Below are 139,798 nucleotides of genomic sequence, written 5' to 3' on the forward strand. Positions count from 1 at the left end.
TTTCTTCAGCTTGTACAGCTACATCATCCACATAAACAAACTTATGCTAAGTAGAAGGCAGGCATATGATAATGAGCTCTCAGAAGAGGTGATCAGATCCCTGCTGATGTGCACTCTGCGTGGTAAGGCTCCTCCCGAGGCTCAGTCATCCGGGCTTCTTACCTAAAGAAAACAAACTCCTAGCTCTGGATAGCGCTGGGTGTTCATCTGAATACAGCTTCTCCTCAGCCTTGGTGTCTCCAATTAGCCAAACACACAGTCTAAGTCTGTCAAATATGCAGCTTTCCCTTCATCCTCAAAACAGGCTCTTGCAAGCTTCTGACCCCTGGTCTTAGTGCGCTCTGAATCTCACACTTTTAACACAAATCACTGCTATATTCATCACACCACCCATAGAACTTGCAGCCCACTCCCACCTTTTCCAGGTCTCCACTGCCAGCTTGGGCTGCCACCGGACATCAAACACCAGACTCTCAGCTGTTCTACCTACAGCTCAGATGGCTCCAGCAGTGACTTTTTCTTTCATAAGAGAGCTGTCAGGAGGGGAGGCAGGAGGGCTGGCATTGAAGTTTTGCTCACGTGAGGCTGAGCAACTGGTGCCAGGCAGGTCGAGGGCAGTGGGGCTGGCAGCAGCTCCCCCATGCCCTGCATCTCTTCTGCATTGAGAGAAGAGGGGAGAAGAGCCACATGCAGGCTGCTCACTGCCCACGGGTGCCCTACCTGCTTACCTCCTCCTCCTACCTGCCAACTGCTTATCTTCCTGCATATCCTGCTGCCCCTCTTCCTCCTTCCTATCCTACTCATCATCTTTTCTGCCATGCTTCTTGTGCTGCTGACAGCCCTACCTCCAGTGCCCTGAAGACCCATCCGAGGAATGACGCTTATCACGGTAGTGTCCTCCTCGCTCTGAGGAGTGGAATCCATCCTGCTGGACACTCTTCTTCTTGGGTTCCCCGACTACACGTATAACCGAAAGGAAAGCAGCTGTGCAAAGGAGATGGAGGGTGGTCAGTCACAGGGTGATGGCAGGGCTCAGCTGCTGCCCTCAGGCAGGGCAGCCCTGCCAGGGCTGCTCCACTTCCTGCCCGCACTCCCAGACGCCTCCTGCCCACTGTGCCCAGGCAGCCAAACCCTCAGCCCCCTCTGGCATCTCAGTCACACAAGTCCTCCACCCTCAACACTTGGCTGCATGCAGGCAGAGCTCTGGGACAGCCCAAAGCACAACAGGTGGTCCTGCGGCAAGCCCCCAGCTGGGTCCTATGCCTGGGCAGGGGCAGTGTTTTGGGGAGGGGGCAGCACCCTGCAGAAGCACAAAGCCCCAAACAGTGATTCAGTTGCCGGTGCCATCAGCCATCCCTGTGCCAGCCAGGGACTTACCGACAGCTATGGCGAATAATTCAACAAGTTCAAGAACAGCAACTGTGCCAAAGGAGAGAGGGAAAGCAGTTAGACACAGGGCAAGAGCAGGGTTCAGCTGCTACCCTCATTCAGGGCATCCCGTGGCCTCACCCCCCAGAAGTGAATCCCTGGTGGCACAGCCCTGAGCTCCATCCCACAAGAAGCCTGAGCCCCCTGTGCCTTCCCTCAGAAGCACCAGGAGCTTTGCCCTGTGCCCAGGACCCACGGTGCCCTGCCCTGCCCTGCTGCAGGGCCCCGACCCCATCAACTTACCCATGCTGCGCTGCAAGGCGGGCACCTGCTGGAGCAAGAGCTGTGCAGGGGCTGCTCTGAGCCTGGTCCTTCAGGGAGCAAGAACAAGAGATTCTTATGCCACGGGTGCTGTGGGCAGTGAATTCGGGCTGTGGAGATCTGCTCTCCTGCACAGGCACCAGCACCCAACCCTCTCCCCACCCCAGCAGGCCCCTGAGCCTGTGGTTCTTGCCAGCCCAGCAGGCAAGTGAGCAATCCCCTGCTTTTGTCCCCAACACCCATGCTGAGACCCCAACAAACACCCTGAGCCACCAACCTTGCTGGCTGCTGAGAAACAACAGCTCAGTGCTGCTGCAATGCTGCCGGAATGCTGCTGAAGTCCGGGGGGCGGACTCGGGGCAGGGTGTAAGGGAAGATGGTGTTAAATCAGCAGATTTCCGAGAAACTCTTTTGCTTTCACTTTCCTGACCTCTTGGCCACCTTGGCGTTGACCCTTGCTGTGCCTGCTGGTTCTGCTCACAGAAGGAAGGTGCTGGGCAGTGGGGCTGGGGCTCTTCCCACCCCTGGCGTCGGGGCTCAGGGCTCACCCAACAGGGAGTCCTCTCCCCTCTGCCCCCCTCATGGGCACAGAGGCTGTGGTGGCTTCCCCATGTGCAGTGAGAGTGACACAGAGCTCATAACAAACCCACCCCCAGCCCAGGCAGCGTCTCAGTGCTGCAGGGGCAGAGGGGGCAGGATGGGCAATGCTGACAGGCTGCGGCTGGCCCTGCAGCCCCACGAATCCTGAGGTGCTTGGCCGCTTCCTGGGCCCCAACCACACTCCCACCACAGCAGCACCAATCCTGACAACCACCACCACGAGACCACAGCCTGCAAAGCACTTTTATTGATTGTGATCCATTTTGGCCTCAAGCAGATTCAGAGCTCTTCAGAGAGCGGCCAAGTCACTGAAGGGGCTGTGGGGACTTCCCAGCTCCTGCCTCGCTGTCCGGCAGAAACCTGGGCTCAGGAATGTTCTTGCCTTCACTCAGGTTCATCATCTGGAGTCATCTGCTTCTTGAATCACTTCCTCCTTGCAAAGACAGAGGCTTGATGACCCAAGAGCATTGGTGCTGCCTGCTGAGAGACTGAGCACAGGCCAGGGACAGACAAGGACCTCTCTGGACTGTGCCAGGGAACTGGCCTGGACCCTTCTGTTGTCCCTTTCTGGCTCAGGCCAACGCTGCCACCCCATGCAGGCCTTGTTTTGAGCACAGAACCCAACATAGCCCTGCATGGTGAGCCCAGCACAGCTCAGCTCCCTGCTCTCCCCGCTCAGACTGCTTCAGCACAGCTGTGCCCTCGACCCACGGGCACCCATGGCAGCCAATGACTGCTGCTGATGGTGACTTAATCAACACTTAGGGCACCAGAGACCAACAGGACAACAAGTAGTGCCAGTCCTGCCAGCAGGACGCTATGGTGTTAGGGTCGTCTCTGTGACCCACATCTCCCCCTGCCACCAGAGCACTGGATCTGGCCTCCCAGCAGGGCCAGAGGCAGCACAGAGAACCCCGTGCTGGGGGGAAGGGCAGAGGGGTGCAGGGCTGCAGCAGGAGAGATGATGCCAGCCACAGCCCAGAGCTGCCCCCTCCCTCACAGCACCACCTGGTGGAGATGACTCCAGGTAAAAGTTTCTGGTCACAATGTTATTGGCAATAAAAGACCATAAAAAGCAAGCAAAGCAAGCAAAGAAGCGGCCGGGCTTGCGAGGGTGCCAAGTGTCACCCCACAGCACTTTCACAGCACCTTTCTTCAGCTTGTACAGCTACATCATCCACATAAACAAACTTATGCTAAGTAGAAGGCAGGCATATGATAATGAGCTCTCAGAAGAGGTGATCAGATCCCTGCTGATGTGCACTCTGCGTGGTAAGGCTCCTCCCGAGGCTCAGTCATCCGGGCTTCTTACCTAAAGAAAACAAACTCCTAGCTCTGGATAGCGCTGGGTGTTCATCTGAATACAGCTTCTCCTCAGCCTTGGTGTCTCCAATTAGCCAAACACACAGTCTAAGTCTGTCAAATATGCAGCTTTCCCTTCATCCTCAAAACAGGCTCTTGCAAGCTTCTGACCCCTGGTCTTAGTGCGCTCTGAATCTCACACTTTTAACACAAATCACTGCTATATTCATCACACCACCCATAGAACTTGCAGCCCACTCCCACCTTTTCCAGGTCTCCACTGCCAGCTTGGGCTGCCACCGGACATCAAACACCAGACTCTCAGCTGTTCTACCTACAGCTCAGATGGCTCCAGCAGTGACTTTTTCTTTCATAAGAGAGCTGTCAGGAGGGGAGGCAGGAGGGCTGGCATTGAAGTTTTGCTCAGGTGAGGCTGAGCAACTGGTGCCAGGCAGGTCGAGGGCAGTGGGGCTGGCAGCAGCTCCCCCATGCCCTGCATCTCTTCTGCATTGAGAGAAGAGGGGAGAAGAGCCACATGCAGGCTGCCCACTGCCCACGGGTGCCCTACCTGCTTACCTCCTCCTTCTACCTGCCAACTGCTTATCTTCCTGCATATCCTGCTGCCCCTCTTCCTCCTTCCTATCCTACTCATCATCTTTTCTGCCATGCTTCTTGTGCTGCTGCCTGCCCTACCTCCAGTGCCCTGAAGACCCATCCGAGGAATGACGCTTATCACGGTAGTGTCCTCCTCGCTCTGAGGAGTGGAATCCATCCTGCTGGCCATGTCTCTTCTTGGATTCCCTGCACGTACATACAACCGCAAAGAGAGCAGCTGTGCAAAGGAGATGGAGGGTGGTCAGTCACAGGGTGATGGCAGGGCTCAGCTGCTGCCCTCAGGCAGGGCAGCCCTGCCAGGGCTGCTCCACTTCCTGCCCGCACTCCCAGATGCCTCCTGCCCACTGTGCCCTGGTAGCCAAACCCTCAGCCCCCTCTGGCATCTCAGTCACACAAGTCCTCCACCCTCAACACTTGGCTATATGCAGGGAGAGCTCTGGGACAGCCCAAAGCACAAGAGGTGGTCCTGCGGCAAGCCCCCAGCTGGGTCCTGTGCTTGGGCAGGGGCAGTGTTTTGGGGAGGGGGCAGCACTCTGCAGAAGCACAAAGCCCCAAACAGTGATTCAGTTCCCGGTGCCATCAGCCATCCCTGTGCCAGCCAGGGACTTACCGACAGCTACCGTGAAAAATACAACGAGATGGGCAACAGCAACTGTGCCAAAGGAGAGAGGGAAAGCAGTTAGACACAGCGCAAGAGCAGGGCTCAGCTGCTACCCTCATTCAGGGCATCCCCTGCCCTCACCCCCACACCCCTCCTGCCCCCTCCAGCAGCCTGGGCCCCTTCCCAGTACCATCCCAGCCCCTCACAGCAGTAGCTCCGTGGCTCTCAGCTTCTCCAAGCTGCCAGGAAGTGAATCCCTGGTGGCACAGCCCTGAGCTCCATCCCACAAGAAGCCTGAGCCCCCTGTGCCTTCCCTCAAAAGCACCAGGAGCTTTGCCCTATGCCCAGGAGCCACTCTCCACTGTGCCCTGCCCTGGTGCAGGGCCCCAGACCCCATCAGCTTACCCATGCTGGGCTGCAAGGGGGGCAGCTGCTGGAGCAAGAGCTGTGCAGGGGCTGCTCTGAGCCTGGTCCTTCAGGGAGCAAGAACAAGAGATTCTTATGCCAAGGGTGCTGTGGGCAGTGAATTCGGGCTGTGGAGATCTGCTCTCCTGCACAGGCACCAGCACCCAACCCTCTCCCCACCCCAGCAGGCCCCTGAGCCTGTGGTTCTTGCCAGCCCAGCAGGCAAGTGAGCAATCCCCTGCTTTTGTCCCCAACACCCATGCTGAGACCCCAACAAACACCCTGAGCCACCAACCTTGCTGGCTGCTGAGAAACAACAGCTCAGTGCTGCTGCAATGCTGCCGGAATGCTGCTGAAGTCCGGGGGGCGGACTCGGGGCAGGGTGTGAGGGAAGATGGTGTTAAATCAGCAGATTTCCGAGAAACTCTTTTGCTTTCACTTTCCTGACCTCTTGGCCACCTTGGCGTTGACCCTTGCTGTGCCTGCTGGTTCTGCTCACAGAAGGAAGGTGCTGGGCAGTGGGGCTGGGGCTCTTCCCACCCCTGGCGTCGGGGCTCAGGGCTCACCCAACAGGGAGTCCTCTCCCCTCTGCCCCCCTCATGGGCACAGAGGCTGTGGTGGCTTCCCCATGTGCAGTGAGAGTGACACAGAGCTCATAACAAACCCACCCCCAGCCCAGGCAGCGTCTCAGTGCTGCAGGGGCAGAGGGGGCAGGATGGGCAATGCTGACAGGCTGCGGCTGGCCCTGCAGCCCCACGAATCCTGAGGTGCTTGGCCGCTTCCTGGGCCCCAACCACACTCCCACCACAGCAGCACCAATCCTGACAACCACCACCACGAGACCACAGCCTGCAAAGCACTTTTATTGATTGTGATCCATTTTGGCCTCAAGCAGATTCAGAGCTCTTCAGAGAGCGGCCAAGTCACTGAAGGGGCTGTGGGGACTTCCCAGCTCCTGCCTCGCTGTCCGGCAGAAACCTGGGCTCAGGAATGTTCTTGCCTTCACTCAGGTTCATCATCTGGAGTCATCTGCTTCTTGAATCACTTTCCCCTTGCAAAGACAGACAAAGGCTTGATGACCCAAGAGCATTGGTGCTGCCTGCTGAGAGACTGAGCACAGGGCAGGGACAGACAAGGACCTCTCTGGACTGTGCCAGGGAACTGGCCTGGACCCTTCTGTTCTTCCTGTCTGGTTCTGGCCAGCGCTGCCACCCCATGCAGGCCTTGTTTTGAGCACAGAACCCAACATAGCCCTGCATGGTGAGCCCAGCACAGCTCAGCTCCCTGCTCGCCCCACTCAGACTGCTTCAGCACAGCTGTGCCCTCGACCCACGGGCACCCATGGCAGCCAATGACTGCTGCTGACGGTGACTTAATCAACACTTAGGGCACCAGTGACCAACAGGACAACAAGTAGTGCCAGTCCTGCCAGCAGGACGCTATGGTGTTAGGGTCGTCTCTGTGACCCACATCTCCCCCTGCCACCAGAGCACTGGATCTGGCCTCCCAGCAGGGCCAGAGGCAGCACAGAGAACCCCGTGCTGGGGGGAAAGGCAGAGGGGTGCAGGGCTGCAGCAGGAGAGATGATGCCAGCCACAGCCCAGAGCTGCCCCCTCCCTCACAGCACCACCTGGTGGAGATGACTCCAGGTAAAAGTTTCTGGTCACAATGTTATTGGCAATAAAAGACCATAAAAAGCAAGCAAAGCAAGCAAAGAAGCGGCCGGGCTTGCGAGGGTGCCAAGTGTCACCCCACAGCACTTTCACAGCACCTTTCTTCAGCTTGTACAGCTACATCATCCACATAAACAAACTTATGCTAAGTAGAAGGCAGGCATATGATAATGAGCTCTCAGAAGAGGTGATCAGATCCCTGCTGATGTGCACTCTGCGTGGTAAGGCTCCTCCCGAGGCTCAGTCATCCGGGCTTCTTACCTAAAGAAAACAAACTCCTAGCTCTGGATAGCGCTGGGTGTTCATCTGAATACAGCTTCTCCTCAGCCTTGGTGTCTCCAATTAGCCAAACACACAGTCTAAGTCTGTCAAATATGCAGCTTTCCCTTCATCCTCAAAACAGGCTCTTGCAAGCTTCTGACCCCTGGTCTTAGTGCGCTCTGAATCTCACACTTTTAACACAAATCACTGCTATATTCATCACACCACCCATAGAACTTGCAGCCCACTCCCACCTTTTCCAGGTCTCCACTGCCAGCTTGGGCTGCCACCGGACATCAAACACCAGACTCTCAGCTGTTCTACCTACAGCTCAGATGGCTCCAGCAGTGACTTTTTCTTTCATAAGAGAGCTGTCAGGAGGGGAGGCAGGAGGGCTGGCATTGAAGTTTTGCTCAGGTGAGGCTGAGCAACTGGTGCCAGGCAGGTCGAGGGCAGTGGGGCTGGCAGCAGCTCCCCCAGGCCCTGCATCTCTTCTGCATTGAGAGAAGAGGGGAGAAGAGCCACATGCAGGCTGCTCACTGCCCACGGGTGCCCTACCTGCTTACCTCCTCCTCCTACCTGCCAACTGCTTATCTTCCTGCGTGTCCTGCTGCCCCTCTTCCTCCTTCCTATCCTACTCATCATCTTTTCTGCCATGCTTCTTGTGCTGCTGCCTGCCCTACCTCCAGTGCCCTGAAGACCCAGAAGAGGCATACCTCTCATCACGGTAGTGTCCTCCTTCTTCTGACTTGCCACGTCTCTTCTTTGGTTCCCTCGATATATATCCAACCACAACGACAGCAGCTGTGCAAAGGAGATGGAGGGTGGTCAGTCACAGGGTAATGGCAGGGCTCAGCTGCTGCCCTCAGGCAGGGCAGCCCTGCCAGGGCTGCTCCACCCCCTGCCCGCACTCCCAGACGCCTCCTGCCCACTGTGCCCAGGCAGCCAAACCCTCAGCCCCAGCTGGCATCTCAGTCACACAAGTCCTCCACCCTCAACACTTGGCTGCATGCAGGCAGAGCTCTGGGACAGCCCAAAGGAGAAGAGATGGTCCTGGGGCAACCCCCCCCCCCAGCTGGGTCCTGTGCTTGGGCAGGGGCAGTGTTTTGGGGAGGGGGCAGCACCCTGCAGAAGCACAAAGCCCCAAACAGTGATTCAGTTCCCGGTGCCATCAGCCATCCCTGTGCCAGCCAGGGACTTACCGGCAGCTACCGTGAAAAACACGAATGGGACAACAGGAACTGTGCCAAAGGAGAGAGGGAAAGCAGTTAGACACAGGGCAAGAGCAGGGCTCAGCTGCTACCCTCATTCAGGGCATCCCCTGCCCTCACCCCCACACCCCTCCTGCCCGCTCCAGCAGCCTGGGCCCCTTCCCAGTACCATCCCAGCACCTCACAGCAGCAGCTCCATGGCTCTCAGCTTCTCCAAGCTGCCAGGAAGTGAATCCCTGGTGGCACAGCCCTGAGCTCCATCCCACAAGAAGCCTGAGCCCCCTGTGCCTTCCCTCAAAAGCACCAGGAGCTTTGCCCTATGCCCAGGAGCCACTCTCCACTGTGCCCTGCACTGCTGCAGGGCCCCGGACCCCATCAGCTTACCCATGCTGCGCTGCAAGGGGGGCAGCGGCTGGAGCAAGAGCTGTGCAGGGGCTGCTCTGAGCCTGGTCCTTCAGGGAGCAAGAACAAGAGATTCTTATGCCAAGGGTGCTGTGGGCAGTGAGCTGGAGCCGTGCAGATGTGAGCTCCTGCACCAGCACCAGCATCCAACCCCCACCCACCCCATCCTGCCCCCCAGCACCCCCCAGCCCCACCGCAATTCAGACCACCCCTGAGCCTGTGGTTCTTGCCAGCCCAGCAGGCAAGTGAGCAATCCCCTGCTTTTGTCCCCAACACCCATGCTGAGACCCCAACAAACACCCTGAGCCACCAACCTTGCTGGCTGCTGAGAAACAACAGCTCAGTGCTGCTGCAATGCTGCCGGAATGCTGCTGAAGTCCGGGGGGCGGACTCGGGGCAGGGTGTGAGGGAAGATGGTGTTAAATCAGCAGATTTCCGAGAAACTCTTTTGCTTTCACTTTCCTGACCTCTTGGCCACCTTGGCGTTGACCCTTGCTGTGCCTGCTGGTTCTGCTCACAGAAGGAAGGTGCTGGGCAGTGGGGCTGGGGCTCTTCCCACCCCTGGCGTCGGGGCTCAGGGCTCACCCAACAGGGAGTCCTCTCCCCTCTGCCCCCCTCATGGGCACAGAGGCTGTGGTGGCTTCCCCATGTGCAGTGAGAGTGACACAGAGCTCATAACAAACCCACCCCCAGCCCAGGCAGCGTCTCAGTGCTGCAGGGGCAGAGGGGGCAGGATGGGCAATGCTGACAGGCTGCGGCTGGCCCTGCAGCCCCACGAATCCTGAGGTGCTTGGCCGCTTCCTGGGCCCCAACCACACTCCCACCACAGCAGCACCAATCCTGACAACCACCACCACGAGACCACAGCCTGCAAAGCACTTTTATTGATTGTGATCCATTTTGGCCTCAAGCAGATTCAGAGCTCTTCAGAGAGCGGCCAAGTCACTGAAGGGGCTGTGGGGACTTCCCAGCTCCTGCCTCGCTGTCCGGCAGAAACCTGGGCTCAGGAATGTTCTTGCCTTCACTCAGGTTCATCATCTGGAGTCATCTGCTTCTTGAATCACTTCCTCCTTGCAAAGACAGAGGCTTGATGACCCAAGAGCATTGGTGCTGCCTGCTGAGAGACTGAGCACAGGGCAGGGACAGACAAGGACCTCTCTGGACTGTGCCAGGGAACTGGCCTGGACCCTTCTGTTGTCCCTTTCTGGCTCAGGCCAACGCTGCCACCCCATGCAGGCCTTGTTTTGAGCACAGAACCCAACATAGCCCTGCATGGTGAGCCCAGCACAGCTCAGCTCCCTGCTCGCCCCACTCAGACTGCTTCAGCACAGCTGTGCCCTCGACCCACGGGCACCCATGGCAGCCAATGACTGCTGCTGACTGTGACTTAATCAACACTTAGGGCACCAGTGACCAACAGGACAACAAGTAGTGCCAGTCCTGCCAGCAGGACCCTATGGTGTTAGGGTCGTCTCTGTGTCCCCCATCTCCCCCTGCCACCAGAGCACTGGATCTGGCCTCCCAGCAGGGCCAGAGGCAGCACAGAGAACCCCGTGCTGGGGGGAAGGGCAGAGGGGTGCAGGGCTGCAGCAGGAGAGATGATGCCAGCCACAGCCCAGAGCTGCCCCCTCCCTCACAGCACCACCTGGTGGAGATGACTCCAGGTAAAAGTTTCTGGTCACAATGTTATTGGCAATAAAAGACCATAAAAAGCAAGCAAAGCAAGCAAAGAAGCGGCCGGGCTTGCGAGGGTGCCAAGTGTCACCCCACAGCACTTTCACAGCACCTTTCTTCAGCTTGTACAGCTACATCATCCACATAAACAAACTTATGCTAAGTAGAAGGCAGGCATATGATAATGAGCTCTCAGAAGAGGTGATCAGATCCCTGCTGATGTGCACTCTGCGTGGTAAGGCTCCTCCCGAGGCTCAGTCATCCGGGCTTCTTACCTAAAGAAAACAAACTCCTAGCTCTGGATAGCGCTGGGTGTTCATCTGAATACAGCTTCTCCTCAGCCTTGGTGTCTCCAATTAGCCAAACACACAGTCTAAGTCTGTCAAATATGCAGCTTTCCCTTCATCCTCAAAACAGGCTCTTGCAAGCTTCTGACCCCTGGTCTTAGTGCGCTCTGAATCTCACACTTTTAACACAAATCACTGCTATATTCATCACACCACCCATAGAACTTGCAGCCCACTCCCACCTTTTCCAGGTCTCCACTGCCAGCTTGGGCTGCCACCGGACATCAAACACCAGACTCTCAGCTGTTCTACCTACAGCTCAGATGGCTCCAGCAGTGACTTTTTCTTTCATAAGAGAGCTGTCAGGAGGGGAGGCAGGAGGGCTGGCATTGAAGTTTTGCTCAGGTGAGGCTGAGCAACTGGTGCCAGGCAGGTCGAGGGCAGTGGGGCTGGCAGCAGCTCCCCCAGGCCCTGCATCTCTTCTGCATTGAGAGAAGAGGGGAGAAGAGCCACATGCAGGCTGCCCACTGCCCACGGGTGCCCTACCTGCTTACCTCCTCCTCCTACCTGCCAACTGCTTATCTTCCTGCATATCCTGCTGCCCCTCTTCCTCCTTCCTATCCTACTCATCATCTTTTCTGCCATGCTTCTTGTGCTGCTGCCTGCCCTACCTCCAGTGCCCTGCAGACCCAACCGAGGAACGACGCTTATCACGGTAGTGTCCTCCTCGCTCTGAGGAGTGGAATCCGTCCTGCTGGCCATGTTTCATCATGTTTTCCTTGACTACATGTACAACCGCAACGACAGCAGCTGTGCAAAGAGATGGGGGGTGGTCAGTCACAGGGTGATGGCAGGGCTCAGCTGCTGCCCTCAGGCAGGGCAGCCCTGCCAGGGCTGCTCCACCCCCTGCCCGCACTCCCAGACGCCTCCTGCCCACTGTGCCCAGGCAGCCAAACCCTCAGCCCCAGCTGGCATCTCAGTCACACAAGTCCTCCACCCTCAATACTTGGCTGCATGCAGGCAGAGCTCTGGGACAGCCCAAAGCACAACAGGTGGTCCTGGGGCAACCCCCCCCCCAGCTGGGTCCTGTGGCTGGGCAGGGGCAGTGTTTTGGGGAGGGGGCAGCACCCTGCAGAAGCACAAAGCCCCAAACAGTGATTCAGTTCCCGGTGCCATCAGCCATCCCTGTGCCAGCCAGGGACTTACCGACAGCTACCGTGAAAACCACGAAAGGGACAACAGGAACTGTGCCAAAGGAGAGAGGGAAAGCAGTTAGACACAGGGCAAGAGCAGGGCTCAGCTGCTACCCTCATTCAGGGCATCCCCTGCCCTCACCCCCACACCCCTCCTGCCCCCTCCAGCAGCCTGGGCCCCTTCCCAGTACCATCCCAGCCCCTCACAGCAGTAGCTCCATGGCTCTCAGCTTCTCCAAGCTGCCAGGAAGTGAATCCCTGGTGGCACAGCCCTGAGCTCCATCCCACAAGAAGCCTGAGCCCCCTGTGCCTTCCCTCAAAAGCACCAGGACCTTTGCCCTGTGCCCAGGAACCACTCTCCACTGTGCCCTGCCCTGCACTGCTGCAGGACCCCAGACCCCATCAGCTTACCCATGCTGGGCTGCAAGGGGGGCAGCGGCTGGAGCAAGAGCTGTGCAGGGGCTGCTCTGAGCCTGGTCCTTCAGGGAGCAAGAACAAGAGATTCTTATGCCAAGGGTGCTGTGGGCAGTGAGCTGGAGCCGTGCAGATGTGAGCTCCTGCGCCAGCACCAGCATCCAACCCCCACCCACCCCATCCTGCCACCCAGCACCCCCCAGCCCCACCACAATTCAGACCACCCCTGAGCCTGTGGTTCTTGCCAGCCCAGCAGGCAAGTGAGCAATCCCCTGCTTTTGTCCCCAACACCCATGCTGAGACCCCAACAAACACCCTGAGCCACCAACCTTGCTGGCTGCTGAGAAACAACAGCTCAGTGCTGCTGCAATGCTGCTGGAATGCTGCTGAAGTCCGGGGGGCGGACTCGGGGCAGGGTGTGAGGGAAGATGGTGTTAAATCAGCAGATTTCCGAGAAACTCTTTGCTTTCACTTTCCTGACCTCTTGGCCACCTTGGCGTTGACCCTTGCTGTGCCTGCTGGTTCTGCTCACAGAAGGAAGGTGCTGGGCAGTGGGGCTGGGGCTCTTCCCACCCCTGGCGTCGGGGCTCAGGGCTCACCCAACAGGGAGTCCTCTCCCCTCTGCCCCCCTCATGGGCACAGAGGCTGTGGTGGCTTCCCCATGTGCAGTGAGAGTGACACAGAGCTCATAACAAACCCACCCCCAGCCCAGGCAGCGTCTCAGTGCTGCAGGGGCAGAGGGGGCAGGATGGGCAATGCTGACAGGCTGCGGCTGGCCCTGCAGCCCCACGAATCCTGAGGTGCTTGGCCGCTTCCTGGGCCCCACCACAGCAGCACCAACCAGCATGATGCCAACCCCCACAGCACCAATCCTGACACCAGTCCCCAGGTCACTGCCACCTGCAAACTCGTTTATTGCTTTGGATGCATTTATGGCTCAGGCAGATGTGCAGCTCTTCAGAGCGTGGCCAAGCCACTGAAGGGGCTGTGGAGAGTTCCCAGCTCCTGCCACACTGTCTGGCAGAAACCTGGCACTCAGGAACTTCCTTGGCTTGGCTCAGGCTCTTCCAGAGTTACCTACTTCTTGGTCAATTTCTTTGCTGCAAAGACAGATAAAAGCTGTGGTGTCCAGGAGCACCCATGCTGCCTGCTGGGGGACTGAGCAAAGGGTTGGTTAGTAGCCCTGAGCTCTGTTGCCAGCTCTGGCCCCACCCCACAAGAGCCCTGAGCCCCCTGTGCCTTCCCTCAAAAGCAGCAGGAGCTTTGTCCTGTGCCCCGGGGCTGCTCTGCCCTGTGCCCTGCCCTGCTGCAGGGCCCCGGACCCCATCAGCTTACCCATGCTGGGCTGCAAGGGGGGCAGCTGCTGGAGCAAGAGCTGTGCAGGGGCTGCTCTGAGCCTGGTCCTTCAGGGAGCAAGAACAAGAGATTCTTATGCCAAGGGTGCTGTGTGGCAGTGAGCTGGAGCCGTAGGGAGCCCTCTCACCCCATCCTGTGTCCCAACAGCCCCCAGCCACCCCACAGTAGCTGAGGCTGTGTCTCCTGCCAGCCCAGCAGTGAGCAATGCCCAGCTTTTGTCCTTCCCCTCAGAAAAGAGGTGTTGTCCCCAACACTAACGCGAGCACCCCAACTCCCTGTGCCATCATCCATTCTGCCTGCTGCCAACCAAGAGCTCAGGTCAACAGGAGAGCTGCAGTGCTGGTGGCAAGAGCCTTGGGCACCCTCAGATCCGCAGGTGCCCAGGGGACGTTTTGCTTTCACTTTCTGTGCCTTCTGACACAACCCAGTGGCGAAGCCTGGCCTGCTCGGGTCTGCTGCAGCAGGAGGGGGCTGGGCAGCGGGGCTGAGGCTCTCCGATGGGGACCGAGGCTGCGGTTTGGAGCAAGCACCAGGTCCGGAGGGGGCTCCTCACAGCCCTGCCATGGAGGCTGGGTCTGTATGGGACGTTTCCCAACCTGGCTTGGGACCAGCAAAGCTCAGCGGTGTCAGACCTGGACTTGGGCAGCACAGAGGTTTGCACCAGCTGGTGGCAGAGGCGCAGCCCCTCCGGCTGCTTCCCATCCACTGGGCAAGCTCAAAGACCCCCCGAAGGCCCACCTTGCAAGCCCCCAAAGCCCTTCCCCCTGCTCCCCACACCCACTCCTCACCCTGAGTGGCCAAGGGCAGGGCGCAGCCAGCCCACGCAGCAGCAGCTCCTCTCGGCCTGGGCAGCGAGGGTGCCGCGGGTGCCGTGGTGCATGCGCCGCTGCAGCTGGTTGAAGGGGACCAAATCCAGTTGCAAGTTGATCTGGTTCCTTTTTACCAGCCCCAGGGACGCAACATCTCTCCGAAGGGTCCTCCTAGGCCAGGGTGCTGGTGTTGGAGGGTCCTGGCATGGGGGTCCCAACCCAAAGATACATACTTCTTAACATTCCATAACGCCGGCCGACTCCATATGGGCATATGAAGAAGTATGTAGGGTTGGGAGGGAGAGGCAGGTGGCAGGGGGCTGGGCACGCCAGGCCTGAGGCTGCCCACTGCTGCCAGCAGCACCCACTAGTTCCAGCTGGTGCATACCTTGAGCTGGTGACCACAGTGAAGCTGGAAGCCAGGCAGGGGCTACAGGTATCACCTTCTGCCCACCCAGTCCCAGGTATGTCCCCAACAGGGGCACTGCCCCCTCAGCCCCCAGTGCCTGAGGTCATGCCAGAGCAAGGGGACTCCTGTGTTTGGGGAGAGGGTGGCCAGAGGCTGTGCTTGGTGGGATGCTCCAGAACGTGTCTGAGGCTCAGCAGCTGGGGGGGGCACTGTGCAGGGCTGCACCCCCAAGGTACTACGTCCTGTGAGCAAACAGGGGCCAGCATGGGTCACAGGGCTGGATGCCTGTGCTCACAGCCGCTTCTGCAGGAGGGGTCCCCTTGGATCCTGCCTCTTGGCAGGGGTCCCCACTGCTGCTGCACCAAGTCAGGATGCACCAGCTGCACTCCCACTGGCCCCCTGCACTGCCCTGGCACCCTGCAGTCCCCTGTCCCTCTCCCTGCTGCAGACCCTGTGCCACAGCAGTGGCTGCAGCTCAGTGCAGCCAGGACCAGAATAGGGCAGGGAGGGATCCACCTCATTTGGAATAGGACTCCAGGGTCCAGGTCCTCCCCTTGCCCTTCCCAAATCACAACTCTGCCCAGGGGAAGCTGGAGGTGCTTTTGCCCATGGGAAGAGGGTTCAGTTGAGATCTCAGGGACTGGAGACCCTAAGGGGGCTGTGGGGGAGCTCCCCACAGGATGGCCAGGGCGGGGTGATGGAGCAGGCAGGTGTCACCACACTCCAGTTGTGCCTCAACCCCAGTGACCTTCCTACCCCTAAACTGGTGGCCAGAGGGGTGCAATGGTGGGTGCAGGGAGCCAGCCTGAGGGGCCCAGCCATGCTCCCTCCCTGGCCAGGGGACAAGGTGGGCTCAGGATGCAGGCAGGGGGAACACAGGGCTGGCCAGGCCCGGTGTGGCTGTGACTCAGCGCTGGGAGCCATGGCCACAAGCGCTGCAGCTCCCTGCAAGGAGCCCGGGGGGGTGCCAAGTGCACGCTCACTGCGCTGGCCCCACTCGCGGCGCCCACAAGCAGCAGAGACACTGCTGTGTGGCCCCTGAAGTCACCATCCATTGATGTGGGGCACAGGGCTGTCACCAGCGTGGCCACAGACCCCTCAGGCTTATCTGCCGGCACCCCAGGACCTGCCGCAGAGCCAGAGCCCAGGGGTGTGGTGCTGGGGACTCCAGGGACGCAGTTCCCAGGACCCAGGTGCCCAGCCCTGCAGCAGAGCGTGTGGAGATGGAGCAGCACCCCTGAGCAGCACCCCTGAGCAGGCTGAGTGGGTGTCCCGAGGCTGCAGAGTTGTGCTCACTTAACCCTTTGGGCACCACCAGCCCCACAGCGCAGAGGGATTGTGCCACACAGTTCTGCCTAGGGGTGCAGGGGAGTCCAGGATGTGGCAGCGCATAGCAAGACCCTAAAGCTGGGGGCTGTGCCTATCCCCAGCCCCCAGAGCCAGGACACGGGGTCAGGGATCTCACACCCCAGCCTTGATCTGCTCCAGCCACCTCCGCTGCCCTTGGGCAGCCTCCCAGGACTGTGGTGCTAGAGGTGCCCCGGTTTGGGGGCCCACACAGCCCCATCCCACCGCACGCCCCCTGCCTCCCTTAGCTGGGCTCTCCTGGTGACCTTGGAGGTCCGCACCCAGCACTGCGGGATGCTCACTGTATCTGGGCAGCTCCACCTCCCCCAGCCCCAGCCTTGGCCACCCCTGCCCGCTCCCACCCCCCACCCACACCCTTTGTGCCCAGATGTTCCCAGTCCTCACTATGAGCTCCCCTGCAGCTTTAGGGGTGTCCCACTGCCATAGGCGGCACCAAGCCCTCCCCGGCCCCCCCGCTGCCCTTGTCAGCGGCAGAAATGTCCCCAGGCTGAAGCCCTCCAGGGAGCTCAGCCCTGGGGTAACCTCTCTGCCATAGCTCCTCCATGCCCCAGTGCTGGCCAGGAGCCCCCAGCCTAGGCAGTGCCCAGCTCCCTGCTTTGAGCAGGGCAGCTTGAGGGCACCAGGAGCAAATGGCCTTGCAGGGGGAAGGCAGAGGAGCTGCTGGGGCCAGCCATGGTAGCACCCAGGCGCTCACACGGCACCCAACAGCCCCAGCCTGGCTATAAAAGGAAGCATCTTTTTTCCCTGCTCCCCCCAGCCTGGCTGTGCTCTGCAGTTGCTGTCTCTCAGGGGCCTTTCCAAGTTTTACTGTTTATTACTAACACCCCCCCCTCCCCTCCCCCAGACAGCTCCCCCCAAGCTCATCCATCCCCAGCAAACCCACTGCAGCAGCAACTCTAGTCGCTGCGTGGCTTAAAAGAGGCCCAGTGAGAAGGAGGAAGGTGGGTGTGAGGGGAATGCTGGAGGAGAGGGGCTGGGGTGTTCCTGTGCTGCTGCCCCTGCACCTGCGGGCAGTGCCAGTTTTGGGGCTGAGGGCACACGGCCTGGGAGCCCCTAGGTGTGGTGGTCAGGTCTCCCCCCCCAGGCATATTGACACTGAGGTTCATCCATGTCCAAAACATGATGCTGAGGTGCCCAGGAGTTGGGCTTCCCTTCCCACCCCATCCCACCAGCATGGAGTGTCCCTGCTTCATGGGGCCGAGGGCACCCCAAGCTCCCTGGGGAGGGATTGACCAGCCACAGAGCCGAGCACCCACCACCCTCCTGCAGCCAGAACCTGCCAGAGCTGCCCCATTGCTTCCCCCAAAAACCCACAAAGAGTTTGCTGCTGTCCCCTCTCCTCCACCTGCGTTGGCCCAAAGCGATGGGGGGACACCCGTGACCCCCAGCCCCAGGGCTGCCCCCTCTGAGCTGCTGCCAGGAGCTGAGCACGGGGCTGCCAACAGCAGCAGCAGCCCCAGCTCGGCACCAGCCGGGCTCGCTGAAGGTTAAACGCTGCTGGTGGGGAAATCCCCGCTGCCCCCCGCAGACCCCGCACCTCCCGCCCCGCACGGCCACTTACGGTCCTGGAGGTGACACCGGCCGGGTAGAGAGCCTCGGCTGGTGGCAGCGGCGGCGGTGACACCCGGCACGGCCACGCTGCTTCCCCGCTTGCCTTGACTTTGCCACAGGACTCCTCCGGCTCGTCCGCAGGAGCTTGCAGCATCCTCCAGTTCAGCGAGAGAAGTTCCTCGCCAGGGAGGAAGGGAGGGAGGGATTTAAGGCAGACCCTGGCTGAGATGCGGATGCCTCCAGGCGCAGAGGAAGACCCTCTACTCTCTGGGCACCCCTGCAGCCCCCTCCTCGCAGGCACCATTCCGAGCTCGGTGCCCCCGGCCCATGATTCACGGTGTGCCCAGCTCCGGGGATGCTGCGTGGGTGATCTCTGCTGAGAAACCGTCTCCCTCCTGGATGAAGCAGCCATTGGCATGCAGCCAGCCAGCCACCTCTGTCCCTCACCGCCTGCCCTGTGTCCCCCGGGGTGCCCGGACAGGGTCCCAGAGCAATGCCTGGGGGATATCTGGCATGCATGGCTGGGCCCGGCAGCAGCAGGGGGCAGCTTGGAAGGTGAAGCAGAGCCCGGGGGGTACTCGAGAGGGTGAAACCTCGCACCACTGCAACCAGCACCAGTGGCACCCCGTGGGGATCCCCAGGCTACCCCAGGCCACACACTCTGGGTGTCCCCAAGAGCCACAGGGCAGCTGCTCTAGCACACAGAGCGGCAAAGCCCAGGGGGCACAGGGTCCGCTTTGCCTACTGTGCGACCGGTCCTACCTCTGCCTGCAGAAAGCTGGCAGCATGAGGGAACCCACTGCTGAGGGCTGGGATGGCAGGGGGTGGGGGGCAGGATGCCAGGAGATACCTTATTGTGGTTCCCAAAGGGAAAAGCCAGAAAAAGCAACGTGGCAGCCCCAGCAGCTCCCTGCCCGCCACACCACCCTCCCCACCCCGGGTGCACTCTGTTTGCCTGCTATTTTTGGCAGCCTCCTCGGAGCTCCTCTCGGGCTGTTAATAACAGGAGTGAGAAACTCGTTGGGCCTCTCCTATATAAGGAAAGGTAGAGGCTGAGAGGCAGCTAAATATACTGGGGCAGGCAGGAGCAAGCAGGGAGACCTTGGCACCCAGCATGGAAAAGAGATTGTGTGAACAATGGAAAGATGGACTCACGGGGAGCAGGGGCCCCGGGTGGATGGACAGACCGAAGGACGGAGGAAGGATGGAGTGAGGCATAGATGGATGAGGGCACTGCCCACGGGTGATGCTGCACCCACAACACGCCCTGATACCCCTCAGGGCCCTGCTTCAGCAGGATGAGCACTGGGAGGGCAGGAGCAGGGGGTGTCCCTGTGCACAGCCCCCATCCCAAGCCAGCTCTGCTCTCCACAGAACACCTGTGGCCAATCCGGGGGGCCCGTGGTGACCCAGAGACAAACACTGGGTCTGTGCTCGGTGAGGAGGGACATGCTGGGTGTGGGGAGCAGGGAGGGCTGTGCCAGGGCCACCAGTTCCCATTGGGAACGCAGCCAGCACAGGGTCGCTCCTCCAGCCGAGCCCCCTGCAAATCCCAGCCTCCCGTCCCAGCTCTGCCCCCCTGGCGCAGCTCCGGGGGCAGCTCCTGTGCTGAGGGGGGCATGTCGGGGTGCTGGCCAAGCCACACTGTCCCCAGTAAGCCACCAGCATCCCTGCAGTGCCCTTTGCTCGCCCACACTCATCATGCCGGGGATACTGAAGGAGCAGGTCGGTACCGTCACCGTGTCACCCCCATGGCTGCAGGGTGTGGGAGCTCCCGAGGCCGGGGAGAACCCGGCTGGGAGAAGTAAAGCAGCAGCAGCTCAGGGAATCCTGATGACAGGAAGGCGCTGGGGAGCGGAGCCAAATTCACATGGTCGGAGCAAGGACAGCGCAAGCAGAGGGGTGAGAACGTGCGGAGAGAAAAACCCCGGAGCGCTCCCGGGGCTCCCGCAGGAGCCTTCTGCTGCTTTAACTCCTCCCAGTCACGGGCGCTGCTCAGCGAGCGAGGAGCGGAGAGCTCGGGGCTGGATTTGCAGCTCCGCCGAGCTCCCTGCTCCCAGGCATCTGCAGCGTCACCGTGTCGCGTCCACGCACCCCCTTCCCCAGGGGGCTCCACACATCCCCTCCCCCAAGGGACTCCAGGAGCTCCCCGGCTGCTGAGCCGCCAAAACTCCAGGACAGCGTGAGCCGAGTCCTTGAGCTGCCGCCCTAGCCACGGTCACCTCTGCCTCAGTTTCCTGAGCTGCAACACTCCTGCAAGAAGCCCTCTATGGCTCCAAATACCCAGCAGCCTGGGGCTCCTCTGGAGGCTCTTTTGCATGACAGTGAAATTCACAGACAAGAACAGACATACTCCCTACCTGGACAGCAGCAGATCGGGGCCCTCCCGGGCTTAGGCTGAAAGCTGACTTCAAGTAGCAGAAGCAAGTGGTGGTTGTGCTAAGGCAGGGCAGATAAACCAGGGGTCAAAACAGGAGGCCACAGCATGAGGCTCAGCATCTCCCACTCCCTGCTCCCAGCACAGCTCCCAGCACGCAGAGGTTGCTGTGCCGGTCACCGAGCAAGGAGAGGACTTGGCCACCTGTCAAGCAGGCTCCTGGCAGCTCCATTCACTGCACTGGCACTGGAGCCCCACCACGAGCTCCAGGGGTTGGAGCAAAGGCAGCCCCTTCTCCAGCAGCCCCCACTTGGCACCTTGATACCAGGCACTGAGCAAGAGGAACAAGGGAGAAGTTCCAGCTCTTACACATGGAGCACAGTGGTCTCAGGAGGAACCAACCCACAGCTGCAAGTGGGAGAAAAAAGCAGCAGGCTGGGCAGCAGCAAAACATCTTCCTTCTTTATTTGCAAGAAACATTTTGTTGGAAAAGAGAACATAAATTACTTTTAGCCATGCCCCAGGTAACTCTGCAGTCCACAAACACTGCTGGACCTGAGCAGGGCAGCCTCTGCTACACAGAAGAGCAACAGGAAGAAAAAAGGTTGAAGAGAAAACTCTTTCAAAACCAGAACCCAGCAGTGGCCTCGGACACCTTAACCAGAAGAAGAAAACAAAATCAAGCAAAGCTGATGGATCATCTGACAGATGTCTCAGCTTTTAACTTCCACACATGGGTAACTCGTTGCCCATGCCTCTAATTGTGGAATCACCAAGCATAGCAATGCAGAAACCATCCCCAGCAAGGTCAGCCCTGCTCCAGGAGCTCGGGGAACAAACCAGCAGCGGTGGTAGTGATGCCACAGAGCAGGAGAGGCCGGGGAGGGCTCCAGAGTGCTCTGCCCATGCACACCTTGGGAGAGCTCTGCATTAGCAGGGTGCTAAAGCAGGCAGCCACCCCATCCTTGGGGTCGGGGGTGGGGGTCCTACACTGGGCCAATATTTCCTGCTTCAGCCTGGGAGGGTCTCAGCAGCTTCGTTTGCACTGCCCCGCAGCCGGGGTGTGGGGGCTGAGTGTCCCTGCCGCTGGCAGCCTGTTGAGGGCTCAGTGACACCGAGGGTTAACACGTGGAGCTGGGAAGAGGCTGTACAGCCAGGGAATGCTAATGGGAGCCCGGAGCCTCCCGCAGCTTGGCTGTGCTCTGTCACCAACCTGCTCTGCTGGGTGATGACAAATGGGGAGTGAGGCAGCTGCCCAGAGTGAGCGCTCGGTGCTGCCGCTGACCGCAGCGCCCCAGCCCCAGTGCTGGGTCCCCACCCAGGGGAACTTGAGGGCAAAGGAAATACCCTGGCTTTATAAAGCAAGGTGGTGCTGGCAACAGCTGCACAGGTTCCAGTTCCCTTTGCCTGAGCAGCAGCCAGGCTGGCTGGAAGCACAAGCTGCATCTCCTCTGAGGGCACTGATCTCTGCAGCAGCCATGGCTGAACCACTGCACACAGCTCTGAGCCACTGCAGCAGGGGCTTCCCTGCATGGGCAGGAGAAAGTGGCTCAAAAAGAACAAGCCCCAAAGACAAAAAAAAAAAATCAACCAAAGACCAACAGCTCCTCTGTAACAGTCCCAGCACATCTGATCCATCCCTGCAGCTTCAAAACCTCCTCTTCTCACAGTTTGTTCATCTGCCACCCACATGGAGGGAAGCACATCAGAGAGTGGTGGCACCCAAGAGTTAAGCGTCCAGCCACAGTACAGCTCACAGCCTGGTTCTGCCCCTTTGAGGCACACCACAGGGAGCATCCCAGTGTCAGCCAGCCCTGTGTGTGGTCCCAGTTGGGCTTGGAGGGAAGAAGCTGTTGGGAGAGAGGGTGCAGGAGCGGCCTGGGAAGGGGAAGCCATGCTTGGAGCACCAGCTGAGTGCCAGACAGGCTGGGGGGTGGCCTGTGGCAAGAGACAAGCCCTGTGCCTGGCCAAGTTGGGAGGGCAGGAGGCCAATGTCTGGGTCCTCAGGAGAGCAGCAGGCTGCAGAGCTGGTGCCTGAGGAGAAGAGCTGATTGTCCAGACAAATCAAGTCAGCAGCAGCCAGGACTACATTCAGCGAGGGGAGATTCCATCGCCTTCAATAGTGTTTAATCTTCATCTAGCTCAACACAGATCAGTAGTGCAGCAATATAAATACAACCAAGGAAGTTGAAGCCTTTTGGCTTTCATAGCTCCAAAAAAACCCAATCCAAACAAAAAAAACCAACCCCCCAATAAAAGCCAATTAAACAAGGTTCCAGTTTTTAAACTAAACACAAAGAAAGGCAATGAAGTGCCCAGCCACCCACCCAGAGGAGCACTGGCATCCTTCGTGCCAGCAGGAGGCTGGGTTCTGCCCCAGGACAGGGGTGCAGCTCATGAAAGCAGCACAGTGAGGGAGAGGAACAGGTGTAAGAGAGGACCAACCACTCCTGCCTCCAGGCAGCAGTCATGGCCACTTGCTGCTGGCACTCACTGTCATGCCCTCAGCTACAGAGTTCCCTTCTCCATCCACTGAAGGACACTGAGTGCACCTCACGCTGTGTTACACACAGGGCTCTGCAGCCACTCAGCTGCCAGCCAGAGGGAGCAGCCAGCTGCTGGGAACCGAAGAGACCAAGTTCTGTTTGCCTGGGTTGTGCAAATTTCCAGGAAAACAAAAACCCAAACCCACAAACCAGAACCCAACCTCCCCCTCCCCAAGACCCCAACAAACCACAGGATCTAGCGTTTGAGAACTGAGACGGGGTCAGTGTCCAGGCTCACGGACGGCTTGGTGACCAACAAAGTGCTGGGGACACTGGACAACATCTCACAGCTTTGGATTGAGCCAGACTTTAGACAAAAAAAAGGTACCAAAGGTGGGTGTCCCCTCCCAGCTCTGGTACCCAGTGGGAGAGCCTGCTGCAGGAGAGGTCTCCTAGCCCAGCCAGATCAGCTTCTCAGGTGTGAATGGGCATCGTGTCATCAACACTCCCAGTCAGAGAAGCCTGACAGTAATTCAGAAGAGCTACAAACCCCTTTCCTACCTGCAAGCTGATGGAGTGTGACCAGAGTGTTTAGATCCCCCCCTCCCCTACACTCCAAACACAGCCAAGTGCATGTGAGAGGACAAGCCTAAATTAAAATAGTGCTTAAACTATTAGGGAAGGTGGGAGGAAAAGAGGAGAAAGCTGTTGGACAGAAGAAAGCAGCCTGTGGTAGGCTACTGGAGTCTGAAGGGAGCTCAGAGCACAACTCAAAGCACAGCCTGGACCTTCCTTCTCCAAGGAGTGCCCAGGGCAACTGAGCTGGAAGTCCATTGGTGTTTCCTCCACTGCAGTCTGAGGTGGGCTAGGAGGGTCCTGGGCATTCACAGTTGCTTCAAGTGGTTCTGTCCTGCTGCTCTCCAGATGCCAGCTGTCTTCTCTATGACACCTGGCCTGGGCTTCACAGCTGCCTTCTCCTCCCTTTGATTTCCCTTGAAGGTCAAATTCAAGTACAACCAGTTTTAACTGAATGAAAAGAAACCCACAAAAAGAAAAGTTATTTTCTGTGAAACGAGTTAGCAGCGTTGTCCTCATCAAAAGGGCCACCAAAGGCCCTGGCAGGCTAGGGGCAGGAGTGGCCTTTCCCACTGAGCTCCAGCAAATGGCCACCTGAGGGGTCCTAGAGGATCTCCTCCCTCTGGTTCTTGGGTTTGAGCATCACTTGTCCGTTGCGCACGGAGCCGTTCTGGCTGCGGAGCAGCTTCCCTTTCTCACGGTCAGGCCACGTGAAGATGGCTTCATCGCTGTCCAGCTCAGACTCTGAATGCATCAGGCTAGTGTTGAGGACCTGGGATTTCTGTCTGCCCCCTTGGAAAGAGTGAGATTCCCAGGTTAGGAATACTTCTAATGATGGTCAGCAGCCTCCCCTTGTTCCATCCCCTGCCATGCTAAAGGGGCAGCCTCAGACGACTTCCTCTGTGTCCCCCTTTATCCCCTCAAATGCTGAAGCCAATGTGATGCTGTTTGAGATGCTTTGGTGTAGCAGAGGTCACACTGACACCTCAGCACAGTGCAAAGCACAACAAACAGGGAGGGGGCTGTGAGGACATGTGGGAGCTTTGTCTCCCCGACTTTGCTCGGGGCACTGCCTAGAAAGCTCTCCCAGGGCTGTAGAGAGGAGAACCTGCAGGTGTGTGAGGGAAGTTCCCTCTGTTCCTATCACCCTCCCTACTCTTTGCTTCTCCTGCCTGTGAAGGGAGAGAGAGAAATCAGCCAGGCTGAATTTAGATTAATGCACAAGGACAGGAGAGAGACATTCACTGATCCTGTCAGCAGAGGAAAGATTTAAATTTAGCTTTTCCTTATTGGAGAAATGCAACATTTCCTCTGTGAGCAGAATGCTCCCTGGACATATCTAGCAGGGGGAAAAAAAAACCCAAACAAAAAACTACTTTAGTCAGCAGCCAGCCTCAGAAGCAGCAAAATGAGCACAGTTACCAGAGAGCAAATGGCTGGGGCACATTTGCCACAGACTGCAGAACAATGAGGCCTTTACTGGGCTCCTCGGTGCAAGGTGACAGATGGTCAGATGAAAGCGGAGCTGGGTGCTGAGGGAGGAAAACACACCCAGGGTTTCCTTCAAGAGTATCTCTGTGGGTGCAGCTGGGACAGCCTGGTGCTCAGGAGAACTGCCTGAGCAGCTCTGCGGCTGCAGGGCACTGCTCACTTTGCTGGGACAGCACTGGGCTGAGCAGCTGTTTTCCACTAGCAAACAAGGATCAGGGACTATTTTCCATGTACAGTTACAATAGCCCCTCCTCTGGAACAAATCCAGGATGCATCTTCCTGTTTGGAACAGGGATTTCATCAGCTGAAGTGCTCCCAGCATACAGAGAAGGCTGAGGAGACCTCAGAGCAGCCTTCCAGTACCTGAAGGGAGCTACAGAAGAGCTCGGGAAGGACTTTTTCACAAGGGGCAATGGCTTTGAGCTGAAAGAGGAGAGATTGAGCCTGGATATTAAGAAGAAATTCTTCCCAGTGAGGGTGGTGAGACACTGCAACAGGTTGCCCAGGAAGGTTGTGGATGCCTCCTCCCTGGAGGTGTTCAAGGCCAGGTTGCTTTCAGATGTTGACACTGGCCCAGAGCGGATCAGTTCAGGGAAATAATTCAGCATTGAATTTGTGCTTTGCTGTAGAGCAAAGTCAAGGAACTGCCTATTGGCAAGACACAAACTACCAGAACCCAGCAGAAAACTTCAGAGCAAGAGAAGTTACAATCAAGCCCCAGGTTTGGGCTCCCTGAATCAAGCCACACCATAGCTTATGTGCATCCCCTGAGTACTTCAGTGATGTAGAGATGTTAGGATGAGGCCAGTTTCAGCCTCAATTTCTAAACCAAACACCCTGTACACAGATCTGTAACAAGCTCTGAGATCTTCTGAGGCTTGTCTGTCAGTGCCCAGCATCACATCTGTCTCACCCTGTGATTTTAAGTCCACTGAGGAAGTGTGATAGTTTTAGGCTGATACCTTGGAACCCACCATAGGAAGAGTCTTGTTAGTCAGCGTTCTGGAGACACTGAGCTCTTGCCTCTCATGCTTTACCTGCTTTGGGATTTGGTTTTAGCTCCAGGCTTTCTTGATCTGTTGCATCCAGAATCTTGTATTTGCTTTTCCTCTTGGATTTCCCTTTTCGTCTAAAGGGGAAGAAAAGGCATTATGAGGCAGGCCACTTGAAAAGAGCCAGAAGAAAAAAGCCAGCTGAGCTTCAAAGCCAGGGTACTTGCTTGTTTCAGTTTATGTCCCTATCACAAAGCAAACCACTCAAAACACTGCTTCAGCTGCACATTTAGAGGCTAAACCAGACCTGGCTTCTGAACTGAACCCAGAGTTGCAGGACTTCAGTGCGTCACTTGAAACACCAAGTGACACAAACGAACATCCCAGGGCTAAGCAGGTGACCTGCTGGGATGATGGGTTTCAATCTTTCACCTCCTACTGCACCTACTTGGCTCTGAAGCACTGACAGAGTGAGGGTTATAGCCTCAGTCCCACCTCTTGCAACAGCAGATCACCATCCAGGAGAAGATCCCAAGGGCAACCACGATGACGAAGGACGCAATGATCACATACAGCACACTCCACTCTGAAAGCAAAACACCCCACAGAGAATGTTGGTTTGGCACTCTTAGATGCCTGACCTTGGTAAAGAAAGGCCTGAGCCTTGCAGAGCTGGAGGCTGGCAACCACCACTGGCAGCACCACCAACCCACCTCGGGAAGCCAGAGGCTGGAGATGCAGCACGCCGGCACCTTCCAGCTGGTGCTGCTTTATGGTGTTTGCTTTCCCCTGGCAGGGAAGCCTCTGCAGGGGCACAACAGAAGAGAGGTGCCACCTGTACACTAAACCCAGAGTCAGCTCCTCAGGAGTGTTCACTGAGAGGGTCTGAAGAGGAGCCACATCCCTGTCAAATATTGCCTGCACAGGAGGCTCATGTGAGGACACCAGGGCAAGGACTATCTCCTGGTGTCAATGTCATGTTAAGAGACTCTGGGGGGGAAGCAGGTCCCTGTTCCTCTGCCCACCCTGAGTTTCTAACACTGCTTGCTGTCCACAGATGGAGAACCCCAGGCAGGATGCACGTACCACAGTTGCTCTCTCCATCCCCCATCTGCACCCTGAGGAAGTTCTCCATCCAGAAAGGGTCACAGACGCAACGCTTGGTGAAGGAGTCGCAGCGGCCGTGCTCGGAGCAGTTCAGCTGACAGGCTGGGGGACAAAACCAGCAAGGTGACCTCAGTGACTTGCATGTGAGGCAAAAAGCACAGAACTGCAGAATTATCACAGCTGGAAGAGTTCTCCAAGGTCATCCAGTCCAACTGTTAACCTAACACTGCTAAGTCCAGCACTATACGATGTCCCTCATGCCACAGCTACACCCTTCAGGAACACTTGCAGGGATGAGGACTCCACCACTGTCCTGGGCAGCCAGGGTTTAACTACCCTTTCAGAGAAGAAATTGTTCCTAATGCCTAATCTAAACCTCCTTTGGTGCACCTTGAAGCCATTTTCTCTCATCCTGGTGCTTATTACCTGGGAGAAGACATCAATCCTCACCTGGCTCCAGCCTCCTTTTGGGGAGTTGTAGAGAGCCAGAAGGATTCCCTTCAGCCTCCTTCTGTCCAGGCTGAAAAACTCCAGCTCCCTCAGCTGCTCCTCACCAGCCCTGTTCTCCAGACTCTTCATCAGCTTTTTTGCCCTGCTCTGGACTGGCTCCAGCACCTCAATGTCCTTCTTGCAGTGAGGGGCCCAAAACTGAACCCAGGATTTGAGATGTGGCCTCACCAGTGGTGAGGCACAGGGGGACAATCTCTGCCCTGGTCCTGCTGGCCAGGGCCACTTTAGTTCAACATGGCCAAGCCCTGAAAGCTCTAAACTTGAATCCAGTCACTCTGTAGCTCACCCATAGCTCAGCCATCCTCACAAGCAGTCAGGAATACAAACATTAATTTGGCAGGAGGCCCAAGTGCTTCAGTTCCACTTGACTAACGACATAACACACACACAATAGGCTAAGAAAATTTGTGCCCAATAACTGATGATTTGGATAGAATTTGTAGCTTTGTCAAGGAGATGTTTTTCAATAAAGTTTTGATTTTCAAATTCAAGCCCCAGCCTGAGAGAGAGGCAAGGAACAAAAGGCCCATTAAGGGACCAAACAGAACTGAAGAGTGGTTTTGGAAGGCCACAAAATCCTAAGATCAGGAAGCCATGAAAATAATGACATCAGTCTAAAATGTCTAACTGCAAGTGATCCTCATAGGATGGAGCTCCTGAAAGGCAACCAATGCTGCTGTGAGCTGGTAAACAAATGACAGAAGGGGAAACATTGCCTCTGCAGCACACATGTCAGGCTGAAGGAAACGAGCGTGTTCACAGCTACCAGGATCTGTGGGTTTCATGTTTGCAGTGTGACACTCATGTCGCTGGCAGCATTCCACCAACACACTGTTTCAGTTGCATAAGCATCAATCTGCTTTTGATTTGGTGAATCTTTGTCTTCCCAGCAGCATCACAAGTAAGCATTTATGGCAGGTTGAAGAGCGAGCAGAATCAGTTGGTGCAGAACTGATCTGTGGCCACTCTAACAGACTGATGTTTCTGTTTCTCATTTACTCACACATGAAAGCTCTGTGTGTGCAGGCAGCTGCTGTCAGCAGACAGGAAGGACTTTATTCTGGCAGGCACCTGCGAAAGGCTCTTGGTTTCACAGAATGGCTTAGGTTGGAAGGTACTTCAGAGGTCATCTACTGCCATGGGCAAGGAAGCCTCCCAGCTAGACTTGGTTGATCATGGCTTCATCTAGCCTAGCCTCGAACACCTCCAGGCAGGAGGCATTCACAACCTCCCTGGGCAGCCTGTTCCAGAGTCCTACTGAAGAACTTCTTCCTCAGCTCCAGTCTAACCCTGCTCTGCCTCAGCTTCAAACCACTCCCCCTTGTCCTGTCGCCAGACACCCTCATGAAAAGTCCCTCTGCAGCCATCCTGTAGGTTCCCTTCAGGTACTGGAAGGCAGCTGTGAGGTCCCCCCAGAGCCTCCTGCTCTGCAGGCTGTTTGCAGCACAGTGACCCTCACTTACTGACTGTGTTGATCTCCAGTGCCCGGAAGATGAGGAAGTCTGACTGCTGCTTCCGCAGCTCATTTTTCAGCGTCCAGGCTACCTCTCGCCCTTTGAATATCTGATGGGGAGGCTGATTCTGCACAAAAAACACCATCTTCGTGCTGCAAGGCAGACAGAAATGGTTACCTGCTGCATCTCCACACAGCAGCTACAGAGCCCTTCTCCCCAGCCTGTCATCAGAGGGATTTACTCAGAATTGCAGATTTGAGGACTGGACTTCTGGCTCCATCCGGAAAGCAGCAACGCTCAGAGAGCAGAAACCCCTTTGGGACAGCTGATCCATCCATGCTTTCAAAGCTAGGGCTGGACTGCTCTTGAGTTTGCTACTCAAGCACATCTTTGCATGTCCATGCTAAGCATGCAAATCCCCAAATTCTGTGGTCCTGCCATTTTCCCAGTCTCTTCCCTCCCTCCTTTAAGGATCCTTAGACCTTCCCACTCATGGAAGCTGGGGCCTCATCTGAGTGCTCAGCACCATCAGAGAAGGCAGTGAAGGTTTACAGCCTTCTGCCAAGCTTAGTTTGGATGCACAGTGTGTTATAGCTAGAAGAAAAAGCACAGGTGTAGAGGACACTGCACTCTGCATCTTTTACTTGCAGAGGACCTTGCTCCCCTAGGCTGCAAGCCTTGCAGAGCCCTGGGTATCCTTCAGAGTCACAGAAGGATGCACGGAGGCTCCAGATGGATGATTACCAGGGAGCCTATGAGTCAAGGGGCTATTAGTGAGGCCCTCAGTGTCTGAAAAACCCTCAGCAGCCAGGGAAAAACAAATAATCTTTTTAAAACAGACCAAGCTACTTTGATAGCTGGGGCAAAAATGGGATCTTAAAGCCACCTGCCAGAAAATACTCTCTGCTCCTTTGTGGCACTTGCCACTCTTTTGTCTGCTTAGTAAATGCAGAACCAGAGGAAGCATCCATTCCAAGAATCCCTCAGTGAAGAACAGTGGCAAGTGGCCTGGTGGTGGCAGGGATGGAGAGGTAACATCACCCCAGAAAGTGCTGGCTCCTCTCTTCTGAGCTACTCAGGCTTGCATGGACAATGAATTCTGATTTTACTGCCAGAGCAGGCAACGTGGGCACGGAGGAATCGATTCATCACCGAGCTCAGGACAGTGCAAACTCTAACTGCAGATTTATAGCTGACTTGCTGCATCCCTTAAATCTTCTCCAGTGCTTTATCCACCTTAAAACTACTCTATTTTTAGTAAAAAATAACTGCAATATTGCCTTTATTTCAACAGATGACCACTGCACCCTTCATAAGCTCATTTCCATGCCACTCAGGCAGCCTCAAACACCCACAGTAGTGATGGGATGCAGCTGGCAGTGAAGGCATCTGGGCAGCTACTGCTGTGATGAGACTGAAGGTTTCTATGGAAGAGTGAATTTCCCTCACCAGCCATTTGTGCTGAGGTGGAAAGCTGAAGTTGATCAGGTTCTTTCATGCCAAAGCAACATGGCCAGCATCCAGCTGGTCCAAACCACCCTGTGCATGACTTTGTGGTTACTGAGCAATGTTGTCCAAGCAGACAACATGACCCTGGCCCACAGCCCTGCCCCTCAGCAAACTTCCACTTGTTTAGAAGAGACCAGCTTTAGTTTACTGTAAGCTAAAGAGCATTCAAAGCCAAGTTTTCCTTCTCTCACCAAACAAGAACTGCATTGGCTTGCAACATTTTCCTTTGCATTAAACCCAAGCAGTTGTGTCTGCAGTAAAGCTCATGTAAAACTAAAGCTGGCAAGCAGGGCTGCTGCTGCTGCTGCTCAGAGGGTTGCTACACCACCTCCTCTGGTGTGGGGAATCCATGTTTCACCAAACTGCTCCTGTACCAACCCACATTATTGCTCCAGTTATAAACTGCAGCTGCAGAGCATCCTTCAGACCATAGAATTGTTTTGGCCGGAAAAGACCTTCAAAATGATTGAGTCCAACCATTCCCTAACTCTGCCAAGGTTGCCGCTATACCATGTCCCTCAGCACCACATCTTTGCCTCTCTGAAACACCTCCAGGGATGAGGATTTGACTAAAATGCCTCCAGAGATGAGGATTAAGGCCCCTCCCTGGGGAGTCTGTTCCAGAGAGTTTTCCTGATTTTCAAACCCAAGTAAGAATTAGCTCTTGTTTTACAGGTCCGGGGGGCAAAGACAGTAACAGTGGCAAACAGCTTTAGAGGACCATGCATCACCTCCAGAGGGGAAAGACACCCAAGACCTGCTTGGCAACACACCTTCTGTGAGCCAAGCAAGAATATCAAAGTTAAGCAACATCTCCACACATTACAGAATCACAGAATGGTAGGGGTTTGGAAGGGACCTCTGGAGATCAACTCCAACCCCCCTGCCAAGTGAGGTTCACCTAGAGAAGATGATTGTCCAGTCTGCTTCCCAAAGGAAAGCAGCCCTGGGTTTACTAAACCCTCAAGCAATCCCTCACCACACAGGCTCACAGACAAAGCTCACCTTTGCTCAGTGTAGGGCTGGATCTTCTGCACAGTAATGTCTGAGTCGAGGACCCCCAGCAGGACGCCGATCTGCCGGATGAACATGCCCTTCTGCCTCTCAGTCAGCTGGCTGACATTAACATCCAGAATGATCTCCACAAGGTTATTTTTCCTGGGATCTAGTCAGAATGTAGATAATACAGATGCTCAGAACTGCTACTGGGCACAAGTCAGGTTTCTGGTGTGGTTTTTGCTTTGAACACAAGATTACAGCACTGCAGGGACACGAGTCTGTGGCTTTCACAGCAAGCAGTACGAGTCAGCCTCCAAGAACTACATGAAAATAGAACCACATCCCCCCAACACTTTGGACTCTCACAGTTCTGAGCCGGATTAAACTACACATTTTCATCTCAGTACACTGTATCCAGGCACAGCACAAAAGCCAGGCTCACCAGGTTTGACTTCCACCGTGCTCCTTTCCACGTCACTCTCTCCTTTAGCATCTGTCACTCTGAGGTGAAATGTGTAGGTCCCTTCTACTAGGTTGGACAGGAGGAGGACTGGGTGATGGTCTGAATTATTTAAGACCTCCTGGAAGGCAGAGCAAAGTAAATGTCAGGAACTAAAGGATGATACTGGTGTGATGTATCCTCACACTAGTAAGGTGTAAGAGGAGCAACGATCAGCTTTACACTTCCCCAGCTAAACCTCTGATTTTGTGGTGCTGCAGACTGCTATTGAGAACAGAAACCTCACCCCAGCTGCAGGGCTGCCCTCATCCCGGGTCCACAGGTAGCTGACAATTCCCTTGTCATCAGAGGACTTGGATCCATCCAGCTCTGCTGTGTTTGTGGGCAAGGTGATGACGACGTTGCCAGCGATCTTCGCAACCGGCGGCTTGTTGATCTCTGAGGGGAGGAAAAGCAGTTGGAGAAGAGTCTGGTAGCACCCAACCAAAAACCACAGCTCCAGAGCTTCACTGTAACCCAGAAATCCCTACCTAGCCCTGGGAGAAGGGCTCTGCAGGGTTCAGCTGAAGGTGCTGCTCCTCTAGAAACAGGTAAACCCCTGAGCTAGAGAAGACCATTTCAGTGCTCTCCACACAATTTTCAGCCATTCCTCACTCTTCTTGTGCCTCTGAACACAGCTTTTGTTCAGCTGCTCAGAGACAGGCACCAGGAATGCTGCATTCAGCTCTGGAGCCCCCAACACAAAACCAACATGGACCTGTTGGAGAAGGTTCAGAGGAGGCCAGGAAGATTATGAGAGCTGGTGCACCTCTGCTGTAAGGACAGGCCAAGAGAGTTGGGGCTGTTCAGCCTGCAGGGGAAAAGGCTTCAGGGAGACCTTAGGGCAGCCTTCCAGTACCTGAAGGGGGCTTCAGAAGAGCTGGGAAGGGACTTTTGACAAGGACAAAGGAAAATGGTTTGAAACTAGAGCAGGGAGATTTAGGTTGGACATTAGGAAGAAATTCATCACAGTGAGGGTGGGGAGGCACAAGAACAGGCTGCCCAGGGAGGTTATGGAAGCCTCATCTCTGGAAGTGTTTAAGACCAGGCTGGATGAGGCTTTGAGCAACCTGGTCTAGTGGAAGCGGTCACTGTCCATGGCAGGGGGGTTAGAACTAGATGCTCTTTAAGGTCCCTTCCAACCCAAACCATTCTATGATAACCTGCCCCAGGCTCTGTGGCTGATGGCTGGCTGTACCTTCTTTGACAATGACGTTGACAGAGCTTTGGCTCTGCAAGTTCCTCTCATCTTTAACTGTCAGAGTAAACTCGTAGGTCCCAACCTGCAGGCCTGTTACAGTGGCAATGCTGCTGTTGGCATTCTCCAGCTTGACACCATCTGGGCCCCTAACCAAAGCAAGAAGAGGAGCAGTTTAAACTTTGCACAGACCATGGGAGCCAGCTTCGCACCAGACTGAAGGAAACACTTTACAGGGATGCAGAAACAGAGAGTCCAAGACAAAAAGCAACATTATTTTCTCCAGTTACAGCAAGACAGTCAAAAGAGTAAGTTTGGCATTCAGAACAAAAGAAAATATATAATTTCTGGTGCTTTAGTGTTTTGGTTATTTTTAAACCAGGGGAGCACTGATAGCAGCATTGAAGTGGGGTTTGCAAGCAGTGGTACTTTGTGAACTGTACAATAAGCCAACTTGTAAGAAGAAGTAGAGAGCAAAAATAGCTCCTTTCTAACTTTTATATAACAGAAAAACCTACTGCAAGTCACTCACAGGCTTTCTCCTGAATACCCTAAAGCACATCAGGGAATTCAGTGTCTGAAGGGAAGCATGACAATGAGAAGAGAAGAACATGCTGCAACATTCAAACACACTTGCAACAGCACCAAGTTTAAAGGCCCTGCTGTTGTTTGATCACAAGAGTCAGCCTCTTCACATGACCAAGACCACATTACAGGGCTGTGAATCAAACACAGTTGGTCTCCTTTACAAGCCACAACCATGCTGAGAATGGGAATCAGGCCTAGAGATGACAGCAAAACTATTTCTAATGTTCAAAACTCCACCTCTCTTCCAATTAAACATCAATCCTTGCCTCATTTTAGTCACTGGTAAAGCCTGTCAGGCCCAACATGACCAGGATTTAACACAAGGGAGGTAGGTGGGAGGGTGTCTTGTTCCAACTGAAGACTCAGGTACTGGCATCAGAAGAGTCTGGAGGTTGATACTCACCGTGTTTTCTCCCAGAGAAAGGAGACAATCTTCTGGTCATCTGAGCTCTTGCTGCCATCTAGAGTGGTGCTGTCCACAGGAAGAGTTAATTCTTTATCTGGACCAGCATCTGCCTTTGGGGGCTTATTGTTCTCTGGAAAAGGATGTGGTGTTTTTCATACACATGCCATAAAAGGTGGAGCTTCAAACCCCAGCATGAAGAATTTTCTCCATCATCTCTAATACATTTCTTTCCCACTAGCTCAACCTTGTGCTCAGGAAAAAAAAATGAGGTCAGGTCAATGTTACATTCACATATCTGCAGTAAAATGAGAATGAAATCTAAGAGTTCTGGGTTTTGCTCTCATTTTCTAAGTCCTACTCTTATCCCAGGACCTTGCAGTGTGGTTAGAGACAGCTGCTGGGAAATACAATCTTGTTCTGATGGGGTAATGCCAGGCACAAAGAACATTGTGCAAAACAAGAGAACAGCCTAGAGAAGCAACATTCCTAGAGACTTTCTCCTGTTTCTCAGCACTTTTCCAGCCCAGAATGGTCCTGAACTAGAGCTGCTGGAAGCCACACAAAGCTACCCTAAGATCTAGAGCAGCTGACAGATCGATGCTCACCTCTAACCCATGGGATGAAAATGGCAACCACAGCTGAAGGCAGCTTACCTGGCTGGACTATCACAGTGACCTCTGCAGTGGACTGGTGCCCAGCAGAATCAGTCACTATCAGCTGGTAAGTGTAATCCCCTTCTTGCATTGCAGAGAGCTGCAGGACTGGTGTCCTCACCCCCTTGGAGAAAACACAGGCAGGCATTAAAAGGAATCCTGCACAGATGATGGTGGATCAGAGCAGACTGCTTCTAAACCAGCTGTTATCAGCAGATTCCAGGGACTCATTACTACCTCCTGCTGTGGGGCCAGAAGTCTGTGACACACCAGCATGAAAGGTGCTTACAGCTACATTTATGCACAGCAACAAGGACACTGCTGTGGCAAGAGTAACACCATGCAGGTGTTCAGACCTTCTGGGATTCAACAGCTAACAGCTCAAGCAGAACCTCTGGGGAGCTCTGTGTGAAGCATGCACAGTGAAGGTGATTCATGGCCTTCTTATTCCATCAATTTGACAGCAGTAAATCTTCAAAGGACCAATGATGTCCTGGAAACAAGTTCCAGCTTTTACTGTTTAGGACTGAGGAGTGTCTGGACAGTATGAGCAAAGTTTAGACTTCATGGTTCAACTCCAAAGAGCCAGTCCAGTGTGTTTGTCCAGCATGACCTGGGACAAGGAGCTATCTGTGTCTAAATGTCATCCTGAGTGAGTCACCTAAAGATCACAGTCTGGCTTCCACACCTGCTGAGAGAGAGCACTTAAAACATCCCCATTTTACCATCATTGATTTAGCTATCACTAATGTTCTCAGAAGTCAGCAACTGAGCAGGGGAAGAACACATTTCCCTAACAGCCACGTAGGCTGAAGTGAGGTACAGGGGTGGGATCAAGTTGTGCTGAGATCTGTTGGATGGGACATCAGAATCCAGAGCCACCAGATCCCACCCCTCTCAGTCCTCCACTCTTCAGCAGTATTTAAAACTGCTGCTCAGGACAGGAAACAGCATGCCAGTGAAAACCTGCAGCTGGACTGGTACACCTGCTCAGCCACTAAGCTAATACCAGCTTGGTGTGGATTTAGTTTTAAGCATCTATTTAATCACCACATACTCACTCTGTAGGATTATAAGAGGTATTTGCTAACAGGCAATTAAAAATGGTTTGATTATAGACAAAATTCCAGCTAGAGAGTAATCCAGGTTGGGTAGCAGAGACCTGCACTGACCTGCATCTCCATCACCTTCCCTTTGCTGTTGGGGCTGAGCAGCCACTCGTAGCTGACAATGCTGTGGTCGTCGGTGCTCTGGTTCCCGTAGAGAGTGATGGAGTTCTGGGGCAGGGTGATCACCTGGTTTGGGCCTGCATTTGCCACTGGAGGGTAATCCACTGCTTTGTTCACTGTCAGGTTTGCAGTGGTGGAGTTGCTGGCACCATCTGAGTCCACTACTGTTAGACTGAAGAGGAGGGTGGGAAAAAAGGGGAAAATCAGTGAAGAGTTGTGGTTATCAGAGCTGAATACACCACACTGGCTTGGAGTCAACTGAAAGGCAGAAGAAGAGTTAGAAAATGAAGACATTTTTAAGGGCAGGAGAGTCTTTTTTTCCCTCAGGAGCAGCAAAACCCTATGGTTTGAAGCAGCTGTTCTTTTTCTGAACAGAAGATTCCCCCAAACACCCAAATATCTCCCTCAAAGTGACACAAGAAATGAACTCCTCAGGTCCATCTCTCAACTTGAAACCTATCAGCTAGCTCCAAGATAACACTGTGCTAGTAAAAGAGCATCAGCTTCCACACGCAGAATTGTGATGGAAAAGACCTCCCAACAGGAGACATTCATTAATGTGCTCACACAAGTTCATCATTAACCCTTGAGTGGCCTGAGAATGGCTCTTCAGGCAGGCAAGGTCCACAAAACTGAATGAATCTGGATCTAGATTTGAACAGCAACTTGATTAGTTCAGCTAGTAACTGCTCACAAGCAAAGAGTGCTCAGGTACAGGTACTCTGGATTATTTCAAATAGATCTGCTGAAGCACTGCATGGACATCACACCAAAATGCAGAGCACAGAGAAAACAGAACAAACCTGAAAGTACAACCAGCTCAGGCATGTGCATAAACCCATCAGGCCTCACTCACTTATCTGGGACAAACACATTGCATTTAAAAACTGGATCTAAAGACTGCATTTCTTCCTAAGCCCAAACAGTTTAGATCTGACATTTCAAGAGACATTTTGTAGTGCTGGCAGACTTTTCATTCCTTTCTTGCCATCCTCTTAAACCAGGGCTACAACTCAAGAATAAGAAGTAGCTTGGTAGCTTATCTCTTCTGAAGTGAAAAAGCTGTGAACGACCTTAAAGTGCAGGAGCAGGGAGAGAGTCCATCACAAATTGGAGTTCTCTCTCCTTGTGGTTTAGGGGTTTTTTTATTTACCAGACTAACACTTGAAGGATGTGGTTATGTTTTACTCTTAATGGATGAGATGTGGTCAACTCTTGCAGAGTATAACCCACCTGAATGTGTAATTGCCAGGTACCAGGTTGGTCAGTGTCAGTATGGCAGTATCGCTGGAAACCTTCTCCTCCCGCAGAGGGCCTCTCAGCTCCTCCCAGTGATAGCTGACAATTTTATCATCATCAGTGCTCTCTGTTTCAATCAGGATGAAAATACATAAATAAAGGAGTTGGGAAAATGCTGCATCACAATACCCAGATGTTTGGTCCCCTGTTTCAGCACTGAGGCATTTTTGGTCCCAGCTCAGAGGTCTCTGTTATGCCCCGACACATAAACTGAATGTTCTCCTCCACCCTGGTTTCACCCTTAATCTCAGGTTTCTCTGTGTGCTGGGGGAAGACAAAAAGCCCTAACAAAATACCAGCTGGGGGTAAGACAATATGAAGCTTGAGAAGGGAAGATGTAGACTGGAGATCAAAAAGAAATTCTTTACTGTGAGGGTGGGGAGACACTGGAAGGGGTTGCCCAGGGAAGCTGTGGATGTCCCTTCCCTGAAGGTGTTCAAGGCCAGGCTGGATGAGGCCTTGAGCAACCTGGGCTGGTGGGAGGTGTCCCTGTCCATGGCAGGGCAGTTGGAACTGGATGGGCTTTAAAGTCCCTTCCAATCCAAAGCATTCTTTGAATCTATGAATACATTTAAAGAAAGTCCTGCAAAGCTCTGGTGGGGGCCAGGGTCAGTAGCAGTGTTAGCTAATTACCACCTCTGAAGCTTAACACAAGAGGTCAGTAATTTTGACTGAGAGCAACTGGCTCTATTCTAAGCAGCAACCTCTAGAGCTTTTCCTCTTTTAGGAGACTGGCTCATGCCAGTGCCCTTCCGAAGGGGAAGGATGGAAAGGTGCTGCTGTGGGTGCATTCCCCTCTCCTGGCAAAAGAGGCCGGTTCTGCTTGCTGAAGTGTGTTTGACAGTATCACAGTCAGCTCCTCTTAAACTTCACCCAAAAGGCCAGCCCAGCCCCAAGCCCTGCGAGACTGCTGGCTTTCAAAGTGCAGGTACTCACGGCTGCCATCAATAACAGTTGAGATGGTTGGCAGTGAAATCTCCTGGAACTGTGGGGACACGATGGCAACAGGAGGCCGATTCACCCGTGGCTCTGCAACGAGAACCAAGCTGTTACAAGGCCATCTACAGGCTGATCACGACAACGAGCCCTGGCCAAGGAACTCTGCAAACCCACTCTGCCTCTGAGAGCCAGGAGCAGCAAGCAGAATACATATTGCACATCCTCTGCCTTCTCTCCTGCAGTCAGCCAATCCAGGAGAGGAGTCCAAAGTGTGGAACTGCAGCTCACAGCCAGCCACAGTTCAGACTGACTGCAGAGAACTGCACCATCAATCACAGTGGTTCCTGCTTTCAGCTGTTGCTGTGCCAGCTCAGGGAAACTGCTAACAAAAGGGGTTTTAAAGAGCAAGGAGGTGAGCTGCCATCACACCAGGACTCTGGCAACAGCTGCATCACTTCTCCCACACTGGGTCAAGCATTCAAGCACAGACCTCTCTCACAGAGCAGCACCTACAGCTTCTTGCCAAGGTTTGGCTGCTGCTCTGAAAAATGGAGGACTTTGATGCATGCTGCCAGCTGCAGATTCACTGCTTATAAGGCAATGATCAGCATCCAGAAGGCTGGCCACACACTCCTGCTAACTTAGGGATTGTAAAAGCACTTCTTTGCCCACAAAGGTTATGGAGAAAGTCTTGCTGAAGTGTGCAAATTAAAGGGATTTTTGCATAAAAGGACCTGTGGGTGCTTCTTCACACAGACCACCTAAAAAGTGAGACCTGGTGAGAGAGCACAAGCTGCTGTACCCACAGCAGCTCACCTGCAAGCCACATCTCACAGGAGGGAATAAGATTAAACTTCACCTGCCTGTGGTTGGGATGACAGGGGATGAAAGAACCTCCAAATGGAGCTTCAAAGCTCAGCCTTCCCTTCATTTTTTTTTTTGCTCCTGCTGCTATAAGCATTTAACCTGGTTACAACTAGCTGTTGTTGAAGCAGGGGCCTCCCAGGGCCAGGAATTTACTAGGCACATCTGCAGCAGTGGTTGCAGCTCTTCGACTGAGTGGTTGGACTGCGTGCAGCGGAGCAGCAATGCCGCTGTGCTTGGGCAACGGTTCCTCACCTCAGCAAATGCCTTAGCACACGTGCATGCACCCTGAGTTCACAGCACAGTGACTCTTCTCTGTGTTAAAGCAGGGTTCAGTCAACCACAAGTGCCATGGCTGGCCAGAGGAAAGGGACACATCTCCACCAACTCACTTGGATTCACCGTTACATTCACGTAGCCCTCTCCACGCGCGTTCTCCCCATCCACCACGACCTTGAACTCATACAGACCCACAGTGAGCTGGAAGCAAAGATACAAAAAAGAGTACAGAATTGTTTGGGTTGGAAAAGCCCTCTGAGATCATCGAGTCCAACCATCAACCTAACACCACTGTGGCCATTAAACCACATCCCAAAGGCCACAGGTTTCTTCAACGCCTCCAGGGATGGTGACTCCACCGCATCCCTGGGCAGCCTGTTCCACTGCCTGACCACTCCTGCAGGGAAGAAATCCTTCCTAATTTTTCCCCCATTTGCCTTCAGGATGGTGGCACCTTGTCAGGAGCAATTAGGAGGTCAAGTTACCATGCTTTGGCACAGCAAGCACATTAGCAGCACAAACCACAGGCAATTATGCTTCAACCTACGTGTACACAGCACAGGATGGTGTCCATGCCAAGGGGGTATTATGTGTCTCTTCCTTTACAAAGGCTATGCAGAAACCAAAGACTAATATTTCTTTCTGCCCCAGGATTGTCAGTCAAGCTTTATTTTCTACCAACAATAGGCAAACAGAAGAGAGATAACAGAGATTAGTTCAGGTTGTCTGCCCACAGGAATCTGTGGGCAGATTGCATTCGAGATGAGAAATGCTGCGTGCAAGAGAAGAGGAGGAAAAAAAGAAGAGATCTTTTCTGGTGTGTTTTAACAAGGGAAAGTATTTCTTCTTTTCCTCCTAGGTGACATGAGTTAGGCAGTCACCCCTCCATCATTCACTACCAAACCAAGATAAGAAGGCAAAGGGCAGCACCCATGATATTCAAAAGGCTGAAACCCCGACAGAGGCAGACACGCTCCTTTCAGAGGGCTTTCCTCTGCACAGTATTGTGACTAAAGCCTGCAGATGTTTTTCTGAGTGCAGCAGAACCCAAGATGCTGCAAAGAAGGTCTCATAAATACTGTATATTCACACAATATTTAAAGCCATTTCCTTGTTAAGATTCCCATGTGCAGAACCTGGCAACTCTTTCAGTTAGGGCTTAGTCTGAAAGCAGCAGCCAGGGATGTGCTGGGAGGTGCTCCCCAGCTCTCATTATTGGAATCAGTTGAGTCCTTTTTACAGCAGGTAGCACAAAGCTTCAGCCCTGAACAGCCCCACCACGCTGTTCCAGCAGCAGAAATATTCCCAGCCCTTTGTTCATGTTAAATGGTGCTGTTTGGGTGGCTTGACACACCACTGGTAGGCAGCTTTTAGATCCCGAAATCAATTTCTTCTTTCCCTCATGCCAGATCAATCTCCTTTTCATAAGAGATTTAGAAGAGGGCTTGCAGACAAATGTTGGCTGCCTGCCCATCATGCAATTTCCTATTCATCCTGAAATCACACACAAGTCTTCCCTGGCTGCCAGGGTCCCCATCTCCTCCACTTGGCATTTAACACAACAGGATACAAAGCAGCAAAAGCTTTACCTTAGATAACTTAAGGGTCTGGGAGTGCTTCCCTTCCATCTCTCCACTGTAGTCTTTTGGATGAGTAATCAATTCCCACTCATAGGAATAAGTGGTTCCTGCAAAACAAAATAGAGCAATAAAAAAGGTGCAGATGTTTGTTTTTAAGGCTGCCTTTCTGCCAGGCTACAGAAAAGCAAAGGTATTAAACATTTATAAGGCACATTCTGCTGCACTATGGAGGAATGAGGCAGCTTGGAATTTGGGCTGCAGCTTTTTGGGAATATACCCAGGAAAAGAGACAATCTGTGCTTCTGAAGACATTCACTCTGTCTTCAGCCAAAACCCATCCTGCAGCCTCAGAGGCATTAAAGAGCTTTGGAATGATCACCGCTCCAGGATAAGGAGAGAGAAAAGCCTTATCATGCCCTCAAACCCTGCAGGCACAAGGTAAGAGCAGTTTCTGAAGAGGAATTCATCCCTGTTGCTACACCACGTGCCTGGCTCTCCTCTGCAGCCTCCCCCTGCCACCGTGGACAGAGCTACAGGCAAGAGCTTCCCAAATACCTCTGAACAATTTGCATGATGAAACAGGGAATGTATAGAAACCAGTTCCTCAGCATGTCAACACCCCCCCAGATCAGAGCCCAATCCACCAGACGAGACACCACCAGCTCAGACAGCTTGTCACCTATCAGTAAACATCCCAAAGAGATGCTGCAGACCCCCTGCTCCCTCACAGCCCACTTGGAGAACTCACCACCTCCCAAACCTGACTCTGCAGCACCTTCAGTGGGCTTCGTCTTGCTGTTTTCTGAGAGGCAATACCTCAGGCTGAAAAAACTTCTACAGGGAAGTGTTCCCCAACAAAAGGCATTTCAAGATTGCCCTCATCTAATGCTATATACAAAAAGAGTCCATTTCCCACTTCCCCACCAGAAGCCCTCAGCAGAATTCCCAGGGAAGCCTTACGAGGTGGTGGCTCAGGAAGCACAAAAGCATTCAGCTGCACTTCATTCTTTGGCAGGGTCACTTCCACGCTGTCCCCAGCAGAAACAACCAGCTCCTTCATAACTGAGAGAGGGAGAAACACAGGATTGAAAGAGCAACAGGGGAAAAACCCCCAAAATATTAAGCATATGCACAAAACCTGCCTTGGCTGGAGAGCCTGAAGAATGAAACTGCCTAGAAATGGCTTTATTTTGTAAACACCTCCTCCTCAGCACAGCTCCCGGGTCAGGTTTCCCTCTCTTCATTAATGCAGAGGCACTAATGGGGTTTTACCATTTGAAGACAAGCCCCAAATTACTCAGTCATCTCTCTCTCTCTTTGCAGATACTGTGCAGCTTTTGCTCCTTTTCTAAAGAGCTGAAATGTGACCCTCAGGCCCTGTACAGGAGAATCCATTGAGCCAGGCCCTCAGGATGGGAAGGGTTTTTACCTGGGAGGTTTGCAGCAGAGAAGCCAGCTGCAGTCTCCTGGCACAGCAAGACAAACCCTGTCATTTCCCAAGCTGCAACTCCAGAGCTTCACAAGCAGGTGAAGAATCTGTGGTATTTCTGCTCTGAAGAATTGCTTGGGGGCTAAGGGATTTATTTTTTTCCTCTAAAGCTGCACAGCTACTGCCCCAAGAGGGGGAACTCAAAACACAAACCTCCTCTTTTTATTTGTGTTTCCTATCCAATCTCTGCTTAAGAATTTTCTTGCCATTCCAGTTCAGACAAATGGACAGGTAGCTTGTTTTTAAAGCCTAGGGTTGGAACTGGATGATCTTTAAGGTCCCTTCCAACACATTCTATGGCTACAGATTAAAGACTTGAAAACCATGGTTGGTGACATGAAGGCAAGCAGAAAGTTGACCACATTTCTTCTTGGCCTCCTCATCCCCTTCTTCCCTTCCCATCTGCTTTATCTTTGTCTTTTTATTGTTGGGTCTGGGAAATTATGCACAGAAAACAAGACTTTAAGTTGCTTTACCCTAGTTTGACCCTGTCACTGTTTCAGAGGTATGCACAAGAAATTCAAGTTAAAAGAGATGAGGAAAATGGCAATAAACCTTTCTTCCTTTCTTTCCATCTGTTCTTTCATCCTTTCTCCATCTGTTTATTAGCTACTGGAATGAAGCTGTTAACTGAAAGAAAACAAAGTCATCCCTTTTTTTTCCTTTCCCCTCTCAATTACACCAGCTCTTGAGATGATATTGCCCAGGGAGGTTGTGGATGCCCCATCTCTGGAGGGGTTCAAAGCCAGGTTGGATGAGGCTTTGAGCAAGCTGGGCTAATGGGAGGTGTCTCTGCCCACAGCAGCGGGGTTGGAACAAGATGATCTTTAAGGTCTCTTTCCATCCCAAACTGTTCTATGACTTTTAACTCTTTAGGTCTTTCATCTGCAAAAGAGTTCCAAGGTAAAAAGAAATCTGATCTCAGTAGGGAAAAAAACCCTAACACACTGAAACCCAAACAAACAAACAAAACCCCAAATCCTGCTTGGAAAAACTACCCTCCTGCTCCTCTTTCTATTACTGAGCAGAACAAGGAGACCCTGATTATGTTATTTTTCCACCACAAGCCACTGAAGACATTTCAAAGGGATTTTCCAGCCTGAGCTGGGGTAAGCCCATATTAAGAACACTGTAACTTGTGGACACAAACATCCAACGAGCTTCCTGCCAAAAGAGTCCTTGGATGCAGTGTTTCCTTTACACTTTCCATTTGTTCCCTTGTAAGGGAAAAGAACCTTAAAATCAAAAGAAATTCAGCTGGGAATACTTCAGCAAACTGGGTGAGCTCAGTCCTGAGGTATCACCCAAGCAGCACACACCAAGCACCACATGCACACATCCTGACAGGGTAAGTGGATGACTGGGTGAGTTAACAGAGCTCTCCAAAGAGCATTTTGGCTTTCACACATCCTCAACACTTTGAGAAATACCAGTGTGGCCAGAAACATCATCATGCTGCAAAGCAGAGCATGAGCTAACAGCCAAAGAGGCTGCTCTCCATGGCTCAACTCTGCACTGACACTTCAGGGACAGAAGGGAATCAGTCACACTCTGTTTTGAGCAGACATTAAGAGGTCTGCTCAGTTTGATAGATAGCAGCATGTCAAGACTACTGGAAGAATGCTTCATGGGACTGTGCCTTGCACCAGGTCTCAATTCTCACTTTGAGAGCATCACCATTATTTCAGGCTGTTCTTGGAAACAGAGTCAATGCTCACAGGCAGATTTATGATGCCAAAGTGCCACTCTCAGAGCTCAGGAGTTAATGGGGTCCAATCAGCACATGCACTGAAGCACTACCTCAAAGGTAACACTTCTGAAATCATAGAATGGCAGAAGGGACCTTAAAGATCAGCCAGTTCCAAACCCCCTGCCTCGGGCAAGGACACCTCCCACTAGATTATATTGCTCAAAGTCTCATCTAGCCTGGTCTTAAACACTTCTAGGGATGAGGTGTCCACAGCTTCTCCGGGCAACCTGTTCCAGGGTCTCACCACCCTCATAGTAAAGAGCTTCTTCCTAATCTCCACTCTAAATCTCCCCTCCTGTAGCTTCAATCCATCACCCCTCATCCTCGCACTACAGGCCCTTGACAGAAGCCCCTAATGTCCAACCTAAATCCCCCCTGCCCTAGTTTCAAACCGCCCCCCCTTGCCCTACCCTAAAATGAGCTCCTTTGTCCCAGCACGGTTTCGCACTAGCTCGTCACCCGCGGGCAGGTGGCACTCGCTGTGTGCCCTCACCTGGTGTGGCGGCAGTAGTGCTTGGTGACACGGCAGGGCTGGGCTGGGCTGTGGAAGCGCTGCCGTTGGTGGGAATCCCACTTGGCACAGAGGTCGCTGCCTGCACCTTCGCCGTGCTCCTCGCCGGCGCAGGGCTGGCCGTGGGCAGCACGCCTGAAGAGTGAGGGTGGCCCGAAGCATCAGCTGCCTGCCCAGGCTTCTCAGTCCTCCCTGTGGCTGCAGGACTGGAGAGCGTAGCCAGCACTGATGGCTCTGGTGCAGGTGTTCCTGTGTGCATCTGGAAAGGATAAAGTTGTCTTAGTTTGACTTGAACACTCAGTGGCAGTCTTGTTCTACTGCAGCTGCACTTCACCTCCTTCCTCCTCCTAGGGAGGCTGGGAAGTCCCTGGTTTGTTTTGTCCAGGACATATCTTTTACTATTTCCTTTTTTCTCTCCTGTTTCTCCATATTCTTCACAGGAGATTCATAGAATGGTTTGGGTTGGACAGGACCAGCCCCCCTGCCATGGGCAGGGACACCTCCCACTAGACCACATTGCTCAAAGCCTCATCCAGTCTGGCCTTAAACACCTCCAGGGTGTTCTTAACTGAACCCCAGTTAAGAACACAGGTTCAACTACAGCATCTGAAGTACCACCATGGCTGTTGATGTGGCAACCATAGAACTGCTGAGGTTGGAAGAGGCTTTTGAGATTGAGTCCAACCCCTCAGCTAGAGCTCACAGTCCCACCACCACTACTAAGCTACTACCACTAAACTACATCCCTCAGCACCACATTCATGCAACAGAAGATCTAGGTTCAAATCCACAGTGAGTGGAGCTCAAAGAACAGAGAGGTGAGATAAAACAGGAGCAAAAAAAACCAAACCCAGGAACCAGGAGCTGGGGTTCAAAGTTTCTTTCCTGCCAGAGTGGTCAGGCATTGGAGCAGGCTGCCCAGGGAGGTGGTGGAGTCCCCATCCCTGGAGGTGTTCAAGAAACCTGTGGGACTTTGGGCCATGGTTTAAGGGCCAGGGTGGTGCTAGGCCAATGATTGGTCTGGATGATCTCAGAGGGCTTCCAGCCAGAGCAGTTCTCTGCCTCTATGATTTGCTGTGGCCACACATTCCTCTGTGCCGCGGCGAGCACGAAGCAGGAGGATTGCGATGGCATTTTTATGTAATCACCAAATCACTGCAGCAGGAGGAAATTCATCTCAGGATCACTCTTCAAAGCAAGGTGACCTGACAAACAGCTCCCTGCGTGCATGCCACAGGAGATGCTGCTGGGGCAGGGAGCTGAGCTTGTGGGCAGAGTTTGCTCACACAGGATGAGCCACTTGATTGAAAACAATCAAAGGGGCAGGAACAATTTCCTCTCTTTCATCAGAAAATTCCTTTCACAGTACCTAGCCCCCACTCCAGCTCTTAAGCCTGCCAGGAAATACTCCTGACAGTTTACCTTCCACCATGAAGCACATGTGTGGAGCACATTGGGGTGAGCTGAGTATTCTGAGAGCATCTGCTAAATATTTCAAAGGGAGCAATTTAACATCTTCCAGTTGGGAAGTGGTGTGGAGATGAACCGCCCACCACCACTCCAGGCTAGAGGAGCTGATCTGAAGTTCATAGTGGAGGAAATATTCTCAGACTTTTACATCTTGCTGTTGGCACTCAGTTAAGAGGAACTGGAGAAATCACTCCAGACCGTGGTGGGCAGCATCCTGGTCACTAAATGGGCAGGGCTGCAGAAAATACTAACTGCCAGTTGGAAAACTAAAGCCATGCTGCACATAGTTAAGCAGCCAGCCAAACCAGGAGGGGCAGTGAAGGCACTGAATGCTTCTCTGCAAGGTCTGACTGCAGTTTTGAGCAATTCTTTTCCTCTCCCATACCTCAGGTACCTTTCTTTCAGCCACAGAACCGAGTGAGCTGGGGTTGTTCAGCATAGAAAAGACCCCAGGGGGACCTCAGAGCTGCTTTCCAATACCTGAAGGGATCCTGCAGGAAGGCTGCAGAGGGACTTTTCATGAGGGTGTCATAAGACAGGAGCAGGGAGAACGGTTTGAAGCTGAGGGAGAAGAGGGTTAGACTGGAGCTTAGGAAGAAGTTCTTCAGTACAAAGGTGGTAGGACTCTGGAACAGGTTGCCCAGGGAGATTGTGGCTGCCTTCTCCCTGGGGGTGTTCCAGGCCAGGCTGGATGAAGCCTTGAGCAGTCAAGTCTAGTTGAGAGACATTCCTGCCCATAGCAGGGAGGTTGGAATAGATGATCTCTGGGGTCCCTTCCAACCTGACCCATTCTATGATTCTGTGAACTTCAACCAGTTCAATTCATTTGTGTTTATCAACATTTTAGCTCTATGGACCAAAGACTCAATCTCTGTTACAGCCATCAGCTATTTTCCCTCCATGTGCTTACTTCCTGACAGGCTTCCTTTATCCTCACCCAAACTATGGATTCTTTGGAACAAAGGTGAGGGCAAAAACCTGTCCCACTGCTCTGTGCTGCTCTTCAGCAGCAGCCCCAGGACAGCTGGCTGTGCAAGCAGCAGCATCTTGCACCCATTCATAACAGGTCAGCTCAGGATGCTGATTCCCTTTCACCAAGTACATGAATCAAATAAGTTAGGAATGGTGGCACTAGAGGGGAACAGCCAGGAAGGGGCTTGGACACTTGAGATAGGGTCTTGAGGAAAGGCACAGGAGCAGAAATCTCCACAACTTGATACCATTAAGGGAAAATACTTTTTCCTTAGCAAGAATCAACTCAGCTGGGTCACAAGAGCCATGACACCAAACAATATGCAGGAGACCACCATCCTCCTGCTGGCCATGGCAGCCCCATCTCCACTCTGCCTGGTAACAACTTCAGCGAGCCAAACGCTTCCCTGGCTCACTTTTTAATGCCTAAAGAAAAAGCACTTTCCAGTTAAGAGAGATCCTCTTCCTCCCAGAAGTCTTCAGGATAAATTGACAGCCAAATGTCTGCAGAGAGCTTGAATTAGATAAGCTTTGCCTGGGGCAACATAACAGTCAAAAAATGCCTGTAATGCTTGCAAGCTGAGACATTTCTTATCTTTACTCCATAACCCTGAATTCTTTACAGCAAAGAACAGAAGAATTCATACTTGAGGATAAATGAGGAGGAGACCAGAAGCTTGCCAGCTGTCCTGTCTTGTTAGCTTGGAAATCAGAGAGAAGTGGCACATTGGCCTGCGTGAGCGTAGGAGTGTCAGACACCTCTGACTCCAAGCCCTAATTGCCTTTGGCCTGGGATAGGTGACCTGAGTGTTTGATGTCTTGAAGGTGGGACCAGAGCAGCTACGTGCATCAAAATCCACACTGAAACAAAGTTGTTTGAAAGAAAAACATCTGTGCTCTGCAATTCTAATTGAAATGGGTCTCACTTTGCCAAGCCTGGTCTAAGCTTACAAAATAAGCTCTTTTCAGCTTCCACTGGCCTTAGCTGTTTGTGAAGCTTGCCTGTGAAGACAAGAATGTCTTGCCTCAAGACATAAAAATATGGATAATGCCACACATCATTAGAGTTAGTGCTGGCTGTGAAGAGAGACCTTTCCTCCTTGCTCACAGGGTGAAAAGCACCCAGGACTAGCAGGGAGCAGGACAGCAAGTGCCAAGCTGGGCTTGCCAGGAACAACAGCAGCCAGAATTGTGAGGACAGGAAGGAGTGCCCTGGCTCTGTTCTAACAACTCCACTTTGAAGGCTGCAGCTTTTTCCAGCCCACCTGCAGAGCTGCTGCAGTGCTGCACTTCCCCACCTCTCCCAACTGGCTGGCAGATGCATTGCTGCATTTGGAAACTGCTGGGCAGTTCTAGAAGGCAGAGAAAAAAAAATTGGTGCCTGGAAGAAAAATGTCTCTCACCTTAATGGAAAAGTACAAATTGCTCTTCCCTAGTCCAGAGCTGAGGAGCAGGATGCCCTGTGCTTTACCCTGGGCCACTCTCCTTCACCTATCCCTGGTTCCATCACATGGGTACAGTAAAACCACAAATTAATGGAGCTGCACATTAACGAGGGACACTGCAGAGGGCTACAGAGCCACTGCAACTGAGAGGGGGAAATTAAAACCCTGAATCAATGTTTCCCTAAAAGTGTCCCCTGGCTTCTCCCCGAGTCTCCAGGAGCAAAGGAAAATATCTGCCTTCCACAGAGGCAGTGCTCATGAGCAGAAGAGGGGAATATGCACATTCATTTCTTTCTCCTCTTATAGAGGGGAGCAACTCTGACCTCAAATGTCCTTTCTCACTTCAGCTGTTTGATGCTCCCAGGTTTGAACTGCTTGCCATGCAGCAATGACCCAGTGCTATCCCCACCCTGCAGACTTTAAAGAATACAGCACTGAATTCACAGCATTCCCCTCCTGGAGCCATGGACATGAGGGACTTCTTAGGGTGGGTAGATGATTCGGAGTGGATGTTAGGAAGAACTTCTTCCCCCATGAGGGTGGTGAGACACTGGAACAGGCTGCCCTGGGAGGTGGTGGAAGCCTCATCCCTGGAGGTTTTTAAGGCCAGGCTGGATGTGGCTCTGGGCAACCTGATGTAGTGTGAGGGGTCCCTACCCATGGTAGGGGTTTGGAAGCAGATGATCCTTGAGGTCCCTTCCAACCCCAACAATTCTATGATTCTATGACAGGGCCACATCTAGGCCAAGTGAAGGTCCACTGTCACTTCACTTACTCTGGCCCATCACCAACTGAACCTGGAAGACACCCTGCTTCAGCATTTCCCTCCTGCAAAGGCTGGCCATGTCCCAAGTACACAGCCTCCAATGTTATATCCTTGGCCTAAATTAAGCTGTCTCAGATCAGGGACACAAGGACAGCTGCAGAGCTTGCCTTGGACTTTGCAGGTGAAAGTTGGATGGTTCAATAATCAAGGAATTATTAGCTCAGGGCTGGGTAGAACCAGCTTCAGATCAATCCTCCTGTTAAGGTGGATTGTTTTAATTCCTTCTCCTCCTCCAAAACTCCATCCTAAAGCTCAGAAATGTGCCTGCCAGGAATTCCAGCACAGCCAGTTTATTTTAGTGAGGTTTTTATTCTGGTGAGCCTGCATTTTGGTAAGAGACACAGATCTTCTTACCAGCAAAAAACAGTAAGGAGAGGAAAAACCTTTCCCCAGCACCTATCTAACAGCACACCTTAAGGACAACAGGAGCACTTCCTAAAGATGGGAAATTCTGGATACTCAGCAATATTCAGAAGCTGATTAATCCATGCCATTTAATATGTGTCACCAATTTACTGGGCAGGCACTGAACAGGCAATTCAGAATGCAAGACTGAAAATGGGACAAGCAGGGAGCTATAACTGTTACCCAAGAGCAACAGAAGCCTTTTAAGACTGGCAGTGAAGAAGTCTCTCTTCTGCTGCACGTGTAACAACTGAGAGAATGAGGTCACTGTGTAAACCTCAACTGTTAGGAGGAGAAAAGAACAGGCAGGGTGGAAATGCTGCAGTACTGCAGGGGAGAGGGAAAGCTGAGATCTTGAGTCAACCCTAAATGCTGTGGGGTTCTGGAAAATCAAACATTTGTAAAGCTTTAGTGCATGATTTCACACAGCAGCCAGGCTGCCCTGGAGCTCTCAGCAGTGTCCCTTGGCTGCTCTCCACATCCTGCTCTGCAGGGTGGTGGCTCAGACCAGTTCCAGCTCTACCTGGAACTAAGGTTTGAATACAAGGGAAGAGAGAAAAATTCACTCAGGTTTCCAGAGCAAGAATGTAACTACAGGAAAAAAGCATCAGGCTTTAGTGGTGCCAAGTCCTAGAAACAGGGCAAAAGGTATTTAAGGACCAGTTCCACCAGGCAGAATTCTTTCAGTTTCACCATGGGCTCTTTGGTATTCTAAGGCTCAAAATCCACACAGTTGCAGCTCTAAAAAAAAAATCCAAATATCATTTAACAATTCAGTTGTGCCAATTCCTCTTTCAACAGCCAGATTTACTAGCTTAACATGCCATGTGTTTGGAGCAGAGACTAAACTGGTTTCATTCAACCAGTGCCAATGGAAGCTTTCATGGATTTGAAAAACTGAAGCAGCCTTCAAAACCAGAACAAATAAAAAAAGGGGAAAAAAAATGGTTGGCATTAAGGTGCCAACTCAAGCAGACTGAGCTGAAAGCACACTGGAAACTCTATGCCTGAGTCTATAAATAACATTTAACTGCCTCAATTCAGCACTCAAAGGAAAAGAGCTTATTTTGGTTTGTGGCTTTAAAAAGGTACTTCTACAGGTGATGGTTTTCAGCTCCCAGGCACTTCCCACTGGCAACACATCTCACCTTTCCTTCTCATCTGGCTGTGTGATCAGACAAAGGACAAGCATTATCATGATCTCCATCTCCCCTCACCTTCCCAAAGACAATTTATCCCAGAAAGGAAGAAGAGGGAAAAAAAAACAACCAACCAACACCCCAAACCCATCTCTGTGCTCCCCCAAACCCACCTCTGTGTTCCCCCAAACAGAACAAAACCCTAACCCTTGGCTTGCCTTGTTGAGAGAAGGCTGAAAACAGGCATCCAAGAAAGGTGTCCTATTGCTTGAGCAGTTTGAAGTCAGTCTACATACAGCAAGGCTGAGGAGAGCTGGGTGACAGCCACCCAAGGGAGCCCTACCTCAGCCCAGCAGTCACTCACCTGTGGCAAGCCAGCGCCATCTGCATCACTCGACCTGTTCACATTATTGCTGTTAGGAGGGGGCAGGCTTTTGGGTTTCTGCTCTCTTGAACTCTGTCCTTCTTTCAGGAAGTCTTTCTTCTCATGTGGATGGTCACCAGGAACAGACCTGTCTGCCACCAAGTGCCTCAGCACCTGCTCCTTCAAGCTCTCTGCTTCACTTTGGCTCCTCCTGGATTTGCTGTTGGGTGCCCTGGCTGCAGGCTCAGTGCTGGGGCTCGCTGCTGTGTCCCTTTCCAGGAGTTCCAACCTGTCACCTGCCAAGCTCCATCTCTGGAACGACCTCTGCAGTCTTTTTTTCCTCTGGACAGGGCTGCCCCATTTATGAATCCAGGTCTTCACATCATCTTCAGTGTGCAACTTCAAGTGCTCTGTGCTATTAGATTTCTTCAAAAACACCAAAACAGAGTCAGAAAAGCCAGTCCTGGCCACCTGGCACATGCCAGGCACAGTGCAGTTCACCTGGATGCACATATCTTCCAAGAACCAAAAGGCATCACAGGTGGGATTCTGGCAGCAGGCAGTTTGACAGGACTGAAGAGTGTGAAATCCTTCCAGAAGCTCTAAGTGGTGATCCTCCCACACCTGCAAACGGCCAGACAGGACCCTCCCTGGCTCACATTTAGATCTATTCCAGTTTGCATCTGGGAGAGGAGAGGGAAGACAAATAAAGAGAATTTTCAGTCTTTTGAAGCACTAGACAACAGATCCTTGTCAAGGTGAATTTAGGGCACAGGAGTAAACTGGGGGCTTCTCAGAATAGATACCTGGCCTCAGTACAGACCCAAGACTTCAAGCAACAATCTGCACCTCCCACCAAAGGGACTACAACTCCTCTTGACAGTGATGGAGCTAAAGCCATCTGACAACAAAAGAAGTGAAACCAAAAATGCTCCTCATTCAGAGAGGACTCTGAGGCACAGACTCAACAGAAGAGCCAGAAACTGAATCCCAATTGCAGATTCCTACTGTGACCAGTAAGCAGCACTGCCTCTCTGCCCACAGTGTGCCTTGAAGGGGAACACTGCAAACAATGGCACTGGCTTGGTTCACAGCACAAAGGCATTTCGCTCCCCCCACCTTCCAGGCTGATTTTTTTTTAGGTCAGTTACTTATTTTGACTGAAATGGCTTCACTTGAAGTCTTTACCTCTTCTAGAGCAGAGCTCTGCAAGGCCTGTTCCCACCACCTGCTCCTCCATCATGTTTTCTGTATGTCTGTCTGTATGTCTTTTTTGTTTAAGAGTCAGATCTCAGAGCAGTGGTAAAACAGCAACAGCTTTGCATATGGATTTCTTGGGGTTCCTCCTCCCCCCCTTTTAGCATCAAAAATTAAGAGTGCTTGCAGGGATCAATGGATTAAAGGCTTCCAAAATTCAGAGCTCTGCAGATTAAGGACTCCCTAAAAATAGATTAATGACCTAGGGGACTGTTAAAGTCTGCTGTCTTCAGCATCCAAGGGATAATAGGTCACTGGAAGATTACTTTACAAACTGCCACTGGACCCTGAGTAGTGCCAGCAGAGAATATGCTCCAGATCTCCTCCCTGTCTGTCATGGAAGGAGCTCTTGAGTATAACACAAACAGGAGACCTTTTCCTCTACTAAAACAGTCTGAATTTAAATGCTAATAGTCTGGTCCCCAATTCTTGACAAACAGAGGAGGATGGGGAAAACTCTCAGTGCTCTTACAACCAAAGAAAGCAGGTGGGGAAGGTGGAGGACACACTTCTTTGCAATTCAATTATCCCAACCACCACAGTAGGTCTAACAGCTTTTAGACTCCTGCTTATTAAAGGCACCCCCATGCAATGATTTCCTCAGCCAGCATGGATTAGTCACTTGTTTGAAGTGAAGGACAAAGGTCACAGTCACACACCCTTCGTGTGGAATCTCTTGCTACACCAAGAATTTCAGCCCCAAAAGGGAACTCATATCACCAGCAGGAAAAGTCTGGTTCTGAGACATCAGAAAGCAGGAACCAGAAGTGTGATTTATAGTTTATTGTGAGGCCAGCTCAGCAAAGGCACTTTGAAAACAAGGCTCCAGAAAGCATCAACTGCAGAATGCACTCAAGATCTGTGAGCATAGCACAGGGCACCAGAGCTCCCTGTACGTTTCTGAGCCCAGAGCTGGGGGCCGGGGAGGGAAGCTCTTACTTGGAGCAATGTCCAGCTGCAACGTGTAAATGAAACTTTGCACATGTTCAACAGAGAGAGAAGTTGACATCAGCACCTTTGAAACCATCACCATCATATTGTTTTCCTCCTCTCAAGTCCAAACCTCACTGCTCCTCACAGCAACTCAGAAGCTCCTATCAGAGCAGTGCAGCTCGCAGCTCCGCTGACCAGCAGGGGAATGGAACAGACAAGAACAGCTATTAATAAACTGAGGTTCACAGGCTTGCCCAGGCAGTTAATTCCTCCTGATATCAGATTAATGATTAAGGACTTGACTCAATAGACTTTTTAAATCTGTCACATGTAACTAATTATGTCAACACAGTGCCTCTTACATAACTCTGCATGATCACACTAATTGCAGGCAGCCATAATTCCTCCTCAGTGTAACAAACTCTGCTGCCTCAGCCACACAACCAACCACCAAAAGAAAAACACCACCACAACCAAACCCTCTAACAATGGAAAAAGTGCCCACATCAGGATAAGCTTGGCTTGGATAATTCTGTTTCTTTCCAAACACGCAGTGGCCTTCATGGTTTTAACTCTCCCAAGCAGAGCAGCAACTGCCCAGAACATTCTGAAGATGCTGCAGCAGCCCAGAGAACGTAGCCACATAACCCAGAAACTAAGCAAAACAACTCCCTTTTCTCATCTTGCTCTCATTAAGGCAAAGAAACCTTTCCAGCAAAAAGAAAGCTGGAAACGTGGGTGGACAGTAAGAAGTGAGGTCACCACCTCAAGTCTAGAATTCACTACAATAAGGGGGGAAAGGCACAAACTTTCCTAGCTGGGATCTGGTGCATGGGGGAAAATACAACCTCTTGGTGAAGATGTGGCCCCAAAACACTCAACAAGTCTCTCTGGAAAGTCAGAATCTGAACTTCAACACCACCACCACCACCCCTCCAAACCCAACCAAAACAAACTAAAACCCTCACACAATCCATTACATGAGAACTTCCAGACAAGCCACTGACTTGGTTATTTACTTGAGCAGGAGGTTGGTTGCTCAAGTTTGAACAGGAAAAGAAAAAACCCAAACATAACAACTAACCATAAGCAAACACAGGCTATTGACACACTGAGTCTGGGGAGAGTCTTAAACATCTGAGGGCTTAAAAAAACCCAATCCATTCCTGCCTCCCAGCTTTGCTTTGAATATTCCTCAGGTGGAGTTGTTCTCCAGATTATCATTTGTTCCTTAAAAAACAACAACCAAAGGAGATTCTCAGCTCAGAGAAAGCTCCAAGAGACACTGGCAAGTGTGTAGTTAGGGGACAGACACTCTGCTGCTGAGCACTTTGGTCACTCCCAACAGCAGCTGATTCCCTGAGCCATGCAGGGTTGGTAAGGGACCCCCCCCCCCCATGCCCCACATCTCTCCTACCCTTTTGTCAGCTCATTGTTGTTTGTTGCTTGCCTTTTAAAGCAGCTACCATGTCATGCAGCAAATCATTTCACTTTCAGAACATTCTGAAGAAGTGGAAAGGATAAATATCACAAAATCCGCAGAGCCCTCCCCAAGAGTCAAAAAAGAATCACCTGCTGAGGAGCACAAGGCACACAGGCACAGGTAGAACAGCTGCAGGCTTCTCAGCTCCCTTGCAGGTTTTCCCAGGCAGTTTTGGGGCAGAAACTGGGCGCTATTGCTGGACTTGGCTTCCAACCTCTTCTCCATGGCCTCTGTGGGCAGCAGCAGGGTTCTAGAGACATGCGAGACACAAAAGATCCACCGGCAGTTGGTACGTTCTTGCACAGACCTGGTCAACACCACGAGGAGCATGGAGCGTTTGCTGAGGACAAGGAACATCTTATCTTATCTACAGTGACTTAGTACAGCTGCTGCTAAGTAACTATCAATGTGCAATACTAAAATGAAATCCAGAGTGGAAAAGTTTCCAGTGCCGACCTGCAGCAGGCCACCACCATGGCCCTTCCCAGCCCCCTGGTGACCTCCTCCTCCAGCCTTTCAGTGGCAAAATCTCCAACATCACAGACTCCCAGATTGCAAAGGCACATCTGGGGCAATCTCAGTTTCAGATATACCAGAAGGAAAGGACACCCTGCCACCCCAGGAGCACAAGGCAGGCAGTGATAAACCCAGCACAGCTGCCCAGCGATGTCATCGCCTGCATGCTGGTGCTGGCTGGTACCAGCCAGACACAAAGAGGAACAAGAAGATGGCAATGCTGAGAAACACGGACCTGAAGACCTGGTGTGCCTCATGTTTTGCTCCCGAGGGCAAAGATCACACAAAGCACTGACACTCCGTTTCAGATGTCCCAACGCAAAAGGCTCTTTTACAGCCTCCTATATCACAGACATCCAAATGAGCTCTGGGTGATGTGTAACTGAGTATTTCCCATTTTCAAAGAGTAATGAAGCACCACTAGGCACAAGGAGTGAAATTTGCTGTTCCCGAAGAATTAAAAGGGAATACTGCCACAGATATGACTTAATGTTGTTACCGATCCGACTTAGCCGTTCCTGGTTTGTTAAACCTCGAGGGGATTTCGCTCTTTGCAAAGCCCGGGAGCTGCAGGAGCACCAGCAGGGCCGGGCACGGAGCGAAACTCACGACGGGATCTGTAAAACCTCGGCTGTTCAGCCAACAGGTCCCTAAGGAAACTTCTCGCCCACCCTGGTCCCCACTCCGCCAGCTCCTCCCTCCCACGGGGGCTGTCGCCGCCGGACCACACGGTTCAGTCCAAGCCGCCCGCGGAGCGCCCCGCACCTGCTCGGCTGGTAGGGACAGGCTGAGGGCGGAGGCCCCGGCGCAGAGCCGCTCGCAGCCCGTCAGTGCCCCCGTACCGGGCCCGAGGAGGGTGAGCGCCGGTCCGCCAGCGGGTACGTACCAGGGGCGCATGGCGAGGAAAGCTCGGCGGCTCCTCGGCGGCCTCAGGCGGGCGGCAGGACCGGGCACCAGGCGAGGCCGGCCCTCCAGCACGGCGGGCCAGGGGGCAGCGCGGCCTCCTGCCCCGCGGCCATGGCGGCGGCGGGAGCCCGCTCACCCCTCACCCGGAAACTGAACCACCACCTCCCGGAACCGGGACCGCCTCTCTGGGTGCCGGCCGGTCAGTACCACAGCTGCGGAGCTGCCTGTCCCGGTTCACACCGGCTCGGGGCGGGGCGTGGAGGGGCGTGGGCGGGGCCGACCCCCGCAGCCAACGGGCAGAAGGCCTCTCAGCAACAGGTGATTTGCCCACAGGCCGTGTGGAGGCGGTAGCTTCAGCGACTACCCAACAAGGCGGCAGGCGGTTGGCCGGCCGCGCAGCGAGCCGTACTCGGATTGGTTGAGAGGTGTAAAGGAGCCGGGGGTAGCCTGGCCGAGAAGAGGTGAGGAAAGGAGCCGTGGGAACGCTACTGCCAAGCGACCCTTCTTGGCCATGGCCGCTGACGGCGGGGACAGAAACTCGACGCTGAAGAGGTGTCTAGATGTGCTTAGAGACGCGAGAAACGACAGCGAGCAGTTCGCGGCCCTGCTGCTGGTGAGGAACGGCTGCGGGGCGGCACCGTGGGTGCGATCACCTCGTGAGTGGGCAGGGGGCGGCGAGACCCGCGCGGGAAAGCGGAGCGGAGTCTGCCGCTGGGCCTAGGGGCTTCAGGGTGAGGCGATGCAACATCCCAGTGTTCCCCGCAGCGCTGTGGGGACAGCCTGTATCTGCACTTAGGCCCTATCGGGGGCTGAACCACGGCAGATGGTCCACCACCCTGTGAGCCATCCCCAGCAATGAAGGGGATCAGGAAAAGGAGAGGGGAGCAGAAGGGTGAAATAAAAACGTATTTGAGCGAACAGCCAAACAAATACCAATGGCAGTAGAAAGTATGTAAAGTTACAGTCAGCTCAACAACTTTATGGTAGTCACACTGAACAGGAGAGCAGTGGTCTGGAGCCAAAGGAAGATGAGCAGGCAAGGGAGGCTGAGCAGGAGCTCAAACAGGAAGCCCTTATTTTCAACAAACTTCTCTCTCCTGAGCATGACGTTCCTGGGCTGGGATACACCTGTAGCCAGCTCAGGTCAGCTGCCCTGACTGATCCCAAACTGCTGTTGGCCTGCAGCCCATGGCTACCCTGGTGTTCTGTCCCAGCAAAACCAGGACAGCCTGGCCTTGGGTGTGCTAGGGGATAGTCAGCACTACTGCATCCTGACAAAGCTCTGGATTAGCACTTGGACCAACTACCCAGCTCAGTGGTCAGGGGTTCACTTTTCCATCCTAATGAAAGCTGTTTAGGTTCCTTACTTTCTCCATTCAATCCTGTATGTTTAGCAAAGCCTCTTGCTGTGCTGCAGACTCACCTCTGCTTTGCCTTGCAGGTGACCAAAGCAGTCAGAGCTGGAGAGGTCGATGCCAGGACTCGGCGCCAGATCTTTGATGCCATTGGATTCACCTTTCCCAGCCGCCTGCTCACCTCCAGGCAGCCCCCAGCAGGCTGCCCCGAGCACACCTTCCGGGCACTGGGCCTCACTCTGCTGGCATGTTTCTGCACTGATCCAGAGCTAGCTGGGCACTCCCAGATAATCAACAAAATCCCAACCTTCAATGACATCCTGCTTTCCCCCTGCACTCCAGACAGCAGGTCTATGGTTGATGATGTGTACCAGTGCTTGAGTGCCGTCATGGCCACTGCCAGGGGCCCCAGAGAGCTGGTGACCAAAGGGACGGTGTCTGCCCTGTGCCAGGCCTATGTGAGCTGCAGTTATGGCTCTGAGCGTGCTTTGGCACTGCTCTTGGGGCTGTTGGCCATAGCAGAGGCAAAGTGCTGGCAGAGAGACACTCCACACCTCCTAGCTGTGCTGAGCAAGCTCTCCAGTGATTTTCTCAAGAGTGAAGACATGACCAAATTTGAGCTGTGTGAGGTTCTGCCTCACTTCATCCCCCTGTCACCACCCCTCACACAGGACTCACAGGGCTCTGAGTGCCTCCAGAGACTCTACAAAGGGCTGGCTGCCATCTTGGGCAGTAAGCTCAGCCAGGCGCAGCGGGACCCTGCTTTGAAGCTTGCTGCCTGCCTCGTGCAGGCCTGTGGTTCAGAGTGGATCCCAGCAGAGAGTGCTGGAAGCAAGTTCCTGGCCTTGCTGGTGAACTTGGCTTGTGTAGAGGTCCGCCTGACCCTGGAGGAGCCAGATCCCGTGGAGGTGGAGGGGAAAAAACAAGTTATAACAGCCTGCTATGTCCTGATGGAGATGGGGATCCAGGAGTGCCTGAGAGAAGAGAAACCGCTGCTGGAAGAGGTGCAGAAAATGCAGCTCATGAGGATCATGGAGGAAGCATTTGGAGCTGTAATATTCTACTTGAAACAGGTAATGCAGGGCTTTCAGGCACAGAGCATGGTTTTGTGGGCTTCTCTGGGATGCTTAGTGGATGCTCAGCAGTTTGTGGCCCTACCTGGGTGGAGCAAAATGTCCACCTTGGCCTACTGTGGTTTCATAGCTGTGGTAGCTTGATAGGGCAGCAGCTCTAACCTGTCATTTGTCATTTTCTGCCTGCTTGCCTCTTCATGCAGGTTAAACAGGAGCAGCTACAAGATCCTTTCATATTTGCTTCTGTTCGAATCCTTGGAGCCTGGATGGCAGAAGAGACATCCTCCTTCAAGCAGGAGATCTGTGAGCTGCTGCCTTTCCTTGTTCATTATGCCAAGAAGCTTTTCAAAGAGGGCAGCCCAGCTGCAAGTCTTCCTCAGCCAGATGTGGTCAGCACCGAGGGCTCTGGCTTGCCCCAGGATGCTCTCAGGTGTGTATTTTAAGCAGAGGGTTGATCCATTTTAGCACAAACCTGCTCAAACCTTTTTCCTTTTTCCCATTCTCCCTGCAGTGCCAATTCCATGGCTCTTTCCCCCCCCCACACCCAGTGTTGGATGTAAATGCAGGGTTTAGACCCATTCTACCTCACTGGCCCTTGGGAACGTGGTTTAATTGTCATGGTGGTCTTAGGTGGATGGTTGGACTTGATGATCTTAGGGGTCTTTTCCAACTGAAACAATTCTGTGGTTTCCCTGATTTCTTTTCCAGATTTCTGCTGCCTGGCTTTTGCCATTTGACAGCAGAGGACAGGCCCCGGGACGTCCTCATCCAAGAAGGGGCACCAGCGCTGCTGTGTGAGTACTTCCTGCATCAGTGGGAGGTGCTGAGCTCCCAGCCCACATCCCTGGCTCCTCTGACAAGCACTGAAATGAGTCTGCAGACTGCCTGTGGGATTTTCCTTAACCTGGTGGTGACTGCACCAGATCTCATCAGGTAACAGAGCTGCAGGAGCTTGCTTTGGGATTGTCAGGGGGACGAAGGAGGCTGTGTGATGGAATGAGCTCCCAGGGTCTTTTTCCCAGACTCTGCTGGAAAAGAAATGTCCTTTTTTTTCCTCAACACCAGGTGCATTTTGTGGCTGCTGCATTTAATCTTGACTTTTTCAGGTGCTTCTGGCTCTGCTCAGGAAGTGTGGCTCAAGGTTTGCTTTCTTTTCTAGGCGAGACAAAAGCTTTTCCTCTTTGATGGACCTGTTGCTGAAGTCTCTTCCACTGCTGCTGCCCCAAAAGGATCACTTGGTTCTAGCAGCCAACATTGCCACCCTGGGCCTGCTGATGGCCAGAGTCCTCACATCTTCAGCAGGTAAGGAGGCTTACCTTAGGCAAAGCTGCACCTTGCTGTGCAGGTGAACAGCCCAGGCTCTGGGAGGTTGGGCTGGAGAAAGCAAACACAAAGGAAATAGGTCCAGGTGGAAAAGTGACCAAACCAAGAACCTGGAGGAGCAGACACATGCAGACTGTTCAGCAGGCCAGTGAAAGGGCAGTAAGGCCAGTAAGAGGGCAGGAGGGTGATGGGTGTTCTGCATTCCCTGAAAGCCCTCCTGCAGATAGAGCCACCAAAAGGTCTCTTGTTTGGCTGAGCAAGGCCTGCCCTGAGTCATTCCTCCTTTTTCTTCCAGCTCTTCAAGGAACGCAGCCTGCCAGGGAGTTTTTCAGAGCCGCCATTCGCTTCCTCTCAGACGCCCACACCGCCCAGGCAGACCCTGGAGGTGACAGCCTGGCCATGGCTGTGTCCCCTGCCTACCTGAGTGCCTGGGATGATATCCAGGAGCTCTGGTTCCTGGGCATGCAGGCTCTGGCTGGCTGTGTGCCACTTCTTCCTTGGTTGCCACAAGCTGTCCTCCAGGCACAGTGGCTGGAAGACCTCTCGCAGCTCCTGAGCCGCGTCGCTCCTGCCTCGGTGGATTTCGAGCTCATTGCTGCTTTCCAGGGTGTGTTGGTTGAGCTGGCCAGAGCCAGCAAACCCTGTAGGGACTCGATCCTGTCACACCATGGCAGGGAGTGGGCCAACCTTTATGGCATGGCAGCTTTGGAGCAGTGTCTGTCTGAGCCATGAAGGACCGGCGGTGCCCTGGTGTGGGAACTGAAGGCAGACATCTGCACAGGATCTGTTCGGTGTTTCTCACACACACTTTGGAGCCAGCTGGGGACAAAACCCCATCAAAATCCCCAAACTTTGTCAAACTGGAGTGATGGAGCAGAGCTCAGGACTAGTTGCCTTTCCACAACCTGAGAGGCAGATTGGTGCTGCCTCAGAACATCTCACTGTTCACCTGCTTCACCTCTGTATTTCTTTCCCAAAGTTTTTTGTTATTAAAGACATTTTCTGCTGCTTTGTTTTTCACACTTTGGCAGTGTTGGGATTTATTTCTGCTCTGAGAGGTTGCCTGCTTCTCCCATTAACATGCTCTTCCAGTTTGGTCACAGTAAGCCATTCAGGATGTCACCTCTTTATGTCAGAAAGTAACTTGGCTCTACACAGAGAAAGCTGCAAAAGGGAAGAACAGGAAAAGCTTTAAGAGTTGTGACCTGTCCCCTTCTGGTGTGAATACACACAGGCTGTAGGACAACACAACTGCTACCATCACCCCAAATTCATGACTAGTTGCCCAGGGAGGTTGTAGATGCCCCTTCCCTGGATGTGTTGAAGGCCAGGTTGGATGAGGCCTTGAGCGATCTGAGCTAGTGGGAGGTGTCCATGCCCATGGTGAGGGATTGAAACTAGATGATCTTTAAGGTCACTTCCAATCCAAACCATTCTATGAATAGGAACCTCTTGCTGGTGTCCTGTAAAATGCCTGCCCAGGACTTTTCCAGGGGGGTTGTATCTGCTCAGATTCCCCCTCCCACTGCAAGAAGGGGGTGTGCAGGGAGAGTGTTCCACTTCTACACATGGAGGGGTTCAACCTGCAAAGGTCTGGGCTCTGTAGAGCCTTTGGATACAGACAGAGCTCGTAAATGAGCAAGTTACACCTTGCTGACCACACAGACCTTGTGGTTTGCCTCACAGAGGAGGAAGGCCACACACATGCTGGGAGTAAAGCTCTTGTGGCCCTGGCTGTGCAGCCCGGGCTGCAGCTCTGAGTTACCTGTGGGCCTGAGAATAACTTCCCCCAAAAGAGGGGCTGGGATCTGGGAGCTTGGCTGCCAGGGTATCTGCGGCCGAGGCAGAGCTCCCTGCTCGGGCTACAGGAGGCTTTTCCACCAGGTGTCAGTCGAGGAGCTCTTTGAGAGCAGCACCCAGCTGGCCAGCTCCGCTGCCAGATCAAAGCACTGATCCTGGCTGCCGGCAGAGCCCACCAGTCCCGGGCTATGGAATCGTCTGAGTAAGAGAAAAAAACATCAAGCAAGAAGCTGCCCCAAAAGGAGGGCTGAGCCTGGGTGTGGAAGTTCTGTGTTAAAATCACATTTTCAGCTGACCACATTTGCTTTGTGAGAGCAAATGCCCTCCCCAGTAAAGAATGGAAGCTTCAGTGGTTGCTCAGGAAAAGTTATCTTCCTGATCTTTCCAGCTCAGCCCAGAAAAGTGAACACAGGTAGGTGCTCCCCGAAGAAAGGATGCAAGCCAAAGAGGGAAATGAGCCTCCTAGCCCTGGAGAAGAGCTGGAACATAGCCTGAGAGAACCCCCCACAGCCTGCCAAGAGCTCATCTCTGCACCCCAGGAAGCAGCAGTTCCTTGGAAGATTCATAAACACACTTCACATTGCCAGAAAAAACCCACCCAAACCTTCAAATGTTTCACCTTCAATTCTTCCTAGTCCTGTGCACTCTTCTGCCGCTGGCCAAAGGGTGTGGGCTTCCATTAATGAGAGGCAATGGTTGCTGCTAATGAGAGATAGGTGCCTGCATCAGCAGGAGGGTGAGCTCCTCTCCCTCAGCGTGGCTCTGGGCTCACTGTGGTTCTCCATGCTGGCTTGGCTGCTGTTCATCCCCCTGGGCAGCGTTAGGAACTTTCACAACACCTGACCAGAGATCCAGGCTGGGCCTGCAGGACCCTGTCCAGCACCAGGGCAGCCCTAGACCTAGAGGCTTTTGGCTGCTGGTCTTTAATTCCCAGGCAGGCTACTGTCAGCAAAAAAAGGAGCCTGGGAAAGTCCTCCCATTTATCCTTCCCCACATCCTGGGGTGGTGGGGTTTGGCCACCAGCAGGTGCCTAGAGAGGAGCACCTGCCCCTCATTCTTGTGCTCTTCAATGCAAAGTCCCATCAGATGTGAGAGGGACCACCCATGCCTTGCCAGAGCTGGACCCTCCCAGAAACCCTGATGGTTCATCATATTTTGTTCCTTCACACCACTCAAAGCACCTTGGACTGCTCATGGGCTGACAGAGGACAGGATGAGACACTGGCCTTGCTCTGGGAGGTTACCAGGCTGAATGCTGGAGGACATGCATTATGTAGCTGCTGGGGCTCCTTGAGCTCTATCAGGGCTCCCTTGTCCCAGGACCCCCACTTCCCAAACTCTTTTTCAGACAGAGAACCCCTAACAGGCTGGTTCCCCATCCTGAGACCCCTGGGCTCTGATAAAGGGAGCAGAGCATGTTCAGGAGGGCAGAGAACCAGAGCTGGTGGAGGCCTCCTGCCACATGGGCATCTCCATTGGCTCTGCTTGTGCTGGTCTGCAGGCCCCAGCATGCCCAGTGTGGCTCAACCCAGCACAAGGGAGATGGTGCCCCAACAGCCTGGCCAAGCCTTCAAAGCTGCAAGGTGACTCCTTGGCCACCCAGAGCTTTACAAGCCCACTCACAGGTTCTGCCATCTGTGGGCAGCTGGCATCTTGCGGGCATCAATCCTCTAGTGGCAGAAAGGTGGATGATGGCATCACCTAATGTCCCCTGCCTGCCACAGCACTTTGAGATCCCAGCATGGAGTGGGATTGCAGCCAGCAACACCCAGAGCAAGCCATGCTCAATCTCCCAGTTTGTTTTCAACAGCAGGATGAGCTCTCCAGGAGCAAGATGATCATTCACACAGCTTGGACAAGATGGATAAGGCCCCAGAGGAGCAGATGCAACATTCTGGTTTGCTTTGACAGCTTAAATGTCATGATGCCACTGCAAAGCTGACTTGTGCCATACATTATCCCACAGTGTTTGTTCACATCACCCCAAAAGCACTGCCAATAAAATTAAATATTTCATAAGGTGGTTATTTGGCTGCTGCTGCTCTGCAGGAACCAAGTGCAGCCCCTACCCACCAACAATTTGCCCTGGGGTGTAGCAGGAGTGGTGAGGGTGGGAGGCCTGAGCAGCTGGGGGGGGGGGGGGGGGCTGCCCTGTTCCCTGCCCCCCTCAATGGGGCCCTGTCTTTCTCCCCAAAGCCCTGCCCAGATCTCCAGCCCCATAGCAAGGAGCTTCCTTCCCCACCTGGATTCCTGAGAAGACAAATGGGAGAAAGGACAGGAGCAGCCCACATTTCTCTGAGGTGTTGTGAAGAACCAGTTCATCTCTGTCTGGGGCAGAGACCTGTGCTCCATAAATACTTTCATCTCCACAGCCCTACTGCACTGCTCCAAAGGTATGTTCACTGCTGACCCCTGACAGCAGAGGTTGCTGCCTCAAGCCCCTTGTGCACTCCTGGAAGAGCTGACGTGGACATTGATCTCCCTGGAAAGGAGCACAGGAACCTTTGTTACAAAACCTGTTTTTCAGAGATTTCTGGCTTGGGTACAAATGCAACAAGTGGTCCCTGGGGTGGAGAAGTGGCCCAGACTGACAGATAATGCTCCCCATAGCTGGGGGGTGAGGGGGAAGCTCTCATGTGGAGAACCCCAACACAATCTTACCTTCCTGGAAGCAAATATGAAGGAGGTTGGGCAGAGCAAAACACAAGCACAGTGGATGAGGACCTTCAGCTGGGAGGCTGAAGAGCTGTGTTGAGCACCCTGTGTCCAAATGACCGCCAGCCATGGCCCTGGCCATGCTGAACCAGTAACAGAACCAGGGGGCTGCTGGGACAGCCTGTGTGTAGCACCCAGTGTGACAGTCTTTGGTCCTGCCTGAGCCGTTGGGAGAGCAGGTTAAAGTGAATAATCAATTTTTCATCATGACCACTGGTGGGTTAACCCCTGGGACACCCACAGGGTTAGTTTGCCCTCATCACCACCCAGATGACAAAGCTCTCAGCAAAGCTGTACCAGAGGGGCTGGGGCAGTGAGGGGCTGGGGCAGTGAGGGACTTGGGCAGGTCTCAGGTGTCTTGCAAGGACTATTCAGGTGGATACAGGGCTCCGAGTGTGCTGCTGGGCAGGACCTGAGGGCTGGGAAGTGCTGGTGGTGCTCACTGAAAAGGGTGCCAGGGTGGAGATGCTGCTGGGGGCTGTACAAAGCCCAGAGGAGAGGTACAGTCAGAGCTCACCTTTGGCCTGCGGCAGCAGTCACAGCCACTTGCTCTTGCCTGCTGTGAGGTTCCTTCTTCCCTTCCTGGCCACACCTCGTCTGGGGAGGGGGGATAATAAATACCCCATCACACCCCTCAGCCCCATCAGCCCCCCGCCCCGTCCACCACGTTGCCATCATTCCAGTTTGTCCAGCATGGTTGGTGGCAGCAGAGCAGCTTTGCCTATTGGTTTTCCTTCCCTTTGTCTGTCAGCCTTGCAGGTTTCCTCTGCCCTCATTCATTTTTGGGTGGAACGAGGCTTTACCTCCGGGCTGCCACAAGGAGCATCCTCCCGCTCACCCCACGGCTCTTCCCATCTACGTTTTACACTGTTTCACCTCTTTTAGAGGAATAAAACCCCAACATTACACGGACTAGACAAGCAGGGGACTTCAAGAATGAACTGGAACATAACTGCAAAATACAGCATGTCCAATCCAATTTTTCCCAGCAAAATGAAACGGATCTGGTGGAAAAATAAACACAGAACTTTCAGGAGCAGCGTCCTTGAGCAGCATCTGAGAGGGATGAAGAGATTAGAATAGATCAACCCTTTCCACCCCTGCACATCCCTCCTCCCTCCCTTAAATGCCGTCGTTAATAGAAATAAATTAGAATAAATGATCAGCCCCCGCCTCCTAAAGACAGGTGGCAGGGAAATATTAAAAGAAAGGAATAAAAATTCATTTAATGAGCATTGTTAATTAAACCTGGAAATCAAAGAGGTCTGAGTTGTGGGAATTCGGAGGGGGGGGGGAGGAGGAAAAAAAATGAAAATGAAGGGAGCTGTAGCTCGGGGCAGGAAGAGTGGAATTAAATTAACTGCGAGGTGGGATTGGGTTTGTTAATGTCGCTCAAATATCGCGGAGCGTTCCGGCGGGGGGAAGGCTCCTTCTCCGCTCGCACACGAGTCACACGCTGCCACCAATGGAAACCCCCGCACAGCACCGGGCAGCACGGTGAGACCACGGGGACCCAGTGGGGATTCTCCCCTCTTTCCCCCTCCCCCCCCCTCCCTCCCACCTCCCCCGCCATCCTCCCAGGAGCCCCATGGGCCGCGGAGAGGAGCGGACTAGTATGCGCGGCTGTCCGTCTGTCGCGACAGTGTGTCGGAGTGTGCGGGAGCATCACGGCACTACAGCCCCCGCTCCCGGGGTCAGTGGAGATAAATCCATGCCCAGTACCCGGTGCACGGTGCCCGATGCTGTGCCCAGAGACCTGGTGCTGCTGGCCTTCCTCGCCCTAGCCCAGAGGGAGGTCCCAAAGAGAGGGAGGGATGGAGGAGGGATGAAGAGGAGGAGGGAAGAAGGAATGGAGGAGGGATGAAGGCGGGCGAGAGGCAGTAGCGCTGCCTATCCTCGCTCCCCGTTTTTCCTGGCTGTGTCTCGCTCGGTGTCCGCCCTCCCGTCCGTCCCCTCGGGCAAGGAACCAGGCCCGGAGCACCCCCAGACATTTTTCTCTCTCTCCCCAGGCCAGGGCTGGGGAACTACTCTCCCCGTCTGGCAGGACGGAGAAACACCCTTGGGGGACCCCCGGGCTCTCCCGGCATCACCGGCCTCGGGCTCCGCTGCGGTCGCCGTCGGGCAGGGGCTGCAGCTGCCGCCAGGGCCCTCGCTGTGCTGAGGGCTGGGTCCCCTCTCCCTCCTCGGGCTAATAAAGTCAAACCGTAGATCATCGCTGTTGTCCCACACACCCGGGACCTCCCGGTCCTCGGGGCTCTGTCCTTGATCCTCGGGGCACTCCCCGAAAGAAATCTGAAGTGGCGAGGCCCGGGGCGGAGGGAATCCGGGGGTGACACCGGGTGACGGGGTTCTGCAACACGGGAGCGGCGGGAGCCGGGCCGCCCGACGGCGGGGAGAGCGGCAACGGCCGCGCTCCCGGGGGGTGGGGAGGGATGAGACCCCCTCGCCCCCCGCCCCGTCCGCCTCCCGCCGCCGTCCCACTGCGCCCACCGTCGGGAGCCGTCGGGTCCCCGCGGGAGCGGGCGGCGCGTTCCCGTCTCTGCGTTCTGACGCGCGCTCCCGTGGCGGCGGGCGCGCCCCCGCCGCTATAACTGGCGTGCATGGAGTCGGGGCCGGCGCAGAGGAGCGGGCGGGCGATGGGAGACGCCGCTCCGGCGGGATAGAGGGGCGGAGACGGGGGCACCCCCGGGGCCCGGCCCGCCCGGGGCTCGCCGCGGGCCCGCACCGATGCTAGTGCACAGCTACCCGGGCATGGTGAGTGTGGGACGGGGCGGGACGGGACAGCGTGGACCGGGACGGGCTGGGCTGGACTGGGCCGGGGGATCGGGGCCGGTGGGGTCCGCTCCCGCCTCACCGCCGTTGTCTCCGTCACCGCAGGACCGCGCCGAGGGGCTGCCCGGGGCACCGGCCGGGGCACGCCTGCCGCAGCTGCCCGCTCTCAACCAGGCTCCCTACGGCTCGGCCCCGCCGCTCTGCCACACGCCCGCCGCCGACTTCCAGCCGCCCTATTTCCCCCCGCCGTACCCGCAGCCGCCGCTGCCCTACCCGCAGGGCCAGGAGCCCGGTTACCCGCACCTGGGGGACCCGTACGCGGCGCTTAGTCCTCTTCACCAGCACCAGCAGCCCGCTTGGCCCCCGCAGCGCGGCCGGCAAGACGACGCAGGGCTGCTCTCACAAACCCACCGGGCTCTGGGGCTCGACCCCCGCCGCGAGTACCCCGCCGTGCCCCGCCTGCTCCACGGGCTGCCCGACGGCGGACACGGCCTCGCTGACGGCCCGCTGGGCCTCCACGGGCTCGGACACCACGGCATCGAGGATATCCAGGTACCGGGGAAGGGAAGGAACGTGCTCGGGGGATGCGGGTGTGGTGCTGTGGGGACCGAGCCCCCACCACCATCTGTGCACCCCGGGAGGGGCGTCCTCGTCTGGATGGGGCGAGCCCCGAGGTGTCCGTAGCCCCGGGCACAGATGTAGGGGCCCCGGGCCCCCGTTACCCAGGCTTGTCCGTGCTCGAATGATCCCTCCCGGACGCAGGGCAGCGGGGAGACGGGACCCCGGCCTCTCCGACCCCACGCGCCGAGCGGCCGGTGCCCGTCGGCACCGAGAGTTGCACTGGCTGATGGCTCTTGCTTCCGTGCTTTCAGGCCGTGGACGACGGCGGGATGAACCTGCTCGATCAGTCCGTGATCAAGAAAGGTAAGAGTGCGGCGGCCCAGCGGAGCGCGGCACCGGGCCGGGCTCCTCGCCCGGTTCCTGCCCTCGGGGCTCCCCCTCGTCGCGTTTCCCCCAGCGACAGCCTTTTCACCCGTCGGTACGGGCTCGCTGCTGTCCCCGGTGAGGCTCAAACGAAAGCGGTGGGTCCCGGCGGGACAACGCTTCTTTCCGCCCCCGGCCCGCCGGGGTCCCTCGGGCGGTACCGAGGCAGCTGCTTCTTTCCGGTACCGAGAACAGAGGGGCCCGGACAGGCGAACCCGGCTACCAGGGAGCCTCGGGGACCCACCCCACCGGCGGCCGCGGACGATTTGCGTGGGAAGCCCCTGGGGATGCCCCGGAGGATGCTCCAACGGGGCTCGGCGGAAAATCCAGGTGCTCCCGGTCCCAGTGGCAGCGGCTGCAGCCCGGGCCTCGCACCGCTCCCAATCGCCTTGGGCTCGGAAAGAACTGGGACAAGCGAGCCCGTTCGGCGGGGCTCGTACAGGGGGGAAGAACGCGTTTAACGGGGGTGAGGAGGCGACACGGCCATAGGAACCGGTGCTGTCCGTCACTGCAGTCGGGCGCATCCTGCATCCCACCTCGGCTCGGCCCCAGCCTCGACAGCAATCCAGTCCCACACGGCCCCTGCCTCTCCTGATTTACTGCCGGTTTTATTCCCACCTCGCTACTAACCATCCCCTCCGTTTCCAGACAAAGCCCCGCCGTTAAAACTGCTCGACTCAGTGAAATATTCTTGTAATAAAAACTTCACCAGGGCTTTGCCGGGACCTGGGGCACGGGGCCGTAATTTGTACCCCAAATTCAAGCGCTGCCCTCGGCTTCTCCCTGCGGTGCCGTACCAAAACCGTGTCGGTTGCGGGACGGGGTAAATCTGCTCCGGGGTTCGGTTTCTAAACGAAACCGCAGCCGCCCTTGTGGGCTCCGCGCCGGATTACCGGGGACCGGCTCGGTGCCCCCAGACCGGTGGCATAGGGGATTCCCGGGGAAAGCTCTGAGCCTCCAACAGGGCTGTCTCAGGGCGGCTCTCGGCCGGCCGAAACGCCGCTGAAACCCGGAGGGTTTAGGTTGCGGGGAGCTCCAGTCCCGTCCAGGTCCCGTCCCGCCGCGGCTCAGGGGTCGCTTCCCCTGGTCCGTCCGCAGCCGAACTCCCGGCAACTGCTGAGCTTCGACAAGTGGGGGAAAACCCCCCGATTGTTGAGGCTCTTTCCCCGCCGACACCGGCGGTGGTTACACGGAGGGGAGCGGCGTTCACGGTGCTTCACATCCCCCTTTTTTCCTATGGAAATCGGAATTCCAAGAACACGGCTTCATTACACGCGGCGTTTCAGTGGAGCATTAATGACCGTAATTATTTCAGCTTTAATTAGAACACACTAGAGGAGGCTCATTAAGGATCCTTGGTGAGAAAAGGCTGCAACAAGCTGCGGGGTGCGTTGGGCAGGAGGGTTAGTTGATGCCCGTGGGTGCCAGCCGCGCTCGGGCTTCTCTATCCAGAGCAACGGAAAAATTTGTCTGGAAGTTTGATTGAAGTTACAGTGGGTTTGGGGGGGTTGGGAGGTGTCTTTTATTTTCCCCCTTCCCTCTCCCCCAAACGCGCCAATATTCAGAAACCTTCGTTTCCCGTTGCGGGGATTTTGTTGCAGTTTAGGGCCACGTTGATGCCCATTTTTAGTTTACTTTTTTCCCCTTTTGGGATAAAAGTAAAGAAAGGAAATAACCCACGTGAAAAGCGGGGCTTGTGGTGCGAGTCTACAGTCCCTGTCCCTTCGGATTATTTCTCTCCCCACTCTGATTCTCTGATGTTTTCGCTTTTGCTCCGCTGTGTTTGGGATGAAGATATAAAGAATGTTTTGGGGAATAAGGGCAGTTTCGGGGGCGATGCACTGCGAGGGTCCCCGGCTCTGCACCGACTTTGCTGGAGCAGCCGAGCAATCGATAAATCCAAAGCGAAGTGAATTTGGTTTAGACGGAGAAGCCAAGAGGGGGATTTTCTTGTAGCGGTGACTGCACCGGGGCCCGAAGCCTGAACGGAGGCCCGGGCAGAGCTCCGGCGTGGCCCCAGTCCCGGTTCACCGGGATTTCGATTGCCGCGCTTCCCCTGCAAGATATGCCCTAAAACGGGAGAATTCGTCTCAAAAAGAAACCATAGGGAATTGTAGAAGCTGTAGCCGGGGTGGAGGATCCCAGATCCCGCCGCAGCTCGGGCAGCAGCCGGGCACCCAGGCCATCGGGACGGGTCCCGGGCGACAGCGGGCAGCGCCGGGTCAGCGGAAAACCGAAGCTTTCCTCCGCGTCGGGGCAAGAGCTGCGAGCAGGACAAACACCTCTGCCCTTCGCCCGAACTGGGCTAATTAATCACTTTGCAGTTAATTTAATTTATCTAATGTGTAAAACGGCTCCGGTTTTACCCCGCTACGGCTGCTTTGAGCTGACTCCCGGAGCTGCAACGAGGGAGAGAGCTGAGGCCGGGCTGAATTACACCCCAGGATAAAAAAGCATTACAATATCAGAGATTTTATCAGATCAGAGCAGTTTATAGGGCTGGAAGCAGGGAGGAGTGCGGTGGGCAGCGGGTTGCTGCCTGGGGGTTAGCGAGGGGAAACGGCAAAAATAGCAGTTTTGTCCCAAATTGTGCCGAGCTCGCACGTACCACAGCGGGGTTGATTAATCCTAGAATTCCTGATGCTGTGGCCCTCGGACAGAAACTTGAGTTCAGTCTATACGAGTGAAAACATAAATCTCTCCTTAATTAGTTGCTGGGATACCGTTGTCCTGCTTCGACAAAATATTAATTACCTGCCCCGAATCCCCACAGCCACCGCTTAACTCCTCTGCTCGCAGGCGATTTAATTCAAGGAGCCCCAGTTAAAACCAGCACTAACTTGGAGGCTAGGGGCTCGTCCCCATGGTGGGGAGCTGTCATTGTAGATGTTCCCCCGCCACGAACCGGCCTCCGTAGCGGGAAGGAGCTGCCCGGAGCCCGCAGCCGCAGCCGCTGCCGCAGTGCTCCTGGCTGAGTGTCCGCCTCTGACCCCTTTTCTTCCATGGAATTCAGGGGGTTAGCAGCTCCTGTCGCTGAGGGAGATTTATGGGGAAATCTGATGGGTGCAGGGTCTTGGTACACCCCGGTTGGGGTGCATTTCCCGAGCTCCGTTTGCTGGAGGTGGCCTCGGATTTAGCCAGCGGTGGAAGGACCAGAGAACGGGGGGACTGGGAGAGGAGAAGGGGAATACCGGCAGAGGAGCATGGCAATATCGGGAGAGAAAGGAACTATCAGGAGAGAAGAAGGGGGTCTGTCGCCTCAGCGAGGACTCCCCGGGGACGCCCCGGGTCTCTGTCCCGAGGCTCCGTCTCGGGGAGTCGGGGGAAGCCGCCTCCCGGCTTGGGGAACGGAACGGCGGGGCAGAGCCGGCCTGAAAACAGGCGGTAAAAAACCCCAGTTTCCACTGTAACTTTCTTGCCTGGCTCCGGTTCGTTATTCCCAAAGGCTGGAGGCGTTGGGATAAGCGGAAAGCCGGGGCCGGGGTGCGTCCAGTTCGGCTGTGAGGTGGTGGAGGGGAGAGGTGGGGTTGCACTGAAATCTGGGAACAGCACTAAAAAACAGGGGGTCAGTGGCCCGGGACCGGTGTGACAAATAGGGGCTGTGTTTGGTTTGGGAATTAAATGGATGAAATCTTGGGTAGGGCAGCAGAGCTCGGTGAATCTATTTCGTGCACACATTCGTTCCCTCTCCCTCTTTTTCAAAGGTGTTTCAGAAATGTCTGTGTCCTTTCTTTCGTTGTTTTATTAGTTTCGAGGTGGTTCTTCTAATTTGTTCGTTTTGCTTGGTTGGTTTGGTTGTTGTTTTTTGTTTTGTTTTGTTTTTAATTATTTTTATTATGATTGGTTTTTCCACCCAAACGTTTGTACAGCACCTGGAAGATCTTTCACTTGAAAAGAGCAAAATTAACTCTGAAAAAGTTTAGTCCAAGGCTCTGCTTACTTTAAGCTGCAGCAGCTACTGAAGGCTTCTGCTCTGTTCACCTGCTGCTTGGGCTTTAGGTGCTAGGGACAGTGATGTGAAGCCCCTGAGCAAGTCCCAAGCACCATGCAGGATGAGGAGAGGATGATGTCCTGTTTATGAAACCAAGCGTAGCACTCGGTAGCTAAAAATCCTGCAGCCCGGTCATAAAATAAGGAGAGGTTTTATTGCTTTGACGTCCGTTCAGGCTCAGTGGAAAGCTTCTGATGGAACCTTTTTATTGCAAAGAAAACCACAAATCTCTCTCCCTGGAGCCTGGGGACATGTTGGGTGCAGGAGCAGCCCCAGGTCCTGCTGGAGGTGGCTTGGGGTGAGCCGTGGGGGCCCTGTGAGCCGCAGAGGCCTGCGCACCCTGCTTGCGGGCAAGCGTTTTGGCTGCAGCGTTTTACAACCTGGAGTAAAGGTGGAGCAGGGTGCAGCTCATGCTGGCACCCAGGAGTACATGCCCCATGGGTGCTGTGTGGCTGGTGAGGACAAAACTTGCCTGGCCTGGTGCTGAGGCAGCAGGATTTGGCCACTGCACTCTCCCTCCTGTTTGGGACATGGTTAAAACTTTATCCAAGGGTTTTAGGCTGCTGCAGAGCGGTGGTGTGAAGGCTTCTACTCAGGAATGTGGACCTGTTTGGCTGGCTGCTGGACAGACAGACAGATGGAAAGCTGTGCCTCGGAGTGCTCTGAGCCCACAGTTAGGAATATGGCAAGAAGTAGCTGTCACTGCTAAAGAATGCAGCAGAGGAGGGAGACTGAGACCAAGATCCTCAGCTCCACCACATGCGAGCTCCAGGTTTTGAAGCAGAATCTCTCCATGGGCTCCACATGTTGGGCTGCTGGTGGCAGTGAGGTGCTGGCATGGTGGCAGTGGTGACATTTCTCCTTTGTTTCAGCACAGAGAGGAGCTGAGCTGTAAGAAATGCTGCATGAGGCCAGATGGGGCTGGAAAAAAAATTAGAAACCCTGAAAGAATGGTAGATTAGATAAACCTCATTTCCTGTGATGAGCAAGGTAATAAATGAGGTCACCCCATAAAACACCTGGGGCTGTGAAGAGACCTCTTTTATAAGAGTGTCCAGGGCCGTGGGTGGAGGAGCTTGGGCTCCAGCCAGGTGCAGGGTGCTAAGCCGGGCTGGCAGAGCCCTGCTGGCTCTCTGCGGCTTTATCTGCTGTGGTAGTTTGCCTAAGTGGGAAAAGGGGCTCACCTGGGACAAGCTGGGTCTTGACTGGAGGCTTTGCTGCCTTGGTGCTGCTCACAAAAGCTTTAAAGTTCAGACAAGCCCTCGCAGACACCAGGAGATACCAGCGCTCATCCAAGCCCCGTCCCACCTCCCGGTGCAGCCGCTGCTCCCTCGCGCACACATGCATGCGTGGCAGGAACACCTACTGATCACGCAGCAGGACTTGAAAGAAAGTTTTTACTCTGAACTGCATCCAGATCACCATTCCTCCATCAAAATTCTATTTTTTAATGTCCCATAATTGCACCAGGCTAAACCCAGGTGTGTGTTCATGCGAGATAACACATGCGGGTACCGGTGAAGGCGCTGGGCTTTGTCTCAACCTCCCCGCTGCCTCCCAGGCATGTGTTATCTCCAAGTTTCATGTACCTTGTCATGACTTACTGTTTAATTAGATGTTTTTAAATGAATTTTTCTCCCCCCTTTGTTAGAAGCAAAAAGCAGTTCTGAAAGGGTAGGTTCGGAAAAGCCAGCTTGGGTTGCTTTTATAGCACGAGGCTTCTGAGTCAAACCAGCAACTTACTCATAGAATGGTTTGGGTTGGAAGGGACCTTAAAGATCATCCAGACCCTGTCATGGGCAGGGACACCTTCCACTAGATCACATTGCTCAAGGCCTCATCCAAGCTGGCCTTCAACACCTCCATGGAGGGGACATCCACAACTTCTCTGTGCAACCTACTCCAGTGCCTCAACTGTAAAGAATTTCTTCCTACCCTCCGGTCTATATCTGCCCTCCTCAAGCATCAGTCCATTGCTTCTCGTGCCCTACCACAACAAGCCCTTGTAAAAAAAAAACCCAAAACTTCATGAAGTGAACCCCAGGTGTGGCTCCTCCATGGGCACTGTGAACATGCTGGACTGGCTCTGGAGAAACTCTCAATTTCTGGGGCTGTGAGAGATTTCTGCAGCTTGGTGCTTAGCTGCTGCAGAACCTGCTGGTGGCACAGGCAGCGTTGCAGTCACCCATGCTGTGCAGTAGAGCAGAGGCAAATGTAGACCATTCCTCCCTGTTTAGCAGTATTCCATGATAGATGATCTCAGACAAAAACATTTGCAGTCTGTCTTAATTATTTGAAGAGCCTAAACGAGGTTCTCTGAAGTTCTAGACTAGCACCTTAACCACAAAACCATCCCACCCTTTCCTGTGTGATCCTAGGGAATTACTCACTCCTCCTGTCCTTCCATTTGTTTGTTTATTTTAATTCTTCATGCAGGAACCAATTAGTAAATGTGGATATAAAGCATGGAGCTGCTGCTTGCTCAGATTTCATCTCCATGCCTGGTTCTGCCATGTTTGGGTATCACCTTTGCTTTGGAGAGAGGTTAAGTGTTGTGGCTTGGTGGAAAGGAGTAGGGAAGCACAAAGGAGTCAAGGAGGAGTTGCTAGAAAGCTGCCCACTGCAATTAAACACCCCACAGCACAGTGTGGCTGCAGCTCAGGAGCTTGGGGCTCTAGAGCAGGGCAAGGGGAGCTGTGAGCAGGTTCATCTCTGCAGCCTAAAAAGCCATGGCAGCTTCTGTGGCACATGCTTGGGATTCCAGCCAGGCTGAGTCTCCCCACCCTCTATCTCAGGCATTTATCTGGCATCAATCACCCAAGTGCTGAGGCGCCAGGGAGCAAAGGATTGGGTCAGGCCCTATTCCTTCCGGACTGGTCAAACAGGTCCCAGGGAGCAAGTGGTGTCCCCATTGAGGTGGTTGTGTGGGGGTGGCAAGTCTCCAGGTTTCCCTGGGAGCCCCAAGATGGGCCCATGCACTCGGGAAAGCAGGGCTGGCAGAGTGGGAGCAGAGGATCTGAGCAAGGGTATTCAGGGTGGCTTCAAGAACAAGATCCAAGTTAAGCAGAGATGAGGACAGTCATTGGGGAAACATCAGCAGAAGGTTTTGTACACACTGCAAGCATTATGTCATGGTCACCCCCACACTCCCATGCAGCCAGCCAGACTCTCCTCATGCTATTTCTGTGGCTGGTTGGGGTTTTACCCATAGAGATGTGGACACTGCTCCTTCCCCATGGCTCCTTCCTGGCACCACGGTGGGTCCTAGAGAGGTTTCTCAGTGTGCGTCCTGGCCGGGGCACGGTGCTGTCCGGGCTCAACATGTCTGCTTTGCTGGACATCCTGCCAATGTACAGGAAAAATCTAAGGTGTCTTCTGAGTAAGGAGAAGCAAGACCATTTTGTCTGTGATGGTGGACAAGTGGTGCCTCTCCCAAGGTGATCCCTGGTGATTCCAGCAGGCAGGTGAACTAAGACTGAGAGCACTGCCGAGTCTCCGATCGAATCCCTCCCGCACGGTCCTCAGATCAGCAGCAAGTTCTGCAGGAAGAGAAGTATTTTTCCTGTTATTATTCCTGCCTAATCTTTGCTGAAGGGTCTTTTGCCCTTCAATAACCTAAACAACATTTTAACAAATTGATAGCAACGCTGCTGTGGCTTAGGCAGGATCCGGTGCCGCTCGCACGAGACACTGCAGCTTTGTTCTCCCTTTTCAGATTATGTAGATCCAAAGCTGCACAAATTCAGGCTCTTCTATGGGGAATAGAGGGAAAAACCTCTCAAGCATGTTACTGGAAAATGGATTATACTGTTTAAACACATAAAGATCCCGTAGACTGGTTGCCAAAATGTAATGGGAGTTTGTGCTGCTAAATGAATAAACCTGTGATGGTTTCTGCTACAGGGCACTCGTGGCTGAGCTGGGATGGGGGTGACATCAGATGAGGCACTTTCCTTGTTGTCAGCATGGAGCAGAGCAGGTTTCCAGTCCCTTTGGCTTAAATTCTTGGGTTCTCCCATTTCAGTTCCTTGCCTTCACCCACACCTGGGTGCTTTGTGCCGTGGAACACAAAATTCTAACCCAAGCACATGCAGAGCTGCGAAGGTCCAGGCAGAGCAGGCAGGGACTGAACTGAGTGTTAACTAGTTGTTATTTTTCTGAGGTAGGTATGAAAGGGCTTAGCTGCAGAGCCAGAAAACATTCATTTTGAATCAGGGGGAGTTAAATAATCTGAATGACCTCATTAAACTGACCTTTCAGATGAAGTCACAGGGGTAGGAGTGAGGAGGGGCCAGGGCTGTGCCATGTCAGTGTAGCTCTTCCAGCAAGCAGCAAAACCCATGAGCAGTAAAGACCTGCAGATACACTTTGGTGTTCAAAAGCAGGATCCAAATCCTTTTTCATTCATTTCCTGTGAAGCTTTGAGCACTTGGGGTTCACTTGGTAGAGGAAATGTTGAATGTCCTTGTTAGGAAGACATTTGAATGTCTTCATCTCTGGAATCATTCAAACCCCACCTGGACGCCATCCTGTGCAACCTGCTCTGGGTGAACCTGCTTGGGCAGAGGAGGTTGGACTAGATGATCTCCACAGGTGCCTTCCATCCCCTATCATCCTGTGATTCTCTGATTTTAATCATCAATATTTGCTGCTTTCCAGTGGGGTATCACTGAGGTTGCTGCTCAGGTTGCTGCATCAGAGGCTCCCAACCCATCAAATATGAAGCACAACAGGGACACGTGTGGGAGCTCACAAGAACCCAATGTGAGCAGCTTCCAAGAACTTCACAAATATTTGAGCAAGCAGACACATTTGAGGCCAAATCAATCCTAAATAGGAAAGCATTAATTGAAATTATTAGTTGCATACCACTTACTAATCCTCTTCCCAGGTGGGAAGGAGCACAAGGTGTGCTCACAAAAGCCTGAGCAAATTTCGTTGTTACACTGATTGGCCATTCCTGCCAGGACACGATGTGCTGAGCATTTCACTGAGCATCTCCTTAACTGAGATGTTGTAACCACCAGTCTGGAGGAGGCTGAACCTTCCTGCCCCATGAAACCAACCTGAGGCTCCCCAGGAGGCACCTGCAGTGACACACGGCCAGTGCCGGGTGAAACAGAGGCACAGGGGGAGAAATGCAAGAGCTATCAGCTGGCACCTTCCCATTCAGTTCCTAACCTAATGTATTGATTTGCATGGGAAACAAAATGTTAAGCACAGGAGCTTTGCATAGGCATGGGACTGCTCCTGATTAGCTTTCTCATGGGAATGGCTTGAGGCTGCCCGAGTTGTACCCCTGCTCCCTCTTCCCTTCCAAGTGTCCGAGATGCATTTACCTATCAGGAGTCAGCAGTCTGGAAAGCACAGAGATTTACAAAAAAAAAAAAACAACAAAAAACCCCAAAACCCAAAACCAACCCAAAACAACAACCCCCCCAAGATTCTTTCCATCCTTCCATTTGAAAAAGCCTTGGAGCTGATTTCCTAGAGAGGCTTTGACATGGGGCTTCGGTTCAGGTTGTGCATTCGAGATAAAGAAAATACCTGTGTAATCCCCTCGGGGGAGAAAGGATAATTACAGACTGTGGGGTTGAAATATAGCTGATGGCACTGACCTCCTTCCCTGGACCATCAATAAATACCTCTCTGCTGAAACACCAGGAAATGGAAGCAGCTGAACTCTGCTGCACCTCCCCAGTGAAAAAAAAAAAGGGCTTTTAAAGGGACGGTCGAAGCAGTTGCCTCTGGCTCACACCCACATGCAGATCCTCCTTTATGTATCTCCATCTTGTAATTTACATCAGAGACATTCAAACCAAGGTTAGATGAGTTCACTGAAAGCTCTTCCTGAAAGAAAGCAGCAATCCCCTTGCCTTTCTGGAGCACTTTCATCAGGGGCTACTCACCAACCTCCGTCAGTCAGAGCTTCCCCACTACTGCCTAACCCTAGCCACAGGACACTCCCCAGCTACTGCAGGAACAAACCGGGAGGCTCAGGGCTGTCTCCACTCCACCTGCAATGTCCTGGAAGCCAAACCTCAGCAGCTGCAGCAAGGAGCAGCCAGAAGAGGTTTGCACAGCACAGCTGTCCCCTTGCAGGGCAGCACAACTTGTGCCTTCTGCAGACTTTTTGGGGGCTGCCCTAAACCCACCGCGACGCCCAGTGTGGCTGAGCTGGCCAGCATATGGCCCTGGAGAGGAACCAGGATCTGAGATGCTTTTGGGATGGTTGGAGACAGCACTGTGCCTGAAGATGAGCGATTCTTTGTCCCAGGTAGCCCCTAAGAGGATTAGCTGATACCCCTTTAAAATGCAATCTAAGCTGTAGCACACTCCCACTTCTGAAAGGGATGTTGCAACAAAAGCTCTGATATCCAGGGATTCCACGTTGCTGAGGAGGAGGATTTACCTGTAATGCATCTAAGGAGAGAAGAAAACAGACTTGTAAGACAGGCAGAAATTTGCATCTCCCCTCTGGACTTGTTTCCCCCCCCCTCGCAGCACCCCAAGCTCCAGCTGGAAATGGAACTGCACAAATCCCACCACAATAAACAACTCAGTGCCCAAGTACCACAAATTTCCCTGCTTGCAGATCCTTTTGCAAGCAGGCAGCACATTTCTCATATGGAAAGGAGCCACTCCTTCACCTTTTTGTAGGTAAAGTCTCTGTTGCTTTCACCCCACAAGGCACTGGGGTGCTGTCAGGCCCTGAGCATGGGCATGGTGGTCCTGCAGCTCCCAGCAGCACCCAACACACAGAGCCTGAGCTGCAGATTCACCTTTTGCACTGAATTATTTACATCTAAAAGTGGTGGTTTCCGGGAATCACAGTGGCAATTTCAGACACAAATGTTTGTGGACACAAAGGAGGAGTGTAAGAGCTCATGGATGTAGCACCATCACCCTGGACCATGCAGGAGAGGGGAGATGAGGCAGGAGAGGGAGGATGAGGCAGCAGAGCAGGTGGGTGAGGGTTGTTCTGTGCTGAAGCTTGCTGGGGAATAGCAGGAAATTCTCCAAGGCTTTCTAGCTCCCTGGCCAAAAGCTTTTGAAGAATGGGCTTCCTTTGCTCCTCCATTGTACCTGGAATTTAAAAGTCAAGAGATCAACCTCTGCAAATCAAAACAAGTGTCAGAAACTTTGTGCTTTGTCTTGGGACACATGGAAGACAAAAGGCTCCTTACTCTGTTCACCACAGTCACAGTGGTCAGTGGTCCTTCTCTCACTCTGCTCTCTGGTGTCTCCTGAGCAGCCCTCACTTCTAGAAACAAGGTTGTGGCATCCCATCACACCTCCAGCAATGCTGGATGTCAGGACCTCATGTCCATGGGGATCACCTTTCCACACCTGTCTGCCTCTCCAAGGAGCATCATCACACCCCATGCTTAGGCACTGGACCAACTCCTTCTGGCTACATTTCCCACCTGGAGAAATCTTTCATCCAGGGATCACTGGGCAAGTTTTAATTGGGCATCCCAGCATCCCTCCCAGGTAGATATTATCATCCCCACTTTATTGATGGAGACAGTCAAGCCCAAATTGGGGACATGACCTGCCTGGTGTTGTAAAACAATTCTCCAGCAAAGCAGGGAGCCAGCTGCAGCCAGCTCAGCCCACCCCACTGGCCTTCAGCTGCCCCCAGGCTGCTGGGGACACAACCACACACAGGCAGGGTGCTCTGCAGCTCAGGAGAGCCAAGGGATGAAGCCCTTGGTGTTCTGAGAACCCAGGATCTGGCGCTAAATCACTCACTATGGATCAAGGATTTTCAAGTCACAGCAAGTGGAGTCGTGTGAGTTTCATTGACAGCCACACCTGAGGGACAGTTAAAAGCCAAACTGGAGCTGACTCAGCACAGAAAAAGCATCTCAGATGGGAGAGCACAACCCTCATGGATTCAAAGGGAAGACAAAGCCACAGGTACCCTGCTGCACCAGAGCCAGTGACTCGTGCTGGAGTTGCTGTCACCAAAGCACCCCTGAAACATGTCGGATGCTGCTCCTGTACCTGCCTGGCAGCATTAAAGGAGGCAGCAAGACGTTGAGCTCTGGGGAAATGTTTCCTGTGATGTTAAGCAGCTGAAGCGAGGAGAGCTTCCCTTCCCAGGTTCAGCAAGACACCATACAGCTCATACTGAGCACTGCCACCCTCAGCAGCCAGCTCCAAGTGCAAGAGCAGCACCATGAAACAAGATGCTGCAGGGACAAACATTCCACAGCATCAAAAAAAGTCTGGAGTGATCAAAACAGAGGCCAGGCTTAGTCAGCCTTTCAGACACCAGTCAGCCTTCCAGATGTCAGACAGCCTCTCACTCCCCATATCCAGTTCTGTCTTTGCCTTGAGGCTCCTCCTCCGAAGCCATCGGAGCACCCAGCTTTCAGGAACAGCCTTTCCCCACCTCACCCTGCATTCTCTCATCCATCACACAGCCTGCAGAGCTCACAAGGGCCAATGAGGAAATAATAATAATGATAAGGGCAGATAGCAAAGCTGGACACCAGAGAAAAAGGCCTCACCCTCCCCAGTGGTTTTCTGAGCAGCTGCTGAAATCCTTCTTCCTCATCTCGATCTTTCTTTGGCTAAATCAGCCCAGAAAGAGATAGCAACCTGTGTCCTGCCCTTTATAGCTTGCTGGGAGGGGCTGCCCCAGCTGATTCTTGTCCCACTCATCAGAAATGGCTGGAGGGAGAGGGTCAAGCACCTGGGCACAGGGTGATTTGGGCACAGTGGTTTGGGCACCAACATCTAACCCTTCTCCTTGGCCCATGCACTGTGCCAGACTATCACTGTAGGAATGAGCACCTCTGGGGGTGTGGCTGCTCCCCTCTCTCCCCCACTCCCCTCCTGAGTGGGAGCTGAGCCTGCCCAAGCCCCTGGCATGGATATGAGCAGGGTGACTGCCAGCTCACTGAGAGAAAGGAAGAGCTGTGTATGAGGAAAGGCAGAGAGTTGTCTTTGTTCAGCCTTGAGAAGAGAAGGTTTAGGGAAGACCTTATCACCATGGACCAGTACATGAAGGGTGGCTACCAGGAGGATGGAGACTCTGTTTTAACAAGGAGTCCCATGGAATAGACAAGGGGTGATAGGGACAAGTTACTGCTGGGGAGATTCCCATTGGACTGCAGAACATTTTCCCCCATGAAAACAGTCAGGGATTGGAATCATCTCCCAAGGGAGGCAGTGGATTCCCCTACACTGAGCAGTTTTAAGATTCAGCTTGCCAGGGTGCTGGGCCAGCTCATTTCAACTTCTCTATCACCTAGAAAGGTTGGACCAGGTGATCCTTGGAGTCCCTTCCAGCCTGACATTCTGGGATTGTTTGATGTCCTGCCCCCACGCTAGGGACTGGTATCTCCTTGTGGCTGAAACCAGGAGCCCTCAGCAGAGGTGTCCAGGGCAATGCCATCAACGTGGTATCTCTGTTCCCAACCACAAAGCACCGTGTGGGGCTCAGATGGAGCCTTGCCTGGCTGCTCCTATGCTTGGGCACCAAGTGCCTCCCCCTCGTGCCGTGGCTGTTGGGCACCTCACCATCAAAGCCCCATCCCTGGTGGGTGTTCTGTCCCTCTGTCCGCAGCTCGGCCAAACCCTTGGCACGGGGCCGTGCGCGGCAGCAGGCGGCGATGCCCGGCGGGGCCAGGCGCCTGCATGCACCCAGCTTGGTCTGGAAGGGTCGGGGTGCCCCCGGGGTGTTGGGCTGGCACCGTGCCCACCCGCAAGGCTCTGATGCTTCCTTCTTGTCTGCAGGCTGGCTCAGGTGCTCCGATCACCTGCTGCTTGCGGGAACAGGAAAGCAGCAGCTGAAGATCGAGGGGGACTTTTGGTTTACTCAGATGACAAGAGACAATTTTGGTTCCCCCAAAGCCAAGGAAACAAAGCTGTCAGGCTTTAATGGTAGCTTGTCTCCCTCCTGCAGCATGTTTATGGGCAAACAAGCTGCAGATCAGACCAGGCAAACAGCAGCAGGTGAGGCCAAATCACAATGATTAATAATTGATGGCAAATGTGGCTGTGTTTATTGTTGTTGTGTGGAGGCAACCTTGTCTGGTGGATGAAGCACTGCTCTGGGACCCCAGGGACGGCTCAGTCCCCAGCGCTGCCGCTAACCCCTGTGTGATGCTGGGCCAGCTGCCTGCTCTGCTCTTCCCTCTGCACCCTGTGCCCTGCTGCTGAGGGTGCCAGCTCCCCATGGTACAGGTGGCCTTGTCCCACTTGCATGTGCCAAATGTGATGGGGCTCTGACCTCGGCTGAGGCTTCAAGGCAGAAGAGCAATGTCAACGTTCATGCCCACCATGGGTGCCCAGTGCCTTGTGGTTTGCTTGTGGGATGGAGCAGGGTAACCTGGCTGCTCTGGGCAGCCACCTTGGCAGTGGCAGGCTCTGGGTTACAGCTTAGAAAGGGATTTGATTCTGACAGTAGCATCATTCCTAACAATGCCAGTCTGTGTTTCAAAGGTGTTGTGGTGTCTTCATGCTGTGCATCAGCATCCATCTCAGCCTTCCCTCCACCCTGCCCGGCACCTCCCGCACGCTGCCCGTGGGGCTGCTCTCAAACACACCCCAGCTGGGTCACATCCATCTCCAGCCTAGTTTGCCACAGGCTCCACACTGGTGCCAGCTGGGTTTGCCTCCTCCCCAGTGCCATGGCCTGTGTGTGTTGAAGGACAGCTCCATGATTCCATCAGTCTCCCCTGCATGGCTGCTCGGTCCCTCGTGTGTGCACAGCTCCCCAGCCACGCATGCGGCTGGAGCAGGCTCCTGCATGACTTTAGGCATGCTCAAAATCCGTGTGAGTTATGCAGAGCTCTTCCTGGATCTGCAACTGCAAGCAACACCTGCTCTCCAGGGCTGGCCTGGTTTGGGGGTGGCCAGAACCCCCACAGCTGCCTGCCTGGCCCTGGAGTCACACACGCCCCGGCAGTGGTGCGGGGAGATTTGTAACACATGCTCTGACTTCTTGTTTTAAGGGTGTCTCCTAGAGACAAACATAACCTGTTCTGGGACTGTGGAAGAAAGCTTTGAAGTTGCTGCTTCCTGGAAATAGCTCTGGTTTCCTACACCTCGTGGTGATCTTCCCATGTCTCTTCTTCCCCGACCAACCCCTCCACCAACTGCAGTCACGGCAAATGCCAGCACCGCAGCAACTCCAGCAGGGCACCAGCTCATCCTGCCCCTCAGCCCCCTGGCTCTGCACCAGTTCCATGCTGAGAGGAAACCTCCTGTTCCTCAGCTCCTTTCCATTCACCTTTTGGTCTTGAAACATCAGCCATTTTTGTGGAGCATGCTGGGGTTTTTTTATTGCCACGCTCCCAAGTTCTTGGGCTGTTCTTACAAGATGCTGATTGTAAGCAGCCTCTAATAGGTCCAACCCGTGGGCCCTCCCCAGCTGTTGGGCTTTCAGTTTCATTTTGGGGATGTTTATTTCCTTTTACTTACTGCTTACTTGCAGGAACCCTCTGAATATTCACAGTGAGATCATTACTGTGGGACCACAAAGAATGCCAGGGCTGAATCCACCTGCAGTGGAGGCATTTTCAGCCCTCTTTGGATTCTTTCTAAGCCTGGTTGCGTGGGTTTTTTTCTCTCCCAAGTTAAATCAGTCATTACTTTCAAAACATAAAAGCCAAAGAGATTTGGCACAGGTTTCAGCCACAGTTTGAACCCCTAAACCTTTACTGTGCCTGAGAAGGTTTCTCACTGGCACGACACTGGGAAAACCTCTGCCCACTTCAACCTGCAAGTGATGCCACGGGCATGATGTGCTGCTGCAGTCCCCAGTGCCCATCCAGCCTCCTGGGTTCAGTCTGGAGAAGAGAAGGCTCCAAGGAGACCTAATTGTGGCTTTCCAGTATCTTAAGGGGGCTACAAGAAAGCTGTGGAGGGACTTTTAGGGTGTCAGGGAGTGATAGGACTGGGGGGAATGGAAATAAAAGAGAAATGGGTAGATTCAGATTGGATTCAGATTGGATGAAGTTGTTCCCCATGAAGGTGGTGAGAGCCTGGCACAGGTTGCCCAGGGAGGTGGTGGAAGCCTCATCTCTGGATGTTTTTAAAGCCAGGCTGGATGTGGCTGTGAGCAGCCTGATGTAGTGTGAGGTGTCCCTGCCCAGGGCAGGGGGGTTGGAACTGGCTGAGCCTTGAGCTCCCTTCCAACCCTAACAATTGTCTGATTCTATGACTTTTGCCCATTAAGTAAAAGGAAGCCTGTGTTTGGATTTGATCTTCTCAAGCTTCCTTTAAGACAGAGATGATGATAGGGTTAATCCCAAAGCTGAGGTCAAGAAGATTCTTCCCACTGGTTCCTGTGGGCACATAGTGGCAAATACAACTCTTGGCCACCCCAGCATCTCCTGGGTTTTACACAGGGCATGATGGTCAGGGCTCAGCCCTGCTGGTCCTGTCCCACAGGATGCAGCCATGCAGCTGGGATGAAGTTCTGATCTTGTCCTGGAGTCAGGAGAGGAACACACCCTGGGTCAGCATAACATGCCCATGCTTCACCCTGCCAGCCCACCCAGCATCCATAGAAAGCCCAGAGGAGACAGGGAGGGGAAACTGGTCCCAAATCCAGGCAGCAAATGACTGCAGACAGTCATTAGCCTTCCAGACCAGCCCAAAGCCTTCACTTCCAATCCAGCAGAGCTGGGAGGAATGGGGACACAGGTGAGAGCAGCGCCCAGACCTCTTCCATCTTTCTATAGTTTGGTTTCCTCTCCCCATTTTTCTTCTTTATTGAGCAAAACAAGGAATGAAGTGAGCCACCCCAGCACAGGTGGCAGTGAGAGGGTGCTGAGGGCTCGAAAGCTGCCAGGAGGGTCATTAAGCAGCTCCCCTGGCTCTGGAGTCTCTCAGTCATGGTCTCCTCTTCTCTCTCCCTTCTTTGTCTCCCAGTGCCCATCCCCTCGAAGGCCAATGGCACCACCATTCCCACCCTGGCAATGAACAAGGATGGCCTGATTGGAGGGGTGACGAATCCCAACGAGGTCTTCTGCTCCGTGCCTGGCCGCCTCTCCCTGCTCAGCTCCACCTCCAAGTACAAGGTGACCGTCGGGGAGGTGCAGAGGAGGCTCTCACCCCCTGAGTGTCTCAACGCTTCTCTCCTTGGCGGAGTCCTCCGCAGGTAAGCTGCTCCAGAGAGCCCTGGGACAGCCTTGGGACAGCCTTGGGACAGCCCTGGGACAAAGGGCTGCAGCCAAGCAAGCTTTGTGTCCACCCCCAGGTCCTACCTCTGAGACTGATGGAGAGGAGAAGTTCTGGTGTGCGGGGAAAGAACATTTCTGTTGATTTTTGTTCTTCCCTTTCAAACCCAAAGGCTTAAAGTGGGATTAGTCATTGTTGGTTTGACTTTTATTACATTATCTTTTTGGTTTTTTTTCCCTTTCCTTGTTTTTTTCAGAGCAAAATCCAAAAATGGAGGCCGGTGCCTAAGGGAAAGGTTAGAGAAAATTGGACTAAATCTGCCTGCGGGACGGCGCAAAGCTGCCAACGTCACCCTGCTGACCTCCCTCGTGGAAGGTAAGGCTCACTCCCCACTCCCATGGAGGATGGGAGGGTCCTGAAACTTCCATCTGCAGCTTTCCACAAAGGAGAGCACTCAAAGCACGGTGATCACCGTGGCCTCAGCCTGGGAACGTCCCCATGGCGTGCATCTCCACGCACAGCTTCTGCAACTCAGACATTTCTCTTGGACCACTCCTCGCCTGTGGGGAAAAGGCATCCACAGCCTGGTGGGGCTGTGAGCTGCCTTTGGGCTGTGTCCATGCCACTGATCATTGCCATGAACCAGTTTTGATAACACTGAGGCAGGGTCACAGGAAGCAAAGGCCAAAAGAGCCTGAATAAAGCTGCCAAGAATTTTGCAGCCCTTCTGTGGCATCCTGTGCCAGTGTAGGACAGAGACTCACAGAACCCTTAAGGCTGGAAAAGACCTTTGAGATGATTGAGTCCAACCATTAACCCAATACTAGCAAGTCATCTGCTAAACCATGTCCCTCAGAACCACATCTCCAGGGCTTTTAAACACCTCCAGGGATGGGGACTCCACCTCTGCCCTGGGCAGACTGGGCCAGGGCTTCACAAGCTTCAGGGGGAAGAAATTTTTCCTAATATCCAACCTAAACCTCCCCTGGTGCAACTTGAAGCCATTTCCTTTCACTCTATTCCTTGTTCCTTGGGAGAAGAGACCAAGCCCTACCTGGCTTCAGCCTCCTTTCAGGGAGTTGGAGAAAGACAGAAGGTCTCCCCTCAGCCTCCTTTTCTCCAGGCTGAGCACCCCCAGCTCCCTCAGCTGCTCCTCACCAGCCCTGTTCTCCAGACCCTTCCCCAGCTTTGTTGCCCTTCTCCAGACCCACTCCATCCCCTCAATGTCCTTCTTGGAGTGAGGGGCACAAAACTGAACCCAGTATTCAAGGTATAGGAGGAGAATCACCCCTCTGGTCCTGCTGTTAACAGTATTGTCATTGCCCTTCATGGCCACCTTGGCACACGTCTCAGGTGCTGCTGACCATGCTTTGTGCAGCACTGACTGTTCTCTCAGGGTTCCATCACCACATCCAGGTCAGTGTCTTGTCTCATGTAAGAAGGAGATGTTTAGAGCCTTGTTCTCAGCCAAGGGAGCCACGGAGGGGATGCCACTCAGCTCTGAGGTCTGGCAGGTGAAGGTCCGGTTTGTAGCAGCTGCCCTCGGAGCGTGGGGTTAAGAGCTGAGGCATGGAGGAGGTGCTGAGGGCAGCACAGCCTCGGCAGGCAGCACCCTGCCCCTGGTGTATTTGCTCCCCTCCCACTTTCTGCACCGTGGAAATAAGGATGTCACCACCACATCTCGGGAGAGAAAGACCTGGGACACAACATGATGACAGCCCCCGACTGCCTCGGAGCTGTGGAATCCATTGTGTCTGCACCCAGCCTGCTGGAGGCAGCTGCCTGCAGTTCCTGAATAGAAAATCATCTCCATTGTTGGCAGCAAATTAAATGAGCCGCTTCATTAGGCCGAGGTTGTCACTGAGGGCAGTTGGTTGGTGCTGAATGAAAGGCTGATTTCCATCAGGAGAAAAGAAAGAGAAGAGTGAAAGGGAGGAAGAAAGGTCCGTTTTGATTTCAGGTGCCTGCTGATGTTTTGGTTACTCCTTACCAGCTCCTAGTAAACAAAGGAGTGGTGCCATGTGTGCCTGATGGGTATCACCTCCTCCTGCACAGAGTGTTCTGGTGCTGGGAGGTGTTGCACCAGGGGAAGGTGCTATTGCCTGGTCATCACTCAGCATGCAGACACTGGCTTCTGCCCCAGGCACCTCCTTTCCCGGGCATGTGCTGTCTTGATTTCATTTATTTTCTCCCCTCTGCCTTGCCAATGCCTGCTCATTTGAAAACCCCACTGATGGGCTTTGTCTTACACTGACCCACAGCCATTCCTGCAGAACAGGGAGTGCTTAGTCTGGAGGAGGCTAAGGGGAGACCTCCTTGCTCTCTACAGCTCTCTGGAATTAGCTTGGAGCCAGGTGGGGGGCAGTCTCTTCTCCCAAGAAACAAACGATGGAACAAGAGGAGATGGTCTCAAGTTCTATCAGGAGAGGTTTAGCTTGGAGATTAGGAAAAAATTCTCTACTGCAAGAGTGGTCAGGCATTGGAACAGGCTGCCCAGGGAGGTGGTGGAGTCACCATCCCTGGAGGTGTTCAAGAAATACGTAGACATGGCACTTCAGGGCATGGTTTCGTGGCCATGGTGGTGTCAGGTTGATGGTTGGATTTGATGATCTTGGAGGTCTTTTCCAACCTTGATGATTCTCTCTTATAGAGAAGGAGAACAGGAGCCCAGGGAGCACTATGAGGGCTGTGGGTAGAAGGGCAGCTTCCCTTGGGAGCCCTTGCCATGGATACCCAGCACTTGCTCTCTCCTGGATACCTGCTCCATGGGAGTAGCTGCAGCCTGGACCCAGGGGATCAGTAGGGCTGCATTTCAACTCCAGAAACATCCTTGAGCTCTCAGAAAATTGTGTGCATCCAGACAGGCTTTTGTGGCCTTTCTCCTGCCTGGCCTCTTGCCCCACCAGCACTCTCCTCCAACCTTCTCTTCTCCCTTGGGCCCTGACTTGCTGTGGCTTCAACACCACATCCAACAGCTGGACCCTTTGTCCCCTCCTCTGAAACCTCTCTAAGCAGCATCCAAACTGCTCTCAAAGCACTCAGCTGTGAGGACACCCACACACAACTCCTGGCTGCAGGCTCAGCTCTCACCATGAGATCACACAGCTCATTTAGTGTCAGCAACTATTAATTTCTGGGTGTTCTTTGATTAGTATTTTTTTTACACACAAACAGCTGCAGTTGTGACTCTCTAGCTTTACCTTGTTTGCTCCTTCTTTGGAGGAGGAGATGAAGTGGAGATCGTTGTTGTTATATGGGAAGCACAGACACTTTCCCCCCTAAGATGGCTTCACAGACAGCTGCAGGAGCTGAGCAGCCTGTGGTGGGATCTAGGTTAATGCTATCAGGATGGATGGCCTCATACATAGGAGCAGCAGGGGGGCAGGGGGAGTCAAATTAGCTCTGCCTGCCCAGCCAGGATTTCGGGTGCTGGGCATGATCAATTGCCATCAGCTCGGATTATTTCCACAGGGACGCCTGGAGATGGATCAATTCCATCAATGGGTGGCACGGCCAGGGGGTGATGGATACGCTGCCTGCACGGCCAGCCCCAGGGCCCCTGCTCCCTGCAGGGGGATGCAGCCCCCTTCCTTCTGCCTGCTTCTCACAGCCCACTTTGTCTGGCGGTCACGGGGCTAAGGTCACTTTTTCACCCTCCAGCCCCTGTTTAAATCTCAATCTGGGGAGGCCAGGCAGGAAATTTTGGAAGAAGCAGGGAGAGAAGGATGCAGTGAATGAGAAGCATGGCTGCTGTTCTTCCTTTTGGAGGAGCAGCCCAGAGAGGAACCCTTCATCCCACTTCAGCTTCAGCACCCTCTCAATGCTGATTTATCATAGAATCATGGACTCTTAGGATCATGGAAGCACAGAATGATGGAATTATGGAGTCACAGGATCATGGAATCACAGAATCATAGAACCACAGAATAATAGAATCAGGGAATCACAGAATGCCAGGTTGGAAAGGACCTCAGTGACCATCTGGTCCAATCTTCCTAGCTAATAATGTAAGAGCTAGCAAAGGAAAGAACCAGCTTCTGTTTAGAGTGGGCAAGGGTTCATTTGGACCCATGTAGATTAATTGTCTGACTGCTGAATATAAGAAACTCAGAGTGATGTCTCTGCATCAGCCCCAGAGCAGAACTCTGGGGTGGCAGCTGAGAAAGGAAAGTGCTGCAGTCCCAGCAGAAATGGACCACCTCAGGGGGATGGCTGAAGGTGCTACAGAAGGTGTTCCCCTCTCACACAGGCACTGACACAGCTTGTTCTTCTGTCCTGCTCCTAGGAGAAGCTGTTCACCTGGCTCGGGATTTTGGGTACGTGTGTGAGACGGAATTCCCGGCCAAGGCGGCGGCAGAGTACCTGTGCCGACAGCATTCCGACCCCACGGAGCTCCACACCAGGAAAAACATGCTGCTGGCTACCAAGTGAGTAGGAGAGGGACATGAGCCACCATTGTGCTACGTGCCCACAGCCTGGAAGGGCAGCATTGGCTCCAGAATCACAGAATGCTTTGGGTTGGAAGGGACCTTTAAAGCTCCTCCAGTCCAACCCTGCTGCAGCCAGCAGGGACAGCTGCAACTAGAGCAGGTTGCTCAGGGCCCCAGACAACTTGATATGGAATGGTTCCAGGGATGGGGCACCTCCCACCTCTCTGGGCAACTTGAGCCAGGGTCTCACCACCCTCAGCATGTAAAATCTCTTCCTTCTCTCTAGTCTAAATCTCTCTCATTTGGTTGCAAACCATCGCCCCTTGTCCTGTCACAACAAGCCCTGCTCAGAATTCTGTCCCCAGCTTTCTGATCAGCCCCTTTTTGTCCTGGAGCTTGCTCTCCTGCAGGGAAGGGATGGCTTCACAGGCTGCATGCAGGGGGTTGGACTAGATGACCTTTGGAAGTCCCTTCCAACCCAGACCATTCTTCTCCTTCTCTTCTCCCCTCCCATCCCATCCCATCCCTATACACCAAGGAGAAGCACAGCTGGGCGGGTATGCTCCTACACAGGACAACTTCGCCTAACCCCAAGAGAACCTCCCTTGACCTACTGGCCACACTCTTAATGCTTCCCAGGATGCCACACCACACGTACATCCCTGCAGCTCCCCCCCAGCATTTCTGGTAACCCCAGCCTCTCTCTTTCAGGCAAATTTGTAAAGAGTTTGCAGACTTGATAGCCCAGGACCGCTCGCCGCTGGGGAACAGCCGCCCCTCACTCATCTTAGAACCCGGAGTCCAGAGCTGTTTGACTCATTTCAGCTTGATAACCCACGGCTTTGGGGGCCCAGCCATCTGTGCAGCACTCACAGCCTTCCAGAACTACCTGGTCGAGTCCCTTAAGGGGCTGGATAAAATGTTCATGAACAGCACAGGGAACGGGCACACGGCCGGAGACTCCAAAGCGTCAGAGAAAGAAGTGAAGCATCGGAAATAACGCCCTGGCCCCCTCCCTCTCCCCACTGGGAGCTCTCCCTGGTTGCACTGGAGGGGGTTAAGACGATCCAGTGCACTGTTTGCGGAACTGCTGCGTTTGAACTCGGGAGGGAAGTCATCAAGAGAACAGAGAAAAGACAAAAGAGAGAAGATTTAAAGAATTTAAGAAGCAACCAACGCTGATGGACGCAGGGAGAGTGAGGGAATCGGCCAGGTCGATGGCTTTGGGGGTTTGCCTTTTTTGTTTTGTTTTGTTTTAAATCGTGGAAGCAGGAAGCCAAGTCATGTGCAATTTTATTTCGTTTTGTTTTTAAAAGACCCATTAGTGAAACCCTGACACGCTCCAGGAATCTGTTCCAACTGAAAAACTGAGAAGAGCAAGCAAAAAGAGCCGCATGGATGGAGGGAGCAGGAGCAGCAGAGGGCAGGGAGCTGGGCCGTTGGCTCTACCTGGATTTATCAGCTGCTTTTGAGAGGCAAACACAGAGGAAACCTCCCCATTTCCCCACCTACAGCCCAGTCCTAAAGCCAGGCCAAGAGAAAACTGCCAGCAGAACTGCTTTGGATTTAAAGCCGTTTCAGACTTCGTTTACAGTTTGCAAACTGAGATTCCAAGTGGATTTCCCCCACCCCGGGCTGAGGAGCTCTGAGCTGCACCAGAAGGGCAGGAGCCATCCCCATACCCAATGGTTCCTAGGGCAGGAGCTGCTCGAGGAGCTTCCCAACTGCTGTGGTGCCAGCTGGGGAGAGAGAGAGTGAGAGAGAGAGAGAGAGAAAAGAGCAGGTGAAGTTAAACCCAGGACTAAATTAAACCTCCACAAGCTGCAGATAACAGCCCACACAGTTTCTAACCCGGATAAACGATGACTAAAGCACAAGGAACAGAACTTGAACCAGGCCAAACTGAACTGTTCTAAATCTGTATATATTTATTTATGTGTAATTAAAATCTGAAAGTTTTAAAATGTCCAGTGCAAGTTATTTATATCAAATTGAAGGGGGGGTGAGGGGGGGGAGGAGGGGGGAGGGAGGGAGGGAGATTGGTTTTGTTTTGACTTGTTTGGTTTGGTTTGTTTTGCCTTTGGTTTGCCCCCCTTTTTCTTTGGTTTGTTTGTTGTTGGTTTTGGGGGTTGGGTTGGGGGTTTTTTGTTTGTTTTATGGGAAAAGATGAAAGTCTCTGGATTTTTCTGCCATTGGGAATGGGAATGGAGTTTTGGATACACGAAACTGTAGCATGGACAAGATAGGCCGTGATGAGGATGATGAGGATGGTGATGACTTACAGAAGTTCTGCAGGATTTTGTACTTGCTGTCGTTTCTCTTAATGCTGCAATAGATGTACAACACCCACACCACGATGTCATTCTCATGATCTTAATAAACCTCTTTTTATTTGAAGAAAGCCCTTCCATTGTCTTTGTGAGCCAGGCTCCTTCTGCCTCTGGGGTGGTATCTTGGATCATCTCCCTCGTGTCAGGTGATAGGATGAGAGGCAATGGCCTGAAATTGCACCAGGGGTGGGGTTTAGGTTGGGCATTAAGAAAAAATGCCTTTCCTGCAAGAGTGGTCAGGCATTGGAACAGGCTGCCCAGGGAGGTGGTGGAGTCCCCCATCCCTGGAGGTGTTCAAGAAACCTGGGGCCATGGCGCTTGGGGATGTGGTTTAGTGGCCATGGTGGTGTTGGGTTGAAGGTTGGACTGGGTGCTCTCAGAGGTGTTTTCCAACCAAAACAATTCTATGATTTTGTGATCAGATAGACCTAAGAAACTCCCTCCAGCTTCATGGCTGAGGTCAGGCTGCTCTTTGCAGTCCCACACAGCAGTGACAGGAGTTGGTATTAATGCCCTGAGCTCAGGAGCCATCGGTGCTGAGCCAGCCGGCGCCTCGGCTGAGGCTGGAGATGAATAGTGAAATGATGTGTTGGCAGATGTTCCAGAGCTGCTCAGGATAGTCAAATCTAAACCTGTCTGTGAAGAGCTGCAGAAGGGCCTCATGGTATCAAGACAATGAGTGATAAATAGGCAGATAAAATAACTCCACTCATCTAGATGCAATGAAGCTCTCCAGATGAGCTGCTGTGTTTGGGTTGTGATTGTGGATGCCAAGAAGAAGGGGCCAGGCTCTTTCCAGTGGTGCCCAGTGATAGGACAAGGGGTAATGGATACAAACTGGAACTCAGGAAGTTCCACTTCAACATGAGGGAAAACTTCTTTACTGTAAGGGTGACAGAAGCTGCCTGGAGATGTTGTGGAGTCTCCTCCTCTCGAGACTTTCAAGGCCTATCTGGATGTGCTCTTGTGTGGCCCGCCCTAGGTGATCCTGCTTTGGCAGGAAGGTCGGATTCTGATCTCCAGAGGTCCTTTCCAACACTTAACAGTCTATGATCCTCTGATTCTATGGACAGAACTCTGAAACCAGCCACCTTGAGCTTGCAGGAACTTAGAAGTAAACAAAACTGTTAAAAAAAAAAGATGAACAAACCAGAAAACAGATTAAGCTGCAGGACAAAGGTCTGCCTGCCTGGTAGTGCTCTGTCTGGAATGCCACTTGCAGCTCTGGCCAGCCCAGGTGGCAAAGCCATGGAGAAAGCAGTCAGGGACATGTCAAGTGGGAGCTGACTTCTGTGTGAGGAGAGACCAAAGGGCTGGAGCTGCACCACTGGTGAAGGACATGAGCACTATATGGCAGAGGTATGGAAACAGGGACAGATGACACTGTCAGGAGAGACAGGACATGAAGTCAAACAGAAAGAGAAGATAAGAAGCTCTGGGATTTCATGGTCTTGTAAAGGACTTTGGACATGATGGAAGAGGGGGCATTTTAGAGAGGAGGTTCTGCAGCCTTCTCTCAGCACAGCTGGAGACTGGGCTGATGGACAGAGGTTCAAGTTATAGTGGACCTTTCTCAGAGCTGTACCCATCAGTTTTCTCTGAAGGTTGCAGGATGGGCTGATGGTAACAGAGAAACCACCAAACAGTTCCAAAAGGGACTGTGGGAGGTGAGAGAAAACCTTTCTCCCTTTCAGAAAAGTGTGAGAGGAAACATTTTACATACTAAGCTAAGCTGTGGGGACAGCTCAGAGTCAGAAACTTAGACTGAACCCTCCCCTTGAAAAACTCAGGGATTCATTGCAATTGGGAATGGGATTGGAAAGGCCCTTTGACAAGAAGTTTGTGAAAGCAAAGAGCTCAGTGACGGGCTCCACGGGTCTGGTTTTGCTTTGGACCTTCCCAAAGGAAGAGGCAGGGAGCAGAATGAAAATCCTACAGACACATTAGAGGTTTGTTTACACTTCAAAGCTCTGCTGGATAATGCAGGGTGTGAGCAGAAAGCACTGCTCCTATTTAAAAGGATTCCAAAATAGGAGTGCCCTGTTCTGCATCAGCATAACCCAAGTCTCAAGTGGATTAGGATGAAGGAGAGTGAGGTGCTTTTGTGCTACAATACAGGTTTCCCTACCTGGAGTTGCTTGGGATAATGATCCTGAAATAACTCCACCTGCAGACCTCCTCTGGTGTGTGGATTCAGAGCAGAGCAAACCCCACCGGGACACCTGCTGAAAGGAGCTGTGTGCACACTGTAAGACTGGGTCATGAAAAGAAACATCACTTCATGAGGCAGCCACCTCATGGAAAGCTGCCTGGGTGAAGGCACCCTTGGAATATCAAGGAATTCTTAGACACAGCAGAGATGAGCAACACAAAGAATCAGGAGATGCCGACAGTAATTACACACCAGGTCCATGGGAGGCAAAACCTCCTCCCTCCTCATTTCCCTCTTGGGGTAACTGCAAGGCTTTGGAATGTTTGATGAGGAACAGCCAGGCTGGTGCCTGAAAGGCCAGGATGCCACCAATTACCTTCTAATTGGGAGGAAGCTTGATGATTCGCATTCACTTGTTGATTCCCGTTTAACAAGGAGTCCCACGGAAAAGACCAGAGCTGATGAGGACAAGTTACTGCTGGGGAGATTCCCACTGGAGTCCAGAAGAACATTTTTCCCCATGAGAAGTTAAAGACTGGAATCATCTCCTAAAGGAAGCAGTGGATTCCCCTACACTGGGTAGTTTTAAGACTCAGCTTGCCAGGGTGCTGAGCCAGCTCATTTCAACTCCACTGTCACCTAGAAAGGTGATCCTTGCCGTCCCTTCCAACCTGGAATGCTGGGATTCCACCACAAGACACGTGGTGTAGGATCAGCTTAGACAGGATCTTAGGAAGAAGTTCTTCGGTACAAGGGTGGTGAGACTCCGGAATAGGCTGCCCAGGGAGGTTGTGGATGTCTCTTCCTGGGAGTGCTCAAGACCAGGCTGGATGAGACCTTGAGCAGCTGAGTCTAGTTGAGAGATGTCCCTGACCATGGTGGGGAGGTTGGAGGAGATGAGCTCTGAGGTGCCTTCCAACCTGAGCCATTCTAGGATTCTGTGAACACTCTAAAAGCATTGAGACTTGCTCAGATTTGGGGACCCTTCATTTCTGCAGGTCCACAGAGATCCCAGAGCAGAACACAGCTCTCAGAGGTTGTTCCAGGCCAGTTCTTGTTTGCAGTGAGTCAGTACCAGCGTTCCCCTCCCTGCTTGCTGTCAAACAAGGCCATCCCTGATGTGTTCTGTGCTTTCCCATCTTAACAGAGGGGAAAAAAGGAAAAAGATATTTGACAATTTGACACAACTGAGGGCTCAGCCCTGCTATAAATTCCCACACTGATTACAAACATCATTGTGGGGAAATCTGTGGGATTGTGTCAAGGAGTAAAAATAGATCCAGGCTCATGGTTTTTATGCCTGTTATAGAACATGCTGAAATTTCAATCCTAAAGGGGAATTGGGGAAAGCAGAAAAAAATAAGGGAGGGGAAAAAAAGAAAGAAAGATCTCTTTTGAATTAATGCTGAATGAAGAGCAAGTCCAGGGAAACCACACAACAATCCCTGACAAGTGAAAAAGAACCAGAACATTAACAAAAACTCCTCCACTCCTTGTTCCCCAGGAGTCAGCTATCCCAAGGGTAGACTGAGGTTACCACTGAGCTGTGACTCCAAACTGTATCATCAGCAGAGGTTGTGCTGGCATTCTGCAGGGCTTTGGGTAGACTCAATAATTACCTTTAAGCAGACTACCTCAAAAGCACCCAGAGTAATAATAGCTCTCTGTACTAAACCAACACAAGAAGCAGACTTTGCTGACCTGTAGTTAATGCATTCTTTCATGTATGAGAGAGTCCATTAAATCCCAAACTTTACATGCAGAATATCCCAGGAGCCACCATCAGGGAGCAAAGGATGGGCTTCCTGCAAGTGCAACCGGATCAAAACATCAACCTCCCTCCCATCCCAAACGTTTTCAAACCAGGCAGCAAAACAAATCTTATTTGCCAAGCTTGCTTTGGAGATTATTGATTTAGCAGCCCAGAGAGAGACAGTGGCAGGGCAGCACAACTCCAGCCTTAATTATCCTAACAGACTTGGGGAGAAACAGGCTAAGCCCAGTCATTACACAGAGTCTGAACACGCTGAGCCAGAAGGTAGCATTTTGGTCTTCCTGCCTGACCTCCTTTATATTGCAAAGAATCCTCACTGTGGCCACCTGAGCAACGTTGCATTTCCAACAGGATACCATAAATAGTAATAATTCTTCCAGACATTGACTAGACAGCCAAGCTTTGACCCTGTCATCACACTGCTGAAGCATCTCAGTAACCTTTCTCAGGCAGGCAGCAAAAATGATGGCAGTGTTGTTCTGCATGGCTCCTTTGGGTGGTTTTGTCCTGACACCTTCAGATGCTTCTCATTTGATTCCTTTGAGCAGAGAAAAGGCTAAAATGAGCCCCTGAAATTCGCCAGTGTTCCCCATAGGGATGGATGCATTCTAGTAGCAAAGGTTAGAGCCAAAGGAGAGTTGTTAAATGGAGACAACTGAGCTTTTTTTTTGGGGGGAGGAGGTGTGAAATGAATTCAGAGAAAGATCAAGCTGTGGCTACAAGTCAAGGAGCTCTGCAAGTCAAGATGTGTCTGGATCCTCCAGGCTTCTCACCTGTTGATGGGTCTGCCCATGCAGAAGTGCCTTGAGTTCCCCTTGAAACTGGCTAAAGAACCCTCAGGAGGCAGCATTTTTTGTGGGGTGATTGAATGATCTGCAGTCCAAAAAAAACCCCCCAACAGTCCACCATCCTCCTCTGCTCACATCCCATCTCTGTTCTGTGTGGTTTTAGTTATTAACTCACAGGACAGGTAAATTCCAGCTAATTTCTGCAGTGGCATCTTGGGTTTATTTTGTCCTCAAGTCCACATTGCAAGAACTAAACCCCACTCTTCCAACTGGACACTCATCATCTTCCATAGTCAACCTTCTGCTCTGATACAGACCAGAGGAAGGAGGATCCATGGAGTCCTTTACTGGGTAAGCTTCAGAACATCAGTGCCTGAAAACCTGCCTGCTTTTGTTCTGGAGCTCAGAGTTTCATCACACCTTGGAGACTTTGATAGCTGCAGGGAATTTGCTACAGAGATTTTATCACCCAGGGACATTCCTTTTCTCAACACTCAGAAAATACTTCCAAAAGAGCAGCATTTCCTATGGAACCTACCCAAAGCCATCAGCACATCTGACCCTTGGTTTCTGAGGGTTACATTTACATTCCAGTAGTACTTTGTTGTGCCATCAGACATCAAATCCTTGTATCAAGCCCTGTGCAAAGAAATCTTACCCCCAAACTCCTCTGGTTTAGGAGCAGATGAGATTACAAAGGCTGCCTGCACCTAGCAGAAAACAGCTACAGAGTTAAAGTGATTTGTGGAGGGAGTTTGGGGAAAAAAAGCTGGGATGCAAACCCAGACAATTCAAGTCCTAACCACCAAAACCCACTCCAAAATCAGTTTCAACAGCCTGTTTCAGACCAAGACACAGTCTATAACATTATTACTATTTCCAATGATCAGAAGCCATCTCCTCTCAGAATCCCTGTTCCACTTTGCTCTCTGTTGGGCTTGTTGCATAAGCAAAGGCAGAGAAGCATCCAAAGCAGGGAGGCAACACACCAAGTGTTTGTGCTGCAGGTGCTACAGGCACTGCTGAGGAGGAGACAAGTGGAAAGGCCAGTTTTCTCAGCTTGGACAATGAAACCAGCCCTTCTTACACCCTCTTTGTAATGTGCTGCTGTTTTGACTCTTAAATGGACCCTGGCACCACAGGGAATTGCTCTAGCCTCAGCCTCCCACTCCTGACCCATTTTCATTTCATTTCCTCTCGCCCAACCTCATCATATGTCAGGAGCATATTATAGCTTTTGGAGTTTCCTGCTAATTTGGTCATCACAAGGAGGCTGCAGAGGAACAGTAATTACCCTGCTAAATCAGCCTGGTCTTTTAGAACAGATAACTCTGACTCTGCCCCAGCTGGGATCTCTTTGTGAGGAAGATGGGGTTTGAAAAGTTGAAAACTTGGGGTCCCTTCCAGCCTGGGTTTGAAAAGTTGGAAGCCTGGGGTCCCTTCCAGCCTGGGTTTGAAAAGTTGGAAGCCTGGGGTCCCTTCCAGCCTGGGTTTGAAAAGTTGGAAGCCTGGGGTCCCTTCCAGCCTGGGTTTGGAAAGTTGGAAGCCTGGGGTCCCTTCCAGCCTGGCATTCTGTGATTCTGGTATGGTTCTCTGGAGCTAAAAAGGAAGTGAAGATGTCCACATCTCTGTGTGAGATGAGGAGTCCATCACCCCATTGCATAGGAAAGCCACAGATGGTTTGAGGCTAAATGGGAAGCACTTGGCTGTCCCCAGGAAAACAAGGCAGGATCCTAAGGATCACTTCCAACCTGGCATCCCATGAAAAAGAGATGGGAAAGCTATGGGCCCTATGGAGTGTCTTTCATCACCTCTGGAAGACAGACACTTTAGAGAACCTACTGTAGGTCTTAGCTGGTAAAGCTTCTGATACAAATGAAGAAAAAAATAAAGGAACTCTCTTGTTTCAGAAGTATTCTTTAAAGCCTTTCAATCTGCTGAGCTAAGCAGCAATTCAGCTGAATGCTGGGAGGGAAAACAGCTCTGTTCAGATCAGGGCAAGAAAATGTCTCTGTAAATGCCATGTGTTAATAAGCTGCCTTTTTTTTTTCCTTCCCCCCCCCAACTTTTGAACATAAAGGACCTTTTGGTTCAGTCCTCCACAAATTTTGGAGCCAAGGTGGAAACCCAAACCAAAACCGTATGGCTTTCCAGCTCCTGAAAACATCAGCAGAGGTTAACCTCAAATCTTTACCCAGCTTATGTCAACATCTGAAGATGAAGGGAAGCTGACCTCTGGCAGTGTTCACTCACCCAGCCTTCCCCATGCTCCATCAGGGCACAGGCACTAAACACCAGGGTGAAAACAAACAGACAAACCCTGCAACATCAGCTGGACCAGAGCAGAGCCCCACGTGGGAGGACTAAGACAGGTTTCTCCTTGTACTTCAAGACAAATGAAGTTGGAATAGAATAAACCAGGTTGGAAGAGACCTTTGAGATCATTGTGTCCAACCCATCATCCAACACCATCTAATCAACTAGGACCCAGTTTGAATTGTTTTCTGCTTAAAGAGAGCTCAATTCAGAGCAAGGTGATTTTAAGGATGCTCATTAAAAATGAAAAGAGAAACAGGTTTGGATCAGGTCACTTTAAATGAAAGAAATTCTTTACAGGGAGGGCAGGGAGACACTGGAATAGGCTGCCCAGGGAGGTCCTGGATGCCCCCTCCCTGGAGGTGTTCCAGGCCAGGTTAGGCAAAGCCTTGAGCAGTCTGGGCTAGTGGAAGGTGTCCTTGCCCATAGCAGTGGGGGGTGGAATTAGAAGACCTTCAAGTCCCTTCCAACCTAACCCTTTGTCTGAATCTATGAATAAAACAAGAAATAAGTAAACCCTGGAGATCCTTTCAGATCCTGTACTTGGCCTTGCCCAGGAGCAGAAGTTTCAATGATTCAAAAAATTGCTGTGCAAAAAAGAAAAAGAAAACCACAAAAGGATCTGAGAGCTTAGGAAATTTCTGCCTAATTCCCAGATGTCAGAGTCTGGCTACATGCTTTATACTTTGACTCCCACATACTCCAACTGTGGATATTTGAATCGTACAGACAAGTGGATTTCCTGCTAAACCCAGGGCCACAAGGATATATTCAGCCACAACCTCAACACATGTCATGGGTAGGAGTAAATGAATCTGTTGGAATGCTCCAAACCAGCCAGACTTTAGCTTAAGAAAAAGAAAATTGGGGAAATTTTGCTGTGAAATCCCAGAAAATCCTTTGCAAATAGAGTCTCCTGCTGCTGGGGCTTTTCCTCTCCAGCAAACACTTGATGCTAAAGCACTGTGAGCATCCTCAGTTTGAGCACGGAGGAGATGGCAAGAGCAGTCTTGCAAGGGAGAGAAGGCCTTCAAAATGGAAGAGGTACTTTAACTGTACCTCTCTGCTTGCTAGTGCTTGGAGCAGCTCACAGAGGATGGGTTCCAGTTTCTCTCTTTGGTCATTTTGGCAAGCCAGGAGTTCTCAGCCTTCACTTGGGAAGCCACAGATAAGTATCTGGTTTGTGATACTTATGAAAAGTAAAACATGCATCATCCAAGGGAAGAAACAACCTTGGACATCCTGTCTGCCCCTGCTGGATGAGGCATTAACCTGTCCTCCACAAGGCCAAGTTTGTGACCATCAGATGTGCACTGAGATGAAGAGGCCCAGCAAGTCTGAGAGGAGGTAGCGGTGTGCATGCAGGATCAGTGCCCTCTGCTGAAGGGAAGAGGCTGCTGGGAGGTACAGGTTCTTCTCCAGAGGCCCAAGAGCTCTGGTCATGGGCTAGTGGCATCTGTGGCAGCATTTAGCAAGAGGAGATGAAGGACCCCAGGCATTTTGGTGGTACTGGAGGTTGTGGAGTCTCTTTATCTGGAAAGATTCCAACCCCACCCCAGCCACTGTGATCCTGGGCAGGCTGCTGTGGGTGCCTTGCTTTAACAGGAGGGTTGGACTGGTTGATCTCCAGAGGTCCCTTCCAAGCCCCACCTAGATGGGGTTCCATGATTATGCCAGCCAGCTGAGAACTGATGTCATCCTCTGTGGCAACATTTCCTGCATGTAGGAAGGTCTACCACCAAATGCAGACTTATCTTCCCCCCGCCATGAAAAGTGTAAGTAACCCCAAGAAGATGATCTAGGAGTGCTGCACCTACACTCACATACTTCTTTCAGCAAAGCACTCCCAACACAATGTGGCCTAAGGCACAGAGGCTCCATTCCCTTGTAAACTGATCTCAGAGCAACCTCCAAGCTCTTGAAGAGATGAGCTGGTGCAACGATCTGTTACACACACAGCTCTCAGGAAGAGACCATCTTTAAACAGGAAACCTGAAGAGAAAAAGTGCCTTGTTAACTCTTTAGGCCCTGAGGCTTTGGGAGTCAAACATATGGTCAGAATTAGCAGCCAAAGCAAAGCAGAGCAGCTCACTGGGGCTACAATGCCCTCAGAATATGTTACCTTGGGTTACAACATCCAAGTTTCTCATATGAGGAAAGACAAAAAACTCTGTGGAAAGTAGGAGGCTGATCAATTCTTGCAGAGATTTCTCATGAAAGAGCAGCCTGTCATGATAGCTACAAAATGCTTTTTCAAGTGGAAAGGTCAATTCCATGCAAAAGGGATTCCTGGATTCTAGGCAAAACAGTTTCCAAAAGCTTTAGGGCTAAACTTGAAGAAGGTAAGAAATGTTTCAGCTCCTTCAGTAATGGAAAACAGTTTTCAAACAGATTCCATCTATCAGTCAAAAAAATGGAAGCTGAATGTTTCTGAATTTCAAGATCAGCACAGTGCTTTCAAAACAACCCAAAGATATCCACTGCCAGTATCACACCTTCCTTACAGAAACACTAGGGTTGGAAAAGACCTCTGAGAGCATCGAGTCCAGCCCATGACCTAACACCATGCCATCAGCTGAACCATGCCACCAAGTGCCACAACCAACCCATTCTTAAAGACCTCCAGTGATGGCAACTCCACCACCTCCCTGGGCAGTCCATTCCAGGGCCTTGAAACAGCATAAGCTCCTGGAAGGCCCTCAGAAGGATCTGCTTCAGAGCCTACAGTCCAACCTCCCTGTGGGCCAATTCTTTTGTTCTGCTGGTTTGAAATAAAGGTCTGTATTTATTCATTCCTAGAAGGTTGCTGCTCTGTTGGCTTCTGATGCAACCCCTTGGATCTTTCACTCAACGGGGGATTCAGATCCTGGGCCCTGCCCTCAGGCAAAACATATGTTCCTCTCCAACCTGACTCCAGCAAGGGTGTTTGCAAGGGAATAATTGTTTTATGTTTATTAATCACCTGCATGCAAATAGGTGCCAATAAAAACTCCAGGCAGCTTCTCTCTGCCAGCCTCACATCATCTAATAGCACCACACCCCAGCTCTGGTGTCTGAACTAACGAATACCTCCAGTGGAGAGACGCTGCTGTGTTGATATGCAGTGACAAAACCAGCACATCAGCTCAGCCACTCTGCAGTGATGGCTCTGGAAGAGACAAGAAACCTGCAAAAACAGTCAGCAGCAGTGGGAAAGTAAATTAAGAGATGCTGCCTATTAAGCTAAACAAATACATTAATGCAAGATGAAGGGGTGAGATTTCCAGCTCAGAGCTGGAGCACTCAAAACTACACTCATGTTAAATGTGACCTGCCAAGAGGAAAAACCATCAGGCTGGGGGCTTCAAGAGCTGGAGAAAGGATTTTAAGAGACAAAGTAAATTTCAGCAAAATGCAGAAGCCACTGCAGCCATGGCTGCAGCACAGGCAGCTGGTAATTAAAGTCATTCTGGAAAGAATTACAACTACAAAGCCTGGTGGGACCAGGGTTAAGGATTAAATTTAAGGGCTGAATTAGATGATGAGACACTGGAACAGGTTGCCCAGGGAGGCCGTGGATGTCCCCTCCCCGGAGGTGTTCAAGGCCAGGCTGGATGAGGTCTTGAGCAACCTGGGCTAATGGGATATGTCCCTGACTGTGGCAGAAGGGGTTGGAATAATGATCTTTAAGGTCCCTTCCAACCCAAACCTTCTAAGAATCCATGAGTTGAGGCACTGGAGCTGCACATTTCTTCTCAGTTTCTAACCTAGCTCTCACTGCCCAGTACAATGGAAACACTTGGTCTTTAAGATTGAGACTGGACACAGTATTTAAGGGGTGGGGGTGGGGGGGATGTCTCAAAAGATGACTTTATAAACACTTACCTCTGAACCCACTGTGCCAGCAGAATTCCTCCTCCCAGCAGACCCCTGGCCAGGTGAGTTAAGTGACACCAGCGTTTGAAAGTCTACTTGAAAAACAAGTATCTTTTCTTTCATCTTTCACTTGGATTAGATTGAAACAAAAGTCTAACCAAAGCAAACTAAAGCTTTGAAAACCTGACTTATTTGTTTCAGGAAGCAAACAGCTCTGGAAAAAAGAAATCAAGTAGCTGCTGAATGTTTAGCATGAAACACTTGCCTGGTGTTTGGTGAGATTTAATTGAGTGGAGGAGAGCATACTCCTGTAGAAAACACAGCCCCAGTTTTCCCCACACAAGAAAACTTGGGAGGGAAGCAAAACTCTCAGAAGAGGAAAGCAAAACTCTCAGAAGAGGAAAGCAAAACTCTCAGAAGAGGAAAGCAAGCAAAGCAACCTGAATGTACCCCTCCATGCATCCAAGTTTCACTGAAAGGCTCAGGAAGGATGAGTGGAATCAAAAGACAAAACCTGCTGTATAAATGTGAATCTTTATTTCAGCTCCCAGCACAGCACATGACCTGTGTGCTTCCACTGAATAGAAAAAAAACCCCAAACACCCCAAAAACACCACCAAAAGTGAACAAAAGGAGAAGACTGCTGAAGAAAAGCTCTCAGGGGTCAGGTTGTTGTTGTTGCTGTTGCAAGGGGTACGTTTGCCACTTCATGGATGCCATCCTTGTCAATGAACCGGGCGTTGAAAGAAGTCAGATTGAGGATGAAGCGTTTCTGAAGCTGTTCAACAAAAGAGAGACAGACAAAAGAGATTAGAGTCATTCACAGCACAAACAGGAGCATGATTCAAGGGCTCTGCTGCTGTACATCAGCCATTTCCATCCTGGTTCTAGTGAGCCTGAAATCTGAGCAGCCAGAGTGGACTTCACTGCTGAGGAACCCGTGAGTGTGAGTTTGTTCCCTGCCTGTTAGACAAGCCAAATACCTGAGCCTGTTAACCAGGGAGAGGCTTCAGCAGGGTGACTGGAGTGGGCTACAACTTGGGGCACAAGATATCAAATAGGTACTTTGAACAGAACCTCTTTAGTCTTCCTGATGTTTCTTAGGAAGTTCTTCCCCAGGAAGTTGGTGAGACACTGGAACAGGTTGCCCAGGGAGGTGGTAGAAGCCTCATCCCTGGAGGTTTTTGCAGCCAGGCTGGATGTGGCTCTGGGCAACCTGCTCTAGTGTGAGGGGTCCCTGCCCACGGCAGAGGGGCTGGAACTAGATGATCCTTGAGGTCCCTTCCAACCCAATTCTATGATTCCCAGCTACATTCAATCCAGTCTCTTAAAGACAAGGATATTTCCCTGTGATAAAAGCCTTGGAATCTGAGAGGTTCTGTTTACACTAAAGCTGATCATGCACTTTAAGGTCAAATCTTTACCTCAGCTATCACTTCAGAGGCTGGAAGCAGGCTTAGAAGCACAGACTAGTGGAATGGAACACAAGCAATAGGAGGATGCTTGCATCATGTTCAGAAGAAACATGAAAGCAGAAAGTCAGAGACTGTCTGTATCAATATTATGCTAAGCATGGAAGTAGTAAAGCAAAGCAATTAAGCTTCAAGTTTATGTTCTGGAGGACATGAACCACGCTAAGGCAACACAAGTGCCCACAAATCCTTCCCCTCAGTAGCTGGCCCACATCTGGTTGATGTGCATTTATTAGCCCTTCTGGCAAAAGAAGCCAAGAGAGGCGACAAAAGGAAGAGGAAAAACATCAGCAAATGAATGCAAACAACTCTTCCTTTCTCAAGATCTTAAGGGCCTCCACTTTGGCAACCCACCTCCTCTAGACATTTCTTTAGCAGATCCATGGCTTCCTTACGTGTCATACCTGAAAGAGAACATCCACAGATTGCTTTCATTAGAGGCCATCTCTCTCAGCAGAAACTTTTATTAAATTTAAACAACTTTTCAGCTGAGCACCAAAACCTCCTTCCCAGCTCCCAGGCAAACACTTTCCAGATGTCCTGAGGACGCCCCGCACTGAAGCACTCACACTGCAACAAGCCATTGAGAATCGATTTGTTCCACGGAACGGGAAGCATGACGGAATTCTGCCTCCCATGGCCAGGGACTGGGCTTTGGACAACTCCAGCCCTCTCTCCCTCTCCTCCAGTTTATTACAGCTTTAAATCAGCTCCATCTGTCCACAGCCGGCTGCAAGTCAGTGACAGGAGGTGGAGATGGGTTTTAGCGCTGCGTTCCCTGCTGGGTATTAGCTTTAATAATGGGAAAGGCACGTGTGGGATGGCCCTGCTCTTCTCACATCAGGATCCAATCCGGCGCTCCACAGGGCTGGCAGCCATGGCAATGGTCTGCAGCTGGCTGCTTTGCTCTTTCCATGAGGCATGGTGTAAAGAGAGGGACTCTCTTACAAAGCCATGTAGTGACAGGATGAGGAGTAACAGCTTCGAACTGGAAGCAGCTCAATAGAGAGGAGACATTAGGAAGAAACTCTTCCCCCATGAGGGTGCTGGAGCAGGCTGCCCAGAGAGGTTATGGAGTCTCCTCAGCAGAGATGCCAAACTCCCCTGGCCACACTGCTGTGGGTGCCCCTGCTTTAGCAGTGGGGTTGGACTAGGTGCCCAGAGGTCCCTTCCAACCCTAGCACACTGGGATTCTGTGTAACAATACTCCAAGCTTTTTACATTTCCTCACCTGTAAAGCAGGGCTGGGGCCATGTTTATTCCTTGGCAGCACAAGAGCTGAATTATGACTCTAAATTTAAAGCTTTGGACAGGCACAGACAGGTACAAGAATTATGATCAACTGCTCCCACATGCATTAAAAAAAAAAGCTGCAAAGCAAACCAGCTCATCCTCACCACCACCTACTTCAGAACACTGAAGGTAATCTTGCTAGGAATAGCTTCTCACTTGTATGTCTTATCTATCACACAAGAGATGGAGCAATAGGATCTGGGGCTGCCCTCTGAAGATTGATACTCTGGGCAAGTGCATGTGTCATGGCCAGCAGAGCAGCAAGGAGAAGATAAAGTTATCAAAATGCTATTTATTAAGAACAGACTAGTGGCAGCTAATGGGCCAGGAAAGGCTAGGGCATGTTGTAGAATAAATTGAAACTTCCTTCACTTCCAGTCTGTTATGCTTCAAACAGGAAAACACTTCAAGGAGTTGACTAGTTTCACATTACCATGTCAGCAAAGCCAGCAGGCAATCTTTATAGCTACAGTGATTCTAATAAAAACCTCAAATTCCAGTCCATAGCATCACAGCATTCATGCTGGACCATCTGACTCAGCAGATGTCAGTCTGAGTTCACAGATTCATAGATTCTTAGAAGGTTTGGGTTGGAAAGCCATGGGCAGGGCCAGCTGCTCAAGGCCTCATCCAACCTGGCCTTGAACCCCTCCAGAGAGGGGGCATCCTCACCTCCCTGGGCAACCTGTTCCAGTGCCTCACCACCCTCACTATAAAGAGCTTCTCCCCAATCTCCAGTCTAAATCTCCCCTCCCCAAGCTTCAATCCATTCCCTCTCATTGCCACAAGCCCCTGTCAAAAGTCCCTCCCCAGCTTTCTTGTAGCCCCCTTCAGGTACTGGAAGGCTACTTTAAGGTCTCCCCAGAGCCTTCTCTTTTCCAGGCTGAAGATCCCCAACTCTCACAGCCTGTCCCCATAGGGGAGGTGCTCCAGCCCTCTGATCATCTTCACGAGCTTTAGTGAATTAATTGGCAACTGGAGAATTTTGTTCCCCACAGTCTCAACTTACCTGGCTTGTAGTAGCGGTCAAGGATGCTGAGGGTAAGGAAAGAACCATAGCCATGTGCTGCAAAGGGGACCTTAGCCAGAGATGCCAGGTAATCCATGTAGTACAGGGCAGGGCCCTCGTGGTCATCATAGCCAGCCAGGAGGAGGTTGACATGGTAAGGAGTCTGCAAGGAGAAATGGGTTCTTTATTTACAGCAGCCACATCCAAATCATAGAATGGTTTGGCTTGGAAGAGACCTTAAAGATCATCCAGTTTCAACCCCTCTGCCATGGGCAGGGACACCTTCTAACAGCCCAAGTTGCTCAAGGCCTCATCTAACCTGGCCTTCAACACCTCCAGGGCATCCCCAGCTTCAAGTGTGATTAAGTGCCACCTCCACCAATGGAACCACTCATTCCAGCAGATCTTGGATGCAGTGGAAGTCTGCAGGGTCCTTATTCAGGTCCAGTTTGCCAAGCCCTGTTGAAGCCCATTCCTACCCCAGACCAACATGGCAGCACTTCCAGTGGTTTAAATGAGCTCTGAATGAAAATCTTTTCCTCTGAGGAACTACAGATGTGACAGTAAAGGTAAAACAGCCCCAGCCTGGCTGTGATTTCCATGGCAGTGCAGCCGGCGGTACAGAGCACATCTGGCCTGCATCCAAAGCCAGGCTGGAATCTACCTAGCAACCAAAGGAATAAAGCCTCAAGAGGGAGAGCACAGAATCACAAACCTGCAAACACTTTCAGCAATCCCATGCAGCCACAGAACAGCAGCATAGTTGGTTCCACAGCTCCTGGCCATAAAACACTACTACAACTACACCAGTACTGTCTGCAGGAGACCACGGGGCTCAAGCTAAGAAACCATCAGGACTCTGGGTACCACAGAAGGTGTAAGCAAATAAAGCCATCAAACTCTGATCCTCCTGAAAGCTTGGGCATTCTTCAAAGCTTTCACAGCACATTGAAAGCTAAGAAAAAATACTTAATTATGTTTTCACACCAGGGCCTTTCATCTGAGCATAAAACTCGTTGATTTTTCCTGTCAGCATGTGAGCACAACGTGAACGTTTTGCAGTCCACAAGAAGGCCTCTGTTAATTCAGCCTGCTCTTTTCTCAGTCACACTCCTAACCACAGACCATTTTAGCACATTTGGGAGCCTACACACAGCACAGTTAGTGTTACACTGCCTTGTTAACTGGCAGCTAAGGTTTTTACTGCGTGCACCAAGTTTAATCCGCAGTATTAGGGCTGACTTGGGCAAGAGGACTCATGGATGAATAGAATGGGTTGGGTTGGAAGGGACCTTGAAGATCATCCAGTTCCAACCCCTGCCACGGGCAGGGATACCTTCCACCAGCCCAGGTTGCTCAAGGGCTCATCCAGCCTGACCTTGAGCACCTCCAGGGAGAGCACATCCACAACATCCCTGGGCAACCTCTTGCAGTGTCTCACCACCCTCACTGCAAAGAATCTCTTTCAGATGAGGGGAGGCAGGGTCACACTGCATATTAGGAAGAAGATCCTCAGTAGGAAGGTGGTGAGATTCTGGTGGTTGGGGATGCCTCCTCCATGGAGGTGTTCAAGACCAGGTTGAAGAGGGCCCTGAGCAATCAAGTCTAGATCAGAGGCAGGGAGGGTTGGAGCAGATGAACTCTGAAGGCCCTTCCAACCTAAGCCATTCTAGGATTCTATTTTTAAATGCAGGCTCAGAAACAAGACACCCAAACCATTGGAATTAGGTATTTTTCCAAAGCATCTTTTCTATACTTCCAGTAGTGGCACATTTACATAATGTTTCTTATTAAATTAATCAGACTAAGAGGAGAGCTCTTAAAATGCTGGGGGAAAGAAAAAAGAGATCTAGAGCCACAAAATAAGAAAGAGAAAGATGCAGCTAACAATGGACTAGAACAAGCAGACACAGTTTCACCCTAAGGCCAAAACATTGACTTTATCATAAGAAAGAGTTCATTTTGATACTAAAAAGAGTGAATTTGCTCTCCAAAAAAACTAACATCACAAGATATTACATTTTTACTTTTGCCACACAGTAAGAGAGAAGAAAGGAGGCTACAGTTCTGTATCAAACAGATCACTGCAAATGCTGTGATTTAATCTTCAAAGCAATCAGGAATCTCTGGAAACAACTCACCATGCAGCTGCCTTCCTTTTAATTACTCTGGATTTCATCATTTATTTGTTCTGAAACATCACACAAGTTGATACTTAAGAGCCGTGACACAAGATCACTCAAAACTGTTTGTGTGACTGAGTTACCAACGTAGGCACATGGGAGAGATTCAACCATAAATAAATGGTGTGCTACAGACCTGAACAAAGCTGAGCTCTTCTTCAGCTGCAAGGTCTCCTGCTAGTGATTCATAGATGGGAAGGGACTGTGAAGTTCATCCAGCTCCAAGCCCACTGCTATGGGCAGCCCAGGGTGCTCAAGGCCTCATCCAACCTGGCCTTGAACACCACCAAGTAGGGGGCATCCACAGTCTCCCTGGGCGACCTCTTCCAGTGTCTCACCACCCTCACTATAAAGAATTTCTTCCCAACCTCCAGTCTAAATCTTCTCTCCTCAAGCTTCAATCCATTCCCTCTCATCCTATCACTACAAGCCCTTATCAAAAGTTCCTCCAGCCCCCTTCAGGTACTGGAAAGGTGCTCTAAGGGCTCCCCAGAGCCTTCTCTTCTCCAGGCTGAACAGCTCCAATGGGCTGTCTGTCCCTACAAGAGAGGTGCTCCAACCCCCTGATCATCTTTGTGGCTTCCTCTGGACCCACTCTAGCAGCTGGATGTCCTTCACTGTGTTTAGTATCAAACATGAGCAAATACACACAGTCACTGCTTCCACAACTCCAAATGCAGCCAGCACCTCTTAGCAGGACAAACATCTCTGTGCTGGGACTGACATTCCCTGCACATCCCAATCCTTTTCTCCACTCCAAAGGCAGCCATGGCTTTTGTAACCAAATCCATGCCAAAAGTTCTGATCCCTCAGAAGAGTGGTGTGATGAAAGGGCTACCAAAAGACTGACACTCCAGGAGAGAGGAGGTTTAATTTTCCACTCCCCAAACTTACCTCCCCATTAAAGGCACGATTTCTCATCCCAAGTAGCTTTGCACTTGATGCTGTTTGATTTAAAATAACCACAGCAATTAAGAGATGTGTGAAATTCTTCAGGATTTACAGCTGTGAGAAGAACATGAAAGCTCCAAGAGGAGAGGTGGGGTGGCGACAAGCAGCGGCGTGACATCTGGCGGAAGCCAAAGTCACAGCGAGGGGGAAAGGTGGGCACCAGGAAGCACCCTGCCAGGCATGGACAAGGAGAGAGGAACTGACAGTCCTCCTCTGGACTCAGGCCAGGCCCTGTCACCTACAATTAAGCAGAGCATCACAACAAGAAACTGATCCTCAGATGGGCAGGGGATGGTTGCTCCTATCCCCCAGCACCACACAAACTCAGCTGTGTGTTAAGTGTCCTAAACCCAGCAGGTCAGTGAGATGCTGGAGTAGGTACCAGCGGAAGAGGAACTAGAGAGTGCCAGCTGGCTGCAAAGCAGGCTCTGGGTTGGCCTCAATTGAATCATGTAAGTGGAAATTTTAACACCAGAGAATAATAGAATGGTTTGGGTTGGAAAAGACCTTACAGAGCAAATCAAAGGTTCTTTTCAGAGTCTACCCTGGAGCACAAACCCTAAGCTTTAAAGAGAAATGGGATGAAAAACCACAAGTTGACTATTAAGGAAAAGCAAAGAGCACAGAGAGCTGATGGCCTGAAGTTCCAAGCCCAGTGCTGTTAGGCTTGATATGATCCACCAAAAGAACAGCCCCAAGGCACAGCCTCACAAGAACCATTCCCATGGTGTCAGGAACCTGGACTGTACAAGCCAGGAGGTTCCTACATGAAATTACGCTAGACAAGAGGGAGAAAGCCAGCTGGTGGTTACCAGTGCAGAACAAGCTCCATACAGCAGGGCAGTGGCAAGTAGGTCAAGAGAGGTTCTCCTCCCACTCTACTCTGCCCTGCTGAGGCCACATCTGGAATACTGTGCCCAGTTCTGGGCCCCTCAGTTCAAGAAGGACCTCAGAGAATTGCTTTAAAGAGTCCAGCACGAAGCCACAAAGATGCTGAAGGCAGTGGAACATCTCCCTGCTGAGGACAGGCTGAGGGAGGTGGGGCTCTAGCTTGGAGCAGGGGAGGGCTGACCTCATTCATGCTGATGTTCAAGGCAGTGTCAGGAGGATGGAGTCAGGCTCTGCTCAGGGATGTCCAATGACAGGACAAGGGGCAGTGGGGGCAAGCTGGAGCAGAGGAGGTTCCATGGGAACAGAAGGGAAAACTTTTTCACTGCAAGGGTGACAGAGCCCTGACACAGACTGCCCAGAGTGGTTGTGGAGTCTCCTTCACTGGAGAGATTCAAAACCCACCTGGATGCATTCCTGTGTGACCTGCTCTGGGTGACCCTGCTCTGGCAAGAAAGTTTGACTGGATAATCTATTGAGGTCCCTTCCAACCCCCAGCACTTTGTGATTCTGCCCTGCTTCTGTTCACCACTCCCTCTCCTGCCTCCCAAGACAGAAAGCCTTCACAGAGTGCCAACACAGCAACAAACTCCTCTTCCCTCAAACTTCTTACTTCTCCACTACTTTCCTGCTCCTACCAGGAAGCAGTGGCATGTTTTTTTTTACCTTTTCACTTTGTGTTTCTACCATCCACCTAATTAAATTAGTAGCCTCCAGGAATCCTGGATGCAATTGAAATGCTCCCGAGCGCTGGTGCTAATCCTTCTGCTAGCCCACAGATTGCGAGGAAAACGTAACAAAAGCCAGGGAGGAAGGAGGGGGAAATAATTCTGATGGCAAGGTTTGTGTCACCAAATTCTAAACCCCACAAACAAATCATGAAGTGCTAGGGTTTAAAAGGAAGAGCTCTCCCCACAGTAGAGAGCTCAGTGCAGTGTGACAGCCGTGTCAGAGTGCGCCAGGTGCCCCGGGGCACTGCCATCTGCATCAGCACAACATTTTGTCTCCGGTAAATAAACACATCTGCCTCTGCCAGTGTCCTCCCCACTGTGCTGCCCATCTGGAGCAGGTGAGCTGGAAGACAGGCACACGTGGGCTCAGGGAGAATCAGGCCTCAAGGGACATGGTACAGAGGAAGGCAACAGTGCCACATCAGTGCCACGTCCTGCTGGGCGAGCTTACCACAGTGCCTGTGGAATTGCTCCTGTTGGAGGCACTTCAAATCACATGGAAAAGACAAGGGGTGGTGGGGACAAGTCACTGCTGGGGAGATTCTCATTGGAATCCAGAAGAAAAGGTTTCCCATGAGAACAGTCAGATTGGAATCACCTCCCAAGGGAAGCAGTGGATTCCCCTCTGCTGGGCAGATTTAAAGCTCAGCTTGACAGGGTGCTGGGCCAGCTCATTTCAACTCCATCACCTAGAAAGGTTGGATCAGATGATCCTTGGGGTCCCTTTCAACCTGTTTTAAGTGAGCAGGGCAGTGTCAGCCTCACCTATACCATCTGTGTAGGTCACATGCCCCTGACAATCCACCAGCACCAGGCAGCCAAGAGCCATCTGGGCCAGGCAGGAAGCAGCATTTCTTTCACACAGACCTCAAAAGAGCTGCAGAGAGCTCCACAAAACACACCCAGACCTTCCAGTTCCACCTGAACAAAAGCTAAAGCAAGCAGCATCACTGCTAACAATCAACTATCAACCATACTTCACCCACAGAGTTGGCTGAACCAATTTTCATAGATTCATAGAAAGGTTTAGGTTGGAAAGGACCTTAAAGATGACCTAGTGTGGTGGTGAGAGAAAGCTCAGTTCTCCCCCCCACAAAGAAACCACAGCTAACTCAGTGGGAGAAGCAAAATGGGTAAGAGCTCTATTTACAAGCAGGATGAGATGCAGTGAATATATATACACAATATACAGTATTTACAATATACACAGAAATATACAGCAGAGAATATAACACAGCAAATCTTTCCCTCCTCCAGCCAGGAGGGTCCCCCCAGCTGTACCCCATTCTTGCCCCCTACCTCCCTTTTTTCCCCCAAAAAAAGGGTTAGAGAGAGAAAAGGTAATTATTAAGGAGGAAATTCTGTTAGCTCAAAGCATGTGCAAGAAGCAGTTTCTTATCTGGGTAGCTGAAGGTCAGCACCCACCGGCACAGACAGAATACAGCTGCTGCTCAGAGTCTGGAACAGACAGCACTGGCTGAGATTCAAACTGAACTAAAGCTACCACTACCACTGAAACTCGTTTAAACTTCTCTTTGTTTTCATTTTGCACCAGAACATTCACCCAGAGTGTCCCAGTACGCTCACACCTCGTTTCAACCCCCTGCCATGGGCAGGGACACCTTCCACCACACCACAGTGATCAAGGCCTCATCCAACCTGGCCTTCAACACTTCCAGAGAAGGGGCATCCACAACCTCCCTGGGCAATCTGTTCCAGTGTCTCACCACCCTCACTGGAAAGAATTTAAACTGGAAGAGCAGAGTTTTATGTACAAAATTGAGCTAGGATCCTCCACTGACTAATTTCAGTAGCTTGAAAACTTGCTGCCTTCAGCTGTTACCCATGTCAGAAATGAGAACAATGATCTCAGGCTGTCCCTGTAGAGGAGTTCTTGAGGAACCTCACTCAACAACACAGCTCTAGTGTCAGTACTGGCATTTATTTGCCCCTGTGAAACACCACTTCAGGCCTGTGCAATCCAGATAGAACAACATTTATGCCATGTCCTACCCCTGATGGAGTTCAGCTTCATTCTCAACATATTCACAGATTGCATCAGAGTGGAAGGGATCCTCAAAGATCATCTTGTCCAAGCCCCCTGCAGTAAGCAGGGACATCTCAAACCATAGCAGGCTGCCCAGGGCCACATCAAGTTTGACCTTGAAGGTCTCCAGGGATGATGGCCTCAACCACATCTGAGCAACCTGTTCCAGTATCTCAACTCTCATTGTGCAGAGCTCCTTCCTACGACCATTCTAAATACCCCCTGCTCTGGTTTCAAACCACTGCACCGTGTCCTGTCACCACAAGCCCTTCAAAACAAACCCTCCCTAGCCTTCCTGTAGGTGCCTTTCAGATGTAGTTGCAAGGTCACAGCCTATTCCTTGTTTTTTCACAGCATGTTGAGAAGACCACTGAAATGCTTCCTCATCTTGGATCTCTCCAGGTTCATTGGCCCTGGAGAGATCCAAGATGAGGAAGCATTTCAGTGGTCTGGTCAGTTCATTCCCCCCCCATCTACTAGAAAAACCACCCTGAGAAAAATCAGTAACTGCAGTTTAGTAACTTGAAAATACAGCTGCAGCTGGGCTGGGCTATTTAGTGAGAGGCTCATGCTGCTGTTTACAAAAGGGACTTGTTTTGCTAAGCACATCAAACAGCTCTGCTCCACTAAATCATTTTCCAAGAAGATTACACGGATTCAGCGCATTTGCATGAAAACTGCCAACTTTATCTCGATGGCAGAGGCTTAACTCACTCTGCTGTCTGCAGTGTTTATGCCTAAATGTTTACAGGGCCCAAGGCTGCAGTTTTAAGCCTAGAGCTCTATCAGTTATTGATAAGTGGTCAGTGTAAAACGAGCAAATCGAGTTGCATTTTAAGGAAAAAAAACCCTCTCTAAGCGAGTTCATCACTCAAGACAGAAGCTGCCATCCCTTTGCAGACTGAAGTACTTAAAAATGGATATTTTTGCCTGCAAGTCATTGCCAAAATCCTCCACCCATTACTCACTCGACTCCGGAGATAGTCAGCAAGGTTCCGCCGCGTGAAGTTTGCAGCCGCAATAGGAGACAACTCGTAACCTGGGGAAGAAATGCACTGGGTAACAAATCCATAGCCATGCTTCCCTTCCTGCCTTTCCATCCCTAGCTTGAAACAGGACAAACCATTCTGCCATTTGTAGCCCTTTCCAGTTTATTCTGAAAGCTGCACGGACAAAAAGGGCTCTCAAAGTCCAGGTGGCTCCGTTCCCTACGGACCATGAAAAGAGCCTCGAAGAAGTCAAATGCTGTGAGCTTGCAGCCTGAATTTTTCAGTGTGTAAGGAAAGCTGCCAGCAGTTGGCATGCAACAGATGCATTAGGAGAAATGGTTCACCACTAAACCTCTTATTGTGCCATTTCTATTGCAAATGGGTTAGCTGGGCTCTGGATAAACCTCCTGGTTTATACGATACTTGGGACCTGATGATCTCAAAGGTCTTCTCCAACCTGGCTAATTCTATTCTAAAATTATAATCCCACCTCCCTTTCTTCAATCCTGCCTTTATGGCCCCTTCTGCTAAAACCCTTAAAGCCAGAGCAGCTCTGAGAGCAGCACATGCCCCCAGCATTCACCTCTAAACTCCACTTTTCTCCCAAAGCCACAGCACTAACTGTTCTCCTTCACTCACCATTCCTCATTTTGTAGAGCTGGACGTTTTTCTGGATGTATTCTGCAAACTGTACAGTGTCTCCAGCCTCCCCAACACACAGGAGTAAGATCTTTTCACTCATCTTAAACATTTTGTCATGGTCTAGGCAAAGAAAAAAAAAATAAAACATTAAGAGTGGTGGTCATGAGAAAGAAGGGATTATTTTGCCAGTATCATAACACATCATGACTTTTCAGAAGGAAGAAACTTGGGGAACCACATCATGACCTTCTCACAGCTTCTTACAACTGGTGGCACCCAACTTGTTAAACACATAACCCAGAGAAACAGAGTGAAAAATCTACAAATGGTTTCCCTCAGGAAGGGAAATGTTCCTGCACTCCTCCTCCTCCAGTGGGGTGGGGAGAATTTCGTTTACTAGCTGCTGCAAGACAGGTATGGAGCGTCACAATCCCCCAGCATGAGTGCAAGAGCACCCAACAGCTACACAGAAGTTGCAGGTTTGAGCTCAGCCCTTGCAATCCAGCTACAAATCAAAGCCACCCTCAGTAAACGCCAATATTCTAAAAACTGCCTAAAATTTGTGAAGGTTTTTCGTCACCACAGCCCCAGGCCTCTCAACCCTTCCTCCTCACAGAGATGCTCCGAGGAATAACTCCTAAACTGACACAGCAGCATTTACCCTCCCCCCCCCTGCAGTTCGACAGCCTTCCCTCAGGCTCAGCACACCCAAACCATACACAAGGAGCCCATCCCTGGTGTCGCCTGCTCCTCACTGCACCCCAAGGCCATCCCGCCGGGCCCGTCCCGAGGACGGCAGCGCTACCGCCCCGCCATTCAGCCCCAGGGGGAGCAGCTCCGGGGCTGCCCGGGCAGCGCAGGCCTCGCCTCTCACCGTGCTTCATCTGGACAATGCTGGAGGCCGCCACGGTGTCGGCAGCCACCAGGACGAAGTCGGGGCCGCGGATGCCGACCAGGTACTCCATGGCGGTGAGCGCTGCGAGCCGCGAGCCGCGCCGTGACACAGCGAAGCGACACGGGGAAGCGACCCCGCCGGCCGCGCAGGCGCCGCGCACGCGGGTGACGTCACCGCCGCGAGGGGCGTCACGTGGGGCGCGGCAAGCCCAGGGCTGCGCTGGCGACGCGGGGCGGTGGTGGAGGGGCAGCGGTCCGCTCCTTTTGTGCCCCCACTGACCACCCACGGGCCCTAACGAGCCTGGGGGCGGCAGCCGGCATGGGAGGTGTCGGCTGGCTTCTCGGCGTGCCGTGGGGCTGGGTTGCTGGGCTCGGTCGGTCCGGAGTGGAGCTGGAAGGGCTCCCCGAGGGCAGGCGCCCAGCCGCAGCTGTTTTACCCTAACGGGAGGCTTGTATTTACCCTAACGGGAGGCTTATATTTACCCTAACGGGAGGCTTGTATTTACCCTAACGGGAGGCTTTTATTTACCCTAACGGGAGGCTTGTATTTACCCTAACGGGAGGCTATCAGACGAAATGTCTAAAGAAATACGAGGCGGGATGGAAATGTGCTTTGCTGCATTCTGTTTTTATCTGTGCTCTGCGTTTTCTCCCGTTCCTGTTTATTCGGGACGAAGTCTGTCTAGTAAACATAATCTTGAAAAGATTTCTTTATTGTCACTGCTCTGCTTGCAGTCCCAGTGTTTGGAGTATGGGCTCTGTGTGCCAGGATACAGGTAAGAGTCACTGTACAGGTTTGGAGTGGGATCAGGTGTGTGTCCAGGCAAATATCTTACTCCCTAGATCAATCACACTCAGCTTCAGGTTCTTCATACACTCTAGGTTTGGTGGCAGGTTTGGGCAAACTGAGCTTTCCTGTCTGCAGATGTCCTGGGTTTTTTGTTTGGGACAAAAGTCCTGTGAATCCGGTGCCATTCCCAGCCATGCCACACAGTGTTTGCTGTTAACAAGCACAATTCCAAGGCAGTCTGCGTGAAGTGATGAAAATCAGCCACAGACTACAGCAGAGCTGGCCTGGCTGCCTCAGCTCTGGCTGCTGGCATGGAGATCCCAGAAGAAAGAAAAATACTGCAAACCCTCCTTGTATGGCTGCTGTTCCTTGGGCACAAATTCTTTTGGAAGTAAAGGATTGGCTCTCCCACAGCCTCTGATCTGTGTAGTCAAAAGGAACTGAACTGTGAAGAGACAGCGAAATCCTTCCAGGAGCGATGCAGTGATTGATTTGCTGCCCATCTTTCTGTGTCAGGAGCAGCCAGCAGTGCCAGCTGCATCTGGAGCTGAGCCCCAAGCCATGGTGTGGGGCTTCCTGCAGCTCATGCTGTGGTTTCTGGTGACAGCCTGGTCCACAGCCAGCCATGAGAGGTATGTGCCCTGCCTGTGGTCCCTCCTGCCACCCCAAATACCATCCTGAGCAGAATGCCCCATAGTCAAAGGGCCAAGCTTGACTCACCTGTTGAGCTCTGACAGGATTTTTTTCCCTGACTGATGTGCCCCTACCAGGCAACAAGGGAAAGCCTGTGTGCTGCAGATATCCCTGTGGATTTTCCTGTCAGTTGATGGCTTCAGAGCTCCTCTGTGAGCTCAGGTACAGAGCTTGGATGGTGGCTCTGTTCCATTGCTTGGCCAGACATGGGTTCTGCCAGCTGCTGATCAGGAAATGCTGTTCTCTGCAACTTAAATTTCTCAGGGCAAAAAATGTGTTGTTGGAAGTGGCTCTACAGCACCCAGAAGCTTTCAGGTTTGGCTGTGATGTAGATAATCGCTAATGAGCAAAACAGAACAAATACTCTGATTGCCTGGACGTGGTCTAACTGCAGGTGCCATCCTGCCAAGCAGAGGCACTCCAACTGGCACTTGGTTTATTGATTAGGCTCTGCCCCTGCCTGGGCCCCTTCTGTATCTTCAAAAAGTGCAGCTCCACAAAGCCCCAGCCTTACACTGATGAAAGGGGCCACCAGAGCATTAAACCCACCTTCCCCTTTAGCCCCAGGAGTTAAAACTGGATCCACAGCACGTGCCAAACACCCCACTGCCCCTAAACCAAGAAAAGTCCCTCTGTACATCAAGAGAACTGGGCATAACCTTTGTGTGGTTTCAAAACTACTGAACATGCCAAAAAGCAGCAGCAAACTGTCTTCAGGAAACTGTACAAATGAGCACAAGCAGCAAATTCACCATTCTGACTGTTTTCCAATTGCCTGTAGCTACACTTGTTAAATTGAGTGCTGGGTGCATAAATCAAAACAGGATGTTTGCTTTTACCTGACAATGGCCACGCTCCACACCAATGGATCCACAGAGAATCTGGAGTTTGAAACACATTCTCCCCCTCTTTCCACATGTGCTTGCACCCAGCCAGTCTTAACTTTGCAGGTATTTTTGGAGGCTTTTTTTTTTTAAGAGGAGGGTAACACAACAAAATATCAACAGCTCCCATCCTTGTTGATTTTTATTGGGCCCTAGGGTACAATTAAATGGTAAGGTTGTTATTGAATTTTCTTGACAGATTGGATTTCCCTCTTTAGGAAGCAGGCTTGCAGCCAGTACACACCTACTGCTCCTCTTCACGGGGTGGAGGCACTCCTGCCATCAGGACATCAAGAAGGACACAGCAGGAAACCCCTGCCTAGAGGAACCTGGGGAATTGTTTCTACCAGTAAAGGGAAACTGCTCCTTGGATGTTAATCCAGAGACAAAAGCTCTGAAGAGCACAAGGATGCTAAGCAGCCTGTGTCAAACTCTTACATGTACTGAGATAACCTGGTGCACAAGGTACAGTTTCCAAGGTCCTGAGATATCTAAATGCTCTTGAGGTCATAGAATTATAGACTGGTTTGGGAAGGTTATCCAGTCTAACCCCCCCTTGAGTCAGCAGGGACATCTGCAACCAGAGCAGGTTGCTCAACCTGACCTGGAATGGTTACAGGAACAGAGCATTTCCCACCTTTTGGGGCAACCTGGAACAGTCTCACCACCCTCAGCATCAAAAATGTCTTCCTTCTCTGTTAGTTTAAACCATCACCCCTTGATCTGTCACAGCTCCCAGCAGGGACTCAAAAGTCTGTCCTGATCTGCCCTTTGAAGCACTGAAAGGCCACCAGAAGGTTTGCCTGGAACCTTCTCTTCTCCAGGCTGAACAGCTCCAAGTTCTCTCAAGCATTGCAGGAGGGATGCTCCAGCTCTTGGATCATTTTCCTGGTTCTTGGAGTATCTTCCCTCACTCAATGCAGGTAAGCTGTGGAGCTGAAGCATCCTGGCATAAAGCAGTGAGAGGCTGTGACAAGAGTGGGGAGCTCACTGTCCCATCCTCCCATCACAGCTTCTAGCATCTCAAGTGTCCTTTGGCTGCAAGTATGGTAGCATCTTAAAAAGGAAGGCTGATCCTGTGAGGAGCCCTGGAATTGAAAGAGGAGAGGTGACCCACAAAAGAGGGAGCAGCTTGAATTTGGTATGGAATTTACCCTAACTCCCTGAACCATCAAACAGTGTGAAGATAAATGCAACAAAGGAAACTCCTCAGGGGCAAACTGGTTGAGAAAGGGTAAAATGGGATGGCTGAGAGGTAGAAAACCTGTTGAGGATGAAGAGCTGTCATGTTCTCTATATAAAGGCAGGCAAGCAGTTTGTTGTGTGGGAAACCTGTAAAATAATCAGTGTGAGTAAAAAGAGTCCTCAGTGCAGCCCAGAGTCAGCTCTGCACTGAGTATAAATCCACCAAGCCCAGTTACAGCCACTGGAGCTGTTTGAGGTGACACCAGCTGGGGATCTGGCCTGGACAGTAATTGCTCATCTCCAGTGATGCAGAGTGACCAGTGCTTGCTAATTTAGGATGATATTTACAGAGGAGAACATCTCAGCCTCTTCACTGGGTGCTGATTGCTGCAGCAGAGAGCTCAGAGCTGGGCAGAAAATGCAGACAAGTCATTGCTTCAACAGCTGGCGAACAAGAGTCTGTGAGGACATGAGCTGGCTTTGCAAACCTTTCAGCATTTCTTTCTCTACCATTTTATCACCCCACCTTCACACATTGCCCATGACATATTGCAGTTGGTGCTCTTACCTTTGCACAACAAGATCAATTCTACCTGAGCAGGCTGCTCACTGCTGCCAGCCCGCTGCCAGCCTGGCTGCCCTGTGAGCAACAGCTCTGGGTCATGTGTGCTTCTCATGCTGGTGCTCAGCAGACTCATTGGCCACCACTGATGAATCTGGCCCCAGTCTCTTGCCCTTCACCCTTTAGCTCTTGCTGAGCACTGAGAAAATAACCTTCTCAGGCTTCTCTTCTCCAGGCTAAACAGCCCCAGGGCTCTCAGCCTTCCCCCCTCCCAGAGATGCTCCAGGCCCCTCAGCATTTTTTTTTTTCTTAGCCTCTTCTGGACCCTGCCCAGTAGTTCCCTGTCCATTTTGGACTGGGGAGCCCAGAACTGGACCCAGTGCTCCAGCTGTGGCCTTACCAGGCAGAGTAGAGGGGCAGGAGAGCCTCCTTTGAACTGCTGGCCACGCTCCTCTTAATACACCCCAGAATACCATTGGTCTTGTCCATGAGGGCAAGGACACAGATCTGCCAGAAGAGCTGCCATGCAGAGAAGCTGTGAAACATTGGTGGTTGCTTGGCCAGGAACAAGGCCTCTGCTCACTGAACTCCTCTCCTGCTGGCCAACTGCTTGATGATTGCCATCCATCCCTCTGCCACCTGTTAGAACAGCAAACCACTCTTTAGAGGGAACACAGTGCCCTGTGTAGGGCAGCAGGAGGAAAACTCTGCAGGTTCTACCTCTGGCTCCCAGCCTGGTAATCCCAGGGTGCTGTCCCCTTCCAGAAGAGTGATGCTGAGTCCTCATGGGTGCATTGCCACTGCCATGTGCCCAACCAAATATGGGCAGTGCTGGCCTGAAGCATCTGTCCCTCGCTCAGAAGGCTGTAGGATGATGCATGGCTGTGGTATGGGAGGTATTTTTCATCCTGGGGATTGTCTGACTGGTGTTTGCCCTTAGCTGTCATCTGTCCCAGTATGGAATTAGTAAAGGCAATGTCGCAGTCACTGCAGTTCCTAGACAAGATTTCCTGCTGGGAGCTCCCTGCTTCCCAGAGAAGAAAAGGATCCTGGTGTTCCTGCTATTTCAGGTGCAGGAAATGAAGGCACAGGGAGAAGTGATTTAGTGGAGATCACAGGGCAGCTTGGTGGAGTGGACAGGAATAGAAATGTCTTGATTCACTGAGCTCCTCTCTAGCTGCTGAGCCGTGCCCTTCAGATCCACAACCCCAGGATGAACTCTGCAGGGCTTACATGGAGCTTTACTCTTAATCTCCCTGTCTGGGCTCCACAGAGCTCCTTGAGCTGACTTTCTATAGGCCTAAACATGATATATCTAAAGAAGTTCTCCTTAGGATGGGCAGGGATGAACTTTGCATAGGTCCTCCCACACCCAGGCTGGTGGGCAGCTCCTGGTGCCAGTCTGTTTCTGTCTCTGTCCCCCACTCAGGATGCCTGTGGGACGCTGCAGAGCAGCTCTTGCTGAAATTTCAGCTAGCAAAAGCTGCAGAGAGTTTCTTTCATGTGATTGTTTTGCTTGCCTCCCCTGCAAGCTCAGGTTAGTCTAGAGGGAATGTGTCCTCCTCACCTGCCAGCAAAACTCCTTCCTGCTTCTCCCAAAAAACAAGCAGTAGGACAATGGGATATGGCCCCAAGGGTGGGTTTAGGTTGGACATGAGGAACAAGTTCTTCCCCAAAAGGGTTGTCAAGTCCTGGCCCAGGCTGCCCTGGGCAGTGGTGGAGTCCCCATCCCTTGAGGGGTTTCAGAGCCATGGGGATGTGGTGCTGAGGGACATGGTTTGGTGGTGACCTGGCAGTGCTGGGTTAACAGCTGCACTCAGTGATCATCTTCAAGGTCTCTCCAACCAAAATGATTCTGTGATTCTATTCCATGATTCTAAAAGTCCTCACTCTGCCCCAGCTTGTGAGGAGATGTCCATGCCTGGCAGTGTTGATCCTGTGGGCTCTGCATCCCACAGCAGCCCCTCACTACCAGCAGCTCTGCTTCCCTGGTCCCAGATCTGCTGCAGAGTGTTTACTCTTCACCTAGGATGGCAAGAACAGGGTCTCCATTGGAGTGTGCAAGTGAAAATGGGCTGTCACCTGCTGCCTGCTGTGTCAATAGAGCTGATTAGCGCTTGTGTGGCTCTGGCAGGATTGATCTGGTGGGTGAGAACATTGCAGGGACCAGCTGGGGCCCTGCTCTGCAACAGGATGCTCCTTCCTGAGCACTCCTTCACTGGTCATCATTGTCTTCTGGCAGTGGGTGAGAGGATATTCACCACAAGCAGCTGCCATGGCCATGGCCAGGGGGAGTTAGTTCCCACTTTTCCCATTTCTGGGGCCTCCCCAGCAGCTCAGAGCACGGTGGCTGCTTCCCACTGAGGTAACTTTGGGTTCCCTCTCCCAGATTGCTTTGCTGCTCCAACCTTCTTGGCAAGATGGGGACGCAACAAACCCTGCAGGAGAACATAGCAAAAGCTCTGTTATGCAAAACCAGGTTGGTGATGCCAGTTCCAGGTCCAGCTTTGAGTGGAGGATGACCCAAAACCACAGAGTAGGGCTGGTGGGATGATTCACTTCACAACCATTGCTAATTGCAAAATTAAACCATACGAAGAAAAACTGCTTCAAGTCATTGGATCCTCCCCCACTGAGGATGTTTAGATCAAGAACTCAAAATATTCAACCAAACCAACCAATTCCTCCAGTGTTAGTGTTTTGGGACAGCAACATCGAATTCAAAGCTCCTCCCTCCAGCTCCTCTATCCTTCCTAGCTGCAGCACAGGAGGTTCCATCTCAACACAAGGGGGAACTTCTTCACTGTAAGGGTCACAGAGCACTGGAACAGGCTCCCCAGAGAGGTTGTGGAGTGTCCTCTGGAGACTTTCAAGGCCCATCTGGATGTGTTCCTGTGTGACCTGAGCTAGATTGTATGGTCCTGCTCTGGCAGGGGGTTGGAGTCGATGATCTCTTTGGGTCCCTTCCAACCCCTGACATCCTCTGATCCTGTGATTCTGTTTGAATTCCTGCTGGTCACTGAATTATTACTTCTTTTACCATTTCCTGTGCTTTAAAAGTGAGGAAAGCACAAGCAAATTATTATCATGCTCACTTGGTTAGTTACCCATTTAGTTACTTATTCAGCTCATTAAGAAGACGCCGGCCACTGTCACTCAGGAGGGAATTCGGAGCTGGGAGACAGGATATAGGACAAAAGAAGCCATTCCTCCAGCCCAGTCAATGGCAATTTCTATCCCTTCTGTTCTGCCACATCACTTCTGTGCACAGCTTGCTCTGGATTGTAAAAGTAGCAGGCAACAAACAACCCAGGAGAGCAATTCTGCTGGATGCAGAATCCTGGGCCACTCAGTTTAGGAAAGGTATTGACTTGCTGGAAGGTGTCCAGAGACAGGCAACAAAGCTGGGGAGGGGTTTGGGGCACAAGCCCTATGAGGAGAGGCTGAGGGAGCTGGGGTTGCTTAGCCTGGAGAAGAGAAGGCTCAGGGAAGACCTTATTGCTGTCTACAACTACCTGAAGGGAGGTTGTAGCCAGGTGGGGGTTGGTCTCTTCTCCCAAGCAACCAATACCAGAACAAGTCTGTGGGACTTGTGAGAACCACAGTCTCAAGCTGTGCCAGGGGAAGTTTAGGCTGGATGTTAGGAAGAAGTTCTTTACAGAAAGAGAGATTGGCCATTGGGATGTGCTGCCCAGGGAGGTGGTGGAGTCACCATCACTGGAGGTGTTTAGGAAGAGACTGGATGGGGTGCTTGGTGCCATGGTTTAGTTGATTAGATGGTGTTGGATGGCAGGTTGGACTCAATGATCTCAAAGGTATTTTCCAACCTGGTTGATTCTATTCTATTCTATTCTATTCTATTCTATTCTATTCTATTCTATTCTATTCTATTCTATTCTATTCTATTCTATTCTATTCTATTCTATTCTACCCTACCCTATCCTATCCTATCCTATCCTACCCTATCCTATCCTATCTTATTCCATCTTCTATCCTACCCATTTAGGTCAAACCAGAAGCTCTGCTGAAGACCAAACCACCTATTTTAGGACTTCCCTTTTTTCCCCCCCCCCCTTTTCAGTAGGAAAGCAGGAAAAAAAAGAAACCACCAATAATGTGCTGCTCCACAGGTCAGAAGATGCCTGTGATGATGACCCTGAATAGATAGAAACGTTGCTGCTTGAGCCAAATCCCATCTGACAGTTTTTACAGTGCGTTCGTTCAGAGCAAAATGCCCTGTCCCCTGTCACCCGGATTGAAATTATTAAGGAAGACAGACATTTCACTGACAACTCTAGCCCCAGGGGGGAAAATATTCCTTCTGTTCCCCTCTGAAGGTCAGAGCTCACATAATGCAAAACACTTAGAACAGGGGCGGACACATGCTCACACACATGAGGAATCAAAACTTTCTCTTCAGCGGAGCCCTGGGTAGAGCTCTGACGGCAGGCAGGGACCTGCTGAGTTTGGGGTGAAAAGGATGAGCCTTGCATGGCTGCAGTGTTAAGCTCTTGTTGCCTTCTGTAGAATTCAGAGATTCATGGAAAGGTTTGGGCTGGAAGGGACCTCGAAGATCATCCAGTTCCAACCCTACTGCCATGGGCAGGGACACCTTCCACTCACCCAGGTAGCTCAAGCCCTCCAACACCTCCAGGGAGGCAACATCCACAACCTCCCTGGGCAACCTGTTCCAGTGTCTCACCACCCTCACTGTCAAGAATTTCTTCCTAATTTCCAGCTTCAATCCATTCTCCTCCTCAAGCTTCTATCCATTCCCTCTCGTCCCATCACTACAAGCCCTTGTAAAAATTCCCTCCCCAGCTCTCCTGTAGCCCCCTTCAGGTACTGGGAAGGCTGCTCTAAAGGTCTCACTGCAGCCTTCTTTTCTCCAGGCAGTACAGGCTCAACTCTTTCAGCCTGGATTATAGAATGATAGGGGTTGGAAGGACCTCTAGAGATCACCAAGTCCAACCCCCCTACCAAAACAAGATCATCTTGGGCAGCGCACACAGGAACGTGTCTGGGCAGCCTGGAGAAGGAGACTCCACAACCTCCCTGGCAGCCTGTTCCAGTGCTTAGTCAGCCTCACAGTAAAGAAGTTTTTTTTCCCTAAATCATCTTCTCCCCATGCCTGTAAAAGACATCAGTAGATGGTCATGTGTGCTCACATGTCCCTGCTTCCACCCACATGACACAAAGAACCCAGCCGTGGCACATCAGTTGCTGGCAGTCCCTCTGACGATCTGGGCTCTGGGGGAAAGTCACACTTCCCCAGCAGCTCTTTATTCTATCAAAATATTTCTTGGCTCCTTTTCCTTACTGATAAAAGCCCATTTGTGCCTTGTGTGTCCCACTTCTCACTTCAGCTGCATCTCCAGCTGTCATTTGGCCCAGTTTGTCACACTGAAATGTCCCTGTGCTGGGGATGCACAGGTCCTCTCCATAGGATCACCAACTCCTGACTGTTCAGGAGTCCTTTTTGTGCTGGAGGAAGGGCAAAGCCTGGCCCTTGGTGCCTCTACAGTCCCTGCTCAACGTGTGAATGCGACAGGACACCGCCACATATGAGCTGTCACTCACCATGCCTTGCCTGTGGATCACTTGGCTCACTTAATCTAGGGCTGAAAATTGGACCTGAGCCAAGGTGACTGGAGGTGGGAAACCAGTCTGCAGTTCATTAACCTCTTCCCGTTGCTCAAGGTAAAGCAGCAGCTCTGTCTTCCTCATCTTCCCAGCAAGCTGGTGTGCACCAGGCTCACGCCAGGTCCCTGCTGACCACAGATGTGCTTTGGTGTCATTTGCACTCAGTTTCTCCAGCTGGACCCAGCTCCCAAGAACCGACTCTGCTTTCTCAGCCTGTCCTAGAAACACTTTTTAAGGCAGGGTGTTAATGGGCAGGGGCTTTACAGCTCCCCTCTCAACACCAAAAATGGGATCCTGGCCCATGCCTCTCCTCCAGAAACCCCTGGAATCATTCCACTGTCTCCCTGGGGACCCAAGGAGATCCACCACACACTGGCATCAGTGGCAGAGCTGGGGAAAAAAAAGAACTGGGAAGCCTTTGTTCCATGTTTACTGACAGAAAAAGGGTGGAAATCCCAGTACAGCCCACTCCAACCATCCCATCCCACTGGGAATGGGAATGCAGCCCAGCCTGGATCTCATCTCCCTGTCCTTGATATATTCATCACCTCCAAAAGCCTTTCAGGAGTTCTCTTGGGACACCAGCACCTGCCAGTGCCCTCTCCCAGCAGGGGTGCTGGTGTCTGGCTCCTCTTGGACACAGATGCTGCTATCCACAGAGCAGTGGGGGTGCAGGGGGTACAGGGAGGATAAAATTGCTCTGGATGGTTAAGAGCTCCCCAGAGATACATAGAATACATAGAATAAACCAGGTTGGAAGAGACCTTCAAGATCATCGCGTCCAACCCATCAACCAATCCAACACCACCCAAACAACTAACCCATGGCACCAAGCACCCCATCAAGTCTCCTCCTGAACACCTCCAATGACGGCGACTCCACCACCTCCCCCATGCTGTGTGTGAGCTGTGGAGGGGACCAAGAGGTGATGAAGGTCTATCTCATGTGAAGCCAGGGCTGAGGTCAGGCTTGTGAGCACCTGAGTGGGAAAAGTGGAGGGCTGAACAGCAGGAGAAGTTTGGGGGCGAGCTAGCTGGGAGCACCCCAAGAGCAGAGGAGAGAAGCAGAGTGCTCCAGCAGCTGCCCTCCTGCCCCGGCAAAGCCTATCTGCCCGGCTCCTCTCCCCGCAGCGACACCAGCAGCTTCTGCCCAGCATCTCCCCTCAGATCCAGGAGAAATCTTGGAACTTTTCTTGTCTTCTTTCCCTCACTCCCTCTTTTCCCCAAGTTTGATTCCGAACAGCCGGCTGCGTTCAGCCTGACTGGTTTGTTATGGCTCATAATTTGTGTTAGGATTAATTAACTAATTACCGACAAATGTCCGTTGGCAAGATTCTGCTTCTGCTTGTCAACTTGAAGTATTTAATTATTTTAATCATTTACTTTCATCTTCAGAATTTATGCTCTTCCAAGAGCGTTTCTAGGCATCTTTTAATTATTATTCTGAGTTGTGTTTTTTTTTTTTCAGAGGGGTGGTGAGCTGCAGGGAGAGAGAGCTGGGGGATGGTTTCGGCTCTCATTAACTGTTTCAGTGAAGTAACTTCCTCAGAAACTCAGCCTTGCTTTCAAATCCTGCTGCAGAGAAGGCACCAGCCTGTGAAGAAGGTTGGTTGGTTGGGTCTGGGTTTTTTTTTTTTGGAGGGGAATGAGCAGAGAGGGCTGGGCTGAGCTTTTGCTTCTCAGCTAAAATCCTCCCATTCCCAAAGGGATTTCAGGGTCCAGACTGGGTGAGGTGATCCTGCTTTGGCAGGGGGGTTGGACTAGATGATCTCTTGAGGTCTCTTCCAGCCCCTAACATGCTGTGAGTTGTTGGCTCCTGGTCTAGGGGCTCGAGCGGGTGTTGATCAACACAGATGCTTCCCTCATCTCCCGGCTCCATGGGATCTCAGGACACCCCTTTGGGCACAGGAGAGTCTCTGCAGGATCAAAATCCAGGTGGGCTCTCAGCTGTTGTGGCAGCAAATACATAAACAAACCCAAAGATCCTGGGGACACCTCCACTGCTACAGAGTCTTCATCTTTGAAAGGTCATCAGTTGCTTAAAACCCACAAACCCAGTTCTGCTAGGGGCATCCCACAGGTTTGAAGGGGGAAGGTAGGAGCACAGCAGGACACAGCTGGGCAGGAGAATCCCAGCCCCAGGATGTGCTGCCAGCACAGGGAAGGCAGCAGGTAACAGGGACAGTGGAAAATTCAGCCAAGGACATCTTGCGGCCGCAGGGCTGCCACAGATGGGACCTCACCATACCCTGAGTGAGAAGTTGATTTGCTCAGCAGAAGAATGGAGCACCTTAAGACACATCAGATAAATGCCCTAGCTGCATGAATTCCTCCCTGCCAAACACAGGCAGGGAACCCTTGCTCTGTGGCTGTGATTTAATCCCAACAGCCAGAAGCCTGCACAGGTCTGTGTCCAACCACAGTCCCAGCAGCACAGACACCCATCCACCGGGCACCAGAGCTCCAGCAGAGCACTGGGACATGAAATGTCCACCCCCCAGCTCCCTGTGCCCAGGCAGACACTGGGGAGCCAGCCTCCCTCAGAGCCAAGCAGCCAAGCAGATCTCAACTCTTTTCTCTTTCACACATCAGAGCTGCAGCACTTTGGTAGGATTAAAACATGAGAAAAGCAAAAAGTGATAAGCTGATAACAGAGAGTGAGGCTCAGAGTCTGGCACCGATACTTTCCTGCCGATTTCCAGGGGTTTGTCTACTTTTTTTCCCCACAATTATTATTATTATTTCTTGCCAAATGCTTCATGCTGCCAACAAACCAGATTCTAAGGTGCTTGTCAAAAGCTTCTTTTGGTGGCCAGCTGCCAGGATGGGCAAGTTTTCATGTGGGGCTCTGCCCAACCCAGGCAGCTGGCCACCAAAAGAAGCTTTTGACAAGCACCCTCCTGACTTTATCCTCATGAAGGATTCAGCCCCAAGAATCTTTCTTTCCTGAAACAAAATGAATCCCTGGGACCAGAGTGTGCTATTTAAAAGGTTTCTTGAGGGTACATAATTATATTGAAAATAATTAGGGGCAAGGCAGCAGTATTATTACTCCTTATCATATCACTCTAGACTTAATCCAGACTGATCTATGGGAAGGCATAAGGAATGCAGAAGATGGACCCTCCTTAAGCAAGATCAGTCCACAACATGGCCAGTTTGCTGGGCCAGCAGGAGAGGCAAGAGGCCAGTTTTCCCTGAGGAGTCACCTCTGGAGGCTGGTAGGTTTGCACAAGGGATGGAGGGGACCAGGAAGGCTGAAACGTGGTCCTGGAGTCTGAACTTCAGTGGTAATCACTTGGCCCTTTGGATAAAAATATGTTCCAGGACCTGTCAGCCTCTAAGGTGACATCCTAGACCCTTGCCCTGAGACATGACAGTCCCTGGGATGTGAGCTGTGGAGTGAGCAAAGGCTCCCCAGGAGAAGCAGCATTTCCCTGGTGAGCACTCTTGGAAAGATCTAAATGAGATGAGAAAGATTGTCTTAATTAACTGAGGAATCCTGTTAATTAGGAGCCTCTCTGCATTAAAAATTGCTCCAGTGACCAGACCAAGTCATGGCTACATGTGAAAGCAGGGGTACAGGCTGGGCAAGGGTGGATCACAGCCATGTCCTGTTTGGGGCAGAGGTTGTTGAATGTCACAGTGCTAAAACTACAGCTGGACTCCCAGGGCTGCTCTGGAAGCCAGGCTGAGGACTCCCACGGCAGGGCATGGCATGGTACAAGGTGGGGGAGAGCTTTTTGGAGAGGCTAAGAGGTGCTGTGAGACCCTGAGAGAGAGAAAATGTGGCCAAAGCCCCAGAGAGCTGGGCTGAAGTGGCTGGGAGAACCTGCAGATAGGGAGAGACAGGGGAAGGTGCTGGGAGAACCTGCAGACAGGGGAGAGGGGTTCAGGGGAAGGTGCTGCAGAGCTCTGGGCAGCCTCTGCATCCCCCCAGCTCCTGGGCCATGCTCCATCTCATGTCTCTGATATGAGCCCTATGGATGGAGTTGGAGCTTGTAGGTCTCTGGAGGCTCCTCCACTCCCTCCCAGCAGAAGGGGAACAGCTCTGGGGTCAGCAGGGTGCAGGAGCTGGGCTGGATCCAAGGGTAGGTAGGGGTCCTTGTGGGAAGGAGAGCCTCGTCCTATTGAAGGCTGACAGAATGAACTTCAGTTGATGCCCCTGGCAGTTTTTTACAGCTCAGCTATTCCATTTAGGGTCTGGGAGCCAGTGGAAGGAAGCTGGGATCGCTTCACTGACCAGCCATAACATCCAGCCAGTACATTAACTGCCCTGCTGCCCTGATCTGATGTGGTTTTACAGACAATAGCTACTGGCTATTTAGGCAATGTATAAATTAACATATTCTGCACAAACTAGGAGCATATTTAAATTAAAGGAGAGTGCCCTTTATTTGTCAATCATTCAACATCCACATTTTCACATTCCTTTCAAAAGAAGAAGGGGGAAAAAAAAAGACAATTTCAGCCTTCCTCCAGCCCACCTCAAACCATTCGTCCTCAGGAGGGGAAAACGTTGTTTGATTGCTCAAGTGTTTCCTTGCCCACTCCCCAGCCCCCACCCCTTCTTCTGCCTCTCTCCTTTAATTAAAACAATCCCAATCTGCTCTCCTGGAATTTCATTCCCAGTTCAGCTCAGTAACTTGTGACCTTCGAGTCAGAGCACCTTGGTTTCTGACCAGCCTCGAGTCTGCCTGGCATGCAGGGGTCAGAGATGCAGAGATAAAGAAGTCACCTCGGGAATGAGCTGCCCCAACAGAGGACATTGCCAGGGCTGCTGCAGCAACAAACTCGAGCTGCTGCTAGTCTGATTTTGGTGCCTGACACTGTGGTGCAGCAACACAGGCATTGGAGGTGTATCAAGCTGAGGGACTGGACAAAATGGAACTCAAAGGGAGCAGAAAAAAATGACCTGAGTGGTGTTTTGCAGCCCTGCAGCAGCCTGAGGTCATGCTTCTCTCAGGTGCCATCTTCAGTGATTTTAAGAACTCCAGGATGATGGTGAAAGAGTCAAAGGGGAATTTCCCACTTTGCATATCCAGGAATCTCAGAGTTTTCCTGGAGCTCCTGTGGATGTGGATTGTGATAGCTCAGCAAATTATCCCAGGGCTTTCCTCTTTACTGTGAACAGCAAAGGACCTTTGAATGCTGGCTGGTCTGCTCAGTCAGCAGAGCCACGTCTGACAGCTTCCAGCAGGACAATGATGGTTCAATACTTGAGCCCCATCTCAGTTATTTCCCTGTCCACAAACAAAAACCAACCAAACCAAAAACAAACCCACAGAAATTAAGGTAGAAAAATGCAGAAGCAGCCCTGTGCTGAAACCTTCCCGACAGCCACAGCCTGGCTCTGCCCAGTCCCATGCCACAGTGCTGACAGAAGAGAAAAGACATTGCAGAGAGGTGCCTGTTTGGCAGTGTTTGCCCTCTCCCTGACGCCAGAGTGGTTATTTAAGACCAAAGCCAGCATCGACTGGGGGCTGTCAGTCACTCTCCTGGAATAAAGCACTGGGATGCAGCAGGGTTTGGAGTGGGGGCCGGTAATGGACCCACGCTCCGATGAGCTTGCAGCCATTTCACTGACTGCCCCCAGGCTGCAATTCTTCCCTTTCTTTTGTCTTTTTCTTCTTCTTTTTTCTTTTTTTAATGTTTGTTCAGAAAATAAACATTTTCTTTCTTAAGAAACTGTATTTAAGGTGCTGAAATGGAGCTTTCTTTAGCACCGAGGGACCCTTCCCATAGCCAGGCAGCTTCGTAGGGAATTTGCAGGATGCTAAGCCTGGTGTGTGGGGTAGCCTCAGCTTGTCCCGTTGTGCGGGGGGAGGAAGTGAAGGGAGAAGAGCTACTCCAGCCAGCAGCATGGATCCCACAAGGCTTTGTGTGGTTCCTGGACAGCAGTGAGATGCAGAGTCCGATGGCACCACGCCTGAGAAGTGTGAATGCTGCAGACTGCAGGATGCTCCAAATTCCTCACACCGTGCCAGGGGAAGCCCCCCTGGCTGCCCTCAGAAGGGAGCTGCCTCCTCCCCGCTGCCCTACCCTCCTCCTCCCACCTGCCTTTCATTTTTCCTCATGCATGGAAGGTATTAATTACCCAACTGGCTCTAATGGCTGGCAGGAAGTGCCCTGCAGCACTCCCGGTGCTCAGCCAGCTTTGCCCAGTGCCCGATCCCTGGGCTGCCAGCCGAGGAAGAGGAGGGCAGTGTGAAGCTGCTGGGGCACGAGGTGTTTCCCATGGCCCTGTAGAAGGGAGCCCATTTTTCTGAGCCCTCTGAGCTCTTTTATCTCTGGTGTCCAGCCAAAGCAGCTCCTGTGCCCTCAGGCACAGCTGTGCTGGGTTTGTTAACCCCGGGATGGGCAAAGTGCGACCTCTCACCTCCCCGTAATGAGCTGGGCTGCTCACCCCCCTCACTAACTTATTGTTTGCTTCCACTGAGCTGTGCCTAGCCTTCCTGAGCTCAGTCTAACCTTGCTGAGTCGTGCCTAACCTTGCTGAGCCATGCCAAACCTTCCTGAGCTGTGCCTAATCTTCTTGAGCTGTACCAAACCTTCACCAGCTGTGCCAAACCTCTCCAGCCGTGCCAAACATTTCCCAGCTGTACCAAGCCTTCCTGAGCTGTGCCAAATTTTCCCAAGCCACGGTTCCACTTGATTGTCTTAGAGGTCTTTTCCAACCAAATTGATTCAATAATTCTCTGGTTTATCCCCAGCAACATCTGCCTGAGCCCTGAAGTCTGGGGTACAACTTCCTGGGGAGCTCCTGAGCTGAAACTGGAGCTGCCTCCTGCTCCCAGCCACCACTTTCTTGGGACCCATCTAAACCCAAAGGCAACATGCTCATCAGGTGGATCTGCAAACTGACTGACATGGGGCAGCTCCAGCCTGTCTGAGCAATGTGCCTATGGCAGCAGCTGGGGCTGAGCCTCAGCCCTGAGATTCCTAAAAACCACTGGCACACAGTGCTGGGATCCTCTGGGAAGGAAGGTGGCAACCCCCCCATCCTGGGAATGGCTGTTAATTCATAGACCATTTCACCGCCAAGGACAAGTCCTTGGGTCAGAGTCTTGGCTCTGCCCTGCCCCTTCCTGGCACTGCCAACCCCATCCCTGCTTTTGGCATCAGGAAAACCAGGCACCATTCCCAGCAAAGGCAGTTGCCTGGTGCCCACCGGTGTGGGACCAGCTGAGGCAGGCAGGCTGAGCGAGGGGAGCACGGGAAGGGAGCAGCGAGGCGCAGGAGCAGCAGGGCATTAATCACCTCACTGTGATTAGGGGCTCAGTGAGCACAGCCAGCCTCAGGGCCTTTCTGCTCCCATACCTCCCAGTGCCCCAGTTTGCTGTAGAGCTCTCAGGCAGATGCAGCCCGGCCGTGCAAGCCCTCAGTCCGGGGAGCTCTGGCTGGTTTGTGTTCCCCCTGCTGGCTCCAGCTCCTCCCCACCCCCTGCCTATTGCTATGGGATGATGTGGCACCACAAATGGTCCCTTCTTATTTGCTTTCAGTGTTTTGCTGCACTGGAGACCTGTAAAAGCAGAGTTAAAAGCAGAATCTGCCTCCCACGCTGCTCCAGCTCCCGGCTGTAAGTCACCTTCTGGGACTTAAACCTTCAGCCCAACCCAGAGGACTGGAGCCTTTGGTCCATTTCTCATGGAAGATCAAGGTGATGGCAAAGGAAGGGGGACTGAAGGCTATCCAGAGGCTGAAGCCCCAGGAGGGGCCATCAGAGCATGGGCCTGGGGAGCAGAGATGCTGGCACATGAAAAATTTCTTCCCCAAAAGGGTTGTCAAGCCCTGGCTCAGGCTGCCCAGGGCAGAGGTGGAGTCCCCACCCCTGGAGTGCCTTAAAAGCTGTGTAGATGTGATGCTGAAGAATGTGGGTTTTAGTGATGGACTTGGCAGTGCTTGGCTTGATGATAGCAGTTGTACTTGCTGGTTTTAGAGGTCTCTTCCAACCCAAATGATTCTGTGATTCCATGCTTCTAAGAGCCAGGCAGAAAGTGGGGAGGAAGGGGCAGAACACACTGCCCAGAGAGGGCAACCAGGGACAACTTGTCCTGGGGAAGATCATCCACCTCAGAAAGCCAAGGGTCAGAAGATGCAGAGGTGTTTGGTGGGGAGGGGGAGTGTGTGTTGGTTGGTTTGGTTGTTTGTTTTCCATCTTGAAATAGACAAATGCATGCACTGGGAGCCCTCCTTTGCTGGGGTGGGGCTGGCTGCTGGCACACACGTGAGCAGCTCACATCCAGGGCTCTGCCATCCGTACATAAAGCAGCCCAGGGAGCCGCCGCGGCTTCAGCTGTTTGCCGCGCAGGATGGATCAGTTAGCAAATTGTTTTATTGACCCGCAGCTCTGCTCAAGGTCGTTTGTTTCACTGGACAAGGCAGCATGCCTGGCATGGCAAACAGGGCTGAGGAGGGCACCTCCATATGTGCCAGGCAGATCCAAGCCCCTGGGAAACTGGGCTGGTTGTGAAACATTCGGGCCCCTGGCAGCCTGGCTGTGCTGGCCGGATAAGCCTGGCTTTGGGCTTTCATGCTGCAGCCTTCTCAGCTGTCTCCAGGCTTTTATCCCTTGCTGCTGCTGGGAAAGAAAATCCCTCCTTGTTCTTCACCCAAAATATGGTTTGAAACCTTCCTGCTTTGTTCTGAAAGGATGATGAAAATCATTTCAGAGGAGGAAGGGAGGAAATGGAATGAAGAGCCTGGGTCTGCAGCCCTCAGGGGTGAGGGACTTGCACACCAACCACACTGTGGGAAAGCTGGGTTCTGGGGCTTGGGACTTCTTAGCCTGGAGAAGAGGAGACTAAGAGGGCACCTTCTCAATGCTGATCAATAGCTAAAGGTTGGGTATCAGGAAGAAAGGACCAGGCTTCTTTTCAGTGGTGCCCCGAGACAGGACAAAAGGCAACAGGCACAAACTCAAACACAGGAAGTTCCATCGAAGCATGAGGAGGAATTTCTTTAGTTTAAGGGTGAAACAGCACTGGAGCAGGCTGTCCAGAGAGATGGTGGAGTCTCCATCTCTAGAGACATTTCAAACCCACCTGGAAGTGTTCCTGTGTAACCTTCTCCAGGTAATCCTGCCTTGGTGGGGGGTTTGGACTCAATGATCTCCAGAGGTCCCTTCCAACCCCTACACTCCTGTGATTCTGTGATTTCCAGAGCTGTTGATCTGCACCTAAAGTGAGGCAGGAAGAAAAATGCAACCTGGGGGTGCCCAAGGGCTTTCTCTGTGGGTTTTGAGAGCATCCACCTACCATATGTCCTTGTGAGGTGCCACCAACATACAGAGAGATTCCTGGCTGTCTTGGTTCACCTCCCCTTGGAGCATCCATCCACTGCTCCAGAGCATCTCTGCCTTTTGCTGTCCTCGTGGAGCCTCCTGTGGAGCTGGGGCCTCACTAACCTTCATTGACTTATCCTAAACATTTATTAATTGATGGCTGCAGGGTTACCAGAGGCTTCTGCTTGCGTTTGGGGGAGAGGAGATGTCCACAGAGTATCCTCACGTGAACTTCAGCCTTTCCTCCATCTCCACCGCTCAGTTCTGCATCTGCTGCTCTTGATGCTGAAACAGCTTTTAACCAAAGACATATGGGGCCCATTAGCAGGGTTTGGCTTATTTGCAGAGCCTGGTCCTAAGAAGAACTGCCTGGTTTCAGCTCATGGTTCAACATCTCAAGCCTAGACACAACTGGGTGCAGAAGCAGAGAGCAGAGAGCTCCAACCTCCTTTCAGACAGTTGTGGAGAGCAATGAAGTCTTCCCTCAGCCTCCTCTTCTCCAGGCTGAACAACCCCAGTTCCCTCAGCTTCTCCTCACCAGCCTTGTTCTCCAGACTCTTCACCAGTTTTATTACCATTCTCTGGACCTGCTCCAGCCCCTCAGTGTCTTTCTTGGAGTGAGGAGCCCAAAACTGAGGTGTGGCCTCGCCAGTGCCCAGGTCAGGGGGACAATCGCTGCCCTGCTCCTGCTGGTCACACTGTTGCTGATCCAAGCCAGGATGCTGTTGGCCTGGATGAATGTGGCTGAGGTTGAATCCACAATGGATCCAGAGCAGACCAATGATAGCAAAGTTATTGATAATCCCTTTTTCCCACCTTTTGATGGCAGGTCTCATCCCACCCTCAGGCTTCTGGGATGGAGGGAAGGAAACTGGGAGCAATGGAGATGGAGGAAAAGCTGCTGGGAGCAATGGGGATGGAGCGAAGGGAGATGGGATCCTGATCAGAAGTACTTGAAGAGTACCTCTGAAATGGCTCTGGACCAAAACCTGGGCTCTCTCTATCTCTAGCCCCACCCCAGCCTTCACACTTTTTTTTTTTAACTTTATAATGTGCCAGATTAGAGAAGGGGGAAAAAAGGAGGGGGAAGGAGGGAAAGGGGGGAAAAAAGGATCAAAAAAAAAGCAGCAGAAAGGGAAAGTAGCACATCCCTTTGTGCAGGGCTTTGGTAAAATCCCTGTTAAGTTCCTGTAGATGCTGACAGTTTTACAATTTCCCTGACAGCTGGCTTGCTTGGAGGAGAGCTCTGTTAATTAAAATAACACAAAGGGAGAGAAGAGAAATCGTGTCAGCGGATAATTAATGCGGAGCAGGGCGGCGGGCTGCGTGCCGACCCTGCTAACCAAACTCTGCAGGAATTCACAGCTTCAGGAGCCCAGCCCTGCTGGGCCTCCCAGAGCTCAGCCCCTCTTCTCCACACCAGGCTGGTCCCCATCCTGAGGGTGCAGACAGAGATGGTTTGACTTGGGATCGCCAAAGGTCATCCAGTCCAACCTCCTGCAGTCAGCAGGGACGTTCTCCACTAGAGCAGGTTGCTCAGAGCCTTGTCCAACCATCACCTTGAATATCTCCAGCAATGGGGACCCAGCTACCTCCCTGGATAACCTGTTGCAGTATTCCAGCACCCTCATGGTACAGAACTTGTTCCTAACATCCAACCTAAATCTCCTCTTCTATAATTGCAAACCATTGTCCCTCATCCTGTCATTGCAGGCCTTTGGGAACAGTCCTTCCCCAGCTGCCCTGTAGCCCCTTTCAGGTACTGGAAATCCCTGGAGCCTTCTCTTCTGGCTGAACAACCCTCAGCCTGTCCTCATAGCAGAGGTGGAATTGATGGCCCAGCACCCAGGGCTGGTTTCTTCTCCCTGGTACTAGGTGACAGAATCAGAGGAAATGGCCTCAGGTTACACCAAGGGAGATTTAGGTTGGATATTAGAAAAATTTCTGTACAGAAAGAGTGGCCAGGGACTGGCACAGGCTGCCCAGGGAGGTGGTGGAGTCACCATGCCTGGAGGTGTTCAAGGAACCCGTGGCCAGGGCACTGCAGGACTTGGTTTAGTGGCCATGGTGCTGCCGGTTGGACTTGATGCTCCTAGAGATCTCTTCCAAATGAAACAACTCTGTGATTCTGTGATTCTGGAAGAGGCTCCTCCCTGGGATGCTCTCCAAAAGGGATGCTCTCTGCTCCTGCCCCCTTGCACCATCCCACATGCAAAGCCAGGGGAGATCATCTCAGCCCCTACCACCTCTGCTCCTCCATTCCAGAGCTTTCCAGAGCTGTGAGCAGCTGGCAGGACCCCTGCCCATGGCCAGTGCAGCTGAGGCCAAATCACTCCTGGCACTATCCGGGTTGGTTATCTCCCTGCTCCAGCCCTGTGTGGCCAGGAGGCCAGCAGAAGCTGATCCAGCAGAGATGAGAGCTCCATCCCTCTTGGCTGAGCAGCAAATCTGTCTTGGGCTGAGCTGCTTTGGTTCCTCCCCAGCAGGATGGGATTGATGTGAGGTGAGGAGTGGGTGCAAGGGTGGGCAGAGGGGCTCCAGCCAGTCCTGGGCAGGATTTGGGGAGCCCAGAGGGGCCAGAAGAGTAACAGGATTTAGTGGGAGCAAGCCAAGCCCCTGGCTGTTGGCTGCAGCCCCAGGTGCTGGCTGGGTGCAGGCTGTGCCAGTGCCATGCTCAGCTCCCCTTTTGCCACCCTGGTGCCATTGGTGGTGGCACCTCCTGGCACCTTGATGGTCTCTGTCCCTGGGCAAGGGCAGGGGCTGCTCCCAGCACCCTCCTCAAATCCAGGCACTCAGCAGCTGACAGTTCAAGTTCTGCTTAGTTAAGTATTCTGCTGTGCTGAGCTGATCAGGGGGGCTTGGAGATGGGGAAAGGGAAAAAAAGAAAACAGAGAAAGGAAAGAGAAAGAGCAGCCCAGGGCTCCAAAGCAGCTGAGGTGTCAAAGACAGAGATTTAATGAATGTGCCTGAGGTTCACCTGAACAGATGAGCAGGAGCTGGAAGGAGAGAAGGAAGAAAATGGGAAAAAGAAAGGATCATTTTTCAGATTGGCAGCTCCCCTCCCAGACATCTTTTAACAAGAGAGGGGAGGGGAAAAAAGCCTTTAAAGGGCCAGCCAGCTGCTTCCCTCTGCTGCAGCAGGAACATAGGCACCCTGACACCCATCATGGGGCTCTGGGAGTCAGGCTGGATTGGTGCTGTGGCTCCCAAACCCCTGTCCACCCCTTGGGGACTGGCTCTGCTCATGTGCTGGAGGATCAGGGTGCTGCAGGGCTGATGGCAGAGGAAGGGCTGGGGACAGGACACACAGAAAGGGCGGTGAGAGGAGAGGAAGCTGTCAGCTCATCCATCACCCCGCACCGAGCCCTGTATGAAGGCAAGCAGTGAGCATCTGCCTGCAGAATAAATCCCTGTGCTGAACATGTTCATCAGCAGAGGGCTTTGTAGCCACCACCCGGCTCAGTGGCTTTCCACCCTGCCCAGAGCCACCCCAGCACCTCACAGGCACCCACACAAGCTTGAGCACAGCCCCCCAAAGTGTCCTTATCCCCCACTGCCCCATGTCAAGGTTGGGCTCCCTCTGCCCCATCGCTTGGTCCTGCCTCAGGAAGTTGCACAGGGACCCCAGGAGAGCTTCATTCAGCTCTGGAGTTTTTCTGCACTTTACTAAAAGAGAGATTTTCTTCTCCAATGGCTCTGGGCAGCTCCTTTTTTGGTGTCCTTTGTAATCATTTCCCAGTTACCCCAGGGGAGGTTTAGGTTGGACATGAGAAACAATTTCTTCCCCAAAAGGGGTGGTCAAGCCCTGTCTCAGGCTGCCCAGAGTGGAGCCCCTACCTTTGGAGGAGTTTCAAAGCTGTGGAGATGTGGTGCTGAGGGACATGGTTTGCTGGTGACCTGGCAGTGCTGGGTTAATGGTTGATGAAAGCCAGGTGCACAGGCACTGTCAGAAGAAGCTGCTTTAAAGGTGACCAGTGCAGACCCCACTCACCCTTGCCCACCCATCACACAGGGACCAGCACCACATTGCTCATTCAGAGCATGGTAGAGGTTAGAAGGAACCTCTGGGGGTCATCAAGCCTGAGCTCCTGAGTTCCATGGACTGAGGAAAATGAGGCAAGATCACTCCAACTGGGTGCTGGGACCTTGGGGTCCCTGCAAGCCTGTCCCCCCATTGCATGGCCAGTCCCTGCTGCGGTGCTGAGCGCTGTGCGCTGTGCCAAATTAGGGCTCTCAGGGCTGCTTTGTAGCTACAGGACAACATTTTTGAAGGCAGGACTTTGATCTCATTTCCTAAGAGTTTCTCCTTCCCTCTCCATCTGTGTTTTGCCCTGCTTTTGTCTCATTACCTAGGTGAAGGTTTATGTTCCCCAAGGCAGCTGTGCTGGAGCCCCTGCCGCAGCCTTGGTCTCTGTGACCTGGAGGCACTGAGCTGGGGCATCCTCACTTCTTGGGGCAAGTATGTCCCTGGGCCTCTCCTGGGCAGAGGCTGCCAATTACACTGAGCTCTGTCAGATCAGCTTCTTGTCAGGGAAAAC

At 52.3% G+C, this 139,798-nt stretch overlaps 4 protein-coding genes across 6 annotated transcripts; 2 read left to right on the plus strand and 2 right to left on the minus strand.

Moving 5' to 3' along the window:
• Positions 1 to 22,880: 22,880 nt before the first annotated feature.
• Positions 22,881 to 55,149, minus strand: KIAA0319L (KIAA0319 like). Its single transcript, XM_009908407.2, has 20 exons — positions 54,989 to 55,149; positions 51,227 to 51,909; positions 44,588 to 44,864; positions 41,816 to 41,917; positions 40,865 to 40,962; positions 39,389 to 39,476; positions 38,130 to 38,222; positions 37,128 to 37,260; positions 35,838 to 36,066; positions 34,666 to 34,789; positions 34,010 to 34,142; positions 33,019 to 33,167; positions 32,068 to 32,219; positions 31,764 to 31,902; positions 31,328 to 31,487; positions 28,823 to 28,965; positions 26,829 to 26,951; positions 26,238 to 26,328; positions 25,788 to 25,879; positions 22,881 to 24,051 (listed from the first exon to the last, which is right to left on the minus strand). The coding sequence occupies exons 1-20, from the start codon at positions 55,122 to 55,124 to the stop codon at positions 23,864 to 23,866; spliced, it is 3,333 nt and encodes a 1,110-aa protein (XP_009906709.1). The 5' UTR covers positions 55,125 to 55,149; the 3' UTR covers positions 22,881 to 23,863.
• A 1,629-nt stretch (positions 55,150 to 56,778) lies between these two features.
• Positions 56,779 to 61,071, plus strand: NCDN (neurochondrin). Its single transcript, XM_009908490.2, has 6 exons — positions 56,779 to 56,934; positions 57,763 to 58,749; positions 58,953 to 59,179; positions 59,458 to 59,682; positions 59,909 to 60,051; positions 60,368 to 61,071. The coding sequence occupies exons 1-6, from the start codon at positions 56,833 to 56,835 to the stop codon at positions 60,802 to 60,804; spliced, it is 2,121 nt and encodes a 706-aa protein (XP_009906792.2). The 5' UTR covers positions 56,779 to 56,832; the 3' UTR covers positions 60,805 to 61,071.
• A 6,127-nt stretch (positions 61,072 to 67,198) lies between these two features.
• On the plus strand, positions 67,199 to 91,523 carry TFAP2E (transcription factor AP-2 epsilon). Of its 3 annotated transcripts, none has more exons than XM_054170579.1 (8): positions 67,199 to 67,341; positions 67,465 to 67,911; positions 68,232 to 68,283; positions 82,085 to 82,303; positions 85,190 to 85,457; positions 85,734 to 85,852; positions 89,763 to 89,904; positions 90,619 to 91,523. In XM_054170579.1, the coding sequence occupies exons 1-8, from the start codon at positions 67,315 to 67,317 to the stop codon at positions 90,905 to 90,907; spliced, it is 1,563 nt and encodes a 520-aa protein (XP_054026554.1). In that variant the 5' UTR covers positions 67,199 to 67,314; the 3' UTR covers positions 90,908 to 91,523. The 3 variants fall into 3 exon arrangements, with proteins under 3 accessions (XP_054026554.1, XP_054026555.1, XP_054026556.1); XM_054170580.1 differs by having other exon boundaries at positions 85,229 to 85,457; XM_054170581.1 differs by lacking the exon at positions 82,085 to 82,303 and having other exon boundaries at positions 85,229 to 85,457.
• Positions 91,524 to 103,644: 12,121 nt separating this feature from the next.
• Positions 103,645 to 116,323, minus strand: PSMB2 (proteasome 20S subunit beta 2). The gene is made up of 6 exons (XM_009908487.2): positions 116,202 to 116,323; positions 115,325 to 115,447; positions 114,665 to 114,735; positions 106,897 to 107,059; positions 104,949 to 104,998; positions 103,645 to 103,900 (listed from the first exon to the last, which is right to left on the minus strand). The coding sequence occupies exons 1-6, from the start codon at positions 116,290 to 116,292 to the stop codon at positions 103,787 to 103,789; spliced, it is 612 nt and encodes a 203-aa protein (XP_009906789.2). The 5' UTR covers positions 116,293 to 116,323; the 3' UTR covers positions 103,645 to 103,786.
• Positions 116,324 to 139,798: the final 23,475 nt, after the last annotated feature.

Source organism: Dryobates pubescens, chromosome 20 (genome assembly GCF_014839835.1).
Source record: "Dryobates pubescens isolate bDryPub1 chromosome 20, bDryPub1.pri, whole genome shotgun sequence".
Classification (NCBI taxonomy): domain Eukaryota; kingdom Metazoa; phylum Chordata; class Aves; order Piciformes; family Picidae; genus Dryobates; species Dryobates pubescens.

Coding starts and splice junctions, on each gene's coding strand:
- KIAA0319L (XM_009908407.2), bottom strand. CDS start 55,124: ATGGAGAAGAGGTTGGAAGCCAAGTCCAGCAATAGCGCCCAGTTTCTG. Junction 40,963..41,815: donor GCTTCCTGAGCCACCACCTC/GTAAGGCTTCCC, acceptor TTTGTTTTGCAG/GAACCACTTATTCCTATGAG. Junction 32,220..33,018: donor CAACGTCATTGTCAAAGAAG/GTACAGCCAGCC, acceptor TCCTCCCCTCAG/AGATCAACAAGCCGCCGGTT.
- NCDN (XM_009908490.2), top strand. CDS start 56,833: ATGGCCGCTGACGGCGGGGACAGAAACTCGACGCTGAAGAGGTGTCTA. Junction 56,935..57,762: donor AGTTCGCGGCCCTGCTGCTG/GTGAGGAACGGC, acceptor TTTGCCTTGCAG/GTGACCAAAGCAGTCAGAGC. Junction 60,052..60,367: donor AGTCCTCACATCTTCAGCAG/GTAAGGAGGCTT, acceptor TTTTTCTTCCAG/CTCTTCAAGGAACGCAGCCT.
- TFAP2E (XM_054170579.1), top strand. CDS start 67,315: ATGCTAGTGCACAGCTACCCGGGCATG. Junction 82,304..85,189: donor GACCAGGCAAACAGCAGCAG/GTGAGGCCAAAT, acceptor GGAGTCTCTCAG/TCATGGTCTCCTCTTCTCTC. Junction 85,458..85,733: donor CTTGGCGGAGTCCTCCGCAG/GTAAGCTGCTCC, acceptor TGTTTTTTTCAG/AGCAAAATCCAAAAATGGAG.
- PSMB2 (XM_009908487.2), bottom strand. CDS start 116,292: ATGGAGTACCTGGTCGGCATCCGCGGCCCCGACTTCGTCCTGGTGGCT. Junction 114,736..115,324: donor GCTCTACAAAATGAGGAATG/GTGAGTGAAGGA, acceptor TTTCTTCCCCAG/GTTACGAGTTGTCTCCTATT. Junction 107,060..114,664: donor CTGACTATCTCCGGAGTCGA/GTGAGTAATGGG, acceptor TTCTCCTTGCAG/ACTCCTTACCATGTCAACCT.